At 41.6% G+C, this 144179-nt stretch overlaps 1 protein-coding gene across 7 annotated transcripts; it reads left to right on the top strand.

The window, feature by feature from the left end:
• Positions 1-23929: 23929 nt before the first annotated feature.
• Positions 23930-138559, top strand: LOC133838414 (homeobox protein homothorax). Of its 7 annotated transcripts, none has more exons than XM_062269498.1 (14): positions 23930-25729; positions 33910-34187; positions 36912-37053; positions 46850-46900; positions 49147-49197; positions 54857-55042; positions 81866-81989; positions 96344-96391; positions 112686-112781; positions 117229-117252; positions 127847-127995; positions 134566-134642; positions 137582-137640; positions 137901-138559. In XM_062269498.1, the coding sequence occupies exons 1-14, from the start codon at positions 25715-25717 to the stop codon at positions 138041-138043; spliced, it is 1443 nt and encodes a 480-aa protein (XP_062125482.1). In that variant the 5' UTR covers positions 23930-25714; the 3' UTR covers positions 138044-138559. The 7 variants fall into 7 exon arrangements, 6 of the variants coding, with proteins under 6 accessions (XP_062125482.1, XP_062125481.1, XP_062125483.1 ...); XM_062269497.1 differs by having other exon boundaries at positions 137883-138559; XM_062269499.1 differs by lacking the exon at positions 96344-96391 and having other exon boundaries at positions 23931-25729; positions 137883-138559.
• Positions 138560-144179: the final 5620 nt, after the last annotated feature.

Below are 144179 nucleotides of genomic sequence, written 5' to 3'. Positions count from 1 at the left end.
GGCTCTGCTCTGTTGTGCTGTACTCCGGCGATGACTGCAGCCAACCATGTGACTGCTTTTGTTGTTGTTACTGTTGTGGTTGTTAATGTTGGTGTTAGTGTTGGTGCTGGTGCTGGTGCTGGTTATGTAGCTGTAGCTTGTTGTTGGTAATATAAGATACGAAATCAAAAATACATCATTGCCAACAAGCTGAAGCTGAAGCTGACTGGCCCAGCGATCTGCAGCTACGACTGGCCATCGGCATCTTCTTCTGCTCCTCCTCACTACTCTCTCTCTCTCTTTCTCTGCCTCTCTCTCTCTCCTGATCCTCAAACTGTTGCTCCTCGATGTTCATTTGTCTGACCAGCGCTGATTGTATGCATGTTTCGCTTTTCTTCTGCCGCACGCTAAATGAAGTAAGCAAACGTTGATTACATGGCCTCAAGTGTGCGCCGTGTCTGCAGTCGTCTTGTCCCAGGATCGTCGATCTGCTCCATGCTGCTGGGAACGCTGAACGGGTATATTTGTCCGTCTGTCGGCTGGCTGTCTGTCTGACTGGGAATCTGCATGTTGGCGCATCGCGTCGTCGTTTTTAATGATGACTTCAAATGAGACGCTGAGACGCTGTTTCTCTACACGTTTCTCATGTGGCCAATCTGTGGTGTAAGCCTGGCCATAATAGACTTGATTTTAGCCTGATTAAACGAATGCTCGTCTCTGCCCGCATCGTCGTCCTACGAGAAGTGTGTTAATTTTTTAATTAGACCTGTACTGTTATTTGTTGTCGCTGTTGCTGCTCTTGCTGAGTTGCGGTGGGTTGCAGAGTTTTGCTGGCTTGTTGCGCTGTTTGCTGGTCGATCAGCAGAATGGGTTAAGAATGCAATTGACTTTGTCTCGCCCTCTTGACTTTGGCCGCCACAAATTTGCAAATGGGAAAACGAGACACGAGTCAGAAGACAGGAGACAGGAGACAACCATATAAGGTGGGGCCCTCGATGAGATGCGACACAAACAGCTACGACGACTCCTCTTTACAACTTACATGTTCTTAATTACAATAAAATGTTACAAGCTTAAGGTGAGGTGAGGCTACAAACAACACGGCACAACAAGCGAACACAACACAACAACAACAACAACAACGGCCACGACGCCAATTCCAGCTTCAATTGCAGCTCCACGCTTCGGTTCACTTTGATGTAGGCAACAACAATGGCCCTCAGCCAGAACCTCAACCAAAACCCGAACTACTCCAACCATGGCCATGGAACTGTGCGACGCGATGCGGTGCGATGCGATGGTGGCAGGAGCTGAAGTGAGTGGGACCAGCCCACGGTCCATTTTCAATATTGTATTCTTATTATTATGAAATCAAGCAAGCGGGCTCAGTGCCCCGGCCAGGTATGATATGCATATAAATAAATAAAAGGAAAATTGACAAGCTCATAAACTCGCTCGCGCCTCAGAGAAATTCAATCTTGTAGATACAAATGAAACGCAATCATATTTTATGCATGAGCCTGACAAAAAAAAAAAGACGTGAAAATAAAACCGAGAGAAAAGAAAAGAAACCAAAATGAGAACAACAAAAGTGCAAAGATACTTACGAGCTTATTCGTTGACTATACAAAATTGTGTGTCCCTCACATGTCTCCATGTGCATTTGAGTATATGGACATGTGCAAAATATAGTTATTTGTGAGGTGAGGGTGCTTCATAATCGAAGAAAAACAAAATATCGTATAGTACATTTGATAATGATAAGAAATGGCAATTAAAAAAGCAAAATAATTAAAATAAATTTGTTTCATATTTATGCACTTTTCAAATCTATTATATTATTATTATTATTTATTTGTGTTAATATTCCTTGGTCTACAAATGAAGTATAAAATGTTTGAAATTGCAATACAATAATAAATTTGATTTATATAATACTAGTTAAAATAATAAATTTAATATTAACTATGAGACCAAATTGGCATTTAAAAAATCGATTTGATATCGTAATTTTTATATTTATAGAATTAACTTATCTTGAGCAGCCCTCTTGTATACGCGTGTTGTATGTTTTCCCTTTGCGTTTGGGTGCAATGCCACAGAGTCGAGCGAAGGTGTTAAGTTATGGCACAGTCCTCAGCTACACACAGCTGGGCATCCAATTTGCTGGCCAGTGGCCACCACGCTCGAGCCCCGTCTCCTTATCCACAAATTAAGCATCAGCATCGTATTTCACTCTTCTAGTTATTATTCCTCTTATTTTTTGGTTTTTGTAGATGATGTTGTTGCATGAAACATACGTGAACATACCTCAAAGGGGGTTCGGTTAGTTCTCCTCCGCTGGAAGTGCTCAGTGTCACCAGTCGCTGGTCACCGTCACCGTCACCGTCAGCGTCAGTGTCGCTGTGAGAATGAGAAGCGAGAGAGATAGAAAGAGAGAGAGAAAGAATGAGGGAGAGACTGAAAACCACACGCCCTGTTTGATTTATTGCGCATTGTCAAATTATCCTTGATAAGTCATTAATATATTTTTTTGGCCACTCTTCGCAATGGTCTCTTGGCCAGGCTTGGTCTTGGTCTCTTGGTTGTCGTCATTAATGCCGTCTGTTTGCTTTTGTTTTGACGTTGACTTTTGTGTAGTTGTTGTTGCTCAGTTGCACAGTTGCACAGTTGAACTTTAATGCTCAACACTTTCGGGATCGTAACGCCCAATTCACATTGCCATAAAAAGCGCTAAGTAACCATGGCTACCAAGGCGCCCCACACACGACACACACAAACACACACGCACAAACAAAGTGTGGTATAATTTATGTCTTTACAAGCTCTCGAATGAAGTGGCAAATTCACACTTTTAACCAGCCCGTAAAAATGTAATAGTTGGCTCATATTGTATTGTAGGACAGGCCACAGCCACAAATAACATCATCATAAAACGCAGTTCACAAATCATAAATATAAATAAAATTCGTGTGGCGAACCAACAGCAACACCAACACCACTACCAATCCCATTCATCCCAATATTCCTGGCAATCCAATTCAATCCAATCTAATTGAACGCTCTGCCCAGTCCAGCCCAGCCACGATTGCCCTCATCTCGCCACGTCGCAACGATCATCATCGATCCATTTCGCATACAATAAAGCAATCTGATTTTCGTATCATAAACTTAAAATGCTCTCAGTCCGGCTTCAGCATTTGCGTTTGCCAGCCGTAAATCTTCTTTAGCCTTTCTGGCTCTGGCTCTGGCTCTGACTTGCTCTTGGCTCTATCAGAGCCAGAGTATGCTACAACATGCAAGAGATACCATGCCACCAGACCTTGCAACCGATACCTCGCATCGCGCCGCTCTCCAGGCTCTGCTCAGTGTTTGCGCATGCGCACGCGCGTTTGCTTCGTTGATAGATTTATGGCGCCAAATAAACTGCCTTAAGACAACAAGGCAAATCAGCAGAGAGAAAAAAGAACTAAAAAGGCAGCAGTCAAAGGAAAATCGGCAGGGGCTCTGCGATCTACCGAGCTTGGTTAATCAAATAGTAAACGCTAAAAGAGATCACTAATCATGACCATTTGGCACTTTATGAAAAAAAATAAGATTGCCATTTGTTATTCATTCTAATTAAGAGGTTATTATGAAATAATTGTTTCCTTCAATCTCATAATAGTCAATTGTGAAAAAGATTTACAATACTTTCTACAACAGTGAACATTCAGATCGATATACGAAATACGTAAATAGAAAAAAGCTAAGAGAACGAGAATGTTTTTATTAGATATTTCATTTTATTTTTATAGTTTATAGCTCAAGTTCATAGCTTATTTAGGAATATCTCTTGCCGAAAATGGATGTTGAGTCCCAATTTTCAAGCACTCGAACAGTATTTGGCAGTCGACCAATTCCAACTCAGAAACGAGTCGAGAACTGCGAGCACGCGATTTGCAAATCGCGTTCATAATAATTCTCAGATACGATAATTAGTCGCAATGCGATTATAAGAGGTGGCTCTTGCCGCTCCGACCGCTCAGACTGACCAGACCGACCAGATCAGGCCAGCGGCTATGAGGACAGTGAGCAATGCGCATGAGTAACGCCACCTAGGCAAGAGATTTATGAGCACCCAGGACAGGCACAGGCACAGTACAACAGCCTAGACGAAGGCGAGGGGGCAAGTGCAGAGTTGATGTTCATTTGAGCAGCTAAAGATCTGCGGCCGATTCAATTTGAGCGCGATCCCTTGCTCTTGGCTATGCGCTAGCCCGCTGACATAATTGCGGCAGCAGAGTATAGGAGGAGGAGGAGGTGGGTGAGAAGGGGTTGTCTTGCAAATTGATTGAAAACTTACAACAACTGCAGCACAAATTATGTCGACGGCATTGAGCGACATGCGACGATGTTCGTCGTCAGTTGGCAGCGAGAATTTTATTAAAAATAATTACACCTTTGTAGTTTGTCAATCAAACCGTAAACGGGGCCAAAAATAAGCCACACCAAGAACCAGGCCAGGCCAGGCCAGGCCAAACGAGCAGCCAAACATCGAATCGACCAACATGTTGAAAAATCGCTACAACTTTTCGCTGAGTCAACACAAATGTTGACCAACTCAGCAGCGAGCGAGCGAGCGGAGTAAATCTCATTTGAGCCTCTACTGACGTGTCGCAGGATTAAGTTGTCAATTGGTTCAGCCATGGAGCTGGCAACGCCTCTGTTGTCGTTGTTTTAGCATTGCGAAAATATTGAAATTATTTTGTATCTCAGTATCTGTATCTATGCGCAAGTGCGTGTGTGTGTGTGTGTGTGTGTGTGTGTCTGTCGGCTCTGTCCAGCTTAGTTACAATCTCAATACAATGAGCGCATTTTGATGGATTTTCCATTGATTTACGATGCAGTTGGCCCCGCCCGCCTCCTGCCGACACCTGACACCCCGCTGGCCCCTAGAGCAGGGAATGGAGCTCTTCGAGACCCCGCCTGCAATTAACAAGAATCATTTTAGGCTGCGGTTTCCCTGCGCTGTGGCGTGGTGTTAATAATGCCACCGAGTAAACGCTGATTGAATGACTCGATCTGGCCAACGAGAAGTTGCTCAGTTGTCAGACGGACAGCAGGGACAAATCGGGACACCTGGACAACAAGCCAGTAAAGATAATTTATGTATATTCAAAAGTGTGATGGGACGGCTGCTTGAGCTGCTTGCGACTTGGGCTAAGGTTCGAGATTGGTTTAACTTTGAACGGAGTGTTGCTGCGTCACTTAATAGGCGACAGTGATTACTGTACAAGTTTGTGTTGCTGTTGCTGTTGCTGTTTCTGATGCTGTGGTTGGTTGCTGCTGCTGATGTCTGATGTCTGACAGGGCCTATAAGTCAATTAGTTATCCGAGTCTAGTGCTGAGCTGTGTGGTGCTGGGAAACCGATTTGCGATAAGAATTCCGAATGATATGCAATTGATTTTATGGTCGATAAAATCACTCAGGAAAACTACACAACAGCAGTGTTCATTGCCATATGTAGCTCACGTGACTTGTTTCGAGTTGTGTCCTTTCAATTACGCCAATTAAAGCTCTTTGAAGCCAGTCCGAAAGCTGTCTTTAAAAGTGTTTCAATCAATTCATTGGGTATCTAATAATATCTAAGACGATTCAAAGTGCTCCAATTACAAATACATTGAATTTTCGCAAACTTTATTAATTAAATTTAGCACTGTGTTATACACAGAGAAAAAAGTGGATTGCAAATCTAGAATTAAGAACTTTTTGATAAGTTTGAAACAATCATCGTTTTAAAATTGAATAGTGTAATAGTCTGTGAAATACCCGCTACCCATTTTTAATAAAAGCAAAATTAAGCTTGATATTCGATTTTGTGGGGCGTAAAGTGGGCGTGGCAAAACAAACTTGATCTGCCTGCAAGCATAACAAGTGCTGTTCCAAATATCTCTATGGACATCGTATAAGACTGTTAAGGCTGATGAAGAAAATATATACTATATAGAATCGGAGATCCCTCATTTTGCCTGTTACGTGAAAATCTTCCTGTTGGCACAAAGTTCCATCATTCTAGACTATGGGTACCGAAATGAAAATTTTATTCTTGATTTTATCATTTTCTGATTCAATATTTTATTCTGTGTACACACACATATGAAAAGGTGAAGGAAGAAATTATAGAAACCTATCAGAATGCCTTTTAGTTAGAAGACTGGATTAAACATAACCTACTAAATTTTTAAAATTAGAGTTACAATTAAAATGCATCCAGATCATTACTTTTAAATATTTGTTATAAATTGCTTTAAAGACTTTAAACATTGTATTTTACTCAAGGTATAAATATCGTGTGTCTGAATGCTTGGCAAATTTGAATGCTATTATTTTTCAATTAGAACTATGAATAGCATTTGAAATAAACGCTTCGTTTAATCAACTTTGCCAATTATTAAACACTTGCCTCCATCGCAGTTGAACACTTGGATCTCTGTCTATTTGGAAAACGCCAAGTCGCAACAGACTCTTTGGATTACAGATGATTGATTGCAATTTAAAATAAAAATAATTTCTTTGAGAAAAGTTTCAACGAACGTTGTTGCAGCTTAAATGTGCGTTGCCAAAATGTGCAACACGTGAACATTTGTCATAATCAAATCAAATTGTACACACGTGAAAATGTATTACAAAATTTCATTTGCATGTTGCCGTTGTCGTGCTCTCAGCTGCACGTTGCACGTTGTTGTTTATGCTGTAAAAATGAATCGAATTGATGATGATGACGATGACGATGGCGATGACGATGATGATGGGTCGATACCAATAGCCATATCCATATCCATACACATAATTGGGCACGCGATGTAATAAAATTGGCAAACCAGCCTTGTTGTTATTGTGTTGTTGTAGTGGGCGATGGACTAACAGCACCCCAGACTTGGGGGTGGGGGGAAAGAGCAGGGGTAGGGTAACTGCATTTACAGTTTGCATATCATGCCCATGACGCAAGCTGTCAACTTCCCGCGGTGTTCATAAAAGTCTTGTTTTGTTTGATTGTCGCATGGCTCACATAGAGTCGGACACCCACAAATACACACAAACACTCACACACATGCAGAGTTATTGCATTTGCATTGTTATCGCATAGATACGGATGTCCGACCGCCAGACATCCACATCTATGGCCACAGCCAGCGGTAGAGCTCTTCACATTCCCGTTGTTGTGCGGCTGGTGTCGCTTGGGTTTCCAGTTCTGTTGAGTTCGGTTCAATTCAGTGCAAATATCTATCAACTGCACATTCCTGTTGCTTTTGGCTCTCATCTCTTGGCTGTTGGCTGTCGGCTCTGGGCTATTGCTGTTGCTGTTGCTGTTGCAGCGGCACTTATCACTTCATTGCAGTTTTATGGCGCGTCAAAATTGATGCTTAACGGTTTTTCGCGTTTGCCACATTTAGAACCCGTCCCGCAACTGTCGGTCATGCCCCATGTGGCATACAATGAATTTGATTTTGATTTTGATTTTCATTTTGATGCTGCAGCTGATTTGCATGGAGGGGGAACGCAACTGTTGCACATCCAGTAATCCAGTTATTATCACGTGCTGCATGTCCACTTTATGACACTGTGTCCGAATTTTTGCTGGATAATGCTTTGATGCAAAGCCATTAGATAAGGTGAAACTCTAAAGAATACGAGCTAATGATGCTTTTCACCGAAAATAGAGACATGCATTTCATTACTATGTGGTTAAAATACGAAAATATATTAATATAGTATTACATTCAAAATATACCATAGATTACAAAATATACCAGATTATTGGGCTGTCAGGCTAAGACGCGTAGTAAGTTGGCGTTTTTTCCATACAAAAGAATTTCTTAATTTTTATCTAATCACGAGGAATCATGTAGTTGTTATTGTTAAAACTAAAAATTGAGGCTTCAATATTGTTGTTATTTTTTACGTCTTACTGGGGCGGAAAATTTGAAACAAACAAGATATGCGTGCAAAATTAAAACAAGTAAGAAAGTTACAGTCGAGTGTGCTCGACTGTGAGATACCCGCTACCCATTTTGAATAAAAGCAAAATATTGTGGTATTTTTTCAAAATATACCAAAAATACAAATATACTAAAATATATCAAACTGTATATTGGTTATATCAATATAGTACCACATTCAAAATATACCATAGACGGCACGATATACTAGATTGCCAGCCAAAGCAACTAAGACCCCTAGTCCATACAAAAGTATTTCTTTAATAACTTCCACAATTTTTATCTGATCGCAATCAAATTATTGTATACACGAAAATTTTCGCATTTTACATTTCCTTCCGGCGGAAGTGGGCGAGGAAAAAGTTATAATACCCTTCTACCCTATGGGTACCGGGTATATATATATACAGACAGACAGAGCAACTGACATGACTATATCGAGTCTCTGATGTTCACGCTGCTCAGGAATATATAAGAATATAAAAATATATAAGAATATATATTATATATAGGGTATTCTGCCTGTTACATACATATCCTGCAGATGCTAAGTTCTACCCGGGTGTAATAAAAATTTATTCTAAAACACATTTACTAGCATGTTTTTTAGTGAGTTGCATTAATTATGCTGCCCAGTTAAATTTTCGACGTGACTAAGTTACAATTTTTCGAACAGTATCGAAATCGCCCACGCACGTGATAAGACTTATCATATATATGTTATTGTTTGACATTCCCTGTCTCCCTTCTTCCACTATGAATCCCTGTTGAGTATTGTATCTCAATCGATTTGAATCGAGGGGAAGACAGTACAGGTTCGATTTTATTTTGCGCCGCTGATTTTATTACCGATTTTAGATGATTTTTATGTTCTAACAACAATTTGAGAAGTTTTACGAGCATACGAGTAAAACTTCAAGCTATTTTTTATGGTATTCCTCAACTGAAGTCAACTTTCCAGCGATTGAGTTTTTACGATCATTTAATTGAATCGTGAACATTTCTATTTGGTCAGTTATATGGCGTCAGTTGATTGGGGGAAATGCGCATAAAAATGCCCAAACAAATGAGTCTGTGAAATATGAAATGGGCTTGATAAAAGGGCATTCAAAAACGAGTATTTATAGGCATTAGTACTGACTTTAATATCAATTAGAATTATTACTTATTTCGTTGGTTATTGAATTAAATTGAGTCATTCGCTTGCTTCGTTCCCGGGGGAAAAGTGATCGAATGAGATGAGATGGCAGCTGAAAGTCAAAACTGTACAACTGTCGGTCGAGCCACATGGTTTCCTAGTCCTAGTTGTCCTACTTGATCATCCTGGCGATGCGCATCAGTCACCACACACAACACAACACACACACACACGCACATGTAGAGGCAGCCGCAGACCTGAAATTACTCAAACAAAATGGTCGTAAATCGAGAGGTTGACTTCTTGTCGTCAAAAAAAGGAGGACAGTAACAACCACTAAGCGGATTTTCAGGTACCGCTGAAACCGCCGAACAGGCAAAGCCAACCTTTTTCCTTTCGTTCTCGTTTTCGTTTTCGTTTCGTTTCGTTTTCGTTCTCATTTTGTTTTCCTTTGAAAAGTGCAGCTGAACTGTCTGTGCTTCGGGGAAATAGCACATGTAGAAGAAGTATTGGAAGGAGGCAGAGGACAACCAAAAGAACAACAACAAGCCGACGGCACTTACAGGAAAACTGTGCCCAGATAAAGTGCGAGTATCTGTTTTGGATTGTCTCAAACAAAACAATCAGCGAAGCGCAGCAAACTATGTGTCCTTAATTTCATTACCCAAGAACTCCAACTGTGCGTCACTTTCGCTTTTCCCTTCAGCCCAGCAGCCCGTGAAAGGAAGAAGAGTCCTCAGAAGGACTCAGCAGAGGGCGAGGCGAGTCAAGTAGATCCTTGCCAGAGCTGCGCACATGTAAGACGACACCTTGCACACTTTTGACTAGCAATACATCGAGTCTCAAAGAGGATCAGGCAGCCAGGCAGTCAGTAAGCTAGTTAGTCAATTTGCAGCCTGTTTCAGCTTTATATTGAATCCAATCTGGCTGCGGCTGACACTGCGAATGGGTCGCGAATTTAATGCTTGCGCATTAAAATAAATTCTTAAAATAATCAAAATTAAAGCGTTGCCTCGTTGCGACTGCATTTTATGTTGGCCCATTCGCGTTTTTCATGTTCGCATTGTTGCTGCAGGATCGCGGCAATTTAACACGTGATAGTTTATTTTGCTAATAGAAGCCAATCATAAAAGCCAACTTTTATATGCAATTTAAATGCCCTCTTCTCTTCTGTGGCAAGATATCAGTATTTTAGCATCAAATTAAAAGTTTGCCTCACTCCACATGAGGGTTTTATTATCGAGGTATCGTCGGATCGCGATCGTAAAAGTTTACACGGTTTGATGGGATTTATATGGGCAATCTTAACAGTAGTTTTATCTGAATACTTCGATTGTGAATAATACAACGTTGATTGCGTTTGCAAAAAACGAAATAAAAAAGAAAATGCGAGAGATTCTCTTTCTCTGCTCCTCTTGATTTAAGCAAGAGCAAGAGCACGAGTCAAGTACTTGTATTTTGAAGTGAACAGCACTTAAGATTCCGATTATCGCTTTGAACAAACGAAAATAGCTTGGAAAGTAAGGTAAAATTAGCTCTGATTTGATTGCATTTACCACCATTCCTAATTGATATATGGTATATGGCACGATCTGGCGCCGAATGAAGCGTCTGTCAGAAAATATTGAATGATGATTCATTTGCGAGTGTTTGAATCTTTTGACACATCGCTTTCATTATGAAATTGATGGGGTTTCTACTTATCTACGACTCGCTCTCTCTCCCTCTCACTCTCTCTCTTTCGAATAAGTGGGTTAAATAATTGTAATGGGTGTGATTAACCGCAACATACCTGCAAATAATGTGGTATCATTGTTGCTTTCCAATTTAACCGTCTTAAGAATAAGATGATGAAAGATCAATTGGCAAACATGGAACTTGATGGAATTCAATTCTACTATTTATGTATTTCAAATTTAAAATCCGATCGTATTCTGGTTATATAGACAATAGAAGCCATTTATGTTGACCTTTTCTTCGCTTGCTCCCATTGCTGCTCATCAATAACCATTAATCTGAATTTGATAAATAATTCTTCTAGGGTTTGCCTGCTGACCTCTCGCTGGCAGCTTATCAACTAGACTGACAATCACGTGGGTGACTTTAACACAGTCATGAAACTAACTATCTCAAACTGAATGCAGTAGGTTAGTTCGGGTAAATGCTAGAAAGAGGCCCCTTGAGGTCTAGGGAAAGAGGGGGCTGGGGCAGTTAGGCAGTGGGGGTCTCCTATCATATGTCTCTGGGTAGCAGCACCTGAAAACTAAACGGAACATGAAAATATCAGTGATTGAGCGATCAGTTAAAACGTTTATGAAGTGAACGGGAATGATTGAGTGGATATTGTAGAGCGGCGCGCCCGATTGGACTCGACCCGACACGACTCGCCTCGCCTCGACTCTCCTCTTCTCTCCTCTAGCTGTTGCAGTTGTTGGGTTGGGTTGGGTACTTTGTCTATGCGTAGTACACTCACTTGTGGCCCCCAATGATAAACGTCGAGCGTCGAACGCCGAACGCCGAACGGCAAGTGTAACGACTGAAACGAGAAAATACAAACAGCGGCATTATGTGGCATTAGGTTGTGTCAAAAAAAGCATTTGCAGAATGTTGATTTCTGTTTACCTTGTGGCAAGCAATTGATATCAATTTGGTAACGATACACGCATGACATGTCCAACAGTGCGGCTCAAGGGGCTTAGGGACAGAAAGGCCCAAAGACGAACGCTTCAAGTTGCTCTGAATGATCGCCTCGTGATGTGGATGGGGGGAATTGATTGCGGGCGTACAGAGAGGGAAGGAAATACAGACAAACAGAGAGAGAGAGAGAGGGAGAGAGAGAGAGAGTTGCTCAAGGATCGCGACTGGGCCATCGAGTGGCGAGTTTATGTGGAAATGGTCGATAAGTTGGATGAGTTTATGACGGAGCACTTGTCAGTTTTGACAAGCTTGTTAATGGGCCACGTTTGCATCCACTCCTTTTGGGCCAACAAGTGCAAGACGAGCTGAGCTCAGCTAAAATGAGCTGAGCTGAGACGAGGCGTGAAATGCTCAATTAACACGAAATTTACGAGCCTCTCGATGCTAGTGCGATTGGGTCCTCAACCCATTACGGCAACCTGTTATTAGGAAAGGTCCTTGAAGTCTCGCCGAAAAAGAGTCGAAGCAGCGAGCAGTGAGCAGTGAGTTTACCTACAGCAGCAAGGCAGCGAGGCAGCAACATTATTTATGGCCATTTTCTCGCCTAGTTCAGCTCTGCGCTCTGGCCAAGTGTAAAAAGAATGCTCGTAAAAACTTTCTTTTGTTTCGACGTGCGCAACTTTACGACTTTTCCGATTCCTAGAGAGTGTTTTCCCGCTAAGTAAATACAAGTATTCCATTTGGGAAAATGCACAGAGATGGAGCAGAGAGACGAGGCGAGGCAAGGGCAAATCACAGTCGTAGACACGACGCGTCGGCAATGAAATATCAATAAAAGGAGCAACAATTTAATTTACACAAGCAACTTTGACAGCTTGTAAACGGGCCGAAAAAAGACAACTCAGCGTTGTCATAATGACAACACTTACTGGGCCATCAAACAGACGCATCGGGAATTTTTACGAGCCTCTTTCGTGTGTCACGGCCGGTGAAAGGGTCGACAGCTATGTATGGAGAGACAGCTAGATAGATAGATGGATGGAGTGTTGCCCGGGGTCGATGATGGTTGCTCTAGCTGTTCTCGGTTCCCAATTCTGTTCTGAGTTCTGAGCTCTGAGTTCTCGGGGGTCGAAGTTTTTGTGGTCGCCGTAGACAACAGCCGTGGATTGTCATAATTTTGTATTTATCGTGTAATTTGTAGCGCAATTTGTTGCTCGTAAAATGTTCAAGTGAAAATATCATGAAATGCCGGGTAATGTGCTCGTTGATAAATGTAATGCACACGATGGGCCATATAAAAATCGTAAAATATTCCAAAGAAAATTGTGTAAACATCAGCAGATGACACACCGCAACGACCAATTTATAGACTACTTTATGAACTCACCAAAAACATTGCTTTGGGGGGCAACTTTATAGTCGGTTAATCAGGCGACTTGAGAGTTCTTTAAATTGAGACAGAGATTGAGTTTTCCCTTTAGATGAATCTGTATTCGAATTTATGATTACTTTGAGCTTTCAATGAATAAGATCATTGCATTCACCATATACATTTTGTACGATTTTCAATACAAGTCGTTTTTCTTAACTAACACATCAATAAATAGAAAAAGATTTTAATTTAGTTTGACAGAGAATGTTCTTAGATGCTCTCGCTTCTTTGCACATGAAATTGGAAATAATTCAATGCCAAACTGAACAATTCAATCTACAAATTGTGGTCCAATTGCTCGCATTATTTATTCACAATTTTCGTAATATCTTTGGCCACTAAATCACCTGCAGCTGCATACATACATTGTATAGAATATATTGTAGCTCAAAGAGCAAGTCTGGGGTGGTGAGAAGAGGAGAGGTGATGCTGAGCAATGTCAATTTCGAAAAGTGCCTAAACCGAGAATATAAAACATCTAAAATTGCGGTGACTACGTGGCGTATGCGCAATCGAGTGCCCGTTTTGGGCATATCCATCATCATATCTGGCCATAATCGCCCACACACACACACACACACATACACGCACACAAAGAGCCATGGCAGAAGCATTCGAGAAGAGGCGCAGACACATGAAAGTATTTTGCAAATTTGCGCTCAATTAATTGCATATAATTCATTTGTTGTTTGGCAACGCACGCAGGCTTGACTCCCAGACTCCCAGACTCCCAGCTCGCCGAGACCCTTGGCCAAGGACCTGCACCCAACATTGGGGTATTTTATGGCATTTTGATTTGATTTTTGTCAAACGTCGACGCTGCCAACCACGACGGCGACGACGCAGCTGCCGTCGCTGCTGTTGCCATAGTCCAGCCAATGTCCCGTTTTTTGTTGCTGCTGTTGTTGTTGCCGTTGCCGTTGCCGTTGCTGTGCTGTTGCTGTTGGTTTTGTGCAGCGCCTCCCCTCTCTGCCGCTGGCCAACGTTTGATTTATTGCCGACCTTGTTATGTGCAGGCGCATTAGCGATATATCCATTTCACTTTCCATAATGGTGGCGGGACCCAAAGTGACAGACCCCGTCAGCTCGTCAAGCTTCAGCAGACAGAGCGAGACGACGATAGTGGCAATGGTTTACACTTTTTGCTCGCTGTAAGCTCGCTGTCTTGTAATTGGCAGGGGAAATGTGTGTGCCTCTCTTTCGTTTACCCCTCTCGGTTTATGGCAACTGGAGAGTGGAGAGCGAGAGTGCAATGCGACGGAGGGGAAATGGCGATGCCATATTTATGGCTTGCGCAATTCGCTTCTCCTCAAGCGGCGGCGGACAATTAATCGCGATTTATGGATTTCGATAATTAGGAAATGCAGTTGAGAGTCATCCGCCGAAAAAAGGTGACGTCACAATCTTTTTGCATTACTTTTAAATAAAACCTTTTTTCGATCTGCGTCATTCGCCCCGCTGTCGTCTTAAGTTCATATTTATTGACGTTTATTATGTGGCTCGAAATGAAAAGAAAGGAAAGTCAAGAGGAGAACAGAACCCGAATAATATTGTATTTACTTCTCGACTGCAATGACAATTAAATTTAATTTGACGTAAATGCCAGCATTCAAAATGTAATAATTCGCCGAAAAGTCGCTAAAAATCGCCAAGTCGCAAACAACTCAAAAAGCAACACAACAACAACAACAACAACAAATTGTCAACCCGGACCAGACTTGCAACAACACCAACAACAACAACAAGTCTGAGAGCTTTTCCCTTTAGCTTCGCTTTGATCTCTGCTTTGTTTTCCATTTGTTGTTTTTATTTATTTTTAGCGAGCAACATTTTTGCATTTGCCAAATAAAATCAATTTATAAATTTCGATGCGAAGCCGCTTTTGTGATGCAAATTCGCAGCGCGAGCACAGCTCCAACAACAACAATAAATGTTACATTTTTGGGGGGATTAGCAGCCAGTTAGTCAGAGAATCAGAGAATCAGAGAACTCGGAGAATTCAGAGATTCAGAGCTCTAGCCGGTTTGGCAGCATTTCCGCGCTTCGATCGCATGTGCGAAATGTAAGCTGTCACAATAAAGGTCAATCGGGTCACTGCTTTGGTTATCGTTGTTGTTATCGTTATCGCTCAGCTATATCGATAGCAATCTGTATGTGACATCACCAGAAGTCTTTCTCACTCATCTCTCTCTCTCTCTTAAAAGTATTAAATTACCCCGAAATATATATTTTCTGACAAGCTACATTGATTTTCACTCAGCAAACGAAAATAGCAATAAAAGCTAAAGATTAAACATCAACAAATTCATAGCCATAAATTGTGCAGCAATGAGTTAACAAGATTTCAAAAATGAAGTGCACAACATTTAAATAATTTATGTTTGATCCATAATTTTTAAACTATATTAAAATCAAATATGTATTACAAATGTTTGGTGAACTTGTTTAATACGAAAATGAGGCGTGAGAAACATTAATCAAATTAATATTTACAATCAAATATAATAACACTTTAGAAATTCATGTTATTTGTGCACGCACGTCAAGTTTGCCCCTCCCACTTCCTCCCCCGAATATCAAACAAAAAGAATAGTTATCGTAATTTTAAGACTAATACCATATAATAATAACTACAGTATTTATGATGAAAAGTGTAGAACTTATTAAAGAAATACTTTTGAATGCAGTACTATATTACATATGTTCTAGTATGTTTGCGGTATATTAATTTGGTATATTTTGAGAATAATACTGCACTGGTTTGCTCTTATTCAAAATGGGTATCTCACAGTCGAGTTTACTTGTTATAACAGAAATTGGATAAAGCGATTAGATTAATCCTATTGTATTATATAATGAAATACTGGTTTATATTTCGAAAAGTGAGCCTGAACTATGGAAAGAAGCTCTAATTGTCAATGACTTTTTTGAATCAGAACTGTTTGGATCGACACAAGACTTTTGTGGATTCTTCTGAGTGACCTTTAAAACGAGAATTTGTATAAGTGGAGCCTGACCTTGAGCTGCAAATAGAATTTGTTGCACATTGATTATCATCTGTGTGTCGCTGTCGCTGTCGCTGTGTTGCTGTTGTTGTTGCTGTGGCTGTTGCTGTTGCAGCTTTTGTTTTCATTGTTTGGCTTATGGCTAAACAGATTGAATTTTTGGCAAGTTTTAACAAGCCAAAGGCCAACGCCAGTTGCCAGTCGAGAGTCGGGAGTTGAGAGTGGAGAATTGCGAGTTTCCACAATTTGGTTGCCCCACTGCTGTTGTTGTTGCTGTTGTTGCTGTTGCTGCAGGCGGGCAGATAAAGGGCAGCCTCGCAGGACTGGACTGCGAAGTGGAGTGGAGTGGAGTGGAGTGGAGTGGAGTGGAGTTGACTCCTTATCGAAATGCCGATACACTCGAAACAACGTTTAATTAGAGTTTGTTGTTTATTTATTTATTTATTTGCGTCCCTCGCTTTGCGTGTGTGTGTGTGTGTGTGTGTGTGTGTGTGTGTGTGTGTGTGTGTGTGTGTGTGTGTGTTTTGGCCGTGTTCAGCTCCTGGTCTGCTGACCATTTGGTGACCAAGTCGCCGTCGCTGAACTGAACTCGAACTCGAAGTGAGCTGCAGTCTTCGACCATTAATAATTTCATTGAGTTGTTGTTGTTGTTGTTGTTATTTTCGTTGTTTGTTCTGTATGTGCAGACCGCAGTTTTGTTGTTGTATTTGTTGTTGTTGCTGCTGCTGCTGGCGTCGGCTTCCGTTCTGGCTACCAGCAGACTCAGCTCTCCGCCCTCCCCTCCCCACCCCCTCACCACGCTAGTTGCCCCCCAACTGGCACCCGGATGGAGTGTATGTGTGTGTGTGTGTGTGTGTGTGTGAACCGCCTGTCGATGTGGATATGGATGTGGTTGAGGGGAGGGGGGAGGAGACAGGGATGGGAAAGGAGGGCGATGGGGATGTTGTTGTTGTTGTTGTATATTTTTGAACATTTCATAAGAAATCGTTTGTGGCATTATTTAATTTTGTTGTTGTTTGGCTTGGCTTTTCTCATTATTGTTGTTGCTCTTCCTCTCTTTGTTATTGTTATTGTTGTGCACATTTTATTTACTTTGTTGTCGCTCAACTGACGAACTATTCTCAACTCTCAATTCTCTCAATGAGAACTTGGCTGGGTTCCATTGCACAACATTCCTTCTTTATTCTTCCTCCTTCCTTCTTCCTTCTTCCAACTCGGCCATGGCATGTCCTTTCTTCCTCTGCTTCTTCCCTGTGGCTCCTGCGGCTCCTTTTGGCTTCCAGCATTTCTTTGGCTGTGGCCAAGCGATAATAATATTTGTTATTTACTTTAACGGAAGGAAAAAACAAAAACGGAAATGCACATAAATTTCTTTTTCGTAGATTATTATTTACTCTCCCTCTCTCTCTCTCTTTCTCTCTCTCTTTCTTTCCCTATTTACCGATTCGTTGCCAAAGCTAAGGACAAGACCAAGGCAAACTTTCATGTTACCTTTCTTAGGGAATTTATTATATTTCAACCAACAAACTTCAAAATTAAAACTGCATATTTGCAATTCCAAGTTATTTGTTTTGATATTCAAACTGTCTTAATTGCATCATTTCAATCCAAATATCAAAAATATAGATTCACCCATTCTAGTTGCAAGTTTTAAAAATAGTGTAAAATATGTTTTAAATAAAAGTATTCATTTTATAAAATAATAAATATTAACATGCTGTGAAATACAAAAACAAATTAAAAGTATTGGTCGATAAAAATGAATTGTAGTGGTAAGAACTGTTTTAGTTTTGTTCAAAGAGTAACAAATATAAAATGCTTAGCATAGTTCGAAGAAGAAAATTTAATTTGAAATACAAAATATCGACATCAATTATAAATATTGAGGAATTCTCTAAAATAAAGTTATTTTGTCGAGTATTATTCCTTTCAAAACTAAGTGAGATTTATTTATAATTCTGTTTGATACTTAAGAGAAATCTGAATATCGCATTCAAGTTGTTGTTCCCCGGTCTCTTGCCCCTAAACTTAATTTAGTCATGTTGTGTTTTACTTAGAGTCAGAAGAAGAAAATCCTGGAGTATCATGCATAAGTAGTTTTTCAATGGAAATTCCCTTGTGCGAGTGTGTGGAAGTGATTTTCACTTCATTCGCTGTCGAATATCCCAATTCCTCCTCTCTCTGTCTCTGTCTCTGGCTCCTGCTCTAGCATTCCAGCATCGGCCCGTGACAGTTTCAAGTGGGTTTTCTGGGCAATCAATCAAAAACGAAAAACATTTTCTCTGTCCGTCTGACCGAAAACAAAGCAGAGAAAAATGTGCTGTGGAAGATCATTTAACCGAGAGTGGGAATGAGAATGGAAATGAGAAGAGTGGAGAGGCTGGATGGTGGAGGGGCTTGACATCGACATCGACACATGTGGCCAGGCTGCTGAAATGTGGCATGCATCTTAATCCCGCCTCGAAGGCTGCAGACATTGCCAAATTAAAACTCAATTCTTTTTCCTCCTCTTTTGTATTTGCAGGTAAAGTATAATGACGAAATGACAATGCCATCTTAGTTTTAAACCCAGAACATGCAAGGTAAGTGATATTCTACAAATTCAAACTTGGCGCTTCAACTTAGCACAATTTTACCACATGAAATTGCCACGCAGTGGCTTAAAGAGTCCTCTCAAACAATTTTTGGGGGATTTGGGGCACAACTTTAATGACGCCAGCCGTCGGCAGCTGAACTTGGCGCCGACGGCGACGGCGGCGTCGACGTCGTGTTGTCAAAAGCAGACGTCCCAGTGACGAGACGACAAGTTGTCAGCCTGTTCTCAGGGATGGGATGGGATGGGATGGGGCGTGTGTATTGGGCGCCGTTTCAATGACCGGCATATTTATTTGAACATATTGATCGAATGCGGCCTTAAATTTGCAGTTTGTTGGGCCACAGAAAATACATAGAAGGCAGCTAGGAAATTAGCTGGAAATCCTTGGTCAAGTCACATTTGCATTTGTGAGTTGAATGACTTGGCCAACATACAGAAAAGGGTCTAAATCAGGTATAAAGACAAACAGAGCCTTAAGAGAGTCTTAAGCCATTTATGGTTGCACGTTGAAAGCGTTGAAAGTCACAGAATTTCGCTGTAGTCTCACCTGAAGGTAACGTATGAGATCTACCAGAAGCAGGAGGCGTACAGGTAAATATGCAGGTAAATGCAGGTAAAATGTGTAGCGAATATTAGAATATGTACATAGAGTAATCAATGTTAAATACGATGTGAGAAATGTGACAGTGAAACGTGCGTTAAATATATGCTAAAATGTTGTTTGTTCCATTTGTGTTGCGATGACTGCGAAACGAATCCAATGCCTCTCAAACTGTACGCGCCTCGTAAACAGCTGTTCGCGATGCCGATGCCGATGCCGACGCCGTTGACGTTGACGTTGCTATAAAAAATAAAGCGAGTGCGCGTTTATCATGCTTGCCCATTCGCGCAAATGCGGCGAATTTATCATCACATCGTGCGTTGCTCGTTTTTCGTTTATTGCTTGCTCTCTTGCTCGTGTGCGCGCAACGAAAACAAAAACAAACCATTAAAATTGCAGCGAAATGGCCGTTTGAGCGTGAAATACGAGCGAAAACAGTGCGGCGAAGAGCGGCGTGTGCTCAGAGAGCGAGAGAGAGTGAGAGAGAGAGAAATAGAGCGTGTGTGTGTGTGTGTGCTTGTGTGTGAGAGAGTGTGCACTTGTCTGTCAAGATTATGGCGACTTTTCAGGAACGCCGAAGACCAAGTTGGGGGTTTGCCGTCGTCGTCGTCGTCGTAGTCGACGCTGTCGCCGTCTCTGTTGTTATTGCTGCTGATGTTGTTGTTGCCTTCTCGGTCGCCGACGGCAACTCCTATTTTTCTTCATGTGCCATGTTCATTTTCTTTTCGTTTTTATTTGGCGCGGCAGCGACAGCGGCTTTTGCATTGCACTCGACAACGCTCAGTTCTACTTGAGCTTAAGCTTGAGTGAGTCTCGTCACACACACACATACACACACAAGCGCGCAGCTTCAATTCACACACACTCTCACACACAGACAGAGAGACAAAAGCAGCCACATTCGCATCAACTTGATATCGTGTCGTCGTCTTCATCTTTGCTGTCGCTCGCTCGTCGTTTTCATTTGATAAATTGCGTTTATAAGAAAGAGATGAATTGTCATGCACAGCAGCAGCAGCAGAAGCAGAGAAGCAGCAGCGCCAGCTGTCGTGGGGGATGTCTACTTGTGTGTGAGTGTGAGCGAGCAACGGTTGGCGCTCATTTGGGGCTGCCGCTGCCGCCGCTTTAAATCATATTGGCTGTGCCTCGGTCTGTTTCTCAGTGTGCCACTGTCTGTGTCTGTGTGTGTGTATTGCTGTGTACGTACGTGTGTGTGTGTGTGTGAGCTTTCTCATCGCCACATTTTTCGCTCGCACACAGTGTTTTCTTCGCCTCGCCCCTCCCCCCTCCAGCAGAGTGTCGCCTCCACTCTCAGCGCTCGTCTGGGATTGGAAGTTTCCAAATGCAATTTTGCTGCCTTGAGCTTTTCGTCTTATTATCAAGCTGCCGTTTCATTTTTTCTCCTTTTTTCACTTTGTTTTTTTTTTCGTTCTTTCGCCTTGGTGGGTGGAGACCTTAACTCACTTTGCCTTTGCTCCTGATGCTCTTTGCTTGGGGTCTTGGCTGATTTAAATTTCATGGTCTCCTCAATTTGCCCAAGTTGTAATGTGAAATTAAATTAAATTCCCTTTGCATGCTTCTCGTTCTTAAAAATGCAATATTCCGATTCTACCAATCGGAGAACATTTCAAAATACATTTTTGGAAAGATAAATTTCTGAATTTATTATTTCTAATACAAAATATTTCGGAGAATAAAATATTACTTTTCATTATTATTAAATTTCAAATTATCTGCATTTCTCTCTTTAATGTCCATTCCCGTTTAAATCTACTAAATAAAAATAATTGTATATCGTCTGCTATAGATTAGTTAGTTAGTCTCAAACTATTCACTTGTTGTATAAAAATAGGATTTATTTTTGTTATTTATTCTCTTATCGGATCGAAACTATTTAAATCGTTTTAAATCCTTGGGATGCAGCTCACAGTGCAATATCCTTGAACTTGGGTAATAAATTAAACGCATCGCATTTTCATCGGCTTTCGCGTTCAACTGAATTTGGCAACCGTGGCCCGTTAGTTGCTCTGTTGCCCCCTCGACCCTCTGGCGACCTCATGCGATGGACAATTAACGAGCTCAAATAAATTAGCAATTTATTACTTTAATTGAATTTGCAGATGAATTCAATTGTTGTTGTTTTGCTTTCACTCCCATTTGGCACATCAATTTGCAGTTGCAAGATTTAAATTTAAACGCCTTCGCGTTGCAAACAGCAGCAACAATATCAACAACAACAGCAGCAGCCTCAGCAGTAACATGAGCAACAGTTTTGCTGGGAAATCGAAACAAACAAGCAAAACAAAAAAAAAAAATGCCAAACCGCAAATCAATCAACGTCTCATAAATTTGTCATGTCGGCGACAGTTAGACGATAGCAGCAAGGAGAAAGAAAGAGACAGAGCCAAAGAAAAGAAGACAAGTGCCTCTCGAAAATAAGAATAACAACAATATTAAGGAGAAAGGAATATGAACAAATTATGATCAGCTGTTTTTGAAATGGAAGCCAGACTAAGTGCAGCATCATCATCGTCATCATCACTGTTATTATTGTAACTGTTTTGTTCTGGTTGTTAGCGAGCACAATTGGCAACATCTCAGCCAGGAGCAGGACTTCGACAAAGTCCAAAACCAGTAGCGGGTGCCAGTTTGAGCTTAGGTTCTTTCTAGTCCCAGTTCCCGTTCCGAAATCCATCCAAACAAACAACAGGATAATTTTTCATTTCTCATCTCTTTGCAATTTTTTGGTTGCTTTACTAAAAGCGGCGCAAAAACGGCGGCAACATTAAAACGAGCGCAGTAGCAGCAGCAGCAACTGTTGTTGCCGTTGGCTCGCCAAAAATGAAAATGGCGCCGCTCGCCGGTAAAAGCACGAAAATAAAAAAAGGCGAAAGGGGCAAGAGAAACAAAAGGACGCACAGCCCAAAAATGCGTTGTTGAAAAATTGCCACGGAATATGTGTTAACTGCTTTTTAAACTGCCACGAGGACGACGACACGACGACGACGTCGCCAACAGCAGCAGCAGCAGAATCAGCAACAGCAGCAGCCACAGAAGCGGCAGCAACAAAAACAGATATGAAAGGATATGCATTTTGGGCAGTTGAATTTATCGGCGCGCGATTTATTGTTGCACACAAAGTTCACGGTGCGAACAGCTGTTCTCCTGTTATTGTTATTGTTGTTGTTGCTGTTGCTGTTGTTGGTATTTTTGCAGGATCATTGCCTAAGTGGCTGGATCGCAATGACGTCCAACGACGACAAAGCGAAGAAAAGAACAACGACGACGAAGACAGTGATGGGGACGAAGATGAAGATGAAGAGGGCGATGGCAACGTCGTCGTCGCTGCAGCTTTTGAAGGCGTTGCTTATTTGAATGCGTTTGTGTGCGTGAGCTTCTCTTGGCATGCGTGTGTGTGTGTATATGTGTGTGTGAGTGTGGCGAAAGAGCGCAAAAAAGTTGAGCGAAAGTTGAGCGCGCTTGCAAAGTGACGGACAAGCAGGAAAGTCAAAGCAAGGCGAAGTGAGGCGAACGTCTAGAATGGGTAAAGACTAGAAAACACCTGAAAGCACTCACACACATACAGACAGTGTATTCACTCAGCCCCAACCCCTAGCTGCAAACCCACCCAATGCCGAATGCCCAATGCCCAATGCCTGCGCACACAGGTGGGGCGGCCAAAGAAGACTGAATGGCAAACTGATGCAAACTGCCACTCACTCAAGCGAAAATAACAAATGGGATTGGTTTTTGCTGATTTTCAACGCACGCACAGCGACGTCAACGTCGACGTCGACTGCTGCTGCTGCTGTCGCTGAGGCAGAGAGAGGCGATGCGACGGCAGCAGCAGCACAGCGGCCAAAACCTATAAGCCATCTCCTTTTGGCCAAAGCCAAATAAATTTCAAACGAACGAACGAACGTTGAGCGAACGCCAACGACGATGACGACGACAACGACGACGACGTCGTTGCGCAAAAAGAGTCGAAAAACAAATAGCAAAAACAAAAACCAAAACAGAAACAAAAGCAAAAAGGCAACACAACTGAGTTGCGCTGAGCGCAGCAGAGTAGCACAGCAATGTAGATTGTGACAAGTGTGTGTATGACAGAAAAGGCGTACTAACAAATCAGTCATCATCCTTTGCGCTCTGCCTTGCCTTTGGGCCCCATTTTGTTGTAGCTCGCTCAGAAGAGCGCGCCTGCGCTCTCACAGGCCAATTCGCCGCGTTTACACGAACAGAACTAAACACAGTACACACACATGCACGAACGCGTACCCACCACAAACACGAACACACACATACATGCGGAGAAACACACTCGCATTCACATTCACACTCACACAAACGCACGCACCACAATTCGCCGGAGCCAAATCTGTATGTATAGCTATCGCAGTCGCACTGCTGCGAAATTTATGAGCCTCCGCTTTGTACAACCTTTTTTAATGGCACAATTGTTGCGTCGCCGCCGTCGTTGTGCACGAGTGTGTGTGTGTATGAGTGAGTGAGTGAGTGTACGATCGGGCAGACAGTGGCGTGCAAGCGTGCATGAGCATGATTGACAGTGTGTATTTGCCTTCGAACCGCGTACGACGTGCTTGTGCTTGTGCTGTCTGTGTTGTGTGCGAAGCGAGAAGCGAAGCCGAAAACGCCGAAGCCGTCGCCATCGCAGAGCCGTTGAGAAAAATTATTATTATTATTATTGCTATTACTATTATTATTGCTATTACATAGCGCTATTATTGTTATTGCCGCACAACAACTACAGCTATCACAATTCTCTGCGGGCAGTAAGCGCAACAAATTAGGACGTCGCCAACAACAAATAAATATTTCCAAAAACAAAAAAATAAGAAACAACTCGTCGCGATCTTTGGCAACGTTAGCTGCAAAGAAACCAAACCAAAACGGACAAACAAATAACAAATTATAAAAACGCGCGCGCGTCTCGATACGCGACATTCGATCGGTCGTTACGTCGTTACGTTACATTACGCGGTACGAAGCATACGTTAACGGTAATTTGTGGATTCGTGGAGCCGCCGCCGTCGCGTTGCCGTCGCTAAAACAAATCTTTTCATTGAAACATTTTCTCATTGCTTTGCACGTTTCACGTTGCACCAACAACAGCAACAGAAACAGAAACAACAACATCATCAAACTCAAACTCAACGTGCAGCAAAAACGTTAGTTTAAAGTTGATCATTCGCTGCAGTCTTCAGATTGACAACAAGTTTTTGTTTTTGTAGTATATTATAGTATGTAGAAGCAGCTGTGATAAATAGTGCGCATATTATACGAAGATTATACGAAGCAAGAAGTATACGAAAAGCAAACAAGCGAATATAAAGAAAGTTAAAAAGTCCTCGAGCTGTGGAAGAAGAAGAAGAAGACGAAGTCTAAAGCAAAGACGAAGAAGCAGCTGCTGCAAAAGGCTCGAGCAATGGATTTATGACAACGAAAACGACAACGAGATCAACATCAACAACAACTGCAAACTATGTTGTCTGGCCCACACAAGCAGCAGCAACAAAAACAACAACAACAACAACAACCACTCTATAACAACAACTGTATACTAAGAAGAGCAGCAACGGCAACTCTAACAAAAACAAATTGTATACGATTTTTATAAACTACAAAACAAAACAAAAAGGAAGAAAATAACATCAAGTTATATGTAAATATTATATAAACATTAATTTATATATCTAAATCTATATATATATATATATGAATATATATATGTATACAAAAATACAACAAATACAAAAAGATCTCCCGCTAATAACAACAACTAAAACGCGCGCGTAAAAACAACACCAACAACAACAACAAAGTATACCAGCAACAACAACAGTAACAAAAACAAAATAAATACATAAATCTAAGCAAAAAATAACAACAAATTTAATGCGAAGATTTTAACAAATGTGCCTGTGTTAAAACCGAAAGCAAGAAAGAAGAAGCGAATTGGTAGTGCAAGAGCATTCAAAAGTACTTCGTCTATACAAAATAAAAAATAGAGAGAAAAATATTACAAATAAAAATACCCGTATTCTAATAATATTTTTGTGAGTGTCAAGCAAAAAAAAAAAAACCAAAAAACAAATACAGCAACCGACAAACTAAAGCGTCAAGCGTAGCAGGAGGCCCCAACAGATTGACAACAAATCTAGAGATCCACAGATCTTGAGAGATCAACACAAGACAACACAACGACGACTAGGACGAGGACGCAAGGGACGCGGGCCCCTCGTTTTGTGTTGCGCCGCCAACTGTCGTCTGTACACCACTAAAAGTGGCACAAATCGGGTTAGACGTCGCTCCCAGAGCATTAATGGCTCAGCCTAGGGTAAGTAATAAAATAATACCAATAAAACCTCATCCCCAACCCCCTGTCCAAAATTCTACACTCAGCGTCAGCTTTAGCTTAGGTTTTCAGTTCGAATTAAATTTCCCCAAAGATACCGTAAAGCGGCGGCATTTTTTGGCGACGGTTTTTTGTGTGGTGCCCAAAAATGAATTGGGTAAATTGTGTTCAATATGTTTGTGCTTTGATATCTTTTGAGAGATTTTAATGAATACAATTCTATATTGTTTTGTGTTCTCTAATGTGAGATTTGAAAAGTGATTCCAAGTGAATGCCGTCGGCAATTGTGTGTCGCTACTTAATCCTTCTGAAGTGAAACAAACATTATATAAATTAATATAATATCGAACAGTCGCTGAGATAGTTCTTTTGTTAAATGTGATTATTCGTTTTTAATTCACACGAATAAAATGCTAAATGCTGCAATTGAGCAACTCTGTCTCTCGTTCAGTCTCAGTCTCAGTCTCAGTCTCGGTCGCAGTCGCATACCAAGATAATTTCAAAGATTACGATTATGAATTGATTAGCACAGATGTGTGAAGCGAACTTGATTTTTCCATGGATCGTTAAACGAGAGCAAGTCCGTAGAGCTCCAATAGCGTCGTCGCCTTGTATAAGTAATGCTATGTGTATGTAGTTAATTAGCAACCATTTGAGTTGAGTTTCGACCGACTCACAAAATGTACACGTTCATATGTATGTTACACATCACATACGGCATACATACGGCAACGAATTTAAGTAGGTTCATCTATTGGTAGGCCCCGTCTCTCCAGGGAGAGAACAGTTAAAAGCGCGATAAAGAAAAATAATACAAACTGCCCGCGGGAATTTTGTGGTGATTTTAATATGTTACCGTTCCGTTTCGTTCCTTTCCATTCCGTTCTCCACTCTACACTCTACACTCTACACTCTACACTCTACACGACAAGTCACAACGATGTATGATAGTTGTTGCTGGTATATAAATTTACGCTTGTGGTTTAATACGCAAAATTCTCGTGTTCTCTGTCTGTATCACAGCGGAGATTCTCCATCCTGCGCTCGCATTTGCCTTGAAGTGTGAGTCTCAGATTCCAATTTGTCTATGAAAGGCCCATTCGGATGCGCGGATACGGGCCCAGGTTCATTGTGTGTGTGTGAGTGTGTGTGTGAGATTGTTTGATGCGATGCATATAATTTTATTGCACATTGGCGAGGCCATGCAAAGAGAGCAGTATAGTAAAATGAAGAGTCAGAAGGCAGGCTGGCTTTCATTGAGCATTTCAGCAACAGCAGCAGCAGCAGCAACACGCTGTGGTTTTATTATTTACAATTACAATTACACATTCTCTGTTTTATTTCATTTCATTTTATTCAACTATAATTTTCACTTTTGTCCAAGAACAACAAATGGTCGAGGCGACAAGCCATTTAAATATACAAAATACAAATATAATTTGATTATTTTATGCCTCGCAGTTAATGAAAAACGATGCAAAAAATGATCGCAAAAAGCGAGCAACATCAACAGCAACAGCAATTGCAATTTGTGCAGCTGCTGTGCACACACACACACACACACACACACACACACACACAAGCGACGCTGCAATTCAACATTCAACACAAAAATTGTTTTCGTGTTATTTTAATTTAAAGGTTAACCGCAGCGTAATTTGTGGCATAAAATATAATTCGTCTAGTGTGCGGCGTTGTTGCTGCTGCTCGAGAGAGCGACGAAAAAATAAATAAATAAAAATAAAAAACGCAAAATGCGAGAAAAACAAAATGAAATGAAAACACACACACATACACACTCTCGCAAAATAAAAATAAAACTCGAACTGAAAATCAAATAAAAGTGCATTGCAGAATTGGCATTCGCCACTCCGTCCCTCCGTCCGTCCGTCCGTTCGACATTTTACCATTTGTTTGGGGCTTTGGGACTCGAAATGTGCGGCCGTTTTTCGATTTGACTTTAAATTGTTTCGCCGCCTTTGTGGGTTTTTATAGTGCAGTTCTATAGTAAATACATAGACTCGGTCTTTGTGGTCTGCCTTACTGATCCGTTGACTTTTCGAATTGTAAATTGCGAATTGCGAATTGTGAATTGTGAATTGTAAATTGCAAATTGCAATCTGCGAGCTGCAGATACTGTGTGAACTGTGAGCACAATTACTATACTGTATTTTGCATCTTCTCTAATTAATTTCAACATTAATTTTCGACCGTGTATACATATGTAGATTTATCGCGATAGCACTGTTATCACTACCATGAATCATAGTTAATGGCCAACAAAAGATTCCATGACTCACTCAGGCTGTAGTTCAACTTTAGCTTTGACCCCCCTCTCTCTTTTCTTCCTGAATTCGGTTGTACGACAAACAACTTTTGAGGAATTTATAAAGAAATTATACAACTCATAAACTTAAGCGTACACTGTTCTCCTCAGTCTTGTTATATCGGTATCGGTATCGGTATTGGTATTGGTATTGGTATCGGTAGAGGTATCCACTCTCCACTTTTACTCCTTTTCTACTCGACGCTAGGGTTGTGTTTATGTTTTTCGTGTGCTAAAGAGCTTCATGTTTAATGATCAAATTGCGTGCCTCGTTTGGTGCCTGGTGCGTTTTTTAGTTGCTGTTGTTGTTGTTGGTGTTTGGCAAGAGGCCTTTTGGCATTGCCATTGCCGTTTGCCAGTGGATGTGTTTTCATTAGTTTCATTTCTTTTTACATTTGCGCGCTCTCAAATCGTCTTTAAATTTTGTTGTTTAAAAATTATTTCGCACAATGTAATTTCCCCCCGACATTAGTGCTAAGCGAGCGTTAATTTTCGGCAAGTTAAGTGAATTCCATTACATCTCTTTGGCGCTTTTTGACTTACGCCAAGCACAAACAAAGAGTTTATCCCAAGTACATCAAAAAAAAAGCGAGCAACGAAGAAAGACAGAGAGATAAAAAGAGAAAGAGAAGCAAATCTTCCTGATACAAGCTGAAAATGTTGCTGCCGCCTTCTTCCATGGGGGCCAAAACAACGAAAAGACGAGGAAAATCATTTAGACAAGTTGCACGCCGCTCATTAAATTAAATGAGCCATCAGCACGCAATTTATTTTAGTATTTTTGAGTAACTTTTGCCATGCCAGACGCAGACGCAAACGCAAACGCAGACGCAGCTAGTCAGCTACTCAGCTCAGCTCCGCTTGATTCTTGTAGCCGCTTCTTCTTCTACCGCTTCTTACAATTTCTAGCTAGTTGTTGTTGTTGTTGGGCCAGCCAATTTAATTAAATAGACGCCGCGTGCTGTTGAAAAATTGATAGAAAATGTGCGATAATATTAAAAGTTGTTCTTTAAATATATATTTAGAAATTAATACAATGTATAGATACAGATACGGATGCAGATACACACTATAAAAATATACTTATATATGTATGTATGTTCAAATATTCATATGCTCTCATATACATACAACATAACATATACAACATTGTATAGCAAAGTGCCTTGAAAACGTGTCTAAAAGCGCCAGCAGATAGTTAATGATATTCGTATATTCAGATTGTAGCTACAGATAGTTCATTTCATATGTATTTATACATAAATTAGTTAAGAGCCAAATGACTAATCTAATTTGTATAATTTAGCCAGCATTTTTTCGACTTTGCCTTTTGCTTTATTAGTTTTGTTATTTGAGCATCAAAAAAATTAAGACAGAGAAATATAATGCAGTATTAATTTTTCGAATCGCTGATCGCAGATCTCAGATCTTAGACATAAGTTACACTTCGACGGAAACTTCAATTCCAATTTCATGGATTTTAATTAGCTATTGATAATAAGTTTCTGGCAGGTGGTAAATAATTTCATTTCTCTATAGAGACTGTTTGCTATTTTTTGCTTGTTTTATTTTTATTATATAAATCGTCATACTGACGTCATTTCATGTCATTTTGTGTTATATAGTAAATGCTAAAGAGCCAAAACTTTTTAGTTTTTATTTTATTCTTTTCGATTTTTTCGTTTTGTTCTGCTTTAAGCATTTGAGTTGTTATTTTTCATTTGATTAATTCAAAGTTTAGAAATAAATGAACTTGTGCGAAGAATTTAAAAAGAACTTCACAGAGTACCGAATACCAAATTGTATTATTATTATTATCACTATTACTTTTACTATTACTATTACTGTTACTATTAGTAGCGGCAGAGTAATAATAATACCAATAAAAGCGAGCGTGTTTGAATCGACTTGGGCTGCAACTGTAAATTAAAACAACACCAAAGCACGCAACAAAAATTAATTGTCTAACACCAAATAAACTATACAAAACATCGGCTTCGACCCCTAAGCTAAAAGAGAGATTGATAGACGAGGGAGAGAAGAAATAAAAATGGGCGTGTGTTCGGCTTAATGAAATACTCCGTCAACGGATCTAGGCTACGGGTATGAAAATATTTGGAGTGGACTGCAGGCTCGGGATTGCGACAAACTCACTTCTGTGGCGACTCATTGACACACCTACAATAGCAATTCAAATTCCAATCGCAATCCCAATCCCAATCCTTATCCCAGTCCCAATTCGCACTCCAATTCCATTGGCATATCTCAGGGTCATAGTTTTTTTTTTCTTTTTCTGCGGCTCGTCTGTTAATTAAGCAAGCAAAACACAACGAAAGGCAATAATAAATAAAAAGAAATTCAGATACGACATGATAAACAATTAATTTTGATTAGGAGGCCAGTGTAGTCGCAATTAAGAATGTGAAAGAATATGGAAAGCAAAAGTGTTGCCCGAATAAGAAATCAATAACACATTGGGCGCAACTCTATGCTTAACATTGCCGTTGTTGGTGTTGTTGTTTTTGTTTTTGTTGTATGTGGAGCAGACACATGTGTGGAGAGTTTTAGGGCTCGCTAAAATGGCGGCCATTGTCACCACACACACTAACACTAACACAAACACTCGCACAAATACCGACTCACATACGGTCACACTCATAATTCTTGCAGTCTGGCGCTGGTCAGTTTTAGGCGCCGTTAGATAAACTCCCCACCGACAACAACAATTGCCTATTCTTCTATCTCCACTACATTGCACTGGTTTCTCTCTCGCTCTTGCTCTCGGTCTGTCACCGTTTTAGCGTATGGTTGTCTCTGTCCTGTGCGCCGTTTTGTTGCGTTGCATTTTGCTACAGTTTTCGGTTTCAAGTTCACGCCAAAAATGTTTGTGCAAATGTTTTTCGTCCAGTTCAGTTCAGTTCAGTTTCAGTTTTTTGTTTGCCGCCCACATTTTCAGTGGGCAAAAGAGGTGGAGCAGGCTTTACCCCGTTACCAGTTAGCTTGACATATGTGGCTGGAGAATAACAACAATGGCAGCCATATCATCTGGTTGCTGCCGAGTTAAAGTGCTGCCCAGACTTTTAGTAGCATTTAAAGCACAATTGTGTTGAGTGAGTTGTCGTTGTCGTTCTCGTTGAAGTTGTCGTTGTCGCTAGCTCGATGACTTAATGTTTCGTAAGCACGACATAAACACACACACACATACAGACATATATATACATATATACAGATTCATAACAAGGACAAGGCCTGAAACTCTCGAGCCCTTCTAGGTGGATGTCCTGGAGTCCTGTTGGCCATGTGCTCGCTGCGCCTGTCACTGACAGCTAGTAATATCCCCTCACTCTCCCTGTGTGTATATGTATGTATGTGTGTGTGGCCCACTCGTATGTACATAAATTTTTGAAGGATTTCGGCGTTGAACTTGTCAAAATCAGACGACAAGCAACACAACAGCAACAGAGCCATGTTTGCTGTTGTTGTCGCTGTTGTGTTGTATTCGAGTCTACATTCAAGTCCAGTGATTGTTGGCTGTGGGTTATTGATTCACAAAAGTGATGTTTGGGGGGAGATGGGGGGAAGCATAACAGAGCATGCAGCAATCGAATCGACATCGCGTCGCTTCAACAAGGTCATTGGCTCGGTCTCGTGCCCGTGCCCGGGCTCAGTCTTGGGTTCGGTCTTGGGTTCGGGCACAGTCTCAGTCTCGGTCTCAGTCTCAGTGTCGGGCTCCACAGCCCGCAGATGATCATCAATCAAATGGGAAAGCCTTAGGTCTTCAGTCTCAGGTCTTAAGTGTGTTTGCCTGTTCGATTTTTGGCGCGTTCAGTTACAAAGAAAGAAAAAAATAACAAAGCTAAAAACCAAAAACCAAGTAACAAAAGTCCGTTCATTTGGGGACTGGGACAGGCGCTCGCTCAATTCCCACATTACTTATGTACAAGTACAAATTGTGGTAATTTTCAGAGATCGCTTTGTTGCTTTGCTTCAGTTTTATTTTGTTTTGTTTTGTTCGCTTTGGTTTGGTTTGGCTTGGTTTGCTGCTCCACAATTTCCTCATTTCTAAAAGCAAGCGCTGGGCTGCTCGGCTTCGGCTTCAGCTTCAGCTTCGTCTGTGCCACCAACACTAAAATTAGCATAACAACTTTATAGTTTAACTGCTCGACTGTGTGTTGGCCAGGTCCCGGCTTGGCTTGGCTTGGCTTGCTCTTGGTCCGGTCTGACTGTATCTATAAGTTTGAATCTTTGCTTGCATGCACACTGCGCACAGCACATTGCATATAGACGCCAACGCCAAGAATGAGTGACAAAAATAAAAGCCAAAAAGAACTCAACCCGAAGCTCGAAAGTCGATTTGCTTGCTCTGGGGGTCTCTCAATAGCTGCTGCACAGTAACTAATCTGCTGTGTGTATCTTTGGGATTGCAGCAAACCCAAATGGCAAAAGGTCTTGAAGCTTTTTGCAGGTGGCACTCAGCCAGACAACAACAACCTGCTAACCTGTCAACAACAGCAGCTGCTCTCAGCACTCATATTCAGTGCAGAAAGAGGGCAAACAACGTCAGCCATTGATAGACCCATTTCATCATACAATCGCTCGCCTGCAGATTCTCTGGGTTCTGCAAGTCAAGAGCCCAAAACACTTGCCGTGTATAATACAAACTTCAGCTTCACCATTTGCTTCAAATTCAGCTTCAGCTACAACTTCAATCTCAATGGCAATCCCCAGTCGGCGAGCGTCACTCAGTCAATTGCTCATTTAGTGTCAAAGATTTTTCCAGGCTGATAACAAAATCCGAGGGAAAACTTCAGTTGAGTGTTTGGCAGCAAAAAGTGCCATCATTTCTTGACGCTGCACAAAAATCTTGCCATCTGATGGTGCTGCTTTACTTTGTTTTGCTTTGCTTCAGGTTCGGGTTGCCAGCCAGATCCTCGGCTCCAAAATTATGCAGTGTGAAGCGTTGACGACGCCACTTGAGTATAAAAATGATAAAAATCTTACACAAAAACACCAAGCACAACAACAACAACAGCAACAGCAACAACGCCAACGACAACACCAATAACAGCAGCAAGAATCACAAAAGGCAGTAATCACATCGCGTTGAACTTTAAAAAATATTTGTGTGTACTGCTTGGCGTTGTTGTTGTTGTTGCTTGTAGTTGTTGCCGTTGTTGCTGCCGTTGCTGTTGCCGTTGTCGTTGTCGTTGCATACAAAAAACCAGTTTGCAATTGCGAGAGAGACGCAGCTAGCAAAAGAGATACGCTGCTATTCATTCTCACACAGTCACACACACACACACACATACACACATTGAAACAGATTAACTGATAACATTAAAAATTACTTTTTTCTGCGCTTCTTTTAACTGTATTGCTGCTGCTGCTGATTTTGGCGCTTAATTAATATGCAAAAAACGTTAAAAGAAAAGAAGCAACCGCGACAACAACAATAGCAACAGCCTCAGCAGCAGCAAAAGCAGCGGCAATAATAAACTAAAAATACTTATATCTGTATATAAAATATATAGATATGTTTGTGTGTCTGTATATATCTATAGTCGTGTATAATGCCGCAGCCAAAGTAATCACAAGGTCAAACACAATGCGCACCGTATTATTTCTTTCTTTCAGTATTTTTTTTTTGTGGGTCTTCAATTTTGTTGACGTGCTTGGAAATAATATATGTAAATAAGTATGTACTGTATGTTGTGCTATATACACAGGTACAATTCGTAGCTGACGCTGAGCGTAATTGAAATTTCTCAAATATGAATTGCCATTTTTGTATGTTGAATCTAATTTACTCTCTCCCTCTCTCTCTCTTTCTCTCCAGTATGACGACGGCCTGCATGGCTACGGCATGGACTCTGGCGCCGCAGCAGCGGCGATGTACGATCCACATGTCGGCCATCGGCCGCCGGGACTGCAAGGCCTCCCCTCGCACCATTCACCGCACATGACGCATCCAGCGGCAGCGGCCACAGTTGGGATGCACGGCTACCATTCCGGGGCTGGAGCGCATGGTACACCTAGTCATGTATCACCGGTTGCTAATCACCTCATGGGCGCAATACCCGAGGTACACAAACGTGATAAGGATGCGATTTATGAGTAAGTTTCTACTAACTATGGCAACTTCAAGTTATAACTGCAGAGACCCGATTGATGAAGAAGTCCGATTGACGTCAAAATTTGTGAAATCAACTGTGAATGAACCAGTTCAAGTTGTTGTTCTTGATATTGATGTTGTTATATTGGCATTTTGTGATAACGCGTAGATCGTAAACTCGCGCGGTCATTCATAATGTGGAATAGAATCTAGAATATAGAATCTAGAATCTACATTGTAGATTCAAGTGGATCGAGCAAAACAAGCGATTAACACCAATATATATCACGTGTGTTTCCCAAACTGATCATCGCTTTTATAGCTAATCAGTGATCGAGCCAATTGCTTGATTGAGAAGATCGCTCAACAAGCAGCCGCTATAATGAAATCTAATAATCACTTCATGGCTTATAAAATATTTCGACACTATATTGAACTCAATCCTTAATTTTGATCTTCTAAATTTAATTTAATTCGCTTGGCTTTTATCTGCCTAATCCCCTAAGATCACCATTGCAATTTGGGTTTGATCAGCCCCCACTCGCATATTGAATACCAATTTGTTGTGATCGATCCCTGGGCAGAACCTGAGGCCACCTGTTGACGCCTGTTCGCACCTTTCAAGCATCCGAGAAACAAAGATATTTCAGGCGAGGGAGTATCATAAATTAAATGCACACGCGACTCAATGCCTGGCGATTCTTGGGCGCAGCAAGAAAAAAGGCTAACCAGTCAAAAAATGAACAGCTAATAAAGTGAGGGCCATGTTTTTCCCTTTCCACTTGGGTTTTAGTTTTTTTCGTGTTCTTGGCATAAATGGGCGTGACCTTCTGTGTTTTGAGCAAAGTACAAAATTATGGGTTTCCTTTTTGGCAACAAAATTTCTTTTTCAATTTTGTGTGCGTTGCCTCACGATTATCGGGGGGTGTTGCGCGTGTTTAGTGACGGACTGATGGACTGTCAGACAGAAGGATACGGATACGGGACTTGAACGTGCTTAGGCATTAGGGAGTCACTCCATGTCAAATGAGCAGTCTTCCTGTTGCTTGGTGTTAATTTGCCAAAATGTGGTTTCGGCTTTTTGTTTTTTTAAATTGATCGACCTGTTGATCGTGATCGTGTCATTCGTTGTTCGGTCATCTGCAGTTGCGTGTCCTGGGCAATGGACTTGAGCGACTGCCAATTTTCATTTGCTGCAACTGACGCTGATGACGATGACGATGACGAGGACGAGGACGATGACGAGGACGCGGACGCTCCCTTAGGGACAGCTGCTTGAATCTTGTTTGTCTTTGGCTTTTTTGCGCATTTTAATAAGCAAATATTTGTTTTTTGCTTTGTTGTTTACTGCCATTTTATGAATGAGTTACGTTGAGTTTGAGCTGCCGTCAATCAGCTGTTGTTTGTTGGTTTTGACGACTTGTTTGATGAGCGATCGTCAGTCTTGTGTTCGTCCTCGTCGTTGTCTTCCTTATCATCGTGTGTGAGTCTTAGTCTCAGTCCCAGTCTCAAGTGTGTGAGTACACAAAAGTATGGCGCATGACTTCATTAGCACACTTTTCGATTTGGACTCGATTGCTGCGTTACTGCGATGCCACCTGCAACTTGGTTTCGTGAATAAGACTCGAAAATGCGCTTCTTATTTGTACAATTCACACCTTGAGAGAGAGAAGCAGCAGTCGGAGGGGCACAACAACAAGCAACAACTACAACAAAAGAGAGAATAACAATAATAATAAAATAATAATAATAATACGAAATAATCGAAATGAAAAAGCAGCCGCTACAATAAACTGAGCAGGCGCAGAACTCTCTTAACACCTTCTCGACTCAAGTGCAACACCAAACATAGCAGCAGCAACAACAACTTCAGCTGCCTATCACAAATGCCAAGTCATGGCAAATGAGTGCACACTTTTTTTTTTCGTTGTGGCTGCTTGATCCTGGTCAACAGCAATGAGAATGGGAATGGAGGTGGAAGTGGAAGTGGAATTGGAGTAAGAATGGAAATGAAAATGGAAAAGGGAACTCGCCATTGCGCACTAGAGTGTAAAGAGTGCGAGACCCCTTGGCATTAAGGTAGTCGAGTAGTTCAGGGTTTTAGGGTTTTAGGGTTTCAGGGGCTTCGGGCCATGGTTCGCTTATAAATAGTTGTTAAGCGCATGGCAACACCCTCAACTTCGAACAGTTGATGGCCAGTTGTGTGCCATCTAATGGCTAAAATTAAGTGCCTGGGCAGTTCCTTGGCAGTTCCAGTTTCAGTTCGAGAGGGTTCTTTGCCTAATTTTGTTCAGGTGCAATTTGTGCTTGGAGCGTGAAGTGCCGAGTTGCCACCAACAGCAACAAAAAAGGGCGAAAGAGAGAGAGAGAGAGAGAGAGAGAGAGAGAGAGAGAGAGACAAATGAGAATAAAAATGGTCAAATCATGCATACTTGCCAGACTAATCCGTCAAAATGTACGGCTGTGAGATTAGACGTAGATGTAGATGATTCTTTTTTTCTGCTGTTGCCCTGCCCAGAAACGAAGCAGCTGCTGTCCATTTGTGTGGCAGGAAACCAACCGAAGTAAAAAGGTCAAGGAATAAACTGAGACTGAAAACATGAAGCGGAGTTTCATGAATAAATTTAGTTAGTTTCATTTGAAGTGGAGGTTTAGCATATATATGTATATATATAAACATGCATTGTACTAACCAACTTTTTTCAATCCATCTCTTTCCTTTGCAGACATCCGCTATTCCCGCTCTTGGCGCTAATATTCGAGAAATGCGAATTGGCCACATGTACGCCGAGGGAGCCAGGCGTCCAAGGTGGCGATGTTTGTTCGTCGGAATCGTTTAACGAGGATATTGCAATGTTCAGTAAACAGGTAAACAGAAAATACTATACAACATATCGCTCAGCTGGTAATTGGAGCTACTGCTGCTGATGTTGCCGCATGCGGCACAAGCTGTTCTCTCAATGCAACAACATGGCACACGATTCTAATGTAGCAAGCCGTTAAATGATCGGATTACGTAGCTCTTCATCTCGATTTCGCTCTCGATGCTGATCTCTCTCTCTCTTATGTTAATTACATTTGCCGCTGACAACAACAATGCCTTGGCTTTGCCACATGTCGTACGCATGGGATGCCACAATTGACACTTCCCCTACCCTACCACCTAAAATCCCAAAACACAAAACCAAATGACAGCCAAAAGCTGAGCTCATAAAAAATAACAAGCATCCGAATGCGAATATGCTTCACTGACATTTAAATAATTTACGATGCTTTAACATACAAATTATATTGTTGCAAGTCGTTCTCCTCGCTGCCTCTCACTGGCTCTCACTCCAGCCTCATACATCCTGTCTCCCGGTTGCCTCTTCCCCTTACATCTGCTGCTATTTTTATGAACGCGATGACTTTAAATGCACAGATGCTTCAAGGCGCAGCAAGAGCAAGCATCGCAATATTTCTGGAGTGCAAATAATAATTATAACAACTGGAAGAGACACCCACTTTTATTTTTGTCTTTTTTTTTTGGCATTTTGGCCAGTTAAAATGATGTTTTTATTTATGGTTCATGTGCCAAAGAGCAATAAATGCGAAAACGACAACCATTCATGTTTATCAAGATGCAGTTTGAGGGCCCTTGAGGCGAGGCGAGATTTTGATTAACTTCTGCCAAAACTGCCAATGAAATTGCAATAAAGTTGAACTTGCAAAGTTGCCAAGCCCAGCTTTAACTTTTGCAAATGGTTTCCTCTTGTTATCAGTCACTGCATTATTAGTTCACACTTTGCACTGTGAATGAGGCACCCCAACAACCACATAAACACATAACCAAGATGCAGATGCAAATGCAGATACAGATACAGATGCAGATACAGACGCCATCAACAACTAAGTTGTCGCTTGCAGTTCATTTGATTTGATTTGAAGTTGTTTCTTTTTTTTAGGTAACATTGCCTACTAAATTGATGCACCTCTCAACTGCAACTGCAACTGCGACTGTGACTGCACTTGGGGTCGTTTAATGCAGGCAGTTTTCATGTGGTGCCGCATCTTCGTCTTCGTCTGCTTTCGGTTGACAAAAATAACTCAAAAATGTCATTCGCCCATCGAATTTTAACAAACGAGCAAAGCGCAGCCAAACCTGAACAGAGGGTGGGGACGGGGCGAAGAGAGTCAGATGGAGAAGAGCTGCCAACATGGGCGCTAAAAATATGTGGCGATACTTTTTTTAGCTGCCCCACTGTCGATGCATTTTATATAGATGGATGGATAGTTTGCATCTACAAACACATGCATCTGCCTCTATGTATATTTGTATCTTTGACTAAGCAACTGCGTAAAATGCGCCAACGCCAACGCCACAGAACGGGAACCAGAACAAGAACAAGAACAAGGTCGAGATGTGAACAATCTGTGAACGGTCGTCGAATCGCTTCGTATCATATCGTATCGTTTGGCATATGCTTAGTTAAGGCGACTTTTGGTGTTGGCGCTGCTAATGATGCAGCTAAGGAAACACTTTATAATTTCTCTTTAAAAGCAGCATTCATATAAGCATGTATTCATATATAGTTATATGGTATATATTTATATACATATAGAATATACATATGTGTGTACTTATAAATAAGCAACAAAAGCTGAAAATGTTGTTGCTCCCAAAACGACTTGCGACGTCTCTTCAACTGTCTGTTCATCTGTCTGTCTGTCCTTCTGTCTGTGGTTGATGTTGTTGTCGTTGATTTCTCCCCATACAAAAATTGCTTAATGTGCTGCAGCCTTTGTCTCCCGATCTCTCGGTCTCTCTGTGTCTGTTCCTCTGTCTGTTTGTCTCTGCGTGGCAAAGACAAAGAATCCAAAAGTCAGCTAGCCCCATGCTGATTGCCCAAATAATTTTTATGATTTCATTTTAAGTAATTTTTAATGAAAATCAGTCCCCTCACAATGGGACAAGTACAAGGCGAATAACTCGTTGCCTCGTTCCTCTTGGCCAGTCTTTTGCTGCCTGACAACTTTTTGGCGTTTTGGCTAATAGTTTGAACATGCGATGAGTTGATCTTTGTTTCGCTTGGCGTTGACAACGTCCCTCCATTGTCTTGCTCTTGCTCTGGCTCTTGCTTTTGGTTTTGTTCTTGTGGTTGATCACTCTGACATGGTTGCAGCATCGCAGTTGAAGTCGCAGTCGCACTCATGCGTATGCCTCTCGCTGCTTCTAAGTTGTTGTGTTTGTGTGTGCTGCACACTCAGACTCAGATACACCACCAGTATGTTTTGGGGCTGTCTGTTTTGGCATGATGATTAATGAAGTGCGGGTAAACTGATGATCATGATGCTGCTGACGAGGGCGATGATGATGATATTTCAGTTTTCTGCGTCAGACCCAGCATCTCTATTCGATTCGCCTTTGCTGTTTTTCATATGAACAACATGCATCAGTTGTCTGTTGTTGTTTTCAGCTTGTGTATCATGTTGTCAGTCCTCTGTAAAAACAAACAGCAGATTTAATGCGACTGTCCTTGACATTACAATTTGAGCAACTTTCCACAAGATGAATAACTCAACTAACTGGCCAAAAATAGTTGGAACAAACGCCTCTGGCTTTGAATCTGGCTTTGGCTCTGGCTCTGGCTCTGGATTAGCAGCTAGGTAGGCAGTCAGTTCGAGGCAATCAATGCAAGGCTGCTACCTGCGATAAATATAGAGAAACCTGAACAGGTTAAAGCGTTAATACCAATCAATGTTTTGGCCTATGGCTTGTCTCTCTCTCTCTCTCTCTTTCTCTTTCTCTCTCGCTCGCTCGCATTGAGGCCATTCCATATGACCCCGTTCCCGGGACTTGCTTTTCCTTACAGTCTGTTTTTGTTTTCGTAAATTGCATTTTCTGATTTCGAATGAAACGAGTCGAGACGAAACGAAACAAAACGAACCGAACCGAACTGAACAGAACAGAAGAAGAAAAGAGATATTTCTAAAGAGTGCCCAAATAATCAGGTATGAAAGGTTACGCTTGCGCAGTTCTTCTGGGCAGCCTTTGGTTTGGTTGGTTTGCCTTTGGCAGTCTTTGGAAGGAATGCTCACTTGGATTCGGGGCAACTGTGGAACTGTGTGTCTGCAGAACTCTACGCATTTGCGTGTGTGTCCGTCTCGTTTATTGAAAAGGAACTTAATCTCCTTTGTGCCACATTCCCTGGCTCAGTTGGAGTTGGCTGTCTGTGGTACAGCTTTAGTCTTTGTTCTCTGAATGATAAAAAAAAACACACACACACACATTGAGGAACCTTTGCCTTTTTATTCGGAATTTGGTACCTTTTTAATCTCTCATGCCAGCTCTCTTTCTCAGTCTGCAGCTATGCGCAGTTATATTATTAAAGCATTGTTCTTTTATTTTCTGCCTTCAGTTGCAACCCTTAGAGGCAGCGGGTTTTTCCAATTTGGTTTTGAATTTCTTTTAGCTGCAAATCAAACAAAAGGCACATCCATTTGCCCAACTTGTTAGCCCAAAAAGACAGGAAAAAATATAATGACAACTGCGAAAAGAGCAACTTGAGTGTAGATTCGAATTGCGCAGCCGCAACTGTTGCCAAGGTGAGGCAACAACGACTTCGATGCCTTCCCTCCTCGACACTCCTCAATTGCGACGCGGCAAACGGAGATGCTGATGTTGTTGCCGTGACTGCGACTACGGCTGCTGCTCGGCAATTGCAATTCACAGCGTGAATTGATTTGGCACAGCCTGCCACCCACCAGGGGCAACGAATATTTACTTTGCCGTAGTCTGCAGTCTGTGGCATGCAGCTGCATCGGTTTTCCCGCGAACGAAATTAGAATTCCGCTGCTTTTGGTGTATTCAAATATTTGTTTATGGAACCACTTGGCGCCTTTTAAATGTAATTATTTAATTTGTACAATCTACAATTGCTCAGCCTGCACTCTCTGCGTATCTGTTTATTTCTGACGGGGTCGTTAGTCGGGATCGGGAATAGAGAATAGAGAATCGGGAATCGGGTATCGGAACGTCTGCTCAGCTGATGACTTTCAATATTTGTATAGAAGTTTGACCCTTTTTAACAGCTCTATATGCGATATACGATGTATCTGGCAGCAACATTATCGCAGTGTGTGTGCCACATTACCTAGTCCCTAATACTATCATCAAATACTCTCTGTGTGTCTGTCTGCCTGACCCATTAGCTGGCTCGTTTTTTGATTATTTTAAGTAGAGATACTCGTTGTAAGCATTGGTAATGCTCAGCTCTCAGCTCTCATCTCTCGTGCTCGTCCTCACAGCCGCCCATTATCATTTGGCATCCGAACTATGTGTGTTTGAATACACGTTTGTCAGAGTCTTTCGCTTCGCTCTTATTTATGTGCCGTTACTTATGAGCCAGCATGATTTATGGCCCTCTCCCACGGACTAGACGTGTGCTAAACGCTTTCAATTAAAATTCAAAGAAGCGTCGAGCAGAGCTGACGCCCTGACAAATTGTGGCCAATGGGTGTTGACAATCGATGGCTGTCTAACACTTTTCGAATTAAAATTGCAGTATCTCAGACTCAGAAAGGATGTGGCACCGACTATTTCTATGTCTGTTAGTATGTTATCTTCATTCCAACCATGCCGGATGTTTATTCAGCCCTAAGAGCAGACGTCGCGTCGTTACATGTGTGTATCTAGCTATAGGCGCAGGTACCATTGATATGCGCCACAAGTAGTCAACGAAATCTGTAGCTGTTGCTGTTGGTTCTCCTTTTGGGCTGTTACATTCCAATGCAAATATTGACATTCAGAATGTTGCTAATGTCTACTACGCGCTTCTTCGCTTCTTCGCCTGATAATTGTTAGAAGTATCTGTGTCTCTGAGACAGCGGCCGAGCTACCTCAGTAAGTCGTTTGTTTTGGCTCGTAAATAGGTGGCCTGTACTCACAGTTGAAGATACAGCAACAGCTATGGTATATCTATATCTGTAGCTATGGCTCTATGGTAGATACATGTGCGTTTATAAACATGACGATGAGGGTCATAAAAAAAGTAAATCGGCCGCAATGCGCGGCATGTAGAACTGCTCCATTATGATGGAAGCACTCTGCTGTAGCTTTTACTTCGACTGTCACCTCAATTGTCGTAGTTATAGTTGTACTATATGTAGTTTGCTTTTTACTACCGATATTGTGTGCCCATTGTAAAGATAAAAACGATGACTCTCTGCTGTGTAGATGGAGAGCGTTTGGGTTTTATGTTTATGTTGATGTTGATGTTTATATTTTGTTTTGTTTTGGTTTGGTTTTGGTTTTGTTGGCTTGGTTTGGTTTGCTTTTCTTTGCTGTTAATGTCGGTTAAAGGTAATCAGCGACATTAAACAAGCACTTTTACAGCAACAGCAACAACGACAACGACAACAACTACATCGAAAGCATTAAGCAGTGAGAACATCATCATGAGGAACAACCACAACATCATCAGCTAAGCAAATAATATATTTCGTATTGCATTACAACAAAATTATTGTTCAGCCATTCAGTCCATGTGTGTGCGGGAGTGTGTTCTTTTCGGATAGGAACTGCAACTCGAACTGTGCCTCAACTGTGGTGGGGTGCAGAGGCGGTTGTGCAAGCTTTTAGGTGCCTAAATGTGGGTGTTGCAACTGCTACAGTTACCACTTGTTGTTGTTGTTGTTGTTCTCTTGTTCGGCTCGCGTATGTGTGAGAAATTTGATAGGTTTGCTGCATACTTCGGTTACTGCGATTTTCAAGTGAATGATTTTGGTGACATACGCAAAGTTGCTGCCGCAACACTCCACACGCACACACACACATAACTTAACTAACTTATAACTTATTTCAATTTGCACCATTTACTGTACAAGATAAAACCTTGATATTTTTCGACAAATGCTCTTTGATTCACGTACTTGTTGTTGTTGTTGTTTGTCTTTGCTCTTTGTTTATGATAGCAGCCCGCATGCCGCGCTGGCTAGGGGAACGGGGAAAGGGGAAAGGGCAGAGCAGGAAGCGTTGGCGCCGTGGCACGCAGCGAATTACAAAAGTAATAACGAAAATTAGTGAAGCTACGTGCAACAATTTAGGCGCCACAATGTGGATCAACAACAACAACAACAACTAGAGACGAACTAGTTTTGGTTCAAGTGAACTTTAGCTGCAGTTTCGTGGCAATGTCTAGCCTGTTATCACTGCACTTTTTCAAGTGCCTAAACTGTGAGTGCGATAGGGTGATAGCGAGAGAAGAGGGAGGGGATGTCTTATGGGCTATGATCGACGTCCGTCTGTTTGGCTACTGTGCGCGCTGATTCCGAAAGTCGACATGGCCGGGTGCATAAATTGCTTTATGGCCGTTTGTTGGGCGCGCTTTATGGCCATTACTCAAGTGCTCAAGACTGCGAGCCACACACTTGCTTGCAGCTCTCAGTGCCCCCCTCCCCACCCCACTCTGCTAGACTCTACACTCGGCGAATAACAGCCCGCCCGCCCGCACAGGTTTATTGCCAACACAATGCCAGGGCTATAAACGCGGGCGGACCCGGACGAGCAACTCCTAGCTATTGGCATAATAAAAACGTAGCAAAAACAAATTCTCCCCATACACGCACACACACACACACACGCACACACACACACACACTAGTCAGCCAAAACATTTGAGGCGTTTTATGGACTGAGCTCTTTTGTGGATTGCGTTTCGATTTTTATTTCGGTTTTTAGTGTCTCAAATTTCTATAAATTTATCATGTGAGAAATTAAAAGCAGTTCTGATTGAATCATAATTCCAAGTATGTATACATACGTTTCTATATACATATACTTTATGGCGATAATATTGTTGTTCTTCTGCTGCTGTTGTTGTTGCTGTTGCCATTGCTGTTGCTCAGATAGCACGTGGCCGAGTTGATGAAATGAATTTGATTTGAAAATGCCATACAATTTATGACAGCGATCTTGCTGCGTATCTTTTGTGCATGGAGACCCCACGAGATACACCCGAACTCGAACTCGAATCCGAAGTCATAGCTATATGTACATATGTATAGCCGGGGACAGACCCCCGAGGACGTTGTTGTATTGTTGTAGTTGTTGTTGTTGTTGTGGGGTATTGTGAACAACGCTGGTTGTATAATTGCATTTATTGAGGCATCATAAAAGCGCTTCAAGAGCAGTATCTAAACAGTAGTGATTTTATTTAGTCGCCGCTGGCTTGCGAAATTTATGAGCTGCCCATGTGAAACTGATTAGAATTGTGTGTTCGGTGGCAGGCGTCAAGCGTTAAGCGTCAAGCGTTCAGAAACCAACACAAAGTAAACCCAATGACATGACGCGCAATTTTCCATTTTATTTTTAAAGTGCGTGTTGTTGTCCGCGTGTGAGTTTTGTTCTTGTTGTTGTTGCTGTTGCTCTTGCTTTTTTAGTTTAGTTTCTGTCTTTTTTTATTTCGAGGGGTTTCCGCATTGGAAATTGAAATTGAAAATGAAAATGCGCCTCTTCGCAGGGCTATAAATAAGAAATTGTCAGCTGCAGACGCCCACGCGGCGGTGTTGACAAAATGTTCTCTCTAAAATAAGTATGTACATATATGTATCTATATAGTAGAGAGTTTTCCCATTTTCATTTTCATTTCGTTTTCATTTTGATTTTAAATTTGATTCTCATTTTGTGTTGATGTTATTTTCACGCGCATCTTATTTATAGACTTGTCTCTAGACACACACACACACTTACACTGTGTGTGTCTTTTTGCTTGTTGCCAATGATTTATACATTTTTAAAAAGTGCAGCACACACTGGCTCAAGTTGAGGCGTTTATCAGTGAGCTTGGACTCGCAATTAGCGCTGCGAATTGAGAGAGATGAGCGATGCAAGCTGGCAGCCATTTTGATTTCATTTCGCCTCTGACAGCGAAGTGCGTGTGTGCAATATGCCAGCGCAGCTCAATGCTTCCTCCCTTCTCCTCTTCCTCCTCTGTCTTCTCCACTCATGACTGCGACCCTCGTGCTTTTCATATCAGCTAAAGTTAAAGCGCGACCTGATCGCCATCCAGTCAGCCATCCAAACGGAGAGTTATCATGCAAACCAGTTTGACAACTTCACGGGCTACTGCTGTGTATAAGTGTGTGTGTGTGTGTGTGAGTGTGTGTGTGTGTGTGTGTGTGACTTGCTGCGACCAACCAGCATTTGAAAATGCAACATTAAAGCCAACTGGCAGCGGGCAACTTTGGCACAACTCTCCAACTCCAACTACAACTCCACACGCAACTAGCTGCGTTTCATACTCTCTTCAATGATTGTGCCTCATGTACATGGGAATTGCTGTTGTGGTAGTTGTTGAAGTTCGCCTCACAATGGGGCGTTTTTCTCATGCTTCATTGTTGGACTCGGCTCTCAACTGTCGACTGTCTCGGCTACCCACATATCTGCAGATGTCTGGCCAAAGAGTCAGACTTGGACTTGAACTCCTTGCCGATCTGATCTTGTTTGTGTATGTGTGTTGCACGCTTCTCTCTCTCTCTCTCTCTGTCTTTCTGCAGCATGATTATTAGTCGTCCATGCCACATTTCAATTTCAAATTGCCGTTACTCGCATAATGCATTAGTATCGAGTATCGAGTGTCGCACATCGATGCCTTGATTGATAGTTCCCTTGCGTTGCTTCGAATATCTGTGCAGATCCGTTGAGCTCACCTGCAGTGCAGCCTTGCATTGACTGCTGTGTGGTCTTTTGTCATGACACTAAAAAAAGGCAACAAAATAACCCAAAAGAACACGCAAGGTCAACTGAAGATCTTGCCATGATTATAAAATTTCGCAGCGGGTGTAGCTACATTTTGTGTGTTGTGTTGTTTATCTAACGATCTATTGAAGAACAACCCAAGCTGGGTTTCTAGTTCCGTGAGAGAGTTGACACACCGAACTGAACAATCTTCAGTAATAGCAACAACAACAACAACAGCAACAACATTAATAAAATCAAATAATTCGCAGCATTTATTTGACCTTCTGTCGTCGGTCGTCGGTCGCGGTCTGTGTGGCCATTTTTCCATTTTTTTTTTGTTCTCTTTTTATCTAGCCACATATTGCTTTTGTGATTTTTATCTAAGTGTGTGGTTTATTTCTGTTGCCTTTTGCAATAAAAGCAACAGCAACAACAAACACAAAAACCAGAATCGCTTTTATGGTCACAGCGAGTCACCTCTGCTCTGATGAGCAACAACAGCAAATTTTACGCAAATGTTGAGTTTCCCATGCAGTGTTTTGGAAACCAACATCAGTTGTTGTTGGCGTTGCTGTTGCTGTTGCTATTGCTGCTGGTTTATATCGCTTATCGCTTGGACTGTGAGTTGCCATCATAAAACGGCGACGACACAGACAGCAGACAACAGACAGCAGACGACAAACGACAGACAACGGACAACTGAAAATACTAGGCGACCTAGTCACGGAGTAGCTCGAAACTGCAGTTACCACCTGTCTGCGTTCGTCAAGATTCAGCACAGCAGCAGCAGTAGCAACATCAGCAGCAGCAGCAACAGCAACAGCAACAGCTGCAGCTGCAGCTTATACATATTTGCAACGATTTCAAACTAGTATAAAATATACATATACATATATATGTATTTGTTTCTCACTCAAACTGATCTCTTCTTCTCCTTCTTTTCAGATAAGATCACAGAAACCCTACTATACCGCAGATCCCGAAGTCGATTCACTGGTAAGTAAACAAAACGTAGCAACAATGTTGCCAGCAACATTACCCAAGCAAAGATCATGGCCTTACAGAGTGTGCGGGTGTGTCTGTGTGTGTGAGTGTGAGTGTGAGTGTGTGTCACCTTGACCCAAAACAATGACAACAATTGAATAATTTTCTTTTATTTAGAATAAATCACAGCAAATTTAGCAACAGCCAAAACCAATTTATGAGCATTCGTTCATTTGGCGTTGATGAGGTGTCTGTTTTGCTCACACACAACGCGATCCACAATGCGATCCACAAGCAGAAGCCAGCGTCATCTTCATCTTCATCGTCCGTCCACTCAGTGCATCAGCATTTTATTGCGCAGCGTTGCCACACTTTTCTTTTTCTCGCGCACGCATTTTGATTTTTGCATGTTACTGCAAGCGAAAGAAAGGGGCGACATACATATGTACATACACATATGTACATACAACGAGTGAATTCAACGTCTACAACGACTACAATATGAAGCAGAACGATTTAATGATGCATATGACATTTTTGCACTCTCTAAATGGGCAGTCTTTGGGCTGTTGCGCAGCGAGAAGAGCAACGACAACACCAACAGCAACAATAAAGACGACGTTGTGCTGCTGCGTGTGCTGTGGGTTAGTCAAATACATTGAGATCTGGGCAGCAGCAGTAGCAGCAGCAGCCCCAAGGCAAAGGGAAATGCCATCAAGGCAACCTTGACGGCGATCATGCCGTGATCAACATGATCATCATCATCATCATCATCGTCGGCATAATGAAGATCAGCTGTAGAAAGAATGTTTACATCAAGCATTGCGATATCTAATACAACATTTTGCGTGTGATCATCGCACAGCGGGTCAGTAGCTGTCTTTTGTTCCAGTTCATCTGGACATGGGCATAAGATGAGTCAGAGAGTCTGACTCCAAATCTGAATCTGAATCTGCGTCCAAGTCCGAGTCTGAGTCTGAGTGCGAGTCCACCGACATTCCATGTAAATCAAGACGGAAATGCTGCGTGCAAAAAGTGCAAAACGAACCATGCAATTGGGCTGCACAAATCGCGTCAACTCATGTGGCTGCTGCTGCTGTTGTTGCTGCTGCTGCTGCATATAAAGAGATTAAGGGGCAAAACTAATTTTAATTGCAACTGCAAGACAGCCTCAGTTCAGTCGTAAATGTGTCACTCACTCGCACAGAGGCTGCGTATTCTTACTGCCAGTGTCTTCTTGCCACTTGCCAGCGTTTAATGTCGTTGGTTTTATGGCGTATTAGTCGCCAGCCACAGCAACAGCCACAGTCACAGCAACAGCAGCTGCAGCTGCAGAGAGAAATCTCTGGCGGTGGCCCTAATTTTATGCACTTGCAGATTAGTTTATTAGTTGTAGAACAAACTGAGTGAGTGCCAGCCTCGAAGAGGCTCTGCCACTGGCATCGACAGACAACTGCCAACTGCCAACTGCAGACTGAACACTTGCGCACTGATCAGCTTTTGGCTCTGGCCATGGCCGTGTGCGCCTGCGTACTTTGGCCATAAATCATTTTGGCATGCCACAACTCTGCGGTAGACCGAGCAGAGACTGAAGCTGAGGCTGAGTCCCCGTTCCCTATTCTCCGCCCCACTCTGATATTCTCAATCCCACTCCAGCCATAGACAGTTCATGTTTGAACATTTAAAAGTGCATTTAGTAACACTTACTTAAAACGGAGAAGAAGAAGCCGATGGAAACAAGAACGTCTACTCTCTGGACACACACACATACATGTATATAGTACATATGTACAGCGAGATTCATATGGCCGTGCTATAAAAATGTTTATAGCATGTTTTCTCTATGTTATTATTTTACTATGCGGTTCAGTTTGGCCGCGGTCGAAGCATTAAATGAAATTCTTCAAAGTTTTTGCCGGCCACTGTTGCTCATTGTTGTTGCACCAACATCACACAGCAGCAGTAGCAGCAACAACAAGAACAGCAGTGGCCGCAGCAGTTAGCAGCATCGTAAAAATGTCAAATGTCAAGCTGACGTTTTAATTAGCATCTGCTCACTCTACTAACAGTTGGCGCTCTCTGCTTGTCTTGTGTTTGTGTGTGTATGTGTGTGTCTGTGTGTGTGTTTGGTTCCGGGGCGTCAAACGATTTGTTTGGAAGCACTCTTTATGGCTATGAATTTTATTATTATTTGTGATATGCATAACTCATGTGTTCTCTCTCTCTCTCTCTCTCTCTCTTTATCTCTGTCTTTGCAGATGGTGCAAGCAATACAAGTGCTTCGGTTTCACCTTTTAGAGTTAGAAAAAGTAAGTACCAGCTCCATTCATAATCTATTATTTAATTCACACAATTAAGGAGAGTCATTTCAAAATTAGTAAAGCATTGCAATACATGATAGGAACCTGCCAAAAAGTAAGCTGTAAAGTCGCCTCACTAATCTACAGGCATTTATCACCATCCCGAATGACCACCCATAAAACCCATAAATCATCGCTGAATATATCCATATCTTTGGGGTTTCACAGGGTTTAGCAAAAGCAAAAGCAAAGGCAAGGCATAGTAGTTGTCAAGTGGTCACTGCAATTGCCAACCGAGTTGTGTTGACATTTTATTGAGCTTGTTTCGGCTTCAATCGGAGCACAGCAGGCGGTTTGTATCTGTCTTTGAAAAATATCTAAATTAAAGCACAGCAATGGTAACAACTTTGGGGGGCAGCTATGCACAGCTGGCTGTGGTCAGAAAACTGCATTAATTGCCAATCAAAATCGTAACATGGAAACTGCTTGGCATAGCTCTGCTCTAGATATAGATAAGTCCAGCGACAGGATGTGACAAGGCATTTATTCAATGCGAGATACCACAGATAGCACAGGGACAAATATTTCTGTCTGTTTGTCTGACCAGGTACTTAACGACAACAGCTTGGTTGTTATTGTCTGCTCAAGGGGGGAGGGGGAGGCGAACAAACATATTTGCATCGCGCTGCAATGCGCCACACAATGCAACGCATTCATTCAGCGGCGCTGCTTTGTTGTTAATTCACGAGGTGTGGATACCCCCCTCAACTCAACTGCTGTCTGCACATGAATAATTTTGGGAATGCAGCCCACAAACAAGCAGCAACACCTACTTTATTATTGGACACTTTATACTCTAAATGGAAAAATTACAGGTTGCCTAATTTGTTTTAATTTCAAATAATATGCAAGAGCTCGACAAGTCGTGGTGCGTGTGTGTTTGGGTTTGGGTTTGTGTGTTTGCCAGCCGACAGTCTTAATGGAAGTTGTTCCTCAACGTGGTCGTAATTAATGCCTTGCCCGCTCCCCACCTCCCTCGGCACCCATTGTCCACTGTATCTGCTGCTGCTGCTGCTGTGTCGAGAAAATTAATTAGGCAAATGCGCAACGAAGCGTGGAGCGTCGACCGAAACCGAAACCGAAGCCCAAAACGAAGTTGAGCCGGGCTTTTGAGCTAAACTCGTCATCAAGGTATAAATGTGTGTGTGTGTCTGTATTTATTTTTGTTTTCTTCTCGTTTTCAATTAAGTCTTAAGTAAGAAATTATGCAAAACATTATAAAAACAAAAACAGAAAAAGAAAAAAAAAAAGAACAAACGCTAAGAGAATACGAAGCTGAGCCCCATTTTTGCTGGTTCGCTTGAAGGCTTCGAGACTTTGAGTCTTGTAGGCCCCTAAGTCATTTATTGTCGGGATTGTAACTGGCACGCTGCTATTGGGCTAATGACAACGATCACAAATACAACAAAAGTCAATCAATGTGCAATTAGCGTTGACCAATGTTAATTACAAACTGCAGCTACAAGCGCTTTCTATTGAAAGTAGTGCAGTAAGCCAGGCCAAGCAACTCAGTCACTCGCTCAGTCAGTCTGTCAGTCAGTCAGTCAGCCAATCTGTCAGTCAGCCAGGTAGCCAGCTGCTGCAATTTGTTGCATGCGGCACCCTGTATTCAATAGTCGTTCTCTGAGCAAGAGAAGTACTCTCTGCCTACCGATCGAGATCTTTATCATCATCACACAGCCCACGACAGGTTTTTGTTTTGTCATTTGTCACTCACACAGCTTGCGACACACACGAACCAACAATTGGCAACAGCAACAGTAACAGCAAACAGCAACAGCAACAACAACAGCGACCAGCAATCGGCACAAAGAACTGTAGCATCTTGTATAAAAAAGATACAATTCATTTATATGCAGCCAACAAAATGCAGCGGGCGATTTTCGGTGTAAAAAATAAATAAAAACAAAAAGAGAAAAAAATAAATAAAAAATAATACTTAAATAAAATGTGCGGGCTGACTGGCAAAAAGTATATATATATATATATATATATATATATATATATATATTCTGTATATGAAGATATTTGTTACTGCTAAAGAACAAAAAAAAAAAACAACAACATACAGAATCAGTTAAAAAGACGTTTCAAGACTTGTGTCTGTCAAAACTGGTTTGCCAGCCCCAAGTGCCCAGTCTGCAGTCCTCAGCTCAGCTCAGCTCAACTCAGAGCTCTCAGTTCCCATCCAGCACGGAAAATTCTCGTCACAGTCACATGCAAAAAAAAAAAAACGAAAAAACACAAAAATAAAAAGAAAAAACACGACGACAACGACGATGGCGCATTGCAATTGACAAACAGATAGTGGGACAGCTGGATAGACTGACGGACACAACACACGTTGGGTCAGTTGCACACTCACAGACACACACACATACACACACACACCCTGGCAGGGGGTAAGCAGTCACAGCTCACAGCTTGGCGGCTGTACCGGCATCAGCTTCAGCTTGAGTTTGAGCTTGAGCTTCAGCATCAGAATCAGCATTGACACCGGCATCTGCAGCAACATCGGGAACGGAATTGAATCTGGGAACGGAACGGAGCGGGAACGCGGAATGCGGAATGGGGCCACTGTGAAATAACTCTATGGTTGAGCACTACATGGAATTGGTGTTTAGCTAGTTGTGGCTCTTGAAATACATTTCATTTTCATCTGTTAAGTCAGTTTTACTTAGCGGCACTTATTCTCGATTAACAGTCACACAAAAAGAAATTTAAAGAGACTGCACTTAAGGGCCATTTGGGGCCGTAAAGTTAGTTATGTGTTTACACAAGAATCGATTTATTTTATAGTTGAATGCACTCGCTGAACAATTGAGTTTTCTGTCTATCAATTAGATAAAGCGTGTTTACAGTTCGTCTTGTTCACGTTTCGAGCATTTCGCTCAGATATATGTAGATATTTATATTTTTTTTGCATTTATATTAATTTTTTCAAGCACTTTAGATTCAACTCGAAGTGTTTGTCGGCTGTCGCTGTTGTGGCTGTGGCTGTTGCTGTTGCTCTCATGGCTGTTGCTGTGCTTGTTATGGTTGTTTATTTAGTGTGTGTTTTTTCTTAATTACATTTCATTTAAATGTCAGCAGTGTTGTACATTTTTTTGCCGCACGCTTGTTAAACAAAATGCAAAAAATAAAACACACAAAACTTGTTGCTAAGAAGCTAGGGAGCTTGAAATTGGCGGCACTGTCAGTCGGCAACCGGCAGGCCTCAGAGCTTAGAGCTCAGAACTGAGAACCGAGAACTGAGAGCTCCTCATCTCTGTTATAGAACATTTAACGCTATCTATGAACGGAAATCGAAAATTACCACTGCGCAGATTGGAGCGATTTGCATGAGATTAGAGAACGAGACAACTGCAAGCCACTGCAAAGTGCAATATATTTGTATGTAAGCTGGACTTGATATGGAGAGCAGAAGGGGGAAGATTGGGACTACAATAGATGTTATCGAGTGCTTCGAGAGGAAGCTGTAAAATGTGTCGAGGATGGGGACTGTAAAAAGTTTTGTTTAACAGGATGTACAAATGACTGTAACATTTACAACGCTTGCAACAAGCAACGCCCTCAGTGCTGTAGCTTGGGGTTCCCAGCAGCAAGCAGCAAGCAGTAAGCAACTGCTGTGCCCACCCAATGTGCAGCAGCAACATGGTCAGCCAGAGTGGCAGTCATGCAGTCAGACAGTCAGGACTGGCAACCAGTCATAAATATTGCAAAGAGCTGTTTAAATGTCACACACAACGCTGACAAATTAATCAAAAATTATCAGCGTCCAAGCATCGCTGCAACAGCAACAGTAACAGCAACAACATGCCACAAAGGTCCGAGCCGGGCTGTGTCCCGTGTCCCTTGTCCCTTGTCCCGTGTGTGTGCCCAGACAGGCATATAGCTGCATAAACATATCAATTTAGTAAGTATTTATGCCTTATTGTTGCTGTTATATCTGCTGTTGTTGTTGCGTGTCAGCGGTTGCAGTTGCAGTTGGAGTTGCTCGCAACATGATGCCGGCGTGCTAATTGTGCGCTTTATGTGCATTGTTATGGCATCTTTGACAGCCATACATAGCTGCAACATGTTGCTGCCGTTGCTGCTGGTGCTGTTATCAGCGAGCGGCAACGACAAATTTGAGTTCTCCAATAAACCAGTTGATGCCACTTTTTATCATCGTCACATTTTTGGTGATAATAACATTGAACACAGTCGCTGCAACAGCAGCAGCAGCAACAACAACAACAACAACAACAACAACTGTAAGAGCAGCAGCTTTAGCCTGGAAACAAGTTTAGCAAGTTTTGGCAACAAGTTAATAGGTAGCCAGGCTTTTAGCCGCTGCATTTTTTGTGAGCCAAAAAAAAAAAGGAAAAAAAGGAAAAAAAGGAAAACAGAAAAAAGTAATCGAGAGCCACGTTGCAGAGGAAGAGAAGAAAACAACAAGCAATTTGCATAAGCAACGCGCACTTTTTCGTAAATTAAATGCATGCCCCGTTTAAATGGAGCACCCTGTTTGTTGTTGCTACTCCGTCAGCCCGAGCCCAGTGCAATTAATTTCTTTTTAGCCGTGTCGGCGGCTGCATTCCTCTTTGGTGCGCAGCTTTTTTGCATATTTGCATATGTTCTCCGCCTGACTCACACTCACTGGGCTCTTATCGCATTTGTTTTATCATACACACACACTTACACACACACACATACTCACTGAGTTTTTGGTACCAACAACAAGAACATGGCTTTAAAAACGCATTTTGTTGGCACATTTGGCTGCTGCTGCTGCTGACGCAAGCGATCGTATGCAAGTTGCACGTGCTGCTGATTGTTGTTGCTGTTGCTGTTGCTATTGTTGTTGCTGTGGCTGTTGCTGGTTTAAAAGTGTGCCCTGCGGCCAAACTCGGCTGGCCAGCATTTCCTTTCCGACCAATGCTTTCGACCTGGTCAGCTCTCTATGCATATTTATGTGGTCGGCATCGCATTTTTATCGCCTGCAAGCGTGTACACCTTCTAAGCTTAGTGGTTGCTGTTGCTGTTGTTGTTGCTGACGTTGTCTACGCCATTTTTGAGTGCCATCATCAACCATTTGCGTGGCTCGATTCCAGAGTCAAGTCTGTGCCTGCGTCTGTGTCTGTGTCTGGGTCTGGGTCTGGGTTAACGCATAAAAAGCAATTTGCATGCCATTTGCAGCGGGAGCAAAACAAGTTTTGCTTACTATGGATATGCTGATGTTGCTGTTGGCTTGAAGAATGCAATGGCGCTAAGTGTCTGCAACTGCCTCCTTCTCTCTTCATCTCTCTCTGTTAAGTTAAACGTCAAATGAAGAAACTGAAAGCCTAATGAAGTCCCGATTGTATTGCAATGCTTGATTAGAATGTATCCACTTAATGAATATGATTAGTTGCATTTATTATTAGCAAAATGATTTATACCATTTAAGAATGAATAATCTATTATATATAAATAGCTCAACAATTAAGCAAAAAGCTAAAGAATTTAGATGATATGTTAAGTTAAGTTTTATTTTTACCTTGTTGACGTCACTTTTCTCACACACGAAATCTCTTTCTCTTCTTTCTCTCTCTCGTACTCTGTTTATGCGGGTCTCTCTTTGCAGGTGCATGAATTATGCGATAATTTCTGTCATCGATATATCTCATGTTTAAAGGGTAAAATGCCAATAGATTTAGTGATCGACGAACGGGACACCACCAAACCACCAGAATTAGGTTCAGCAAATGGTGAAGGAAGAAGTAATGCCGATTCAACATCGCACACCGATGGAGCTAGTACACCAGACGTTGTGAGTACCCCCCTTCGCGGGAGCACATGGTCCTATATTGGCGAGCTACAATGCGGTGGTGCACCCATGTTCGTAGTACGATAACGACCTTCTTGCAAAAACGAAGCGGGTGCTCACAATGCCCTGGGATTAAATGAATCAATAATGATAACCAAAAAAAAAAAAAAGAAAAAAAGAAAGATAATAATAATGAGAATGTTGCAAAACTGCATAAGAAATTAAGTAAAATTAATTAATTTTGCAAAACTACAACAGAGCAAAAGCATCATGATTATTATGATCACAATAACGATAAATATAAAAGAATATTGATGAATAAAATCCAATCAAAATACGCAGAAGAAGTTGTACGTAATTATGAACAAGAACAAGAACACACACACATTGTAAATTAGTCAAGAGAATTAATTCATATACAGTACAAGAGTGCAAATATCTAGCGAGCGCAAAAGCAAAAGCGCAGAAGCGCAGAAGCAAAAGCAGCAGCAACAACAACCACCAGAACAACAACAACACCAACAGCGATGACAACACCATTAACAACAACATTGACAACAACAATAACAACAACAACAACAACAACAATAGCTAGCAGCAAGAAATGAGCATCAACAAAAAGGACTCAACGCCAGTGGCCAAATGACAACGACAACGACAACTTCACGATGACAATACATATATAGATATATATTTATATATATATATATGAAGAACAACGACAGGACTGGACCGACAGCAAAGAACAACTACCACAAACGAGCTTCCAAGCGGCCAACAGGTGGCGACACTGGCTCCAAACTATCGGAACCAAAAATATATCCTGACGCTGATGATGTTGCTGCTGCTGCTGCTGATGCTGTTGCTGTTGCTGCTGTTATTGTAACGGCAACTGCGACTTCAACTGTTGCAGTTGCAGTTGTCGCTGCTGCTGCTGCTGTCCATTGCTATTGCTGCTGCCGCTGATGGTGCTTCAGGTGCTGATGCTTTGGCCGTTAGAAATTGTCTGTTTTTGTACAGTAAAAACGAGAGCCATAAATTTAAGTTCCAATAATCAAATAACTAAGAAGTAAAGCGAAAAAAAAGTAATTCAAAGCAAAAGTCATGTTATTTATTTTTGTGCTCTCGCAGCAGAGCATGAAAATGGAATGCATTCAACTTGTAAATTACTTAATTCATTCAATATGATGATTATAAAGATTATAAAGAGATGAAGAAGAACGAACATACAGCAACTGAGCAACAATAATTAGCGCAAAAATTTGCTTAATTTGTAAAAAGTACCAACAACTAAAGTAAAAACAAAAACAAAAAAACAAAACTATGAAAATGTGCAAAAGAGAAAAAATAAGTAAAAGTTCCAGTACTTCGTTTTTGCAAGAGGCCCATATAGCTCGCCAATATATTATTAATTATTATTAAAAACATTTAACAACTTTTTATTATTTTCACTTACTTAACACACATAAAAAATCAAAAACCCAAAAAAAAAAAAAACAAAACAACAAAAAACTAAATAATTTTTCAACTGCAAAAATTACAGAACACTATACGTATATATTACAAGAAAGTTTACTAACCCAAAACTAACCATTTTTAACTATTTACATATGCACATAATTCTATATAGAAACTATATACATATACATTTGAATAGGTATATGTATGTACTTATATATATATTTATATACATATATTTATCTGATATTCATGTTAGCCTAACATGCATGGCACCGACTCTGCTGGTGCAAAGTCAAGTGCCGATTACTTCCGATAACTTCTGATATAAATATATATGTATATATATCGAGTTATATATATATATACACACACGTTATCGTTTTGAGTTTGTAAACTTGTAAATATTGCCTCCTAGCCCCTCAACAACCCAAACAATGACATAGTTGCAAAAACCCAAACCTAAACCGTTCCCGATATCGAAATCGAAATCGATCTCAGCTCAGAGGCGATACGATACGATACGAATCGAGGAACAGGATAGACAAACAAGCACACTTGTACATCAAATTTTGATCTACGATATCTAAAGACCATTTCTTTATATTACAACTTTGTGCCAATTTTTCTAATTCGGAACTTGAGCACAGGCCCACTCCCAAGACTTTGCGCCGCTGGAAGAAACTTATGCCAGTTATCGCATCAAACACGAAGCAGACTATTAATTCCGACAGTCTGCGATTGTGTATGTGTATGTGAGAGTATTTACGCGAGTGGGCGGGTGCGTTCTAGGAGAAACCAAAAAAAAAAAACAAAATAATGCAGAAAGCTGAAGGAAAATTGACAAAAATAGCAATAAACCGAATCTGATCACATCCATACAGTATACATTGCATTACACTGCAGAGCAAAGTTTTTTATATATAAACTCTAATATAAAATATACCACTAGCATGTAGTTATACGATCAAGCTGCTTACAACGGCTGCTTACATACGACATGATGACAAAGAAACAAAAACAAAAAACAAAAAAAAAATAAGAAAACTAATGAATGATGAAAAACACTAAGCGATTATTCTCATTTAGTTCGGCTTTTCAATTTAATCACTTCAGAAAACGAGTATACGATTTTTCAATACGTCCCTTTTCAATGTGTTTTACAACACTGGAAAAACTTGCCAAAAAAAAGCAAATTTATTATCGTTTCTTTATGAACTATAATTTAATAATTTTTTGTTCGTTTTTTACAACTCTTATTTTGATACGTTCTTAAAGAGAATCGAAAAACAAATGTAACTCATATACGTAAACGAGAAGATACATAAGTAAATAAAAATCAACCTAAGTTCAAATGCAAAGTATACGAATAAAACATAAAGTAAAACATATGTTTTCCTATTATTGTTTATTACAAAACTATCTAAAACAAAACAAAGAAAATACAAAATTAAAGTTAATTTAATTAATTGAGAATTGAAACGCGCATATACGATGACATTTTAAATGAGCTAGAAACAGTGCGAAACTTAACTAAATATACGTAATGATCGAGAGACACATTTTAGTTTACAAGGAGGTAAAAGAAAATATGATGAAGATGAAGATGAAATAATAACAACTTTAAGCATTTACTAAGCAAAATTTTTAACTAAACAAATGAATACGTAAAATGCAGAACACGATACTATTATTATAAATAAATGTAATTAAAAACTAAAAAACAAAACAAAAAAAAATTTACTAAATACCTAGTAACAGCGCAGCTTTTGGTGCTCAAAACAGCGGTTAAGATGTATGAGATGGATTTTAAGCCAATCCCACACTATCCCATGCATATTTACAACACTAATCTAGACCCAAACCAAAACCCAAACACGAGGAAATTCTGATACAAATACAACTATTTCGTTGATTGTAGATGCGTTTGGGTTTCCCCAACTTAATGTATACTATAGCGGTCTAACTAAATGTACGTTATATAGTTCTTAGTTTCCGTAACGGAAGGCTACGTATTAGTATGTATGCTAAGCTAAACTTAAACTCTATGTTTACCCATCTAACTAATTTCCCAAGAACTCTTCCCAGCTCTAGGCACTTCTATCTCTATCGCTATTATATACCTATCATTTTCAGTTAAAGCATACTAAAAGAAAAACAAAACAAAACAAAGTCGAAAATAATATAAAAATGAAAAAGAAAAAAAAATTACCAAAACATTGTACTTAATGGAACTGCACCGTGTTGCAGTCCAGCTATATGGGCAACCACTTGTATACTTACTATTTATGAGTAGACCATTAAAAAAGATGAAGATGGTTTATTAGTGAAAGAAACCAGTCAACAACCTATTAACTAAATCAAGAATATGTCAAAGCTTTTGTACTATTTTTTCAACTTCAGAATAACGAAAACACAAAACAAACACAAAACTACAAAATAATTATAACAATAAATTAATAAAAGATGAATAATGAAGGAATAGTTGTTGTACTTTGTCTTATAAAAATGATAAATATGAAAACAACAAAAATGAGTAATTGCTGTAATTATAATGTAATTTTAGTATAAATCTGTGGCCAACTGATCTTAGTTGCTTTTTAGTTAAAAATAAAAACAAACAAACAGCAAATTTACCGCTATACATATACACCCTAAAAATATATTAAACAAAAACCTGTTGTAATTTTGTCTGCAACAAATTGTTTCCTATGATTTTTGCAAGCTTTTGCATTTTGTTGAACACATTTGTTTAATAATTTTTCTTATAATTAGTTATGGGTATTGAATGTTTTGCAAATTAAGCAAACAATTTTTATTGTTGTAAAAACAAAAAAAGAAAAAAATACAAAAACAAAAAAAAAAATACAAAAAATACAAATTACAAAACTGAAACTGAAATACGTAATTGCTTTAGGTGATATTTTATAAAAATATAACAAAAGAAAAATAAATAATAAAATGAATGCAAAAAAAATATACGTAAATCTATTTTAAAAATAATTGAGACGCTTTTTGCTTTTATTTTGAAATGTGCACATAAATAAAATTAATTTCTTTTGTTTCGTATATACATTTTTTAATATTGTTTTACGATACATTTTATTTAGTTTTTAGCAAAATTGTAAAATGAGAAACATGAAAGTGAAGAACCCATGATAATGATCTGTCAGAGAAGAAAACGCAATCAAAAAAAAAAAAAAAATAAATAAAAAAGAAAACAAAATGGAATGAAACTAAAAACATTATTGAAAAACCAACAACAAGCAGCAACTTCTATACGATATACGAATACATTTTAATGTAATATTTTTAATTATTTATATGTATACTAATAATATGATTAAATGAAAATGAAAAAAAAACAACAAGCAAACAAACAAAACAAAACAAAAAATTAAAAAAAAACAACAACTGCAGAGTAACGTTTAAAGAGTTAGCCAATAAATATATGAAAAAAGTATATTTGAAAAATACACAGAATGTTTTTTCACTGGCAAACGTTAGGCTCTAGTTATTAAGTCGCAGCATTTAGGCAAACTTCTGACGATGGCCAAAACAACTCGAAATCTCACAATAAGATGAAAACTGGACGTGATAACTCACCCAAATGGAGGAACATCGATGTCATCCAATTCTCTGGCAATTCTGAATCAGTTCATACGTTTCGCGAGAACTTTCTATTTCAGGAAATTTTATTCAAGTTACTCTCGGATCTCACCGCCTGCTCTGTTGCCTTATACTCTGACACATTGGGGGCAATATTTTGGCGCATTGTTTTGGAGTATCAAGTACCTAAGAAAGAGTGGGATGCCTGAGCATTTTTGTGATTAATTTAAGTGTTTATAATAAGTGCTCAAAAAGTGTGTGCGAAATATCTGTGACTTTCAACCTGCAAGCCTTAACTCTCTAAATTTAGTAGAGTTAGTTATCGAGATGCCTCGTTGCATAATACTCTTTTTTTTTGTATATACAAATTAATATTCATATGGAGCTTAGTTCCAACATTGTCAAAGGAACTGGCACGTGCAAGCAACCGACGACGACGCCTCCACCTACAGCTCAAGTGTCAACTGCAGTGCGATGACAGTTAAGAATCAGGGCTCGATTCCCTTAATTCTCTGCCTGCCCTGCATTGCTGTTGTAGCCTGATCTGCGGCGGCACTTGGTGCGTGCGCAGTGCCTGTAACTTGAGAAATCCGACCCGACTTTAGCCCCGATCAAATTGCTGGCCCGCAATATGTTCAAATATTGCCCTGGCCCTGCTATCGGTCTGAGGCCAGTTTCAGACCAGTTCCAAAATCGCGTCCGTGCTCAGGCGCGGCATGTGAAAAACACCTTAAATGGTTACTTTTTTTTCTTGTTTTTGTTTTGTTTCATTGTGCCCAAGTCAAGTTGGAGGCTCTGCGTGTTAGATGATTTCGTTCTGTTAATGGTAGCTACATGTAATTTGGCATTTTGCGTGATTGCCTGGGGCGTGTAGCCTCTTAGACTTTACTTTGTTTCTTTTCTTTGAGGTTTTCGTTTTTGTTACTTTTTTATATTTACTTATTTATTGTGTTGGGCATTTTCCCCACAAGAGGCTAAAGAAAATGCTTCGTGCTGGCTGCATTTGTATTAATTTTTTGGGCAACGCCCCACACAATTTTCCAGTTGAGACTGAGAAACCTATAATTTTATAGGCATTAAGTCAAAAGACCGAAGTCAACTGGTTTTAGGTGTCTGCTTGTCTGGCTTGCTCGCAGTTGGTCCGTCCCGCTTTATATCGAGCAAAAAAGGATGCTCGCTGCTCGATGCTCTGTGCTCTGTGCCCGCTGCTCTCCAGGCTCATTAGCTGCGCTCTCACCTCAATATTCCGAAGCTTGAGTTAGCTTCTTTTATATTTCGTACTTTTTGTGCTTTGCTTATGCGAAGCGAAGCGTCATACTGTCTGAGACTCCAACCGCAGGCGGCTGTCTGAAATTTGTGCATTCATTTGTGAGCAAAAAAGGCCACAATTAATAAACCAACAAAGCCCTACAAATGCCGCCGTGGTGGCTCAACAAAGACGTTACCCAAAAACTTAAAACCCCAAAAGCCCAAAACTCATTCCCAAGTCCCAGCGTTTGTTCGATGCTTAAGCCCCCCTGCTTCAATGTGGAACAGATCGGATCGGCTCGACTCGGCTCGGATCGTGTGTGTGAGAGAGAGAGAGAGAGAGAGCCAGTTTTTACAATCGGATTCGTCGCTTCGAATTGCAAACGACAAACGACAAGCGACAAACCGCGATCGTCGATCGGCGATCCAATTTTATTATGTATGTAGTGTCGCGTTGTGAAGAATTTTTTTGGAAGCGGCAAGAAAGCGAAAACCCATCAGGCCAAAAAGCCGATGGCCCAAAACAATGATGAAACAGAGCAGACGTATCACAGACACAGGCACAGACGCTGACACAGACAGGCGGGTGCGGTAACCAAAAGCCAGGGGAGTTGAGTAGACTGAGATGGGTGAGGAGGGAGGACACGACGACCACAAAAATGTCATCACTGCTAATGTTTCAATGCAGTTGCCAATGTGCTCGACAAGTTTTTAAATGTGGCTGATCTTGTTTTATTTTTATACCCGCTACCCATAGGGTAGAAGGGTATTATAATTTTGGGACGGCAGGCAGAAGGATATGTTCTTGATAGGCGTCAACAGCCGAGACGATATAGCCAAGTCCAACTGTCCGTTTCTTATAGTTTTTATGATTCCTAAAACTTTGGTTTTGTTAGAGCAAAGACGCCTACTTACTAGGGATTTTAGTTGCTTTGGTTGACAATCTGGTATATTTTGCACTCTATGGTATATTTTGATTGAAGCACTATTTCAACATTCCAAAAATAGTCGTTGACATATATTTAGAATTTTTATTGTATATTAATTGGATATATTTTAAAATGAATACCGCACTGTTCTGCTTTTATTGGAAATGTATAGCGGGTATCTCGCAGTCGAGCACTTTTAACTGTAGCTTTCTTACTTGTTTCTTATTTTTTCCATGTTTGGTATATTTTTTTCGATCAGATCTGCACTGATCTGCTCTGTTTTGCGCCTTTCTTCTCTCTTCTCTGTTGTGTGCTGCCCGGTTGAGTTTTGTTAGGTTTCAAGTCGCGTTCAAAGACAAAACTTTCAACAATTTTTGTTGCACTGCCGATTTCCGATCGCCAAGGGAATTGTATTAAAAGCCAAAAAGCGTTGAATGCGATACCTTAACCCATTGGCGTGAAAAGACATGCCAAAGTGACGACAATGGTGAGGACAACGGTGACGAAATTGCGACGGTTCCATTCATTGATGCCTTTCGGAGTTATCATATTGAAATAGAAAACCATTCATATTCCGATCTTAGATAAAGAACAACTTCAATGTGACGTCAAAATCTAATAATTTTATTATTCCAGAGTATAAATATTATCGAGCAATATTTCATAATTTTCTTGTCTGCACTCTTACCAATGATTATCATCACTTTTTTCCCTAACTCATACTCGCTTCAAATATTAATCAAGACCCCGTTCACAACAGCTGTTCCCTTCCAGGAATTCTATCCATCAAATTCAATCAGAAATCAACCGAATAAGAAGCAAAACAAAATAGAACTAAAAACAAATATTTGGCAAATAATGAAATCCTAATGAATTTCTTTCATGTATTTTATATGTATAAGATTATTTTTTTTTTATTTTTATTGTGCTCCATCTATGGCCGAAGTCAAGTGTTGCTTCAAACGGCAGCCGCCGCTCTGCTTCTGAAGAACGCGATTTATCGAGCTGTGGCTTTTGTCGTATTCATGTAAATATTTTTATATACAAAACTCGAATACGAAGAGCTTCGATACACTCATATCTACCTGGTTGTGTCAACCTCTTGGCTTAGCCACAAAGTACGAAACCGTTTTTAAAGTATTTTTTATTTTTGTTTAATTTTTGTGTTTTATTTGGGTTTTTTTACGGCAAATTCAATGGAAATGTATGCCGTAAAAATGCCGCAAAAAGCTTAACAGACACCTAAAATAGCTAAGCGCATCTGAGTCTCAGTCTTAGTCTCCGTCTTCATCGCAGACTCAGACTCGGGTTCGGACTCGGATTCGGACTCGGACGAGTCGAAGTCTCTCTCTTGTGCCACAGCGATTTGCCACTGAAGGCACACCGTTTTGTTGGTTTTGTTATTCGAAATATTTGAACGCTGCTTCCCGACTAAGCTGCAAATCGGTTTAAAAGCTTACAAATTATACAAAGTCCGCTGTGTCATTAGGCAAATGCAGGCGAGAGTGCTTAGCGCACATTAGCCCAGCCGATCGGGAACAGTTTTGCCCCAAGGGGGAAGCCATACTGTGGGGCGTTGGCCAGGCTTATTCGTACCTGTGAGTGCTTGCACAATTACCATTAATTACCAGAACCGTCGTAGAGCTGCACTTTGCACCGCAAATGCAATTGAAGTCAACTCAAATATCAAAAGGACAATTTACGCTTGTTTCAAACTCGATTAGCCAGCCAAGTGACTCCCCCGCCGGATAAGAGCTAAGAGTTCTTTCAATTATCATCGATGCACTAGCACGCAATGGGGCTTAAACTGTACGGGGTCGCGACCACAAGGGAAGGGTTGCTTCATTCATCGCACATCGTTCATCGGTATCGGAATCGGAGTCGTCATTCGAAGTGGACACGGGATAGGGGCAGCACTTAAGTCCGCTTAGCTTGTATTGGCCACTTGTAAATTGTAATTTAATCCGCTTTAACGAGAACTAAACCATAGCAAGCAGGCCTATGTTCAAGTATGTTCATACAAGAAGTAGACTAAAAGCATTTCCTCCAAAAGGGGTTAAATATCAAAGGGGCCTGGCCCACTAATACTGACCGACCACTTGTAATTGAATTTCCTTTATACTGGGCTCTTGTCCGTGTATTCAATATTTAATGCAACTCGATGTACGACATTCGACATTCGACATTCGACTAGTGACTTTCGGCTTTCGACATTTGATTGATTTTACTTGTGGCCAGAAACCGTTTGGCATTTACAATTTGGCGCATACTTTTTGCCCGCATTTCGCATTTTGGATTTCGCATTTATGTCTACATCAGCTAATTTTCATTTGTACCCCCCTCCCTCCCAACATACACACACTCGCACTCTTCCTGATAGACCCCATAAATCACTTGCACTTAAATTCGCTGCTGGCGACGTCTCAGTGTCTGTCTGCTGGCCATTAGAGAGAGAGAAAGAGAGATCTCAACCGACAACCCTAACCCTCAATACTATGCGCTAAGTATACACATCTATGATATGTATTTGTGTGTGTGTGTGGAGGGGGTTGCTTTGTTTGTTATGCTGGCATTTCTATTGGCCCGGAAGCAGTGCGGCCAACATCTACAAAATAGTCAGCCAAAAGTTTTACCCACTCTCTTTGCCCACTACTCTTAGCCAGGCCGACAGACCGAGAGCCCGACAGTCGGACAGTCCGACAGACCGACAGGCTGCCTGGCAATTTTTATTGCCTTTTTGTGCTTTATTTCCTGCACACTATTTGGCCGCTTATGGGCCTCGCATTGCCGAGCAGATTGGAATTGGGATTGGACACAGGCTGCGACTGAGACTGTGACTCTGACTGGGAGGAGGCCTGCACATTGGGGGCTTTATGCCTCAATGGCGCGCCAAGCATTAGATAATGGTGTTCCAGCTTATTGCTTACATTGACTTTTCTCTCCCGCACTTAGCCACCCCATGCCATCTTTGTCTGCTCTTCTTTGTGGCATTTTCGGTTGGGATTGTGCGATGGGATTTTCTATAATTTGCAGGCAGCTTAGCAATGCCAAGCGAAAAAAACTACCAAAAATAATTTATTGCATATTTAATAGCGCACGTGCCGTACACTATACAAAGAATACAGGTCTTTTGGAGCCAAATTGCGAACGTGTAGGAAAAACTTGAGAATAAACTTATGGTAAAGATCAAAGCAATATAATAAGTAGTTCACAGTTTTACTACTCATAAGAATTTTGCAGAAAATTAAATTTAAACTTGTCGATAATCATGTGAGTGGGGGCTGTTATTAATTAGAGAGTCGAGTTTTCGGGGATTTCTTGTAGGATTTGGCCATTTTGATACATTTTTAGCATCTCTCTCCCACCTCTACCCGATGTGACCCCAATAGAATTCTATTAGGCAAACGCCCGCCAAATGCCGCATAAATCTCTAAGCTACTTTACTTTGACGCACTTTACTTTGAGTTTTGTTTGGCTCAGACTCAGGCAATTCCTTCGTTGGCAGGCAATTCCCATTTGGGCAACTTCCACGTGCTTCCCTCTGCATATGCCCTGCATTATGGGCATAAATAAAAATACTTGTCGAACTGCCGCCAAGGCTGCGTCGCAGCCGTCTCCTTTTCCTTTTCCTTTTCCCCTGCTAATAAATGAAATATGATGCTCAACGCGGGCCACCCTCCATTTGCCACCACAGCACATCACTCTAGCATTTCCTTATCACCCACTCTCCCATTCTTCTCGCAGTGTTCGCATTGTCGTAGCTCCTGTTTATTGCGCTCGCTCGAGCCATTTCAATTTGAAGTATTTCCAAGGCGGGCGACACAATTTTCTATATTTGGCAAATTATTTTTCTGTGTCGTATTGGATTTCCATGGCTTAGCCTTGGTTTCCCCTTGACTGAATGTGGTCTGGTCTGGTCTGGTCTGGGCTGGTGTGGGAGTTCTCTCTTTTGGTATGCGCGGTGCGAAAACAAAATTGACGTCAATTACGCAATGCACACAGTGCGCACATCGAAGCCAACCAGTTGGCACCAGGCATTCCACACCCTCTACCACATTCCTGTCCTTCTGTCGTCCTTGCCATCCTTGCTTTCTACTAATCCGCTTCAGGGATTTTGGGAATACGCGTAGCATACTTTTTTGGGGTTTTAAGCGCAACGCCTCAGATGCTCTCAAGTTGCGCTTGTTGATGTTATATATGTGTTTGTGTGTGTGTACGTGTGTGTGTTAATATTTTTGTTGTGCTGTGTTTGCACCCTCAGTTAGCTGCTGTTGCGTGGTGCTAATTAACGCATTAAATCATATTAATGTCGCCAAATGTTTCAAAGTCAGTTTCCACAGCAACGAGAACAGCATCTGCCGTCTCTCTTTCTCCCTCTCTCTCTCTCTCTGAGTATCTTTCTCTGGCTGCTTTGCATACACTTATTGGCGGCATGGAGGGAAGCTTCGGCTGTCAATAAGCCGGCATAAATTGCGACTAATGCTGATGTTGCTGATGCAGAAAAATCACAAATTAATTAAAGAGCTGCTGGGTCCGTTTGACTGGTTAATAAAACTTATATAATAATTGTTCATAAACTGCACAATATTATGGGCTTTCAAATTAGTTTGTCGTGCCAGCAGTCGCAGCCGCAGTCGCAGTTTCAGTCTCAGTCGGAGTCTCAGACTCTCAAGTGTTGTTGCATGTCGCTTGTTGCATGCAACAGCAACAGCAAGAGCAACAGCGCATCACTCGGCATCGCGTCTGCAACTGCCATGCCGTGTTGTCAACTATTTCTTCGGTTCATAAAAATTGTTATTAATTGGCACTTAAATGCTCAAACGCAAAAGTTGAGAGACGTCGTCCGAGACGACAACAAACTCAACATCAGCAGCAGCAACAACAACAACAACAACAACGACGTCGTACTTATTACTGTCGTTGTTGTTGCTGATGTTGATGCTGTGCCTCTTTGCTGCACGTTGTTGTTTTTGTTGTCGAGTGTGTTGTGAAATTTAAGCTTTTTAGCAGTTCCTGTTGCTGTAGCCGTTCGTTGCATGTTAACCTTTGGCTCGCTTGTAATGAATGCAACTGCAGCAGGCGTCGAATGGTGGACGCCTGTAGTGGAGTAGAAGGGGTGGAAGGGGGGCTGCAAGCATGCGAGGATGGCAATGGCAGCAGTTGGCAGACTTACTTAAAGCTTTCATATAAATTTCTTAACTTCATGGCACTTGTTTAAAGTCCATTTGGGCACTGTGTGAGCGTTTATTGAATGCATCTCTCTTTGGGTTGTCGTGAAAGTTTGACGAGTCTGTTAACTCGAAGAAGAATGAAGAATGGAGAGCTAAAATTAATAATTGGAATTAAGCAAAGAGATTCGAGTCTCAATCACATCAAGTTTATTACTACTTAGTCAGGTGCTTATAGAGATTCTAGGTAATTACTTCGAGTATGTTCGGGCACGCCACTCGATGTTGGCTTCAAGTTGCGGCTTTGATTTAAGAAACCGTTTAAGTCTAAGTCTCTTCTCGGTCTCGGTCTCGGTCTCGGTCTCGATCTCGCAGTCAGACACAGTCAGTGATAGAGTTGAGGTAAAGTGCCTTATCATTGCCTCACACACACTCACACTCGCTCAAATTTCACATTTAATTTCGATTCATTTTAAACTCGACACTCTTCGCACATCTTCCACCTCATCTCACCCGGCCTCAACCGTCTGTAGTCCATATCCCGGACCTCGCCCTGTTGCTGTTGTTGTTGCTTTTGCCCGGCTAACTGGTTACAATGCAGCCATTAAAGAAATTAATAAAACGCCATAAAACGACAATAAAATACAGCTTCGTACATATGAAATCAAGCAGAAGCGAAAAGCTTATTAACTTTTGTTAAACATTTATTATGATTTTTTTCTCCTCTCTGGGTTTTTTTGATGATTATTCAGCTGTGTGTTGTGAATGCGAATTGCAATTTTAAGCAGTAACAACAACGGCAGCATCGGCGACGTTAATTAAAATTAAAAAAAAGCATCAGAAATAAGAAAAAATGTGCAAAAGAACACCTTGAAAATATAATTTTGTTATTTGCGCGCCACACAGCGCCAGCTTCGGACACCTGCCCCTACACACCTACCCACCGCCAAAATACCCCACGAACACCCCGTATACGTATTCATAAATACAAAACAACAAAAGGCAAGTTGAACCGTATAGTGGCCTGCTGGTTGCCATTTTTTGGACGACCGACCGCTGTGCGCGGGTCGAGAATCCATGTCCCAGCTCTGAGTGTAAATGATATATGTATGAGGGCAGGAGGCAGGCGGGCGGGATGGCGGGCGGCATGATTGGTCAGCAGGGCGGGGCTGCATTGAAAGTCGTAGTCGAAGAGTCAGCGCAGCAATCGCTGTCTTGTCTGTCATTTGGATCCACAGAAACCACACCAGAGCGCAGCATAACACAGCACAGCTCTCCACACCACACGATTCAGACCCAGGCACAAGCACAGGGACAGCAACAACACCAAACAGACCCAAACACAAGGCAAAGACCGAGTGCAAATGACTTATAAGAATTTAATATTTAACAACACAAATCAATTCAAAAATCATCAGAGGCCGGACACAAAAACTCATTTGGTGCAGTCGCTGATGTTGGATTCCAGTCTCTTGACTCAAACTCAAACTCGGACTTGGGCTTGGACTTTGATTTCGACTTGGACTTGGACTCGAACTTGGGCAATGGCAAAAAGCCAAAAGAGCAGATGGAACAGGGAAGTTGAGTCAGGGTCCCGGGCCCAGACAAAGTCTCATTTTGTTTCGATGTTTTTCGCATTTCGGTATCACTGCGCCAAAGGTAACAAAAATGAAACTTTTACGTTAAGGAAACGATGTTGCCGGCAGACAATGTAGAGAGAGAGATGATGAGACGGAGGATGGAACCAACCTGAGACTGAGACTGAAGCTGAGGCTGAGGCTAAAGCTGATATTTGTTGTAGTTGTAGTCTTAATTGTTGTTGTTGTTGTTGTTGTTGTTATTGTCGCTACAACCAAACCCAAAGTCGTTAACATGGAGAATTCGTGGTGGTCGGTGTTGTTGTTGTTGCTGTTGCTGTTACCGTTGTTGTCTTTTTGTGGTCAGCGCAAAAATTATGAAAATCAAAAAGTATTCGGCCCTGAGTCGAGTTGCGTCTTTGTATGATTTCTTCACAGCGCGCTCTTCTTTCACCCTACCCAACGCGACTCGAATCGGCTCGACTTGTGTTTCTCTTTTTTTTTTTTGTATCTTATTTTTATTTTCATTTATATTTATTTTTAGTGCGCCCCAAAACGTTTCATGGCAGTACCTTTGCTGTTGCCTCTGTTGTTGCTGATAGTGTCGTTGTCATTGTTGTTGTTGCTGTTGTTGTGCACAAGGCCATATGAAACATACAGCAGACATAAAATTAAATCTGAAAACCCCAAGAAAGATGCATTCTGCATTTCAGCATCTCCCGCTGTGTCGTAAAGTCATTTCGATTTCGACTCCATAGAGACAATGCAATTTGGTAAACGTCGCGCTCAAAGAGCACAACGAACATACGAAACCAGAGTGAAAAAAAAACGAAAACGAAAACTTCAATTGATGAGAAAAAACAACAAAATTACCAAAAGATGTGCTGCAGGAAAATTATTAAGCATTTAAAACCGACAATCGACAATCGACAGATCGAGAACTCAAAAATTCGAAAAGTCGCTCGCAATGCCACAACGCCATGTTGCATGCAATTGGGGTTGACTGGGTTGCGGTTCAGCGGGTACAGGCAGGCGTCAAGGGGGGCGGGAAAGACAAACACTTTGCACTCAACACCCATTTAGCTAGCTGATCCTCATGATGACGATGATTATGACGTTGGGGCCGCCAGCCGTCGTCGACCAGCCAAATTGTTTACAATAAAACTAAAAGAAATTTGCGATCGATTGAAGCAGAGTAAAATGTATGTGTGTGCCTCTGATTTGCCTCTGCCTCTGTCTCTGTCTCTGCAACAGGGGCAACACTGCAACTGTAAACTATTTACAGGCTCCGTTCATAGTGTTTTTTTTTTTGCTGTCGATTGCTGTTGCTTTTGTTGCATTTGCAGTGTTCTATACAATAAAATTTATTTGATTTCTTTACGCTGCTTTCATGCCTCAGTATTTCTCTTCATTTTTGCTGCACTTTTCAAACGTTTCTTGTATTGTTTTTTAGTGTGTGTGTGTGTGTGTGTGTGTCTGTTTCTAGTTGCCTGCGTGAAAAGCGGGAAAATGAAAATACAGCGACGGCTGCTTCGTTTCGCTTTTATAAAAATAAATTGTTCGCAGACGTAATGATGCGAAAGCAATTGAGAATTCTATATATGCATTTGTCTATATGCCCACATGAGTGTGTGTGTGTGTCTCTATTCGTGTGTGTGTGTGTGTGTGTATGTTTGTTTGTGTTTGTCGGAATGCGTAGAATTTCAATTGACTGTGGCAAGGCCTACAGCGGGAGAGAGTGAGACAGAGAGAGTGAGATCGAACAGTCTAACACTAGCTCTGTCTTTAGATGCGCAATAGACAGAGAGAGAGAGAGAGTAAATGAGGTTACAGCAGTTGTTGTCTACTGACTAGTTAGTAACATGTTCTAAACCCAATCTCAGCGAGGTGATCGCAGCTGATCCTCAGTCAGCCCCGTCTGTTATCGATGGCTGTTTTGACACTCCGCTGACAATGTAGCAGTGCAGTGTTGGTAAACGTGTGGTGGTCGCACACAATACTGAACAAATGCTCAACGGGAGGGGATTGCTCGTTTCTGGTTTGGCTTTTGTCTAACGTCAGCCACGCCTTAATTCACTTTGTACAAAAAAAAAAAATACAAAGCGAAAAAAGACGCAAAGAACAAAAACTTAATTGTTAGAGCTAACCCTCCCCCCGAACCCACCAAACCCTCAGAAATATGAATCGGAATCTGAACCTGAATCTGATTCCGAATCCGAATGGATGGAAGGGAAGCACGCCTTGTGCGCCTGCGTGAATCTCGCTTTCGGGTGGTACAGTCGATGTGAGTTAATCCGATTTGTTGTGTAGCCCAAGTATAGGGTGTTCAGGGTGGTTTATGCGAGGCTGTGATTGATTGCCTCAATATTTGTGGACCAGGGGTTGGTTTACTTCCTCCGCTGCTTCCTCTTCCAGTTCGAGTTTCTCTCGTGACGTGACTCTGTTGATGTTTGAGGTGAAAATTTGATTAAGCAGCTCACAAAATAAAATAAAAATAGCAGCAGCGGGAGCGCTACTCTCAATTGCAGTTGAGAATGGGAGAGGAGGCAACATTTTAATTATTGCAATTACAAATTGCATTGCAAAAATTACAAAAATCACGCATTTTATTGATTTTTAATTGCAGCTCGTTGCATACCAAAAGCTGTTGCTGTCCCGAGCTCAATCAATCCGTCGGGAAGCAGAGTCTGGCATGGCCAAGAGCTCGCGACATGCGCATTTGTGCCGTTAATTATGTTGTTGATTCCGTCTGTCTGATTGTCCGTCTGCCGTTTGCCTGTCTGCGGCTGTCTCGTTGTCTCGTTGGACCATTTAGGTGCGAACAACTGTTGGCCGACTTGTAGGGAGCAGGCACAGTTGTGTGTCCACATTGTGGCCAGTGGCCCACACCAGTTAGTCAAGTTGAGTTGTCATAATTTCTGTCGTTCAAAAGCAGCAGCAACAGCAACGGCAACGGCGACAACAGCAATAACAACAACACCTGCTCAAGTGCTGTCGTGGCCAAGCCAGGCGAGTGCAGGCGAAGTCAGAGCGCGCCAAATGCCGCAAATAACTCAGTTAATATAATTAAGTTTTGCACGAAATGTGCAGCAGAAATATGTGAAAAATTCCACGCAATCAGCGGCAGCAACAAAAGCAACAGCAAGAACAACAGCAGCTAAATTAAGCACACACGCCCCAACAAAGTAACAATCCAACTATTTATGAGCTCCTTCACCAATCTAGGGACCAAAAACTTAAACTTTACTTTATGAACTTGTCCAGGCGACAACACGTGTAAATGACTTGGCCACTACAATATATCACGATTTCGAGTCCCAGTCCGAGTATGTCGGCCAAATGCCACAACGCATGTAAATGACGTGGAGGCAAGCAAGGGGATTTATGAACTTGCCGAATGTGGCCAATGTGGCAAAAAGTGCCAGTAATGCGAGTGCTAGAATACCGAGCCTTTTGAGTTCTAACACCTTGACAGACTTACGTTTACATCATTATGTTACGTCAAATTGCAATCGATCATCTCGTAAGTTGATTGCAATTAGATTAACCACGCGATTAACACTCAAGCATTTGCTTACGTCAAACAATGATATAGAAAATACTTCCATTTAGGATTTGTATTAACTTGAGCACAGTGAAACGTAATTTGATTATGTTCCATACTCGTAATTGGCTTTTCACATTCAGAGCACATCGCGCTGCCCTTTTGCCCATTGAGCAGAAGAGAAATCAAATTTCATAACCCCTTCACCCCTCTACCCTGCACCCCGTACCCTTACCCCTCCACACGCCCTTAGAGGAGAAGCATTTGCATACAAATCACGGCGATTCGACGATTTCGCCATTTGCAAGCAACCCTTCAACTGCGCATTGGACACCGCAGACAGCGCAACAAAAAGAAAATGGAGACGGGGAAAATACCAAAAAGCGCTTCTAATGTTATTTTGATGTTGTCTCGATGGGTCTTCAATGGGTGCTACTGATTCGCATTCACACTCACATCCACATCCTCTGGCAGTTGTGCTGCAACTGTTGGAAACCCGCAAAATGCGTGTTTTAAATCCAATTTAGACATTATCTAATTTAGGGCATCTCACCGGTCTCAGTGACTGGCTGCCTGGCTGCCTGCCCGATTGACTGGCGGACAAACAGACAAGCGGACAAACAGAGAGACGGAGAGACTTTTATGCAAATCTATGGAAATTTCATTACGACCGTAATGCACCCTTTTTCAGTTGTGACCCGGCAAAAGTGCGACTACAATTTTTGGTTAAATGCTGTTAACGGTGAACGCTAAAAGATGTAATAAACTCATTTAAACGTCGCTACTCTTGTTGCTCTGTGCTGCCTCATCCTCATCCTCCTCCTCTTCCCTTCCCTTGGCTTTTAATTTTTGGTTAGGGTAATGAAATTTTTCCGTTGTGTAGCATCTTGGCAAGACCTCATGATAATATGCAAATAGCGGGCACGAGGCGAGACGTGTCGGGCCCATTGCAACCCGGTCAGCCCAGTGGGATATCTCGAATGAACTTGGCTTGAGCATTGTGTGGCAATAATCAAATTTTCTAATTTTTATGACTCTCTCTGGGCCCCAAAATGAGAGTTGAGTTGAGGAAACAACTGAGAGAAATTCTAATTGATTTTGCATTTCGGGCGTTGTGATTTTTCGACTGATTTATGCCTCCGAAAATGGAGTAAATGGATAACGAAATATTCTCTCCCCTTGGCGAAGGGCGACTATGCGGCTTTCGGCGACTTTTGCCATGTCATCGCGATGACGAAGGCGTCGTCGTCTTCCAGTCTACTGCGATCTGGCCTGGCATGATGGGACACTTTTTGTATACCATAGAGAGAAAGAGGGAGAGGGCCGCCCCTTTTTAGAAGCCTTTTAAGACAATAAACGCGGCGTGCTGAAGTTCGCGGCAAGCGTGACGCAGCAGTTCCAAGCTGGACTCGTGGCGTTGTTTTTGACTGAAGTGTATTTTCGGCATTTTGTAGAGACTCAGACTCAGCGTCAGCGTCAGAGTTGAGTTGAGTTGAGCTGAGCTAAAGAGACCATAACAACAATAACATAAAGTGCGTGGCTGCGAATCTTTTGATCTACTTTCGAGCCGCCACGAGGTATTTATCAGTGCATTATATCAATATATATACTCGCATAGTAAGTACTAAGTATACGTTGGAATGTTTATTCGAGAATGAATTGGCAACTTTGCTTTGGACTGAAATCCTTGTAATGCCGTGTCTATGGCCATGTATCCGACGGCCCAAGCTAATTTCAAATGTCAGCTTATCTGGCTAACAAGATGAGCTCAAGGTGATAAGCAATCGTGAACGCGAACGCGAACGGGAACGGAACGGGGAACGGGAACGAACGAAATGTCCAACACCTTGGGGCTTGGCCTTATCGTGTGCAAAGATTGAGATTTTGGCACGCTAGCCAGATCGAGCTAAACTGACTGACATTGCACATGGCGCATTGCACATTGCACATGTCATGAGGCAGTCCAAAAGCCCAAAAAGAGAAAACCAGAAAGGAACGACGAAACAAAATACTTGTTTAAGGAATGCAAATCTATAAAATCTCTCTGCTCGGCTTAAACGAAATGAAAATGTCCGAAGCGGGCGCTGACAACGAACCGTCCACGTAATTTGCAAATGAGCTAAGTTACGAGTCAGGCGAGTTAGGACACTTTGGTCTCAGATATCTGGCCACGATGTGGATAATCTGCATGGCATGGCGCTGTCTTTATATCAGCCAGCGGAATCTATTTGACAATGTCAGACGGTCAGCCAGTTGGCCAACTGACCAGAATGTCTGTCCGTCTGTCTGTCTGTCTGACAGTCTGTCTGTTTGTACGTTGTTTGATTTTTGTCTTTTGCACGCCATGTAACCAACATTGAAAAACTCCTGACGTTCTATTCGGCTCGGCACTTGGTTCGGGACTTGAGACTCGGGAGGAATCGGGAATGGGGCGGGAGTGACACTTTACATGAAATTACTTTGCATACACATGCATCAAATTAATTACACGATTAATGTTCTCACATGCAACGAACGGCTCTGCGACTGGGCATCAGTTTAACCCCAGTCTCAGCTCCTTTCTCTCCCCACTCTACCCCGTCCCCGACCCTCTCACTCGCTCTCTCTCTGTCAGCTTATGCAAATCTATTTCGCGCGATCATTGCAGCATTTGCATGTTGCTATCTTGATATCTTTTGCCGGCAAGAGAAAATGATTCCATTGCCTTTCGTGATTCGTCTCCTCGTCTCCTGCCCCGTTGCGTTTCTTTATTGGGTCTCGACTCGTAAGAATGAGTGTTGGAATTGTGTGAAACATGCCATTTGAATAATTATCTTATTTGCATTGCTGCGGCAACAAACAACTGCAGTCAGTTGGAAATTAAAAAGTGCAAAGTCCACTTGCTTCTCTCTCTCTATCCCTCTATCACTCTCTTGCATCCGTCTCTGTCTCTGTCTCTATCTCTATCTCAGTCCGTACTGCAGCACACATGTTAATCTCTTTTGGCTGGGCTTTGCGAAAAGTTCAAATTGATAGCTGAGATTTGCTGCGCAGATAAATCCCTATGACACTCTGTGTGAACATTGTCCAATACTAAATCGCGTGCAACGCCAACCCCAGATCCGTGCTCCATTTCCGTCTATGCAACATCCATAGTCAAGGCTCTGTTTTCTATCTTCTGTCTTGAGTCTTCGAGCTGCAGTCGAGTTTGTGGCGTTGCTGTTGCGGTGGCTGCCACCGCTTTTAGCTACTTTTCCACTGTTTGTGTAACATAATAACAAAGTCAAACAAATGATAAGTTGATAGAGCCACAATTGCGCTCAGCTCGAAGGCGGCGACAGAGCCGCAGAGGGAGAGAAAGAGAGAGAGGGAGTCGCAGCCGGAGCAGAGATCGGGACAGAAACCCAGTCCGGGGTCTGCTTTGCTTTGCTTTGCTTATCTATTTGATATTTCTTTGTTCATGCTTTGCTTCTATTTTGCTATTGCTCTTGTTCTTGTTCTTGTTGTTGTGTGCTTTAGGTAGCTTCTGAATTTTTATTATCAAAATACTAATTTCTTTGTTTGCTCAAGATTTCCAAAAAGGTAGTACTCGTACTTTCCTTACCACACATACCTTAAGTCACCTCGCCGACGACGGTACCTGCTTAAATTCGTTATCAGCTTATAAATATTTAATCACAGACTTGTACTTGGGCGTGCTTTTCGACTGTGCGATAGCAGCACATAAGATTTCCTGTACCTCAAGCGAGGAGCGAGACAAGAGCACTGCCAGACAGAGACAGCTGCAACGGCGAAGAGAGCAATAGAGAGAGGGAAAGAGAGACAACGTTACGTATGAGTAATGACGACAAACTGATCACACAGCCAGGCAAGCACAATTATGTCAAGTGCTTCAACACGAAATTAACATGTTACCACTCGAGTGCTACCTCCATGGTCAGTTCGGCTATGCAGCATTAGGTCTTTTAATAGATAGCACTAAAAAGTGAGCCAGCCCAGCCGATTATTTCGAGTTTAATTTAAGTGTAACGAGATAGTCGAAAATATTGTTTCGCTTTTGTTGAAAAGAAATGTATGAAATGTATCTGACATGGTATTGAAAAAGCTTGAAATTTCATTTAAATTAACAAGTTTTACAAGAAAACTAGCTGCCATTCGAGTTGCTGTCAAACAGTGTCTTATGTGTGAATGTGTGTGTGGTATAATTGTTTGCAATTAAATTGCAATTTGATTGAAATTATAGCCCAGACGAACGAACGGACAGACAGATATTCGTTGCAGAACTGAAGCAATTTGCGTGTCATGGTTTAAAGCAACCCCAAACCTCCGGCCATACATTGTGGATTGCTTCAACAGCAGCCCATGCTCTCCCACACTGCAGTGTGCACCTTCCACCATGGCTGTCTGATTGGTGTTGCAAGGAGCAATGCTCCTACGATGTCAGCCACTTTAATTAAAAATTCAACCCTCTAACAAAATGGCATATAGCGCACATATGAAGACGCTCACACGCGCTCACACACACACACACACACACAATGGGGAGCAAATTTCATTTCATTCAGCGAACATTTTACAACTTGAACAAATTTGAAAAACAATTAAATGCCATGCGCGCAATTAAATACACAGAAGGTGGCAACAACAACAGCAGCAGAACATTAGGAACAGCTCAAGTGGCACACTGGCTGCCAAGTTGGTGGGCGTCAAGTGGGTGGGGTTTGAGCACATATACCGTTAATTAAGCAGAAGCAGCTGAAACGCAGTCTGACAATGGGATTGGGATTGGATTGAAGCAATGCGGACCGGAGCGGAGCGAGGCAGGGATGGCAAACAAAACAAGGGCTGCGATTGGGGTTTGGCTAAGCTGGGCTCCAGGGCGCTAAACCACAACAACGGCAACAGAAACTGCGTCAGGAACAACAAACACGACATAAACAGACAAACAAAAGCTTTTTGCGCCGAGGCATTGCCAAACATGAAATCCATCAAAACAAACAGCCGACGGGGTTTTTGTACGGATTGGAATGTTGGCAAGGGAAATGCGAGAGGAGAGGAAGATAGAGAGAGAGAGAGTTAGGGTGGAGTCAGTCACATCTCCCCTCGCAGCAATCGCATGAGAAACTTTCCTCGCTGTGCGGTGCGACCATGTAAAAAGGATTTAATTATTTGTTCTAAGGATATGGATTCAAGTGTTGTTCTGTGCTTGCTTTGTGGTTCTTGCTCTGCCTGTTAGTGTAGTATTTGTGTTTGTTTGTTTGTTTGTTTGTGTGTGTGACTGGCTCTTCACACAGAGCAGGAAAATATGTTTCACGTCCAAGAGTAAATACTCCTCAATGCCATGAAGAGAGAGAGAGCGAGCGAGAGCCACAAGAAGACTCGGCAAATGATTAGTGGGACTTGTCCTTGGCCTAAGCTGCAGTTTTTAATTGTGAAACGAGACTGGCGTAATCCCTGCTTAGCCCTCAGGCCTCAGGCGAAATACTCATCTCATCTCAATAGCAATCACAATCCCTTTCTCGCTCCCATGCGAATGTCAAATGCACGCGGAAAGTGCTGCAGGGCAATTAGAGAAACTAGAGTCGCTGCGTGTCGTTGCCAAATGAGTCACAGTCATAATAACAGCGGTGGCAACAACAAATTATTGAGATGGCACACGCGCTGCCACGCCTCTTACGCCCAATAGCCATCACCCAAAAAAACACAAAATTCAATCGCTTCCCACGCATTGCACAACAACTTCTTCTTATGCTAAGAGAATCAAACGCCTTTCGAGTTGTTGCCATAATTTGATTGTTCGTGTGTGTGTGGCAGGATCTATGAGGAAGAAGGGGAGCGGAAAGAGCGCGGGAAAGCGGCCATCAAGCGGGGTGGTTGGGCAGGTCTACTAACTGTTGATTGTAGTGATTAACTCGCAGAAGCAAAACCGTGATTGCTAGCTAACAAATTATATAGCCGAAATCTCTAGCGAAAATTGCATGTTTTGACTCCTGCAGTTGCCCCGGTTTGAGGCATGCCACGCGGCATCGGCATCGGCTACGGCAACAGCGAGACTCAATTATGTGGCAGCTGAGCCGACTTAGCCAAGTCACTTGGAAAGCCAGAGCTGACCAACATAATGAAGTGTCCGGGCAATCAAACAAAACAAAAACTTCTCGCCCAACTTCAGCAATTGACCAAGTGTTGTTCGTGTTTGTTGTTTGTTGTTTGTTGCCTGTTGTTCATTTGGCGGGAGGGAGAAGGAACGCGATTACGTTTTACGGCACGTTTGGCATCACAATTTTGCGGCTGTTTAATGTTAGCCACGTCTAAATTTTTAAACAACAGCACGATTGTTGTCATGTTTGTACAACATTGAGTTGAGTCGAGTCGAGTTTCGGTTTCATCAAAAATTTAAAGAGCTACAAACGCCATTTTGCTTATTGACGCAGCGTTTAGTTGATAAATAAATAATTTGGCTGGCATGTGGCATGTGGCAGGCAGGCGGGTCCCCAAACTCCAAACTCCATCAACCCCAAAACAGAGTCAGTCCCCAAGCCCCGCAGCGCCAAAAAGGTAAACGAAAATTGTTTCTTGATCATTTTAATGCACCCAAAGGGACGCAAAGTGAAAAAGTTTGGGGGCACAACATTACGTGATGTGAAGCGGAGAGGACGGGAGAGTCGGAGTCGTCTCTGGCCTGGAGTGTGGCAAGGTGTAGCCACTGCCTCAGCTCACTTTCATTAATATTGAAAGCGACAGGGAGACAGGGAGACAGAGGGAAGGGGAAGCCAGAGCCAAAGCGACAGCAGCCTGAGCCTCATCATTTAAATAAAAACCAATATTTGATAATAATTGTCGCAGGACATGCAACACGATAAGTGGGACAAGACAAGGGGGTAAAGCGATAAGGCGGCAAGGTGAAGTGAGCTGAGTCGTGCCAATGGCAATTCGATAGCTTAATTTCCTGGCCGCTTGCTAATTGAAAATGTAATTAATGCACGCATCGATGAGCTGGACAACCCGGATCCCGATCGTTGGGATCCTGACCAGCTAGAGCAATACAGCTTGTCCTGTTGGGCTCAAAGGAGCGCGACTGGCATTTAGCACGACGCATGCAGCATGCCACAGCAACGCAGCGTCTTCGAGGCTATCTGCAACACTCGCAGTGTTCAGGTAACCCGATACAATTTCAATAGCTTTCAGACCGCCTCTCACTCAGTCCCAGAACTCAAAGTGTGCGGCAAGTGTGAAAGATTCAAAAAGTTCACCGAGGAGTTGTGGAGCGCTCTCTCTGTCCACTGTTCACAGACCGACAGAGCTATCGAATTTCGCTCTACTCGAAACTCTTATGGCACAGTATCTTATAGTCACTCATAAAAGGAAAGTTTCGTTTTCGCTGGGGAAATGTGCAGCCCTTTGTTTTCATTTATGTCTTCAGTTGATTCTCTTGCTGGGTTTAATGCAGCTAATTAAATAGTTTCATTTGCTCGCTTTAATGAGCCACAAATTAGGCTGCGGTTGCCCTGTTTTTTTATAGCCCATAAACTTAGCCAACGAAACATAAAAAAAACGACAATTGCTACAATTGTGCCTATACTCTGAGCTTATCGTGGTCCCAGACCAACGACTCGATTCATGTCCGTTTAGCTTTGAAATTGTTTATGCGTCTATCAAGAAACACCTCATAGCTCATACTTCGAAAGACTGCGACGGCGACGGCGACAGCGACAGAGGAGGGAAAGGGGCTTGGGACTTTTTAAAATGCTGACAACGTGTCTAATTATTAATACTTTGCTATTGCCCAATAGGGCTGGGAAGAGTGTTTTCAAATTAAAAGTACTGCTGAGGCAGGAATTAAAAGTGTGCTGACAAATGAGTTTTCATGCCGAAAGCAATTTCCACAACAACATTTTAGTGAAATGCATTATTTGTTGACTACAGTTGAAGTTAAATCTATACATTAACTTTAAACATATTATTTAAACTCTCTTGCACTCTCGTTAGCTCTTCTCTCTGTTTCCCTCCCTGATGATTATTGCCCAGTTCATTGGCATTCATTGGCATTGATGCGTCTCCTATGATTTAACATCAGTCTAAGCTACTCAATTAAATTGTACACACGCCCACACATCAACACACACACACACACAGATCGACACACGGTCACACACTCGGTTGAGACTCTATAGCAGGGCGCTATTAATATGCGATTTAACAAATATTTAGCGAAAACACATACGATGCGCTCTGCATTCCAAATGAATCAACAAATTTGTTGTACGCACACTCTCAATTTATTGTATTCGAAAGTCAAGAATTTTTACGAGCTTGAGAAAATAATAATTTTATGGCCAAAAGTTGTACACTGAAACGAAAATGTATATATAGATATACAGATGTATATAGTATATTTCATATGCACGTGCATGAAATTAATGACAAACTTTAATATATCTGTTGAGCTTGTCGAGCGACAACAAAATCGTCGTTATTAGCAGAATTTAAATTGCTGTTACCAATCGATTTCGAGCAGTACTTCTTGATGGCGGCGGCGGTAGCGGAACGCAGAGTCTGAGTCCGAGTCTGAGACTCAGTCTGGACATTGACATTTTTGGTATCTGCAGGCCAAAGCTGAGCGCTTAATATGCCGCCGTCGTCGCGGACGCCGCAATGCTAAAAATGACGAGCCTGTTGAGGTTCTACTCCTAGTTAGAAAAAGTCCGACCGAGGAGCTTCAGCCACAAACAAAACAGAGACAGGGACAGAGACAGAGACAGAGACGGGGGCAAAGCCAGCTAGCTGCTGCATATTAATTTGATAACTTATAGTATATACGTTTATAGATTTTTGCACACGATTGTTGGCGTTGCCATTACTGTTGTTGTCTAGGCCTAGACCACGATCGCCGGGGCATTTTGTTTGGCCATAATATGGCCAGGCTATGGCAGTTTTGACAACTTGACAGTCGTGCAGACCAGCAAGCCAGCTCGGACGGAGCGGACAGAGTCATTGACATCAACATCGACATCGTCAGCGACATCGACATCGACATCGTCAGCGACATTGACTTTCTGATGTCTTGGTCGTTGGAGACTTTATATTGATTGTGTGTCCAGTTTTATGTGGCTCATTTTATGGTTGGCGTGTCAATTTAAAGCGACATTTATAAGCAATTTGTAACTAATTCTAACAAACACCTAACACATGCTTTGCCAACTTGATCTACAAGTAGTGCACAGATATTATTATATTTAGCGATGCATGTCATATCAGAATATCGAAAGTATATATAAAAATACTAATGAATCCTTCATCCTTCTTTTCTTTTGCAGCGGCCGCCAAGCTCATCGCTCTCCTATGGGGGCGCAATGAACGATGATGCTCGCTCGCCGGGCGCTGGTAGTACTCCCGGTCCATTGTCACAGCAGCCACCTGTCTTAGATACATCAGACCCTGGTAAGTCGAACGATCATAATATCACAACATATTCGCTTAAGGGCCAGTCTTTAAACCACTTGGTGGCATATGCAACTCGGTTACACACAGTCACAGTTTCGATGGGCAAAACTAAGCACAAAAAATTAATGTTGCTTTTAGCTTAACGTTGATTCGATCGCAGGTGATCGCAGGCCGTTAAGCGAGATATAGGGTGTCTTGCATCCTATGATTGATGGCAGCAGAGCTTCGAGAGTGTGCGCTCTTCACACCTTTGGCGGTTTTGTCGCTTTTCCGCTCTTTGATTATGTTGTTTGCTTCAGCTTTAAGAGCTGCTGTTTGGCTGCTTGAAGCCCAAAGTCATGAGCAGACAACTGCTTGAGCAAATAGTAACGCGGCTTAAAGCTCAAGTACTCACACACACACACACACACGAGTGAGTGTGGTGATAGTAAGTGTGAGGCAAAGAGATACTTAGATACTTAGGGACAGCCCTAAGCTCGGCTCTTTGTAGACTGCCTGTCTTTTGCATGTTGCAGACTCTTCGCTGCGACTCTTCACTCCAACGCCAACTTCAAATCATCGTTGTTGTGTGGCGGCAAAAGGCTTTTTTGTTTTTTTGTTATTCTGTTATTTTTGTTTTTGGTATTTTTTTCTTAATATTTTGAGTGCGTGCAACAACAACGGCAACAAGAGCAACGACAACAACAACAATAACTTCGCACTTGGCGCTTCTTTTTTGAAGATTTTTATGATCGCAGCTCGCAGCTCGCAACTCGCAGTTGGCAGTTGGCAGTCGATGGCCGATGCTCGATGGTTAGCAGAGTCACTGGGGCTCTACGTTGAATTATTTATGGTGATAGGCAAAATATTTTTATGTATTTTTCCCCAGTTTGTGTGCTGCTCTCTGTTGCCGGCAACAAAACAAAAGCCCTCTGCGCAAATACCACTCGAAAAGAGACACTCTCGGGCCACTCGTGGCAACGTCTGCTGCTTTGGTGCCTTGAGTGGCCCATGGTGATAATGCAGTTTCAGATTTGCTTTTTTTTTCGAGGAAGGCGCAACATTTTGGCCATGCTCCACACTCCATAGACCAAATGACGCGCTCTCAAGCCTTTAGCGGGCTTTTAAGATAGAGAGAGAGATGGAGATGGAGCGAGAGAGAAGCAAAGGAACCTTGGGTGTTCACAGCTAACACACACAGCTGAAGGCGACAGTGGGACCATTGGACATATTGGGGGAGGCAGCATTGATGCTGCACACGCCTCACTCAATACACTGACTGGCCTCGACTGACGTTACATTTTGTTGCAATCGCAGCAAGAGCAACAACAACCACACCAGCAAAGGTTGTATTGTGCCTTTAAAGTACGCCGACAACAATAACAACATGGACAACACTTCTAGTCGAGTTGTAGCGCTTTTTACGAGCTGTTTTCTTTTTTTTTCCTGACACCATTTTGATTGATTTATCTACACGTCAAGTTACTTTGTACACAAATTAAATTTTGGCATAGTCGTAGTTGAGTAGTTGCAAGCTCTCTTTCTCAGTGTGAGTGTGAATGAAAATTATCTACAGTTGAATAACTTTTTGCGGGCAACGAGCAAATTTTAATGTTAATTTCATTTTCGTCATGGCGATAAGAAAATTTTGCCGCTTTCGGCGAGTTCACTTCGTTTTCCTCAGCTGGGTAAATTTGCGACGCGTATTTCGGGCGTAGCAGAAATATATTTTCCACATTTTATAAGTAGACAGAGAGACGGGCAGCCAGACAAAGACATGAGAGTCAGAGAGATAGACATGGAGGTAGCCAAGAATGTGGTTACCAAAGAAATTCGGTGCTGCTGCAGAAAATTCCACTGCACACACAAAAGCCAAAGGACGTCAGGGCGACTGCGGAGAAAGCGAAACAGAGTGTCGAGAGGGGAGAGAGGAGAGAGGGACAGTGAGAGAACTGGGGCTAGGGTAGCAACCGCTGTCGAGGGTTGCCGTAATTTTATGCACGAATTCGTAAAATGTTATTCAAATGGAAAATGTGATTTTTATCAATTTTGACAGGAATTTTTCGCAGAAAGCATAAAGAAAGCGGCACAAGGATGTGTCCTCTGCACTTCGAAGGCTCTTAACATTCAGAGTTCAGATGGTGTGTGTGTGCGGTGTACTCGAAGTTCTCAAAATGGTCTAATTTATGAGGTCTGGCAATTGGCAAAAGACAGTAACGTAATGACAGAACGCTTGAATTGACTTAAAGTGAGCGCATCGCATCCTCGAACTTCAATTTGAATATAGTACATTTGAATTCCCAGAAATATTAAATATTCTCAGCTAAAATGATAAAAGAATACTAGCTGTAGGCCATTATGTATATTTTTCAAATTGATTTTACAATCTTAAATGCTTGCAGTTGTATGTGAATAGCTCTAGATCACCTCACTTAATTGCAGACCTCATTTTGTGATGATCGAAATTGTTAGGGGCGTTAACACGACGACTTCGACTTTGACTGCGACTACGACTACGACTTTTTGGCCAGATAGATTTCCATAAATAAATAATCCCAGCAATTAGTCTGTGGAAAGCCAACCAAGCACAGTCAGTTTTTGAGTTACGTGTCAGTCTTAATTCGTTTTTCGAGTTGCGAGTTGCGAGTTTGGAGCCAAAGCCTTCGGGTCTATAATTATAGGTTACCCTCATCAACGTCGCGCTTACTAGCGATGCATTCAATTAAAAAATATTTGAGTTGCTTTCGTCTGTGACCTGCCCAAATCGTTGATGGCGTTGGAAGAGGGCAATGGTAATAAGAAAAATGAAATGAAAATGAAAATGAAAATGAATTTGTGAAATAGTCGTGGAGGTTTTCCCCGAACCTCTCAATCCTCAATCCTCTCAATAACAACAACAACAGTTAATGCGCAATTAAAGAGGCAAACCAGGCGATAAACGTCAGCAAATGTCAGACTAGGAAAATATGTTAAGGTCCGTGTGTTTATTTACATTGGAGAGGTCGGTTCGTCAAGTGTCGCTTAAATGCAAATCAAAACGAGATCAATTTGATTGCCTTAGCTGCGAAAGTGAAAATAAACAAGAGCAGCGGGCGACCAACTTCTAGTTCTCAACCCTCCGATTTGCACAACCCTCAACCCTTCGAAGGCAAGCCCTGCTCCTTGCTCCCTTTCCCTTCCCAACTTTCCAACTCTCATTCTCACTCTCTCATACTGACATTGATTGAAAATGCTGCGTGACGTAAATTAACTTTCATGGCGTGGGGCAGCCTCAAAACTGCGTGTTATCCTTTCCGAGTCGCTCTTTGTGCCTCTTGCTCTACGCTCTACGCTCAACGCTTGTCAAGCCGCAAGACCCACACAATTGCCAATTGTTACAGTTTTAAAGTTGCAAGGGGAGATGTGTTTGTGTGTGCTTGTGTGTGTGTGTGGCAGCTTGTTGTTGTCATTGCGGCATTATAATACCACCCTTCCACATTCGCATTCTCATTCTCATCCACATCCATATTAAGGCATGACCTGAAGTGCACTTTTCGTTTTCGTTTTCGGTTTTTTTTGGTTCGCTACTAAGGCGATTATCTTTGCTGTTGTTTTCGTTCTTGTCCAATTTTTGCTTATTTACATTGACGAAATGTGTTACGGCTGCAATAAAAATAACAACAACAAACGCAGGAATAACAATAGCAATAACAATGACAATAACAGGAAGCTTGGGCCTTAGCCGTAGGCTGTTTTGTTATCTTACCACGCACAATTAGACAATTTTCCTGGCCTAGTTGACAGCCAGTTTCTCTCATTCACATTCTCATGGTCGTCGTCATCGTCAGCTAGGGCCTGAGAGTTTTTCTCTTTCCCCCATTCAGTTTTCAGTTTTGTTTGCAATGGGAAAAGCATTTCTCTTCGTAGTTTCTTGGCTTGTTTTTAATAGAATTACCTTTGCTTCGTTTAGCGGAGAGGAGTTCACGTCAAACTATCCGGTCTAGAAACGCTGATTTACCGCTGACGATTGAAAATGTTACAAGTTGATTCGCAATCAGAAGGAAACACATTAACCTGAGGCATCGATTTCCAAAAGCGAGTCTCAAGTTGCTGTAATTTAATAAATTCATAATAATCATAATTTTTAGTTGACATTGGGAATCCCTCTTTGCATGTTTTTCGTCACTCCCCGATCTCAAGCATCCATTCACACCTAGGCATCAGTCAATCTGATGATGTTGATGACGACGGTGCCAAGCATCTGCCTTTCCCACAACTTTTTAACTCTTTTGTCAAATACTGACACAATTTCCGCCACCAACGTGGCATAACAGCAACACCAACACCAACAACAACAGCGACGATAAAAAAATTAAAATTTTACGCATTATACAATTTTTGAATAGAAACTTCCATGCTCGTCTGCCAAAAATTACCCATATCTCTTGTACGCATCTACACCCCGAATTCAATCCCAATCTCAATCCAAATTTGAGACCAACCGAAAAGCAAAAAAAAAAAACATAGAAATAAAAACCAATCCCAAAAGGGCCACCAGCTGCCACACGTTGTGCCCTCTCTCGCTCGTTCTCGCAGTCATAAAAGTTGAAACAGAAATTCGATGTTGCCTCAGCCCGTTTTCCATAAGGATCTGCTCAATCCATCCGAACTGAGCCAAGAGAGCTTATGTAACATTACGTCAAATTGCACAAAAGGCAATACATCTTCATCCCCTAACACAGCAAACACAATGAAATTTTACGAACGGACTGTTGCATATTTGGTTGCCACATGCCGCACGTCCCTTGCCATTGCTGTTGATGTTGCTGTTGCTGTTACTGCTGCTGTTGCTGCTGCTCCTCTCGCTGGCACATTATCATATTTCTAGAACCGACACGCCAATGAATAGAATGCGCATCGAATTTCTCTAGGATTGGGCCAGGTTTTGTCGATGGGGGTACCACTGTACAGGGTGTACTAAACGAACAGGGTGTTGCTTGCTTCTTTGCCTACAACAACCAACTCAACGAGCACATCAACAAAATCATCAACACCAGCAACCGAAGTAACTGAAGCAAAGGGAGGCAAATGCCTCTTTTCGAAAGCCACGGCCAGAGGTCGCAGCGAAGTTGACAAACAAGCGACACCAGCAACGGCAACAGCAACAATGCTTTTAGGAGGGTTGCTGCGGCCGCGTGCTGACAAAATGCAAACTTCCTTTTGCTACGTTTCGAGGCATGAAATTTTCATATACAGTTTGCTTTTTTTTTTAGACCATATCTTTTGTGTTGATGGGGCGGAGGAAGAGCAGAAAAAGAAGCCGCGACTACTCGATTTACATGGGTTGGGCTATTCTTATGACTTTGACTTGAATTTGTCTAGCTTCAGACTTATCGCCATAATATAGTTATGATCTCTCAGCGAGTGCTACACTGGCCGCCGCATAAATTAGTCACAGCTGAACTCTATCAGTACCACACAGTAACCATATGCTGATAACAACTGTCCATTAACTACACACCAATGTGTGTGTGTGTGTAGATTCAACAGACAGTGGCTTTTGCACTTTTTGTGTTTGGGTTCTTTTTGCTTTGCTTTTGCTCTACTCGCACTCGCACTCGCTGTCGCTCTCGAGTTCGTCCATTCAACAGTCGTGTCGTGTCACTCATAAAAAATCATGTTCTTCTTGACTTTTATTATTCATTATTTTCACATTTATTGAGACCCCAACAAATTTGCAACTTCAATAAATAAACATAGCACTGCCATATCGCCATTTTGTGAGCAACATGAACATTGCGAATAAGAGGAAGAGCAAGAGGAAGGGGAAGAGGAAAAAGAAAAAGAACAGAAAGAAGCCTCTGCCTTTAATAAAGCTATCAAAATGGGCAGCCTACTGATGACAGTGTCTTATCAAGTCGCCAGTTGCAATCTGTTGCCATTGCTCCCCGCTTAAAAGTGCATTTCTCAACACACAAATCACAAATCACTGCAAGGCATGCAATCTCTCACACAAATCATTCCATTTTTGCTGGCTGCGCTGCCGACGCCAACGCTAACGTCGGCGTCAAGTGTCATTAGCGTCACACGTCTCTGTCGACGTCGCCGTTGCCGTCGCCGTCGTCATTGCCGTCGTCATCGTTAGCTTCATGTTGGACGTTCGTTCGTCGGACGTTCGCTTTAAGTGTTTATTAGTATGAAGCATTTATCAGCAATTATAATTATATGGCTATATGTGTGTACATTAAATGGTAGCGAACTTTGCGACCCGAGATAGCAAGTGGACACGCTTTTATGGCCGCCACTGTGACAGTGCGAGTGCCAGTGCCACTGAGTCTCTCTTTTCTGGCTTGCCGTCCAACGTTCTAAGAAACTGACTAAATGCTTTTTAAATGTTGCTCGCAAATTAAGCAACAAATTAAATAGGACAACCACATCTCGAGTGGATACACACACACACGCACACACACATTGACACGCCCATTTGGTATAGGACTGGAGCAGCTCTAGTTCCACTCAAGAGGGTGGCAAATACAGTTTTTTATGCAAACAGGCAACACCTAAGACATTAGCAGCGCTGGCCAAGAGGCAGTCCAAAACCAAACATTCAATGACAAATTATGCGCTTTTACTGGGCGTAACACAACCTGCCAAAAAGCCACCCGACCAAAAACCACCTACATAGTATGGCATGGTGACTGCTGACTACCTGTCCGACTCTACCATTAGCATTACCATGTAGTTATGCCACCTACAAACATTCCAATTCCCTTCTCCATATAAAGTCGAGAGCGTGTCGTGGGCGTTTTGCTCGACTCCACTCAGCTCGGTTCGGTTCAGTTCGGTTCGGGGGCGTGTCGGGTTGGGTTTTTGGGAAATTTTTTGACATTTTGTAATGGGAGCACAGACAAACGAGGCAAATTATCTTGCGTCAACAAGAGGAAAATGTGTGGAAAACATTGTTGCCGTCTCAAGCCTTAATGATATACGACATTAGTGAAACTTATAGTAATAATAGAGTAGTAGTCCAGGGGATAGGAAACATTCAAGTGCATAATGAGAAACGAAATACCATAAAAAATACCACCAAAAGGGAAATGAAGCTGTCGAACTCAGGTTACTTTGAGTGTGAGCAACTAACGAGCCAGATACAATAAATAGCGAAAGAATTGCTCAAAGTCTTCTGTGAAATAATTCCGTGATTTAAGGAGTTGCACCCGCATACTATATTCTTTTATAGGTGTGATGAGCAAGTGCAATGGCATTTTATACAGGAAAATACATTAACATTTCGCCTCTCGTTGAAGATCGTTGAACTTGTCTTTGTGCCATTGGGCTGCGCTCCTCCTGTGACGCCTCTGCAATTCGAGTATCACATCCAATTGTCCCATGTCCGAAATAAAAGCGAAAAAAAAGAATACAGAAATGATGACAAGAACGCAGTGAAGAACGCAAATGCCTCGCACTGCTTTATTTCCTTTCCTTCTTTTTCCATTATTGTTTTTTATATCATTTCTTTTTTTTTTTTTTTTTTTTTGTCTTGACTCCCATACGCATCTCCCCACCCACTGCAAGCACATGTGTCGGTTGCTAAATTTAAACAACTTTTGCCTTTTGCAATGCTTTCAATGGAAAAATATCTTTTGTAGCGCCAAATGGCGCCGTGGCAAAGTTTCATTTTGTATGGTTTTTTTTGGTTTTTTTTTTTTTTTTTTTGGCTGTTGCCCGTTGTTGGTTGGTGTGTCGGCTGCTACTTTTGCTGCCTCTTCAAATATTCATTGAGTTTGAGTAAAAGACCCAAACAGCAAAAGCAACAGCAACAGAAACAGAAACAGGGACAGGGACTGAGGTTGAGGCACGCAGTCATTTCATTAGCAGAGACTGCGCCTGAGCCCAAGTAAAACCAACATATGGAACTTACCAAGGGCTCCTCTTCACATTTAAATGCGCACATAATTTCTAATTTGTGTCTCTAATTTATGTGCTCCAGCAGCAAGACCCAAACTTAGCACAACAAACTTGCCAATTTAACGGCGCCCAAACAAAGCAACAACAGCTCCAAGAGCAAAAGAAAAAAAAAACGAAATGAAGAAACCAGAAGATGGCAGGGAAAAAGTTTTGCCGCCACTTACATATAAGAAATAAATAAAGCCATTTCTTCTAATATACAAAAAGCCTCGAACGAGAACAAGAAATGAGAAAATTACTTTTTTATAAGTACGACAGGCAGCACGCGGGCTGTGGGGTAGGTGTTGGGGTTGGGATCGGGATTGGGGAGTGGAGAACAGAGGACAGAAGAGAGAGGAGGGCGACACCATCCACCATCCACCAAAGTCGAAAACCAAACGAAAAGGACAACGTACTACAGCCAAGTTCGACTAACATCGCCCCCTGAAACACCTTGACAACAACAAGCATTGAGAGTACTTGGCCCACATAGGAAAGGGCCAGATAATGGAGGAGAAGGAGAGAGAGAGAGAGAGAGTGGGGGCAAGTACAACATTGGCAAATATTGCCTAATTTGGAATTGCCTACAAAATGTGCATTAAAATAACTAGAATCTACTGTCCCTCCTCCTCCTCCTCCTCCTTCTCCCTCCTTCATTTCTATCTCTCTTTCTCCCTGAGTTTCCCTTCAGAGTTCCACTTCTCGGTAGGATAAAGTGAAAGCCCCAAAAAGGTGTGTAATAAAAACAAATGTCGGTCGTTTGTTTATATCAGCAAGCGACAACTTCTACTCTCGTCTCTTTATATTCCACTTTTTTTTTGCGGCTCTGTTGTGCCATTTTTTTGGCCTTATACGATGTCGTGCTGTATGGTGCGTGAACTGTGTGAAATAGTAACCCTTTGGAGCACCTGGTGTGGTCCAAGAGACAGCAATATTAATCTAAGGGGAGGGCAGAGCAATGCTAGTTGCAATGACATGCAATGAAATCAAAAGGCATGCAGCAAGAAAGCTACAAAAATCACAACAACAACAAAAAAAAAATAACAACAACAGAACACAAAAATCGAACTAAATTTTACGACATAAACATAAATTTTATGACAGACGAACCTGGAACCTGGAACCTCGAACCCGTTCGAAGTTAGCTGAGGAAATCAATTTTATGTGTTGGCCAAAATAGCAAACAACAATAACAAATAATTTCCTTCAAAGCGCTGCTGGCACACAGCGAATGCCGGATAGCGAAGAGTAGCCCCGGGAAGAAAGACCGCAAGAAAGCGGGCGTAGAAAAATCTATAAAAATATGTGAGAACTATTAAAAAGTCGTAAACTCAAAACCGAACTGAACTGAACTGAACATCCCCTCGTAGAGAGGTTTGGGGGAACATAAAGTGTTTGGCTTTTGCTTTTGCTTTGGGCTTTGCATGTCGTAAAGTAGCCATCAGCAGAAAGATGAGACGGAGATAGAAGCACAGACAGCAGATAGAGAAAGCGATAGTGTCTGGAATAGTTATAGTTATAGTTATAGTAGTAGTAATAGCTGTAGCTATAGCTATAGTTCGAGCGAACATCTCTTGGATCTATTTGAATGTGTGAGTGTGCGGCATTAATAATGCCATTAATGGTCGCATTACAAGTGTAATAATAATTGTCCTTGATAGATACTTGCTCCATACACACTACATACGCTCCTCGCACACGTCAGACGTTCAGGTGCAATTAGGCCAGGTCTGTTGTCTCTTGTCTCTTGTCTGATGTCCAACTTGTCCGACTTGGCTTCGACTGCATTTCGGGCTTAATGTAAACGCATTTAAACGCAATTACTTTTCACTCCGACTGTGTGTGTGTTTTCTTGCCAACGGACACGTACCAAGAGTCTTTGTTTTTGTTTTCGTTTTTGTTGTTACTGATGATGATTGCCGCCGTCGCTTGGAGTGTCGTCATAAAGATCCTTTATCAAAATGTTAATGGATTGAGTTATATGGACAGGCCAAACACAAACTTGCCTTTGTCGTTCTGTTCACGTGTTGCCTCACTCGAGTGTCTAAACAATTGCATTACGTCGACGAGCAAGTTGTGGCCTTCCTCTCGGTTTAGGCCCGTACATCGCACTTACATACATTTAATGTAAAGTTAATGAAACGAGCCCGGCCTCATGTGCGTAATTGTTGAGCATAGAATGAGACGGAGGTATTACAGATATTAATTATGACGCACCCCAAATTTCTGGGCGACAACTGAATGGGTCAGTGCCTAGAACCGATGTCATGAACGTGCTGAAAGCCTATATTAATTGCATTTTAATGAAACTAGGAAATTTGTGTCCGATACCGATACGAACCCTTTTTCCTCGTCTTGTACTGTGTGCTTAAAAGCAGATCAAACTACTCGATACGACAAGTTGAATACAGTGAATTACGCATATTTATCAGGCCATTGTTAATGAACTTAATATATGTTATGTTCTGTTATGTTGTGTTATGTGACAAATGGTTCAAGTTTTCAATGCTGCCAGTAAGAGAGCTTCAAGAAAACCAGTTAAATAAGTAGTCTCTTCAATTAGCATATGCCATCAATTGCACAGACTCGTGGAGTGTTTTGCTCTAGGTTTTTGCCTCCTTCTCTCTCTGTTAGCCAAGCGACAACCACAAATGAAATTAAATACATATAGTCAGAGACAGAAAAGATGGGCATAAAAAATACATAAATCCAATGAAATAAATACAACGGGAAAAAAACAAACAAAAATCGCTGTGGTTGGCGCGGCTTTTTTGGTTTTATTCTATTATCAGTTGCCATGAAAAAATAAAATGAAATGAATTAAATGATGACTGCGCTGTGTGTGTGGGGAAGGGGGGTAAAGGGGGTATAGCTTATATTGCATATTTGAGCAGATGGAGGCGGTGCAGTTTGCAGCGAGTACGTTTGCTGATAAAAAATTCATTAATTCATATGCAAAATGCAATTAAGCGCAGTGACTGCCGCAACAACAAATACAACAGCAACAGCAACAGCAACATAAAAACATCAAAGCAACAAAAAAAAATGTTAAATAAAATAAAAACAACAAAAATGACAATTAAAAAATTCGTGGCATAAATAAATGCGAAACAGCAAACGCAGCAGCAGTTAAATTAACAAATTGCATGCATATTTTAAATAAATATAAATATTTTAATAAGATTAAACTATAATGCAGCCAAATGTCAAATGCGCCATGCCAAACCAACTCGTATTCCCAGTGTGCATAAATTGCATTTTGCTTAATTTATGCGGTTTTCAATTACCCTTTTGATATGAATTAATGACCGCACTGGACATTTTTTTGTTTCTCGTATTTGGTATTCTTTTTTTCTAGTCACATAATTTAATTAAACACAGCCCAAACCAAAGCAAAGCCCCGATTGACCACCCAGCAGGTGAGCCTCTCTCCGCGATTCTCAATTATTCGACATAAGCGTGGAGCATGAAACTCCGTCTCTTTTCATTCTTCAGAATGCTTTCTTTAGCGCGTTTTGATTGCATTTCGAATATGCTCGAATTGTTGTTGTTGTGTTGTTGTTGTTGCATGCTGCACTCAATCATTTAATCCAAATGTTTTGCTTGAGCTTTGAGCTATGCGCATTCCTTGAACAACACAAACACCAACAGACGATGGCAACAACATTCTTTTCCGGCCTGCACAATTTCATGCCCGTGTAAACTATTTGTCGACAATTTTGTCTGGTACAAAAAAGTCGGCGTGCCACAGTCGTGCCACAGAGCAACAACCAACAACCAAGAGCCAACAGCCAACAGCCAACAACCAACAAGCCAACCAAGCAACATCCAACCAACCATGCCAAGAGCAAGCCTGCAATGAGTTCAAGTCCATGTCCAAAGCGACTGAAGCTGATTCTAATTCAGAGTCCAGCAAAGCGTAAAAGAGCACGCTAGCATGCTGATACCAAAGCTCGTTTAGAGTCTGCTCAATTGCCGCTCTAATGACTGCAATTCAGTTGGGCATCGAGTATTGAGTCTCTGAGTATCGAGTCGTGTAAGTTATGTGCCACAGAGCACATCCTAGCCATGAAAATGCACAAAATATGCAAAAGACAACGATTTAAATCAATTCTAAGCGCTATCAGCAGTCACATTGTTGCCCCACCGAGGCCGAAGCTACCATAATCAAGAGTTTACGCGTGTAAAGTAAGTTTACGTGTAGCTCGGCAAAGTGCATTGATAAGCCAGCATATTTGACTTTCGGTCTCTCTGTCACAGCTCTCAACTTTCTTTGCACACTGCCCGTGTAAACCCGACCCAGACCCCGACGTTGCTTCTGATTAGTCGACGGCTCTGAACGAATTCAGACCTTTTAAATATGGCAAAGGAGTTGTGAGCGAAATGAAGTAAAAGGTTGGGACAGGCATTAAGAGCCTCTCAAGAGCCAAAGTGCGAATTCTGATGCTTGTCTCTCTGGTTCGGGCCTGACCAACACCATTGTAGCTCATTATCGCGCCGAGCAGCGTCTTACATTATGTTGATGGGTTTCTTCTCTTTTCTCGCCCTTCTGCTGGACATTCAAATAGAAAAGCCGTTTGCTAATTTCTGCGGCAAAAGAGTCAGCGACAGACAAAGGCAAAGGCTTTTGCGGTAAGGGGCTGTTCATTAAAAGGTTGCCACGCCCACAAAGACTTTCATTAATTGTTGACAATAATTACCTGGGGCGATGGCCCCAAGAGTACCAAAACACAAAGCACAAACCGAGTAAAGAAAAAGAATCGAAGAACAGAGTTCGAGCGAGCAACAAAGCAACAAAAAAAAAACAGGTGAAGTTGGACAACAACAACTGTCGAAGTTAAAGTCTAAGTGGAAGACATGACGACGGTCCCAACAAAATGCAATTTCCATTTCCAACGACAGGTGATAAATAAATCGAAACGCAACGAATTGAAATGAATCGGCAATGGCATCGGCATCGGCATCGGTGGCATCGCCTCAAATCGGCAATCGATTCGATACGTTGCGAATGAAATTGCGCCATATTTGGGCGTTATTTGTGGCCGTCGCCACTGAGTTTTCGACTGGTTCTGAGCTCTGTTGAGGCGTTGGCAATGCAATGAGCGACCCAAGGCATTTAATTGCCACCACGGCGTATTTGACGTCCAAGCATCAGAAGTCTGCTTGAGTGCATTTAGAAAAGGTGTTGTTGTTCTCGATGTTCGGTCTTTAGTCTTCAGGCAACAGTCGTCAGTCTTCAGTCATTCATTCTTCAGCCCTGCTGCGAGTGCGAATTTGTATTTCATTTTATTTCGATTGGCATTTTCGGGAGCGTTGATCACTTAGCCATGTTTAGCGTCCGTCTCTGCTGCGCTTTTTCATTTTCATTGGCCGCTTGGCCAAGTGTCAACTCTCAGGTTGGGAGAATCTCGTTTCTCGGTTTCTTCTTTTGGCCTGTGGAAAAAGGAGAAAAACGAAATGATTTAAGATGTTCGACTGTCAGTGCTGACAACATTGACAGTAAAATTGTTTATACCCACTGCAGCAGGTTAATTATCAATGATTTATTTACAACATAAGCCAAAAACAGTTCGGCCCCAAATTCATGTTCGACAACATCGAGATGCCAACATCGATGGGTTCGCTTTGGATAAGAAATTTTATGCAAATCCCATAAAATAATAAAACTTTAGAATAGCGACGTATGATTGGCTTAAATTGCCATTTAATGCGTCATAAAATGACATAAAAAAATTATGCACAAAAACGAAAGCAAATAACAGAAAGAACTAAAATGAAAATTAAATAATTTATTTAAATGGAATGCGTGCAAACCTAACAAAAACAGCATCGAGCGAGAGTGGGGAAGAAATTAAGCATGACAGCTATAAATATTTTAAAATAGGCAACGAAAAAATATAAATCTGTGCGTTAATTTGCATTTTTGTTGCATGATAACATAACCAGCAGCAACAACGATAACTATGGAAAACAAAACAACAAAAACAACAACCCAAATAAAAGCGCAGAAAATTGCCAGCAAAATTAAAACACGAGACAATGTCAAAATATTAAATTAAAATTAACATGTGGAAATGGGAAAAGCACTGCGTCAGCTTGGGAAATGATGTGGGCGTTACGGGTTGGAAGAGGGGAAGAGGATGAGGAAGAGGACGAGGCAATGTGGTCAATAAAATTGCTTGTCAAAGTGAATTTAAAATAATTATTGTGCATAATGCGGCGTGGCGCGTATTAAATTAAATGCTGCACAATAAACGAATTAATAATAATAAGTATTATAAGCAAACAAAATGAATAAAATATGAAAAGCAGCGGAAAAGGTGTGCGAATTGACAAAAGGCAACGCGATATAGTAATTTGTTTATATTATTATTATTATTATATGTATATTTGAAGTATATAACTGGTTTTTCATGAATTCCTTTTATCGATTTATTTCATTGCAGATGGTAAGTTCTTATCATCACTCAATCCTTCAGAACTAACATATGATGGTAAGTCACATTCACATTAAGTCATTTAACACATTATATTGAATACATCGTATCGTAGTAGCTTTAGGTAACCCCTTCCCCCTTTCTCTCTCTCTCTCTCATCTCACTTTGCGTCAGTTCGCACATTAATCAACTAACCAACTTGTCATGCGATCAAACTTTAATACGTCTGACTATCTGTCTGTCCGTCTGTCCGTCCGTTTGTCTGTCCATCATCTTGTCTGTCACGAATCCAACAGCTTATTGTTAGCTGCTACTGCTGTTGCTGCCGATCACGTTTCGGCCTGGCCCACGCCCAGTTTACGCGCCGTTGGCCGCATCCTGTTTTGCCGCTGCGCTCAAAATGAGAAATTTCTTTTTAATTTAGACTTAAACAGACTTGGCGGCTGCACCGCAATGAAGGAGCTGCCCAACAGCAGCAGCAGCAGCAGCTGATAAAAAATCATTATAAAGTTAAATTTTAATTAAAAACTACAATCGATTATAAAAAGGGACAGACTGTCTGCGGCTCATAAATTGAACACTGGCGGTCTGAGAGCTTTCAACGTTCATGTTACGCCTTCCCAGCCTCCAAAACCGAAGAAAGAGATCAACAAAAACAAAAAAGAACAGCACGCTCTCGCTTCTTCCTCTTCCTTTGACGATGATGAACTTGTGCCAGTTCCTGACGTGGAAATCGATGTCTGCTTTATGCTCAGTGGCAGATTTCTGCCAGTCGATAGCCGCCCCAGATTGTGATTATACAATATAAGCAGCGCTTTTCGCTTTCATTAATAAGTAGCAACCACAACAGCAACAACAGCAATAACAACAACACGATCAACAGCAACTGTCAGAGCAAATGTTTGCCTGGCACGTGATTTTTGCTGGAAATTTGATTTATGGCTCTGGTTGCTGTCTCGGCTAAGTCGGCAATCATTGACCGACCGCCTGCAGTTCATAAAAAGAAAGAAACAACTGGTAATGCAGATGTCCGGCGTGTTCTGTTCCTCGTCTTCGTCCTCGTCCTCGTCCTCTTCATCATCTTCATATTCAGAGTCATCATCATCATCTCAGTTTTTATGACGTCACGCTGTGTTAAATTGAAAAATGGTGTGTAAAATCATAAAACTCGTTCAAATTAGCGATAGTTGTAAAAAATGTACCCCAGTAGCTGATGTCCACTTATGGACAATACATTTGCTCCTCTTCTGCCGTTAGGCGCAATTGATTTGGGGACCAGAAAGAGGACCTACTAACCCAGTAAACGCAGCCAGACACATTTACTCACAGCGCAGACAGCGTAAAGCAACAACAACAACAACAACTGCGACTGCGACTGCGAGAAGAAGTAAAATGAAAATGATATATGCCAAAAAGTGTAATTTGTATTATAAGCTACGTAGCATGGAAGTGGAACAACGCTTTTGTGTGTGACTTACATGCGCCCCCAACAACAACAACAACAACAACGACGAAGAGAGCAACAAGAACAACTGCAACAGCCATGACCATGGCCAGACACAAGCACATACACAAACACACAAAGAGAGCGAGAGAGAGCGCGTCTGAGAGCGAGCATTTAAGCACAACTTTAAATAATCGTCTGTCAGAACTGTCAAACAAGCCGGCGAGCGCTAGAATTAATGGCACAGCGAAAGACAAAGAGAGTGGGACAAAGACAGCAGTTGAGTGTGTTCGTGTGTGTGAGTGTGTCTGTGTTTGTCGCTTGCAATTTGTTTGCCATGCGCAGGCGCAAAGCGTGCATTGAACCTGTCCCTGTGACTGTGACTGCGACTGTGACTGTGTCCGTATGTGGAGCACACACACACACAGACATACACAAGCATAGTCTCCAGCCACAAGTTGAATTATTGTTTTTGCGCGTATTCGTTATCCATTGAACGAGAGTGAGAGGAAAAGGGCAAGAGCGAGAACGAGAGCGCGCTCTGTAACGGGACACGGGACACGGCGACGCAGTCGCAGCGATGTTAAAAACAATGTCTGCCCAGGCGTCGACTGCGCTGCCAATGTCGCTGTGGTGCTTTATCACTTTTGCTGCGCCTCCTCCCGTCTCTCTTTAGCTCCCTCCTTACTACTCTATGTCCGTGTCTGTGTCTGCGTCTGTGTGTGTGCGCGCGTGTGTGTGTGTATAAAGTTTACACAAAATTAATGCGATGTGCCGCAGCGGGCGAACTTTCAACTGTTGCTGCTGCTGCTGTTACTGCTGCTGCCGATGTTGCTGCTTCTGCCTCAAGATGAAAAATTATTGCTTTTAATTTATTGCATAAACAAAAGCGGCGTGTGTGTTTGTATGTGTGTGTGTGTGTGTATAACGGCGCTCAAGGTCATGGTTAAACTGTGCACACAAATACTTTGACTGAATCGTCGCCGACTGCGCTGCTTGGGGCTTTCCCCGGCGTCGCTGTCGCCGTCACCGTCGCCGTAGCGCTGCCAACTGTCAAAAATGATTTAGTAGTTCAAAGCCACGTTTTGTGTGTTGTTGCCCCGCCGTCGCCTTTGCTCACTTAATTTTTCGCACTTTTGCCGACCACTGCCTGTCAGAAGCAACTCCAATAACTGCAGCAACAACAACATTTGACACTTGCAGCGAACATTTTGACAGCTGGCAAAGGTCAAACTGAAAGCAAAAGTGAGACAATTTTTTGACAGATTGCCGTTTAATATGCGCGTCACTCAGGCGATTTTAGAGTGTCCGCGAGTCGGTCACTCAGTCTACCTATCCATCAAGCATTCATCCCATCAGGCCATCATTCCATCAAACCATCAGTGAGTTGTCAAGTGCAGCGCAGTTTTTGAAGCATTCGCTGTTTTTATAGTTCATTGCGCCCCCCCCCCTCGAATAAAAGCGAACGAGCAATGACAGCAGCAACAATAAAATGCCAAATCAAAATCAAAAACAGGCTAAATTAACTAGTCATAAAAGGCGAATCGAGGAGACGAGCAAAAAGCCATAAAAAATAAATATGCATACATCACACATAGCTCAACAAAAGCAAAAGCAAAAACAAAAAACCAGAAACATCAACGCCAAACGGCAACTGTTGATAGATCATTTCAAAAATAAATAGATAGTTGTTGGCGTTGTTGTTGTTGCTGCCATCTGCCAGCTGACAAAGTCAAATTCCAATTCAAAATCAAAACTGAAACCGAAACCGAAACTGAGCTAAAAACTTTGATTTATGATGTTTGATAAATGATAATTTAATAAATTTTCTTATTTGCTCGCTTCGATTTCAGTTTCAGTTTCAATGTTCAGCATTAAAGTATTGAGTTTGAAAACACAACTGAAATCGAAACATCAATTAAATACTGCTTGAGGTCGCTCAGACTATATCTTATGCTTGATTTGATAGACAAATGATGGCGCTTATTTCAATAGATTAGCAAAAGTCTTAATGTTGTCTGTATTCATTTGTTTTTCCCTGTCTGTTTTTCCATTAATCGATAATCTTTTCTTCGGCAAGTTACTTGATTTATATTATGAGTTTTATTGGAGATTTAAATATCTGAGTTTAGAATTAAGGATGTTCGCTTTAACTCATCATAATTCCATGACATACGCTGGCCAGAACTTATTTCAAGTGGGGTTAAAAGACACTCTCACAAATAACGGCTGGAATACATAAATCCACCACAATATGCGGCTGATGCTCACTCTTGATGCGTCCGAAGTCGAATCGACTTCGGCGATTGTCCTACTGAATTATGCATGCAACAAATTGTATAAAAATTTGTGCAACTTTGCGAAGTTACGTGCCGAAAATTTGGAAATCAAGCAGAGAACCCCAGCGAAATTTGAGGCATACTTGTCAGGGCAGAGCGGACAAGCACCCAGAAGAGGGAGAGCAGAGTGAGACATAGACAGGCATACGCCTTATCCTCATCGTAATCGTCAGGTTTAAGCTTGGGATAAGTCAACCCCCCCGAGGAATGGAATCGACAAGGTTGCTGGGGACTGGCTTTTGTAAGTGGAAGTGGAAGTGGAAGTTGAAGTTAAAGTGGTCTCTGCACCGTTTACAAAGTGATTACTCGTGTTTAAAAATTGATGACTGCTGTTGGACACGTTTTCAATTTGAAAACGGTCTGCATCTCCATCCCCACTTTTTAGGAGGAGCGGCACATTTAACGAAATTGAAACTTGTTAGAGGCATGTTTCTTTCTTTCAGGTGAAATTGTCGCATAAAATCAACTGATGCGACCTTTAACAAGTCGTTAAAAGGCGAACAATACAAGTTTGCCCTTTTCGGTCTCTCTGTCTCTCTGTCTGTTTGCTTGTTTGTTTGTTTTGGGAAACTGGCAATTAAACGCTTTGCTGTGGCATCGTTAAATCATCACTGACTCACTGATCCACTTGACTCGTGGCTGCTGTCCGGCCTTGAAGATTTACGGCCGTTAAATGCTACACACAGTCGATCCACAAAACTCGCATTTCGTTTGTCACATCATCGATACAGTGTCGTATAATCGATAAGCGAGCGCAGCCTTTTATCATTGTCCATAAAACTAGCTTGTCAGCTCGCTTCGCTTCGGTGTGGATTAGTGAACCGGTCGACAGAAGATGACTACTATGGTAAATGGTAAATAAATATGTTAATCGAACGAAGAGCGAATTGTTAAGTGTGCTATATAGAAATAGCACCCAAAGGTAGGCAACGATTTTGGCGAAAGAGTTTTTCAAGTTGGATGGAAAGTTTAGACAGGTTTTTTATTAGCCAGCAGCTGGCTTAAAGTTTGATTAAAAACTTCATGCATTGATACGAGGGGAAGCAACAAATTTATAGACAAGCGAGCAAAGTATACATGACCAACTTTGATATAGCTCGACAGCGAGTAACAATGTGGGAGCTAGCAAGGAGTGGGGGGAGTGGAGGGAGTGGAGGGAGGAGGGAGTAGGAATGTGGCGTATCCATTTGCCAAAATAGCAAAACTTGCATAAAAACTTTGCACAACAACTTGGACTTTTTCATCAAACAAAACAACAACTAAAACTAAAGCGAAATGAAACAAACTTTTAATGCAGCCAGAGAGTCATAGAGCCAACCAGAGGCAAGCAGCAGCAGCAGCAGCCACGTAGAAACTCACACACACACACACACACACATACATTGAGAGTGAGTGCACTTTGTTCGGCGCCCTGGCACAGCTGTCAGTCAGTCGAAAATATTTTCACTTACACAGAGACAGAGCTTAGAGACACAGACACAGAGAGAGAGAGAGGAAAATAGCAGCCAACATGGCGAACAAAAGTTTCCACGCTGCGGCAAAAAAGCGGAAATGCATTCAAAATCTAATATGGCAGCCATGGTCATGAGCAACAACAACAACAACAACAACAACAACTGCTACTCTGCTTGCCGTGGAAAGTAGCAGCTAAACAAAAAGACTAAAGAGTGCCAAAGAAGAAAATGCAATTTTCTGAAAAACCCATTAAATGTTCGCCAGCAAAAAAAAGAACACAAAATAGAGGAAAGGCAAAGGCAAAGAAGAAGAGGACTATGAGAACTGCAAATAAAGCAAAACCCCAATGCAAAAGCCGAAGGCAAAGCTGAAGCTGAAGCAGAAGCAGAAGATTGGGGCGCTTCTGAAAGCGTGAAGTGGACAGCTGGTAGCGGGTTGTGGGTGGGCGGGGGTAGGGTGAAGGATGGTAGCAGGCGGAGCTAGTGATAGACTGGCTATGTACAGAAAGTATTTAGGTATACGTATATATATATTTCTGTATATATATAGCATCGCATGACTCGTGTGTTTTTTTTAAAAGCGCCTTCTGCATGAAGCCATTAAAAGCACTTTAAAGAGACGACCTTAAAGCGAATAACCGCTCACACGTCAGGAGAGGCGACTCCTAGAGCAGCAGCACACAAAGCGCTGATAGAGCCATTTACGCCGTCAGCACATAATGATGACAATGCAGGCGACTCTCGGCGAGCATTTTGTGGGTGTAACTCATGCAGCCAAAGCAGGAGAAGCTTGAGGAGGAAGAGGAGGGAAGCTGCATTGTCTGCTGACGGATTTCGATGGCACATAACAAACAGTGCCTCAGGCCGCGGGGCGCGTCTGGCAGTGAAAGGCGCAGACGTTGCTGCAGCTGCAGACGCTGCCAGCCAGAACGAAGGGACGAAAGGACGAACGGACGAATCGATGAGTGGAGCAGCCTCCCAAGCAGTCACAGATACAAGCACAAACACAGACACAGGCAGAAGCAGAAGCAGAGACACTGACACAGGAGCAGCTGTTGTTATTTCTATGCCATGTCCTCTGACTGTCTATCCATCTCTACCATGTGTGTGTGTACGTGTGTATCTGTGTGTGTGTGTGTGTGTGTGTGTGTGCATGGCAAGGATATATGTCTGACGATGAAATTTAATGGGGTGCTTTGATGCGATTGGTTTTCATATAACGCAGGCGCTTAAAATCATCGAATCATTCAAAAGAAAAGTGAACTGACTGCTCCACACACACACACTCTCTTATACTCACACACACACACACACTATCACGCAGCTGGAGCAGGCGCCAAGAGAGCGCCGAGTACCGAGCGCCAAGCACCAAATGTTGCCTGGAATAAGCGAGGCGAAAATAACAAAAAAAAAAAAAAAAAAAGGAAAAAAGCACGCAGCTCTCGTGTATAAGAATATTTTTCTGCTGACTGGAAATAAAAGAAATGTGAAAAGGAAAAAAACGAAAACGAAGTATAGAAAAAATGCTAGCTGCTGTATGTGTGTTTATGTGTGCGTGTGCGGCATTCTCCTTGGCTGCTCGACTCGCTGTCGGTTTTATATAAAAGGCACAAGGCAACCACGAAGCTGACGCTGAGTCTGAAGCTGAGGCTGATGTTGTAGTTGTTGCTGTTGCTGTTGCTGTCGCCTGACGCTGATGACGACAACAGGACTCAACTCAGCTTTGAGCTGGAGCTGAGCTGAGCTGTAGATGAAGCTGAAGCTGATGCTGGGCACGAGGAGCACAACGATGTTCGAAACGAAGAAGTCGCTGTCCCTCTCGTAGTCGAAGTCCTCCTCGCCAATACGCACACAGACAGCTGCCACATAGAACACACTCACACATACACTCACACTCACAGTCGTATACTCTCACTCTCACTCACTCACAAGAACAGTGAATGCGCAGGGAAAAAGTTGTTCTTCATTTATATGGTCAGCATCTGTACGTATACGTAATTTTTGTATGTCTCGCAGCTGTTTCATTCATTAGTGAGTGATGTACATTTTATTTTACGTTTATTTTTACAAATATTACAAATTAATTGAATTAAATGTAATAATAAGAATTTAGGGAACCTCTTGAAAATTGAAATCGACATTCTTAAGATTAATAGTTGAATTCTAAGTTGAACGATATTCGTAGCCCAGTCCACAGATCTGCACTGAAAGCCTCTTCTAAATGCAGAAAATTTGACTGCAAGCTAAAAACTCTGGAAGTATTCATTATGGCCAAAGTATGCTAATATTGCAATCTTTTAAGAAATTCGAAATATTCTTTTAAACAAAATTGTATTCTAGACAAATAAGATAGATACAATCGAGTGTGCTTGACTGTGATATTTCCACTACCCATTAAATTTACCAAAAGTTATACAGAATATACCATATACAAAATAGATTAATATAACTCAGACAAATATACCGAATATTGAAATAATAATACATTCAAAATATAGCTTAGACAAAATATACCAAATTGTCAGCCAAACAATCTAAGACCCGATGACAGAAAGTGTTTTTTGCGATACAGAAGTACTTCTTAAAGATCTTCTACAATTTTATTTGAACGCAATCAAACTGCAGTTAAAATTTATTTGATTTATTTGTATTTGATTAATGTTATTCGCATCTTTATGCGTTGAAAACAATTTTAACTGGAAGAATAGAACAAATTATAATAAATCGATTAAAGTAAGAAAATTTTAAAGCGCAGTTAAGCAAAGTAAAGTACAATTCAGAGTTAACAGCTGTTAACTATATTTTTGGTCTGTTGTATAGCATTTCTGTTGTTGAACTGATGTCAATGCCTTTTCATATTGTTCTCGATTCATCCGTCAACTAAAAGCTCGAGCCTAGACACGACTCAAGTCCTCGATTTGCCGTGACAAATCACATAGCTTTCCTCTGTGTGTGTGTGTGTGTGTGTGCAGTCAAGCAACACACATTACATTCACTCTTAGGGCGCGCACTTATCGATTATTGTAGCATAGCATACTTTCTGGCGTCATTTTGTGTGCCTTAAAGCGATGACGACTTGTTGTGGCGGGAAAAGGGGAAAGGGCTAAAAAGTAGGCAGAGCTCGCAGAGTTTTGCCTCGTCATGCCCGACTGCAAGTAATGGCAATTTGTTGGCCAGTCTAAAAATGGCAATCGCCCACCTTTCGCACTTTTAAAGCCGCTTGCCGCACATGAACTCAGCCAGGAGTCTGGTCAAGAGCTCGGCTTAATATAATACACACAATAAGCAGCCACAACATACACACACACACACACATACAGAGGATGGCAAGTTGCAGGCGCAATGACAGCGACTATTTAACACGCATAAATTTTATGTGAATGTGTCTCTCTCTCTCTCTCTTCTTTTTGTGGGTGGCAACACAAGTGGGAGAGAGAGAGAGGAATACTTGTGTGTGTCTGGGACTGTAAAAAAGGAAAAACCAGTGTCAAGGTTAACGACCAATGAATTTATTTTGCTTGAATAAATTTTACGATAATGAGGAAATTGTCGTTGTCGTTTTGGGTATTTTTAATGGTCGTAATGCTCTGGTGCCTGCTTTCGTTGTTGTTGTTGTTGTTGTTGTTGCTGCTCTTATTGCGCCTGCGTTTCGCGTGTGCAAGTGAGATGCCAAATGACGCCACACACTCACATAGAGACATGTGTGTAGGTGAGTTTCGTTATTAAAAAAAGTGCCAGACAATTAAGCAAAATGATGTATCTTGTATCTTGCAGTGAGTTTGCTTTGCTTTGCTTTGGTTTGGTTTGTTTGTTTCGTCTGCTTATCAGAAATGCCGCAAAGGTTTTTCAATTTCCGGCCGGCACAGTTTCCTCTCGCTTCAAAAAGCAAAAACTCTATTTTGATTTCTGGCTTTCAATCCAGTTTTGTGTGCTCTGATATCCTGCGCGAATGCTTGAAGGAAGGACCCTGCACAACTCCATTTTACGTAACATTAATTCCGTGATTTATTAGGGTCACGTGACCGTGGTGACGGACGACTGAGTCACGAGGCATCCAGACGTCCGCTGACCACAAGCCGCTAAGCATGGAAAGGGAAAGGGGAACGAGAAGGGGAAGGCCAAAGGGGATGAGAAGGAGAGTGGCCAGCAATTCCTCATCATCAAATCGAATTCATTTCAAGCAACACAAAGTTATTTTTCATAGATTAGTTGACTTTAATCTTTTATCTATATACAGTTGAGAACTTTAAAATAGCAGTGCTTACGAATTACGCGACTACCAAAATACTATTACAAGCAATTTCAAGACAACATTTAATTATAATAGCTTAATTTATTTATTTTTTAAGTAATTCCATTTCTTAGCATGATTTTCTTTGAAATAACAGTATACATATGTATGTTGTGTTGGTCATATACTCTTTGATTATTTAATATCATAATCTGTGCAATAGTTAAGTTGATTATACTTACATAAATAATAATAAATGACCGCTGCTGTTGCTACTGTTCTACTTCTCACGGCTCACGGCTCACGACTCCCGACTGCTGCTACCGATAGTTTAGTGCCTATCGACTTGCTAATGCCAACCGATACCGATAGGGTCTATCGGCTTGCCGCCACCTCTGTTACATATGCATACATACATATAGTATTTGGAGGCTTTTATGCATACATATATACACATGCCATTATTTTTGTACACGGAATTCTTAGCAGCAAATGAAAACAAGTTTCGCTGTTGTTGTTGTTGCCTGTGTAGGTGTCATAAAGTGCATTCACATGAATGCGATAAAGTTTATTGTCAGCTTGCAAGCGGCTGGCAACAAGAAAAATTAATACCAAAACATTTGCCTCGCAACGTTGTTGCTGTTGTTGTTGTTGTTGTTGTCCCGGAGATCGCACACGCCTACGCAAACATGTCGCAACTGTCATTTCAGCTTAAGTTGGTCCATTGTACGTTTATATTAGTCGCGCTGTCCCCTGCATACAGATAAGGGGAGGAGAGAGAGATGGAGAGAGGCGGAGACTCCTCCAAGACATCGACCAAGTGCTGATGATGCTGTTGTTGCTCGCCGTGTGTGTGCTCGCTGTGTGAGAGGCAAGAGTTACGGTCTGCGTGTCTGACTTTCAAATTCATTTCAAGTGTAAAGCGATATGTCGTCAAGCAAGCAGGCAACGAGACAGACTGAGACTAAAGCTGAGAGTGAGGCTGAGAGTGAGGATGAGGCTGAGGCCATGAAGATGAATACCAAGGTGCCAAGGGCCAACGAGGACATCAGAATCTTGTCGAGCTGGTGACAAACTTTGCTTAAGTTACAAGTCATGTTGTTTGCCTCTTCCCAGTTTATTTCGACTACGACTTGTTTCACTTATTCTTTTTTCGCATTTGCCGAAATGTTATTGAATTTGCAAAGCGACAATCGAAAATGCCATCAAAGCCTGGCCATATGCCATTAAAAGCTGCCACGCCCACTTCCAGCACTAAAATATAAATGAAGCCTAAGCTCTCGAAATCCAATTTTTTGGGGCGTTTTTTTAATGCATTGTCAGCCTCTCCCCCTCTCTCTTCCTCTCTCTTGCTCAGTTTAAGCCTGCCATTATTTTCATAACTACGCGCGAAAAGGTTTTTCATTTAAATTTAACAAAAATGTAGCGAACGTCGCGTCGCCATGGAAAACGTTGTAAAAATTGCAACGGAAAATGCCAGCAGCAAAAACAACAGTGACTCATATAGACAACTCTGGCTGATGTTGTTGTTGTTGTTTTTGTTGTTTTCGCATGGTCATAAAGCAGCTGCAGCAGCGCCACCTTCCGGCCACACACAGCACATACATAGGTGCCTGAACACAGGGTGTTGCTTGCTCTGGCACACCCTGTAGTTTAGTGTATTGCATTGAATGAATATAAACAACAGAAAATAGAAAGTTTAAAATGAGAAATTGAAAAATAGTTTGCTTTGAATTTAGTTCAACACAAGTAGCATATACCCCAAGCACATAGGTGAGGTTACAGGGTATGCGAATGAAATAAACAAAAAGTTACGAAAACGTTGCTCTTGCATTTTAGTGCTTAAAAAATGGCGAGCAACAACAGCATATAAAATTCGTTTGTGCACGTGAATAATTACGAAAAAAGCGGCAAAATGTTGCAGACAAATACGAAAAGCAGCAACATGTCCACAGAGCGAGAGGGAGCGAGAGAGAAAGAGATGCACTGAAGAACAAAATGTCAGCTCATTTCAATTCAAAGTTGTAGAGATTTTTTGACCAAATTGCAATTTGAAATACTCTAATTGAAACGCGTGAGAAGGAAATAAAGGCTATTAACACTTTTATTTAAATAATAAAAACATTCTTTAAGAATTAAATTATAAACTACAAATTCTTAAAAATTGAAAATATAATTTAATAACACTTAAGAATGAACAATTTGAAAATTAATTTTTTGAGACAACATTTGTTGCAATCATTTGATGGCGATTTGCCGTCGGCTCTTGCAACAGATTCTGGCCAAGTTTGTTGGCTTTTTCCGTAATTTTCTCGCCAGACTACTAAGTAAATTCATAATGCTGGCCACGCCCCCTTTAACCACCCGCTCAGCCCCCTCCTGCACCTGTATTCAAAAGTTGGCTCGCATTTCACGCGTTCAACCAATTGGAAAATTTACACGTGCAAAATCATGAAAAATTGCTGCGGTTTTCCTTTCCATTTTCCCCTTTTATTTTCATTCGATATTTGTTGTTGTTGTTGTTGTCGTGTTTTGTACTTTTTACGCTGTTGTTTTTAACGCGCCGCCGTCATTCGAAATTGTTTGGCATAAAATTGGAAAAGCCAACAGATATTTTCTCTGCAACATTTTCATTTAAAGTTTAAAGCTACATACACACATATACAGACAGACAGGCAGACAGAAACACACACACACGCACACACACAGAGATACATTTGAATTTTGCTGTTGCTTTCTTTTATTTGTTGTGTTCATTTTGTGTGTTATTTAAATGTGCACATTGTTGTCGTTTTGTCAATTGTTGTTGTTGTTATTGTTGTTGTTGTTCTTACTGTTTTTGTTGCTTTGTAATATTTTTAATTTTGCGCAGGCAGCGACATAAATCATTTTGTCGCGCATTGCAAAAATTCCAAAAGAGCAAGGCGAAAAAATTACAAAAATTTTTAAATTAGCTCGCAACACACACACTTACACACACACACACACACATGTGTAGGGAGAAAGATAGAGAAAGACATGAAATGGAAATGGGAATGGGCATCGGAATGGAAATGGGGCGACTGGGTGGCCAAGTTGGGGGCTGGAATTAAATTTTCATATGAAAAACTCAGAATAAAGCAACAACATTGTTGTTGCCTACTGTGGTGAATGGGCGGGGAGCGTGGGGCGTGGCGTTGTGGGGCCAAAACAAAGCCAAATAGTAGAAAATTGGAAAGATGAAGTTGATTGTGATAGCAACAATGTTGTGGAACGTAGGGACTGAGCCAAGGAGGCGCTGTGACGGAGAATATGGTGAGGAGGAGGGGTGAGGGGGTGAGTATCCACTAGTGCTGTAAACGAAAAAAAGCAATTTTCAATTTTTCTACACAAAAATGCGAGCGACGCTGCTAAAAACTTTGACGACAGACAGCAAAGACGAATGGCCAGGGGAAGAGGAGGGATGTGAGAGAGCAGAAGAGAAAGGGAGAGTGGGTAGGGGGAGTAGTGGGGTGGGGGTGGCAGACATTTGCGCCTTACAGTAGTCGCTGGCAAGTGATAAATCATTTCAACTGTCACTTTCGAAGCACAATTTTATCTAAGCACAAACACAGACACACAGACACACACACACATACAAACATAGAGAGACAACAGAGAAACAGAAACAGAAACAGACGATGGCAATGGGGTTCAATTGTTGTTGTTGTTGTTGTTGTTGTTGTCTGGGGTGGCTTTCACTCCTGCTAAATGTCGAATAGTCGGCAATATGGAAAATTCGATGTTTACACACAGACACACACACACACATCTATTAATGTGTGTCACTCGCTGTTATTTTGAATGCATTCGAACTTTGTCCCATTGATAAGAGGAAAACACATTGCACTTCGATGTCGATGCCGATGTCGATGTCGATTTCGATGGTTTCCCCATTTCCCAATTTCTCATTTTCGGCTCTAATCAATGCACAGGCCAAAAGTGTCTAGCGCCATTTATCAGCACTTGAGTGCCAGTGTTGCATAACACGCTGGAAGGGAGTGGGAGAAACTGACTGAGGAAGGGGCGGGGCGGTGCGAGGCGGGACGATATGGGAGTGACTCAAAATAGTTTCACTATAAATAGCGACAGAAAAATGGGGCTAACAAAATGTCGAAGGAGAAAAACCACACAAAAGTATTAGTTATGCTTTTGTTGTTGTTCTCGATCTCAATATTGTTGTTGCTCCGAGTATGTGAAATTGTGACAAAAACGCGCCGGCTATTTAAAATGTCATAAATTCATCAACAGAAACAGCAACAACAACAGCGACGACAATGAGAAGCAGGAAACTATTTGGAAAACATTTCTTTATGCTTTTTGGCGCTTGTTAAAGTTGTGGCGCGCACATTTTTGCCAATTTATTGATTTAACATTACATAATAAACAGAAGCAACAACAGCAACAACAACCACAACAATAACAACAACAGCCAAGTCAGTTCACAAAATCATTAACTTGGCTTTGACATCCACAAACAACAACTACACACACACACATACTTGCAGCAACTGCGAAACGAAAACGAGTCAAAAAAAAAATCTTAATATTGACTGGTCGCTTCGTCTCGCAACTCAATTCGCCTTCAATTCGCCTCGCCTCTCACACACACACACACACACACGCACACATTCGGCCGAATGTATTTATGAGCGAACACACAGCTAGACAGAGAGGGAGAGATAGCGAGTGCGAGAGCGAGAGCACGCGCGAGAGTTCGTATTTTTGTAGTGCCGTTTCAGTTGCTCAAGTGTGACAGCTGCAGCAGCTAAGCAATGGCGCTGCCTTCTTACGATATAAGCAGCCACAGTGAGCGTGCTCAACTTACGATATGCTTACGATACGACGACGGGGAAATTGCTTGTGAATGCAAGTGTGCGTGTGTGTGTGTTTGTGTATATGTGTGAGAGCACTACAGCGCAGACTGTTTGGCTGCTGTTGACGTCGCTGTCGCTGTCGCTATCGATGTCGATGTCGCCGCCGAAGTTTTCTGCGTAGTTTGTGCCGCTGTCGCCTTTTTATTTTATTTTTTAACTATAAAAACGACAATAAAATTTTTAGTGCAAAGATTTATGTGCGAACAATTTGGATTCGGAGTCTCTGCCGACGCCAACGCCGACGCTAACGTCGATGCTCGACTCAATTAATTTGTTTGATTATGAATTTGCCTGCCGCGATCGCAGAAGACAGACGGCAAGCGGCAGTGATTGGACAGGTGCGACAGCTGTGCAATTTAATATGCCATTAATAATGCGATTTTAAAAACTAATTCGCAGTCAAATTGTCAACCCTCGACTGCACTTTGTGGGCATGGCACTGGGCCTGAGAGGGGGTCCAAGTTGGGGGTGAAGTCCATCCCCTTGTGTGCGCCATAAACACCCCACAAAAGCGTCCATAAAACGTGCCCATTACTACCAAGAAAATTGCCCATTAAGAAAACGAAGCAGACGCCTTCATCTTGTTATACCCGCTACCCATAGGGTAGAAGGGTATTATAACTTTGTGCCGGCAGGAAATGTATGTAACAGGTAGAAGGAGGCATCTCCGACCCTATAAAGTATATATATTCTTGATCAGCGTCAACAGCCGAGACGATATAGCCATGTCCGTCTGTCTGTCTGTCCGTCTGTCCGTCTGTGTGTCTGTCCGTCCGTCCGTATGAACACCTAGATCTCAGAGACTATAAGAGATAGGGCTATAATTTTTTCGACAGCATTTGTTATGTTTGCACGCAGATCAAGTTTATTTCAAATATTTGCCACGCCCACTTCCGCCCCCGCAAATCAAAAAAATTGAATAACAAGCGAAATTTTAAAGCTATAGTTGCGAATTTTGTATATACTATAACTACTATAGTAGTTATGATTCCTGAAAATTTGGTTGCGATCAGATAAATATTGTCGAAGTTATTAAAGAAATACTTTTGTATGGGCAAAAACGCCTACTTACTAGGAGTCTAATTTGCCTTGGCTGACAATCTGATATATTGTGCCGTCTATGGTATATTTTGAATGCGGTACTATATCGATATACCAAACATACCATTTGGTATATTTTCAGTATTTTTTCAGTATATTCAGCATATTTCGAGAAAAATACCGCAAAATATATTTCTTTTATTCAATATGGGTAGCGGGTATCTCAGAGTCGAGTACACTCGACTGTAGCTGTTCTTACTTGTTATTCCTGTTGTTGTTCTTCTTGTTGTTGCACTGGCCAAGCTTGAATTTAAATAAAGGTGCGCCGCCCTCGCCAAGTACAAGTTCAAGAAGAAGAAGGAGACGTAGACGGGGATAAAAACACAAAATAATAGAAATCGCTGCTTGGCACCCCTCGAAATACAGAAAAAAAAACGAAGAAACGCCTTGCCACTTGGCCCAGTGTCTTCATTGTGCTTTAGAGCCAATAAACCAAATTATTATTAGCGCCATTTTCATTCAGCTCGTTTTCCATGCTTTTTCTCACTTTGTTCTTTAAGGTACTGCGTATTTCATTTAAAGTTTTATGCCCTTAAAGTGGTCATTAGATCGCCTGAGGGGGGAAAGTGCGGGGTGGACGGGCAAGAGGCTTAACGCGTTCCACTTGTGGGCGCACCTGTCAGTCAATATCTCTATCTCTCTCTCTATTCCTCCCTCTCTTTTTGGAGGCTTAAGATATTTAACATACTGTCAATATGTTTAAGTTGACAACTGCTTCAAATGTGAATTGAGTTTGTGGCTTTGTTTTGGCCAGCAACACACGGCTTAAGCACTTAAATCGATAAGAGATAGCGACACATTGCTATCTCTCTCTATTTCACTCTATATTTGTTTATATTTACTTTGAATTTGATTTCTAATGTGCGGCTTCTACGTTTCCCTTTCAGGACGATGGTGTCGAAGAGAATGGTCCTCACCTGCCGATGCTCGCAATGCAGACGCCTCGCGGCGATTGTATTCCTCAGTCTTCCTTGGTAGTCCTGGTAAGTATCTCTCTCTTTCTATCTTATACTTTAATTATATATGTGTTATATACATACAGTTAGTTATCGTCGAGCAACTGACGTCAATGTTTCCATTAGATTTCAATGATTTACAATATTGATTTCAGTTTCATTTACAGTGTTCTTTTTTTAGTTTTTTAGGCGGTTAAATAGAAACCTGCCACATGACACTTGCGTAGCATTGTTGTTGCTTTCGTTGTTGTTGTTGTCGTTGTGGTTGTTGCGATTGTGCCTCGACCGACACAAGAGAGATCCGTCGGCCAGATTGTGCCAAAGAGTTAACGTTAATGGCAAACTACTAACAATGGCCGCTGCCTCACGGCCCGGCGCAGTAGGTAATTTCTATAATGATATACGAACTTGCCACAGGCCACAAAAATGCCAAACAAAGGCAGCTAGTCAACCAGTCAGCCATTCAGCCAGAGAGGCAGTTGGCCAACTGGCCAACTGGCTGCCAGCAACAACCTCCACAATATGATGCCGATAATGGCGTTCGCTAAGAGAGCCAATGGATCAGGATCAGATCCAGACAATTCGCTTCTACCATTTACCATTTGCCATTAACCATGGCCAACTTTGTGGCTAAACGCACCACAATAGCACTGGCCAAAGTTGTGGCTCAAGACTAGGATTATTTAATGCAATTCATTGATGAAAAGAAAAGATAAAATTCCCAGATTTCTGAGCAGTGAATTCTGCGGGGCGTAGCCAGTCTTGTCAATGGCAATGCGTGCCAATTATGATGCAGCTTTCTTCTAATATTCCACACACTCGCTCCTCGTCCTCTCTCTCTCTCTCTCTCTCTCTCTCTCTCTCTGTCTGTTGCAGCTATGTGTCTATGCTGTAATCAAAATTCCAAGTGCCAGCAGGTTGCTCACTCGAGCAATTCGTTAAAGTCAATTTGCAAATCATTTTTCCATTGAAACTCAATCTACGTCCACGTGAAAATACCCAAAAGGAATGAAGTCGCGGCTGAGACTCAGACTCAGTCTCAGTCTCAGCCTTTGGCCCAACCTCAAGCGTCTTCTGTCTTCTGTCTCCTGACTCTCTAGTCTTCAGTCTCTTCAGCTTTCAGCTTCACATCCACATCCACATTCACATTCACAGCTACAGCTACAGCTACAGCTAAAGCCACATCCGCGTCGTTGCCTTCTCTGCCGCATTGATAATAATGATTTTCTTTGAAATGCATACTTGAGCTTGGTCTTCGTCTTGGCCTCGTGGCTAAGACTGTGGCTTAAAAGAACTGAAAAAAATAACTGACAGACAAGTTTGTGTGTGCTCCGGCTTTGCTGACTCCTTGTCCGTCCGTCCGTCTGTCCGCCAGCTTAGACTTCGATGGCTTCGAACGTGGTGTAATAATACTAAATTGTTGCTGATTATCCTTTTGTCGGTTCGCCTTTAGACAAGTTCTTCGACATCGGCTTCGTCTTCGGCCTCGACTTGGATTCTGTCTACGCTTTTAGCTCTGTTTCTGACTCTGACTCTGACTCTTTTGCATACTGTTGTTCATTCTGTTGTTGGCCTGCAAATGGCGTCACAGTCAAGTGAACAAGAAGCAGCCAGGCAAGCAGAGTGGATCTGCATCTCTATTTTGGCTGGAACTCCGCCTTCGCCTCTGCTGTTGCCCTTGGTGTTCGGTTCAGTGTTTTGGCTTGATTTTGAAAGAAATCAAGCAAAAATCAAAGCCAAAGCCGCCAAGACACAAGCCACTTCAATAGAGTCGAGTCGAGTGGATTCGAGTGGAGTGGAGAACCCAGAACCGAAAGCCGAAAGCCGAGAACGAAGAACCGAGAACGGAGATCAGAGAACGGAGGGTGATGGAAGACGAGAGCCTAAGACCACTTCAATGGTCACATAAATAGACTTCGAGTCGCGCGTTTGAGTTTCTGAGTCTTTTGACCAGGCTTTCGGTTCGGCATTGGGAAAATCGTGTGGTCCGATGGCTTTCCTACCATATTCTATACACTTTTTGGGGTGCTTCATTTTTATGCTTCACTTGGCCGGCTTTGTCGGCACTCGAGATGGAGTTGTGGTCGGAGTTGGAGTACAACTTGAAACACACACACAGACACACACGTTTTTCGCGGAAAATTGTATGTTGCAGTGCTTTGGTAATTACCGTCAAATGACCCAAGTTGCCGGCCGCTGTCAAACGGGAAAATGAAAATGGGAGAAAATGAAAGGCTAGGAAAGAAAACGCTGCAGCTGCCAAGCGAAGCGACTTCAAGCAGTCCTTGACAATTGTCAACTTCTCTGGCAGCCTCAAGGCTGAGAGCTTTAACTTTGCCTCAACTTCGCTGTCTGCAAATTAATTGCGCCCAACAACAGCAACAGCAACAATAACAGCAACAGCAGCCCAGAGAGACCCACAAGTTGTCCAAGTCGTTGGGGCCAAACAAATTTTGCATACGAAATGTTATTTACTTTTTGTTATTATTTTGTTTTTTGCCTTTGGTTTTGGATTTTGTGCTTTGCGCTCGGTCGAAGTTAGTCGAAGTTGCACTTTGCATTTTAACAGACGGCGACAACTTCCAGCAAAATCAATTAACAAACAATAAACGTTTGTTGGCCAAGCCAGACACGTATTTTATTTAAGTATGTAGAATATTAAAATGGGATCAGACACGACCAGTTGTTGGTGTTGGTGTTGGTGTCGGTGTCGAAGAAGGGGCAGCAGGAGGAGGGACAGCGACAGCGACAGAGACAGAGACAGTGACAGGGACCAAAATTGAGGCACTGCGTCGGCGACATTCATTGAAACGTTTTTGGAATATTTGAGAGGCTTCAACAACGCGTCAGTTGAGCTGAGTTCAGTTCGGTTCGGTTTGCTTTCTTTAATGCACAACAAACATCAGCCGAAAGATACTTTTTGTAGTTGTTGGCTCGTCTGTCTGTCTGTCTCGGGGTTTGTTGCATTGATGGGCCAACCAACAGCAAGCCGAGCTTAATCTGTCGCAATGCGAGAACCACGAACCACCCAGAGGACCAAGAGACGAAGCGGCCAGCAAGCAGAGAGACCAAGCGACGACCGCCGACAGTCACCGCATCAACTTAAGACGATTATTTATGAACTGCGCACCTCTGGACTGCAATGGAGACAGACAGAGGACAGAGAACAGAGGGCAGAGGGCAGGGGAGAGCGGACTGCAATGTCCGCTGCAGGACACTGACATCCAACTGAAGTTGGTCATCGACACCAAGTGCGAGGAAAAGAAAATGAGGAGGCGAGGCGAGGCGGAGCAGCATCACCTCGATGTGCAGATACATGTGTGTACAATGTTGCAATGCGTGTTCGATGACTTAAATGACATAGCGGCAGATGCCACGCTGCAGTTGTATTTTTGTATTTCTGCAGTTCACAAAACACTCTTAGCCATGTTATTACAAAGTGACTAAACGACTGCATGAAGGCCACCACACAACACACAGCACAGCGCAGAACTCAATCAGCTCAGCTCAGTTCAGATGATTATCTGGCATCTCTTGCTATATTTCTGTTAGTGGAGCTCCCTCGAAATCAGCGACCATAAACTAAACACGAAATGGGCCAATAGCAAATGGCCAATGGCCAATGGCCGGACTTAAAGCCGAAACCAAGCTCTGCTCAGTTCAGCTCAACTAAAAAAATAAGCAACCTTTAAACAGATGAGGTTGCGCGACCTCGAATAGGAATTTGCATAATACCCCGCGGCTGCAAATGGGCTATAAAAGCTGAAAGCAACAGAAAACTGACGGAAAAAAAAACACAAAAAGTTCAGCAATTTGATTTGCGTGTGAAAATGCATAAATAAAAATATGTATTTCAAACAACATTTAAACATCACATGCAAATAGTTGTTGTTTTATTTATTTTGTATTGTATTCACTATTATTTTTGTATTCATTTTGTTTTTTTTTTTGTATTCTTCGCGTCGATTTGCTGCATTTGATTTGCTCCAAATATTTTTGGTTCACACTTCGGCTTGATTCCGGAGGCTCTAAAGTTATTTGATTGATTGCCGGCGAAGCCTGCACAATGCGTGCGAGAGTGTGTGAATATATATCATATTTTTATGGCAACAACAACAGCTACAACAACAACAACAGAGACATGTTGTGGTCAAATTCTGCATGAAAATTTAAAAAATGTTGGGCTTTGGTTTTGTTTTTTATGTTGTTTGTTTGGAGCCTGTGCCTGGGTATCCACACTATCCACAAAAAAAAGAGAAGAAAAATATGAAAAGATTTATTGTGGTTAGGATTTTTGAGGCCTGAGAAATTTTGGAATGCCAACGGATTGAACTTGTTGAGAAAGATAATTCATTTGGTGTTGTGGTTTCTCATCGTATTGAGTTAGGTCCGCGATTGTTTTAAGCTTGTTAATTAAATAAGCGTCATCTCTTAAATGCGATATTAATTCTGTATTTTCTCTCTTCATTTGCAGACAATTTCGGAACGAGTGCAAGTGGTAAGTTTTCTATATATCCTAATTCTATGCTATATGTAGTATCTGCGATTGACCAATGAAAATCCCCCAGACGCCGTTTCAAAATGGTCAAAAAGAAAAAAGAATGCGAATCTTGTCGAGCAAGAAGAATCTGCAGCATAGCGTAACGATCATTCTCTCTCTCTCTCTCTCTCTCGCTCTGTGTGTTTCACACACACGTGTATCTCTCTCGCTTTCTCCCGCATTGTCTGTGCAAGCTAAAAATTGTACGGCTTGTGACTTGCTGGGTGCCTTTTGATGCGCCCTTCATTTAGCATTTGACAGGACCCATAATTATAAACGGGCATAACCCATCATCAGCATCAGCATCAACAGCAGCATCAGCAACAGCCAGAGCAACAGCAAGAACAAGGGCAAAGGATGGAACTACAACAAAATGCTGGGGCCATATAAATTTTCTGATTAAGAGCCATCTTATCATTATTATAGACTGTGCGCACGCTCTCGGGCCCTACTCCGGACTCTTCTGCTGACTTTGACTGTGGGCTAGAGAGAATTGGGCGGCATGTGGAGGGTAGAGGTAGGGAAGCCAAAAGGGGAAAGAATAAAATAAAATACCAAAACATACACTCACTCAATGTGTTGTGTGTGCGGGTCTTTTGGCTGTCTCCCCTCCTCACTCACTCACTCTCTTTCTCTCTCTCTCTCGAAGGCATTATAGGGATTTAGTTTTTGGGATTTCGATTTCTCACACAACGCAGTAAACGGGGCGAGCATTCAGCCCAACAGCCGCAGCTACAGCGACCAGAAAAAGAAAGAACGAAATAAGAAATGTGTAGAACATATTGTTGCCTGGGTCTCGTTTCCGAAGATTTCCTGTGAAATACTTTAAGCCCCGGCCCTGGGCATGCCACCGAGAGACCCAACGAACAAGAACAAGAACATGATTGTGACTGTGACTGCGACTGAGACTGAGACCCGGAATAAGAAGAGAGGCCTGCGGTTCGGTGATTCTGTTCTGTTCAGTTCTGTTCGATTCGGTTTTGGGTTAAGCATACTTGAAATTCTTGTTTCAACTCAGCGGCGAGTGTTGCGTGGAGGGGACTGAGTGAGGGCGGGGGTGCACAGTCGATGGTTGTGTGTGTGTGTGTGTGTGTGTGTGTAATTTAATACGCTTTCGAAATTAACAAAAATACATACAACATATTTTTATATATGAGTGTAGATATCTTCAAATGTGTACAAGTCCCGATATGGTTGGTAGGCATGAAAGGTCACAGAGAAAGATTTAAATTTGAAATTAGTATGGCCGCATCGAGCAACATAAATAACACCACACAACAACAGCAACAGCAACAGCAACAGCAACAACAACATCGACAAGCATGTCTTACAAAGTCTTTGTCGCCGAGAGTCTGGGGGCATCTTTTAGGGAAATATTTCATTATTATTAGACAGTTGCCGAACAGTCGAGCAGCGACTTCTTCTAACGAGACTCACAGGTCATTGATTTGTTTTTTGTTTTTTGTTTTTCTTTTTTTGAGATTCCTAAGATCCGTCCAATTTTTATTTCATCTCTTCTCTGGCATTATTTTGTTTTTACTTTATTCCGATTGTTTTGATAATTTATGCAGCAGTTGCTTCGCATTATTAACTCTAATTTGCATATCATAGTTTAAAGCAGAACAGACTTATTAATTTATTTTCTATTTCGATTCAATTTTTCTTACTCGTTTTTCTTTGTGATTCATTTCGTTTCTTCTTCCATTTCCTTTGGCTTTTTTGTTTTAATTTCGGCTGAGGTTTCTATTCCCTGAAATATAGCTCAAACCTTTGGCGAAAATGTTTTACAATTTGCCGTTGAAAGATTTTCTCATGCCACAATGAGGGGCAACAACACCGAAAAGTGCAGCATGATGAGGTATCGTGTCGTGACTGATGCTTTATAATATCCATGCAGTTAAAAAAGTATTTTCAGTGTATTATTAAAGAAAAGAACACAACAACAGAAGCATTCAGTCTCTGTTTTTTTTTGTGGTGTCCGCCTTCAAGTTTTGTTTGCTGCAATTTGGATGTCAAAAATCAACGGCAGACATTTATTTTCGATTTTGCATTTTTTTTTGTGGTAAACGAAATTACACGCTTATGAATTGTTTAATATCATGTTGAAAATAATAATAAGAATTGTGTATGGAAAGACGCCAAATTATTATAATGCGTCATAGATCCCAAATTAATGCGATGTGAAGATAAAAGTCTTCTCTTTTAGTAAATAATTGTTTATGGATTTCTTTAGTATTGTTGTTATCATGCTTGTTGCTTGCATTATAGTAGTAATATTTAATATAAGAGAAGTGCCCTCGAAACAAAATACAAATTTGACATCTTAAACTTTTCAAAGTATCGTCACTGATTGCAATTCACTGTGATTTTTTCAAGATGTCATTCGTAATGTTAGTATATTCTAAAATATACATGTAAGTATATTTTACAATATACCACAGTGAATTGCAAGCAATCATTGTGTTAAACAACACTACACTAAATGAATCGATAAAGATTTCGATGTTTTCAAGCCGATAACTTCCTTTGCGATGCGGTTTATAGATTCTAACTCTTTCGAGTGTGATAAGTATAGAATAGTTAAACTCAGATTGGGTCGCATTTTCAGATCGAGCAGTTCCTTTGCTCGAGGAGACAGAAAGAACACCCAAAAACAAATTAAACGCGACTCCATTAATCTTTAAGCTTGCGAGACGCACATCATCAGGCAGGTTTTGCTCTGTGCAACTCTTGGGGTAGACGACGCGACACTCCTCGTCGTACCATTGGTTCCGTGTGGGTGGGCGCTTGAACCCAATGGCTGTTTCAGCGGGGCGGGAGACGCAACTATGTTTGCAGAGTCTTTGGTGGCTCCATAATCATGGTGAGATGCATTTCAACATGTCTCATAAATTCGTGCGGATTGAGCGCACATCGCAGCGCATAAAAATCTTGTCCAGGCGGTTCGTTCGTCGTCTGCGGATTTGCATAAAGTCCGTGAGCGTTGCCCAGGAGAAGACTGCAACTCACGCACTCAACACGCGAGTGTGTGTGTGTGTGTGTGTGAGTTTGAGTGTGCCCATATACATTGTATATGCGTGTTGTGTTGTTGTGTATACTTCTCTGAGTGCGTTCATAAATTTGCCAAATTTGACAATTATGCGCATTAATAATAAATAAAATTGACAATAATTGAATTTGAATAATTTGATTTTGCATATGTGAGCACGAGTAAGTGGAAGAGAGACACACAGAGAGTGACAGTGACTGTTATAAAGACAAAGACAGATATGTACGTGCATATATTGAGATGGGACTGAGGGAGGGGACGACACTGGGAGGGCTTCATACGATACATATGGCTAATCTGCATATAAGGCGGTTGCTCTGACAGCCTTTTATTCTGGCTGCTGTTGTTGCTGGTGTTTTTGTGTTTTTTTTGGTGGTAGGCGTGAAAACATGTGTTGAGCTTGATATGTACGTGCATATTTTTGTACGATACATATGGCTAATCTGCATATAAGGCGGTTTTGACAGCCTTTTATTCTGGCTGCTGTTGTTGCGTGAAAACATGTGTTGAGCTTGTTTTTTTGTTTTTCGTTTTTTTTTTTTTCATTGTTGCTGTTGCCATTTACGCTCGGAATTTTAATAAACTTTTGAGCACTTTGGGCAGCAATGTTTTTTTTGTGAGTTTGCTGCAGTTTTTTGTGCGAATTTTGTTCAAGCAAAAAAGTTAACAACAGCCTCAGCCTGAGAACCGATGCCGAAAGTACAAGGCGACCAACCAATCTCAGCGGACCGCAAAAATCCGTATAAAAATAATGAGGCATGAACATGTTGCAGCATCCAACCGGCAGCGGCAGCGGCAACTGCAACAGCAAGCAATGCTATTATTATTATTATTATTATATTTTTTGTTGGCAGGAAAACAATGCAATTGACGCTGTTGTTGTTGTTGTTGTTGTTCGGCCACAGACTCGGCTCAAAATATTGCAGGGGATCACACAAATCTGCCATAAAAAATACATGTGCATATAGAAATAAGAGAGTGTGTCAGTGTGTGTGTTAACTGGTCAAGCGAAGAGAAAAAAAGCTAAAGCCGCTTTTGTGTTAATACTTCAAAAAGTTTCTTTCTTTTCGTTTTCCCTCACTCGCTCTCTCTCTATCTCCATCTCTATCTCTTGGTGTCTCGGTTATGGCAGCCTCCGCTTGACGGCGATTGGCAAGCACAAAAAAATGGCTATATATGAGTTGGGCTCTTATTGACTTGTTGCCGCTTTATGGCGTTGCCCGATTGGTGATCCATCATCATTCTAAGGCCAGCACATAATTTGCAGGTTTTCCGCACATGAAAATCGTTTGGGAAATTGGGCACATTTAAGTGAGTGCCCATGGAAAATAATGGCGGTTGAAAAGTCATCTATTGAAGACGAACCTTGAAGAGCCTGGGAAAGAGTTGAAGTTTCAGTTCGCCAAGAAATATTAATCTATGCTACAAGTCAATTGTTTCTAAGCCCCATTGGCCTCATCAATTGCAGCGCAGTCATAAAATAAAAAATAAATAAATATGAAAAACAAGCTGACAATGTTGCCCATCAATTATTCAGGCGCCGTGCAAATTTTCAACATTTAATTGAGTCATATGGCAAACACTTTAAGCTTTATTAATTTGCCGATCGTATAAAAGTAATAGCTTTTCATAATTGTCGTCACTCACTCTCCACTCTCCACTCCCACTCCACTGCACTCAGTTCGTGAGATGTGCGACAAATCCGAGCGAGCAAAGTGTCGGGAAATTAATTGTCGATGTTTATCATTCGCGTAATATTCAATAAACTTTTCATAAGCAATGAAAAGCGCTTGGCTTAAAGCAGCGCAGGCGCATAAATCATTCCCCAGACAGCAGCGACTCGATGTAGTGTGTGTGTGTGTGTTCGTGTGTGCTTAACTTGGCTAATAAGCGAGATCAGGCCAACACAGAAGCAACACCCTGGAGGTCTCACTTGGCTAGCGAAGCCAAGTGGTTCTTGTTGTTATTGTTGTTTAGCCACCCACTTGAACAAACCTTAACAACAACAACAACAACAACAACAACAACAATGACATCGAAGACGCCCCTTTTTAAAGCTTTTGTCATGCGTGAGCTGGCCGCGTCTTAGCTTGAAGTGGGCAAGCCGAGATCTGGTCTGCGGACTCTCTTGGGTCTTGGCAGCTTCTTGGCAGCTTCTTGGCAGCTGCTTTTTGTGCCCACACTTGAGGGCACATGGGGTGCCCTCAAGTGTTTGCATTTCTCGACTGTTGAACGCTGAATACTGAATGCTGAACACTGAATGCTGCAGCGCCTCTTCCGTGGCTCCGTGTGACAAAAGTAGCTAGGATGCCACCCAAGGCGTTGACTGCTGATTTCTCTCTTGACATGTTTTCAATTCAATTAAACGACTCGAGGCACGTCTCGCAAAAGCCGCAAGTCAATTGCCGCCCGCCCGAGTTTACGAAAGCCGCTGCTGTTTATTATTATAAAAAAGCAAAACTCAATTAGTTCCATCCCTAGCCAAATGCTGCTCGCATTCTGAGCTTAAGCAGACTTCCGCCATGTTCTCTGTTCAGTGTTCAGTCTTCAGTGTTCCATTGGAAAATGATTGACAGACGATTGGCATGATTTTGTATAAACAAAAATGCGAGGCGAAGGCGCAAAAATTGTTCGCATCGCACCTCGCGTGAAAATGGAAAGTTTTTCGTGTTACTTTTCATTTTGTGTGAAGCACAGCTAGGAAAAAAGTTTATTTAAAAACTAATTGAAAACTGCTTGGCTGTCTGTTTCTCGTTGTTGTTGTTTCTGTTGTTGTTGCCACGGTTCGTTTCAGCTATGCTTCCCCTTGCCACAGTCAAGTGTTATGCGTCTTTAGGCCAAAGAGTGAACAACAAAAACACCAACACAACATTTTTGTATTTGTATTTTTATACCCGCTACCCATAGGGTAGAAGGGTATTATAACTTTTGAAATGTATGTAACAGGTAGAAGGAGGCATCTCCGACCCAATAAAGTATATATATTCTTGATCAGCGTCAACAGCCGAGACGATATAACCATGTCCGTCTGTCCGTCTGTCCGTCTGTCCGTCTGTCCGTCTGTCCGTCTGTGTGTCTGTCCGTCCGTCCGTATGAACACCTAGATCTCAGAGACTATAAGAGATAGAGCTATAATTTTTTTCGACAATTTGTTATGTTTGCCGCAGATCAAGTTTGTTTCAAATTTTTGCCACGCCCACTTCCGCCCCCGCAAATCAAAAAAATCGAATAACAAGCGTAATTTTAAAGCTAGAGTTGCGAATTTTGGTTTATACAATAATTACTATAGTAGTTATGATTCCTGAAAATTTGGTTGCGATCAGATAAAAGTTGTGGAATTTGGACAAAACGCCTACTTACTAGGGGTCTTAGTTGCTTTGGCCGACAATCTGGTACATTGTGCCGTCTATGGTATATTTTGAATGGTGTACTTTGATATACCAAACATATCATTTGGTATATTTTTAGTATTTTTAGTATTTTCGGTATATTTTTTCGCAATATTTTGGCTTTATTAAATTTGGGTAGCGGGTATCTCACAGTCGAGCACACTCGACTGTAACTTTCTTACTTGTTCTTTTTTGATTTTCATTTCGATTTTTTTCGTATTGTTGTCTATTTGAAAAGAAATTTGTTTGTTTTTCTTCTGCCTCGTCGAACAGTTTGTAAAAGTGCATTTTGTTAATGAAATGTATAAATGCATTTATCGCATATAGTTATTCGATTTATTTTCTTCTGGCTTCTGCTTCGATTTGTTCACATTATGCGACCATTTGTTTCACATTTAACATGCTCAAAACTGTCAAATAAAAATGCACATACCAGATATATATGGAAGAGTTTTTGTTTAATAAAATGAACTCGGAAGAATGTCACCTCTTAAAGTGTTTTCAATTGCAGTCGTATTATGCTTTGTGGCCCAGAGTTAAATCACAGGCTTGTCAAGTGGAATCTCTTAGCAAATGGTCAACAGTCTTGCATTAAACCTATTCACAATATTTATACGCAGTCGACATGCAACTAGTCCAAGATGGGTTCCTCCTTTCTCCTAGCTCTGGGTTTAAGGGGCGACAGCTGTGAATGTGGGTGGTTTTCCTGCTTTCTCTGTGTGTGTGTGTGTGTGTGTGTGTGTTTGTGTGTGTGTGTAAGAAAAGCCAGCAGGAAACTAAAAATGTTTTGTATGTCCGTATAAAGGAAAAATCGCAAAATTTACTGCAAATTGGAATTTTGCGCAATTGTAGAAAAAATGTGGCAAGCAGAGCAACCAAGCAACCAACCAATGGCAACTGTAGCTAACGTTTTCTCTCTTTGTCGTGAGGAGGGGGACGTGGAAGGGGAGCGGAAGAACTTGGGGTATTTGCTGGCAATAATAACAACATACGTCTGTCTGTCTCTCTGTCAGTCTGTCTGGGCCAAAGACGCTCTGGCTCCTGCATCCTTTGTACTGGACTCTTCTTGCTGATGCCAATGCTATGGCTGTTGCTATTGCTGTTGCTGTTGCCGCCATTTTAAGCCAATAATAAATAAAAATGCTTGTTACAGCACCACCCCAAACTTCATCTGCAGCTCGAACTCCTTCCGTCTCCTATCTATCTGCGGGTGAACCACCCAACTTGCCACCCGCTACGAAAATTGCGATGGCTGCGAATTTATTTCCCCAACACCAACTTATGAAGGAGTCGTGATGGGATGATGGGGGGGATGGGGGATGGGGCAGATGATGTTGCCATAAAGTCGCCAAAGTTATAGTGAAAATTAATTAAGTTTTGCGCTGCGCTTAACAATTCAATTAAAAAATGCTCGTCGCTTATCGTCGCGCATAGTAAGTACTACAACCAAAAGCACTTTGGATTGGATTGCTTTGTATTGAAATGCGTTGTGTTCCCTCCTACCTCCTACCTCCTCCCACCCCCCCAAACCCCTCCATCATCATCGTCATGCCTGACCGATATGCTCTCAATCTCTGTTACACGAGTGTGCCGCCGCCGTTCAAGTGCCACAAGTGCTTTTGCACATCGTTATTATAACAATAATAAGCAGCGAGCAACGGAGCAACAAGAGCAACAAGAGCCACAACTAAGCGGCTCTGGGCAGAGATTAATTGTGTGTTTTGGTTTGCCAGATCCCTGCCACGAAGTGAATGTAAAATTGGAGCACACTGCCAAAGAAATGACTTCGTTTGGAAACTCGAGAGTGGAGAGTCTTTGGCGCAAAGTGCAATCCACTTGAAGGAATTTACATATCAGCAGCAGATACCGACGGCACCATCGCAGCCTCCTCACTCAACCACAGAGAGAGGAGGAGAGTGGTGACTTCTCCTCTTTCTGCAGCAGACTCCACCTCCGTATCTGACGTTGCCTCAATGTTGCAGCCAAATGCATTAATCAATTTCATGTTTTCTTAAGCGCGCGCCCGGGCGCGATTTGAGTGCTCCGCCTGCTCCCCGTCTGCCTCAGCCTCCCCTCCTCCCTACCGTCTTCTGCCTGCTGCCTGCTGTCTTCTGTCTGCCGGCTGCATCTGGGGACGCTTTACGTATGAGTGGAATGATCAATTTCGAGGATCATAAACAACTTTTAATGAAGTTGTTAAGTGCCAGCAGCTAGTTGCTCAATGCTCCTCAGCCTAAAGTGCAGTCGCAATCGCAGTTCGATAAGCGAACCGCCAAACCAAAGACTGCATCCATAATGGACTCGAGCTCTTCACATCTGAATGCTCTCTCTCTCTCTCTCTCTATCTACGGTTAAAGCAGACAGAGCTAAAGAACCATCACCATCACATTCACGCATTTCCATAATTGCTAAATTATGCAGACTCCATGCCAGGGCCACAAGTGGACAACGCATCTCTAAGCTCGATAAAAAGCCCAAGACCAAGACGAAAACGAAGACCAACAAGTGCTTACTTTTTGGGCAACTTCTTTTGTTTTCGCCTGGTTTTCCTTTTTATTTTAATTTCTACTCTTTCTGGTAAATTAATTTTACAACTCTGAAGTGTGATGTGCGTCGGGCACATCGACTCCAACACATCGTTTGGCAGCTCGAGGAGAGAATTTGAATCTGCAGAGCACTCTGAGTTCGTTGCTATTGTCACGCTGCTGGATTTATTTTTATGGTCATGTTTAGAGAATCAGGCAAGCAACCAGTCGACTAACAACAGACCAGCAGACCACTCAGCGAACGTCTCCATCGGCGACTAAATTAATCAAAACGAACTTCCGGTTTACGCAAAATGGCGTGAAGTCTGCCACCAACAATGCGCATGTGTGTGTGTGTGTGTGTGTTTGGGGCATGTGCTACTGTGAAATTTTTCAGCGGTGTTGAAAATTAATGAATGAGTTAACTGAAAAATTAATGAAAAGCGGGCGCAAAGCAAATGCCAAGCGAAAGCAACAACAGAAGAGTGATTGGTGAGGGGAATGGAAGGGGGCATAGGTAAAGGTGTTGTGCAAAAGATAAAGCAGGGAAAATTTATGAAACAAACCCATCGAGAGGAACTCGCTGCTATAGCTTCTCCAAGTTAGACATTCATAGACGCACTATGTTTGGTGTTGAGAAATATTTGTTTTGGCACACTGTGCAGAGTGGAAAGGAGGAAGGTAAAGAAGCGGGGGGGGAAGGGAAGTGGGTACAAGCGTGAAATTATGCAATATTAGGGCAGTGTTGCTAGTCGTAGATTGGGAATTTAGAGCTGGTTTATTTTGTTTGCATGTGCTCAGCCATTTGGGGCTTCCTGTTTGAGATGGCCAAGAAGAAATTGGAAAGGGGAACCCAAAGGCAAAGGCGAAGGCAAAAGCATTTGAGTTACTTAAGTGTAACTAAAACTTTAAGTAAACACACAAATAACATACTTAATATTAAACAAAAATATACAAAATCATCGCGCTTCATGATAATGTTGATGATGATGATGATGCTTTGGATGCCATGAACGGAAATGCTCTAGAAAAAGGCTGTGCGAATGGAAGTGGAACTATGAGTTGGGGTTGCTTTGACTTGTTTCCCAAGCAAACAATAGATAAAAGCTATACAAAATTTAAATTAACCAAAAATTATGCATGAACATTACCAAAAGCCAGAGGGGGGAGGGACAAAGCCAAAGGCATAGAGACTACGTATGACAAATATTAATTTTGTTTATAAACCACAAGCAAGGAGATAGATCGAGCTGGCAGGAGACTCTGTCTCTAGTCTCTTGTCTCTTGCACTGACCTGGCTTGTCTTAAATGGCAACCACAAACAATGTCATTCATACGATTATCATTATGTTTCAGCAGCAGCAGCAACAGCAGCAGCCCAGAGTTAAGTAAAGTTATTTTATGCCCACTTGACAAACAGTCATAAACCAGAATAACAATCACAACAGCAACAATAACAACAACAACTTGTACTTTTAGACATAATGAGTACACAGATGCGATGCCTAGAAGAAGTGCTTAGTACCTAGTGCTGTGGCAATATTGACTTAGACCACAAACTGAACTTGAATTTTCTCCGCTTTCCACAGGTGATGCAAGCAACGCCAGCATAGGAAGCGGCGAGGGAACCGGCGAGGAGGACGACGATGCGAGCGGCAAAAAGAACCAAAAGAAACGTGGCATTTTCCCAAAAGTTGCAACAAACATATTGAGAGCGTGGCTGTTTCAGCATTTAACGGTAAGTCTCTATCACAATCGCAATCTCGATTAAACCATTTAAAATCAACACAATTATTGGGGAACCGCGATAAGCGCTTAGCCTGGCCCACATTTTGGTTTTGGCCAATTCGGTTTTAGTTGGCAGCTCGATAAGATTAGCGACAGCCAACCAAAGTATCAGTTATCGAGGGGCATGTGGGCGTGGCCACAGTATCTGTAAAACAATGCAAATAATAAGAGCACAACTCGGTATCGGTATCTTGAAGAGAGATAGAGCGAGTCTACTACAAGATAAGATACTCGCTTAGAAGATGCGAAACAGTGAGTTAACTACGCAGTTAAGGTTTATATTTTATAGTGTCATATACTTGGGATACGGACGACTAAATCGGTAATGCCGAATGCTGTGCTTGGGCAACCATTTAGACCAGTTTCGTCTCTGGCTTATTGCCCGGTCAACGCGTCCAATTAGATTTCCATTTGGCCCATCAAAGTGCTCAGATAAATGGCATTTCGACTGTCCCAAATACAATAAAAACAAATTGCAACTGGCAAGCAAATACTAGATACCTAAACCAAACAGTCAAATCAAAGTTCAAACTGTTTGCAGGAAGTCCTGAGAATACGGAATACAAAATACTCGTAAACAGATTTGTTATGCGCCACTTTATGTTAAGCAGACTCGTAAAGGATTGTCCAGCACATCCCAAATAAAAAAAAGGGAAAAATAAAACTATAAGATTTTATGCGCAACGGTCAAGCGGCTGTTAAGGAAGTTCAAACTGCGGGGCTACGTTTGGGCCATTAGCCACTTTTTTGTAGTCTCTTTTGCTGGCCAGAAGTTGCGGCTACTGCTGCGTATGTAAAATGATAAAAATCTTAATGGAATTTTCTAAATGTGAGCGAGTGTTTGCAAGTATTTCAGTGTGTGTGTGTTATGGAAGGGGGTGGGGGAGGGGAGAATACCTAACGACCAGGCGTCTGCAGTGACCAAGACCTCAGGCTCAGGCTTAGCCTCAGATTCCAAGTGAAGGCGATAAGCAAACAAATCGGAAATTAAAGTTGAAGCTGCCGCTGTTGGAATGTTTATCTGGCTTGGTTTCTGAATGTGTCTGTGGCGCAGTTTTAAAATAGCCAAGCTGATATGCCACCCCCAATAGTCTCTTCCTGCTGCCTCCTTCCTCCACTCCCCCCTAAGTAGTGCCCACCCTCTGACATTGATGGATTGCCGTTTAAATCAGCGCATCACTCATGTTTACCCAGCGAAGGCAAAGGCAAAAGCGTCGACGACTGCGACTCGACTTTCACAGCCTCCTCCGTCAGCATATCCTGCATATCCTTGACGCATTTTTTCCATGTCCTTTTAGCTGTTTAATGCCATTAAGCAGTTTTTCACAGGGGCCGAGGGGGAGTGGGACACATTAGAGAAATTGTTTTGCGTTCGACATGCTCTGGAAATTGAGTCGACATTTCTGTATGCCACATTCTCTTTGGGGCTTTTTGGCTAATGCAAATGCCGAAGCCGAAGCCGAAGCTGATGCCAATGCAATGGACAGCGAATTTGATTTATCAAGCGCCTTTTCCAATTGGCATAATTAAAAGTGGTATTTTTTTTTGCTGCCAAGAGAAACTCGATGCCACGCTTGGCACGTCAATCTGACGGGGGCAACAACTACAGCTATAACTACAAGCACGGCCATGTTGACATGGTCGATGCGACATCGATGGCGTTTCCAAAGTCGTTAAAAGCCAGACCCCAAATAAGACAACCTCGACGACGACGACGATGGTGCTAATGAAGTGCACTTCAGTTCGTAGAGACTACGTCTGGATGGGGAGGGGGAATGCAACGGGGGCTGGGTTAAGCGCACTCTCTGGCCAACCAAAAACAAAGGAATGCCTGATAGGGTGAGGTGAGGAGCGGGAAGAGGGGGTACTGCAATGCATGGCTGGTTTGTTGTTTCCGATTGCTTGCATGCATGTTGTAGTTATGGTTGTTGTTGTTGTTGCTGTTACTGTTGCTGTTGCTGCTGCCATAATTATGGCAGGCGCGCGAATATTTTGTTTACATTTGGCGCGCATTGCAGACAGGCAACGGCAACGGCAACATGCAGCGTGCAACGTGCAACGTGCAACATAAAGGGGGGAAAAAGACTCATTTCGCGTGCTCCGCCTACTCTTGGCTCATGCGTTGCCAGATCCCTCTTGTTGCCCCACTCCCTCCCTTACTCCGCGAATCGCATTTGCCAGCTCCCATGCAATTTTCTTCGTCTGGCTTCGCTTGACGTTTGCTTTAGTTGCCGGTGCGCCTGTGCAGTTGCCACAGTTTAAAAGTAACCCCCGAGAAAAACAAGGCGCAAAATGGCCTAAATGGTAGGCGAATGGCAAATGACTGGCACGCCGAGGCGAGACAGACAGCGGGCAGCTGGCGGGGGGAAGGCGCTGTGGCAAGACCGTGGCGCAAAAAAAGTTGCATTGTTGTCAGCGCTCATGTTGCATGTTATAGCCCACAGCGACGGCGGCGCTTAGTGTGTGGCATGTGTAGACAACAGACAACAGACAGTAAACAGTAAACAAAACATTCGGCCAACGACGAACCGTGAATACTCTGCAATAATTAGTTAATGAGTTACGAGTGAATTGTGGACTGCAAGAAACGAATGTAGAATACTTTTCATAATAAAGATGCAGTTCGAAACTTCGTTGCATACCGCAAGAGCCACGAAGCAGTCGCCAACTGCTTGTGGCACTTACTCATTTTAACCCTTGGCCAAGTTGCCACAATGCCTGCTTCCTCTTCCTATTAACTGCAGTTTGGTTTGCATACGTAATTCTCTTTCCTACCTTTGTCAGTTTCTTGACCCTATCGCATTGTGGCAATGGCCACAGGGCATCTTATAACTTTGTGCAAATTATTTTTTTCCGTTGTTCACTGTTCGCTGTTTTCTGTTTGCTGTTCGCTGTGACGACGTCGTACTTACTTTGAGTATGAGGACCGAGTTGCGATTAGTGCGACACTCTCTTCCTCTCCCTCTGGCGCCCGCACTCCCTCACTCGCTGACGCCTGTCGTCTATGCTTCTGTCCCTTTCTCGCTCCCTCGCCCAGTGGATACACTCATTTGGCTCTGTTTAGACATGTAGTGCAACTGGAAAAAATCTTCATAATGGCTGCCACAGGCCGACGTCGCAATGCAATTTTCACCGCCGACGCCGTCGACGACCACGACGACGACGACGACGCTGACACCGAAGCAGCCGCAGCCGCAGCAATTTGCAGTTAGTTGTTGTTGCTGCTTGTTTCACAAATGGCGTCGCATTTGGCGTTGTTAATGGCGGCGGCGTCGCTGGCGTCGTTGTACGTGTGCATTACCGAGCCATGCTCTTGTAATCGTTGTTGCTGCTGCTGGAGCTGGAGCTGGAACTGGAATTGGAGCTGGTGCTGCAGCCGACGTCTTGAGCTTGTTGTGCCATGTGTCACGGCATTGCAGTCATGTTGACATCATGTGACCAGAGTGGAGAGTGGAGAGTGAGGGAGAGAGAGCGGGACAGAGACATAGGCCTATGCCTGTGGTTTACTTGGCACTTGTCGACAGGCGGCGGGGAAGAGAGCAAGAGTGGGACAGAGTGTATGTGTGCTGATTGTTTTAAATTCATTTGCCAAGTTTAAATAAACACACAACACGAGCGAAAATATGTAGAAAAAGTGGAGCGAGTTAAGCGACTAGACAAAAGGCTCAAAGAGTAGCAGCTGGGGAGTCGCTACTGGGAAAGAGGGAGCGGAGGGGCTTAGGGGACAAGCTGCAAGTTGACAGCAAAGACACAGAAGAGTGCAAAAGCAACTTAAAGGCGTGACAGTAATTTATTATTTTGTCGTATAGTAAATTAATAAACCAAATGGACTTTGTTTCACTTGACATGTTTGCACTCGTTTGCTTGGTTAGTTTCTCGACTCACTCTTTGCCTGTTCTGCTGTCGATTGAATGAGTGTGAATGCGAGTGAGTGTGAGTGTGAATGTGAATGTGCTGGGCAAAATGCATAATTGCTTACATTAGCGTAATTAGAGCTGAATGAAAGAAAGAAGCACCTCGAAGATTGGGACTAATGCATTCTTGATGCGGTCCAGATGAGAAAATCAAAAAGATGTGCTGAGGAGGGCGAACGAAAATCAATGAATAGTTAGGAGTTTAGAAGGTAACTTAAAAAAACAAATTTTAGGGAATCATCTTCTCCAACTGTTGTCTTTAATAATATCAAACAGGTAACCCAATGATTTCATATTGTAAATCTCTGTTAATTAGTCAGGTTTCTATAATACGTTGTTCCTAATTTTATGCTTATTCCATCTGTGTGGCTAATCAATGAAGACTAGTCGATTGGAATTGGGTTCTTAAGCAATCCAATTCTTAAATGTGCAGGAAACTTGATGTCACTATCAATTCTAGCCACAATAATGTTAGCTCGGGGCAACTGGCCCAGACTCTGGAATGAAAGCATTTCTCTGAATAGATGAGCGCCACAAAGTATGCAATAAATTCTATTTTAATTTACCTGCATGTAATTTATGCATTTTGACTTCTTAAACATTTTATAACCCTGCCAACAGAATGGGCATGGCAAGGGGATGACGGGGGTCAAGAGTCAGGCATGTGGCTAGGGGAGAACATTGCTTTTGGCATGTCCATTGTATTTACATGTACATCTACGTTTATTTGTCAATACACAAATTTCATATAGTAGTTTTAGTATTGGCTGTTGTCAGGACTTGAATCGGGGCAGAAGCAGAGACAGTGGCAGGAGCAGGGTATTGGGCGTGTCACTGCAAACAAATATTGCTGCCGGGCATACACACTCACACTAATACACTCATATCTATAGTACAAGAAGACAACACGCAAAATTTATTAAACACAAACAATAAGGAAAATGCATTTAAGGAGCGTAGGGCGAGATCGAAAGGGGAAGTCGACAACAAAATGGGTGTGCACGGCAAGGACAACAAGGCAACTAAATTGCATTACAGACACTAGGCAGGACATGCGGGCAACCAGACAGACGGACAAACAGACAGACAGACGGACGGACAGTCAGAATCGTCGGTTGGCAAGACATGCGACAAGGATGTTGCAGCGTTGCACATTTCGAATGGAATACCAAATTCCTGCCACTTGAGCACTTGCATATTGAATACCGAATGCACAAACTATATGGAATACTATATATATACCGCAAAGCAATATATACATTTATATACTCATCTATTCGAGCACATGTATGTGTGTGTGTTATTATACATATACTAAGCAGCAAGTGACAGTCCATATATTCTGGGCACAGTCTGGTGGGTGTGGCCAAGAAAACGGTAAATTTCTCAGTGCAATTTAACAACAGCAGCAGCAGCAGCACAACAACAACAGCAACAGCACTTGCTTCCTGAGTGTGTGTGTGTGTGTGTGGCAAATTGCATGTGCAGACAACTGCGAGGACATTGCTCAAAAGTTCAATTGCCGCAAACCGCAAAATGACAATAGAGACAGAAGGCAGAACGTTTGATGGGGCAGAGTCCTTTTGTAGAGAGTGGTGGCACGATTAAAACGCCCACAGCTGCCGGAAATCTGTAGTCGCATCACATCACATCACAAATAAATAATAATAAAAAATACAAAACAAAGCGCCAAAATGAAAAGGGTTGAACAAAAGCGATTACAAACGCATGCGCCAAAGGATCTCGAGAGCTGAACAAAAGGTGAAGCCAAAGATTGACAGCGATTTCCGCTCTGAGCTCTAGAGGAATTGGGCAATCCAGGTGCCAAGTCTGGCTTCCCTGCTTTTGGTTTCGTTGTTGTTGTCGAGGACTCGTTAAGTCAATATTGAAAATCCAACACTGCGACTACAACTAAATCAAATAGAAATTTGTAATAAGCGCCAGTCGCCGATTAGATTAGCTTGCCACTGTCACTGCCACTGCCACTGCAACTGCACTCCTACACATGGGTTGGGAGGTATGTTTACTCACTGACGCCACTGTGGCGGCGTGCCGGCTGCAAGATTTATGAGGAGCAGCGGACAGCTCTCACCATCGCACATCACCCATCACGGAACCCCGCCTCCGAATGTTGTTTGCCCATTTGGCGCTATAGAAAATGCAGACAGAGACCGAAAAATTGAGGACATTTTGAGTGGCAGTGGCGATAAGGGAGAAAGGGGTTGGGGCTGCACTCACTGGTCAGAGATCCAGATAAACATTTTGAGTGAAGAAAAAGAGAACACGCGACTATGACTGCGAGTGCGAGTGCGAGTGCGAGTAATAAAATAAACACCAAGGGGCAAAAGTTTTTTGGGTGCCACATTTCAAGTGCAGCAGTTCAGTTCCGACAGGTCTCAAATATGTTCTATTCTACGGTTCCCCATATATGTTTTATTAGAGTCGCAGCCGCGGCCTAAGCTGGCAATGATTGATCGGTGGCTGGCTTGTTTAACGTATTTCATGTGGCTAGATTGTAAATCTTCGTTGTCTTTGTTGTGTTAATTGAATTGTGCCAGCAGTAAATTTATTTACGTGATTTTTCCCCTCTCTCTACTCACATTCAGCATCCCTACCCTTCCGAGGACCAGAAAAAACAATTGGCGCAGGACACAGGCCTAACGATACTGCAAGTAAACAATTGGTAAGTGTTCTTCACCTTTTATTATTATTAATTTAGAATTAAATGCATTTAATGAACTAATATAAGAACAAGGCAAAGCATTTGTTACTTGCAATAAGCAATAAGAATGTTCTCTTGACAAGATGTGAGTGCAATTGCCATTATGAAAAAAGTTAGTAGGAACATTAGACACATGCTTTATGCTACTTTCTGTTGCTGATGGAAAAGCGAACCTCACGGAAGAAAAGAATCTGAATCAAAATCAGATCTCAGAGCCAGAGCACACACAAATAGATATCAGCTTACACCAGTAAATTTATAAGTCAGCTTGCGCCTACAACAAAATTTACTGCAGTTAAGAGAAGAACTTTGAAATAACCTGTTCAGGCAAAACTGCAGCATAGCAAATGAAATGCAAATAAAACTATGGCCATGATGCCCTGGTTTGGTTGGTTGGTTGCTTGGCAATTGGCATAAGGAGAGACAAACAGAGCTGAAGCGTAGAGCCGAAGATCTGCAGACTTGGCATGAGCTTGAAGGCGACTTCATCAAATTTTGCACATTATGCGACATACTGCAGAACTTGACACCTGGCAGCCAATGCAATGCAATGCAGGAAAAAAAAGAAGACTAGGCAAGCTTCTAAGCAGCCTGCAGTTGGCTGCTCTTACGAGTAGTTGTTGTCGCACGAGTTGCAACCAGATCCAGGAAGCCCCAAGATGTAGAGATGTAGAGATGCTGAGATGGAGGGGCTGGCAACGAAAGTAAAGCAAAAGCTTGCAGAGAGCCAGTTAAAAGCGTTGCTGAATATTTTATGCAGTTGCCGTTCGGGTAATGATGCGACAGTTCGGGAACTGTGTCTTGTGCTTTTGCTTGTGTCTGTTTCTGTGGCATGGAATGCTTTTAAGCAGAGACAGGCCATAATAAAATCTAGCGAAAAATGTGTGAGCCACAGGAGCAGGACAAGGATACGGACAAGGAGATGGAGATGGAGATGGAGTCAGAGATGGAGATGGAGTGGGTATAGATTGGGTTACTGAACTGGTAGGGAGGAAGTGGTCCTTCCACTGCTGCTAACGGTGGCACTGGGACTGGCACTCAGCTCAATTAAATTGAATTTCGCGCTCACTGAAGCACACTGCAAATTAACAAATACTAGCAGAGGCAAGGACTATGGCAGGACTCTTTGGGCGGTGAGGGGGGTAAAGGAGCCCTGCTCGCTTCGCTTAAGCACGCAACGCTGCGTAGACAACACAGCTTCAAGGAGGAGCAAATGCTGACAGAGAAGGAACGAAGGAGCGAAAAAAGAATACAAAAAAATAGAGGGAAACCTTTGCAGAAAATAGCAAAATAAAATGTTGACACTTTTGGTTATTTATGGGCTGGCAGACGACACCTTCGCCAAAACACTAATCCATGGGGAATGGCCAAGGGCTTCTTCAGCTAAATGTGTATTTATTTTGCGCAATTTGAGGAGTGGCAGGCGTAGAAATAGGACAGGAAACTGCGTAAGAAGCAATTCAAATGACCAACAGATAGAGAAGACAAGTCCTGGAAGGAAAGTGTGCAAGGCAGATAGAAGGAAAGTCCATTAACACCCAATAAGAAGGAAAAGTAAAACTCTTAGACAGTCAGACAGACGGACAGAGTACACTAAGAACTCAGTGAATTCGGTTCTGTTACTGTTCTCTGCTGTAATCGAAAAAGTTTTGTTGTAGCCAAGTTTTAAATATTAACGCTTACTTACAGCTGCAGAGTGGAAAAAAGTTATAATTATGGCGTAAGTACATAAATAACGCCACAAATGTGCGCCGTTCTTGTGGCATTACCAGTGCATGCCGCTTGCCACATGCAACATGCCACATACCACATTTCTCTGCCACTCGGTTCCTTCTCTCGCCATTTGCAACGCAGCCAATCAAGTCAGCAGCCAGCGGCCAAATCGATTTGCAGCTTACAACATGGCAACGTCTCACATTCGAATCTTCTTGAGCCAAAACGTTCCCCAAATCGTTTGCAACGGAACTCAATTCCATTTTGTCGTTTTGATAAACGATTCCAGGGCGTTGCAACAATTTCCGCCTCAAAATGAGCAACAAAACTGAACTGCAAATTGAAAAAAGGCAACACAACGCTCGCTCCCAACAAAGACCGAAAATCGAAAATGAAGTGTCTTCTTATACATATGTAAGGAATGAATTTCAGGGGCTGCTTTCAGTGCATTAACCTCTACTAAATCGCAAAGAGTTCTGTTTTTCTGTGTTGCTTTTTTCATTTTTGGCTAATGTCTCGTTGTGTTCCTGTTCTTATAGTATAGTTTTCCCTTCATTTTTTCTGCCTCTTTTTTTTCCTTAGTAAGTGTCTTTGGGTATCTGTTTCTGTTTGTGAGCTTTCTGTGTCAACCCAAGCGGCTAAGATCGCTTGAACTGAGCTGACTGTCACTCCTGTGACGCGACGGCTGCGACGATCTCGATCTCGAACTCGAACTCAAGCTCGAACTCGATGCCGATGCCGATGTCGGCTTTTTGCTTTAATCATTTCATTTCTTTGGTTGATCCTTCACGCTGCGGATGGATCAGCAACTGCCTGCTTATTATTTCTTATTGCATTTATTAAACGACAATCATAACCAAAGTCGGCACTGGGCTTTGTAAACCAGGCAACCATTCCCAGCTCCCAGCTCCCATTCCCCATGCCTCATGCCCCATGCCCCATGCCCCATGTCCCATTGATGTGGCCCGACTCTCGTTTGGCGAGCAAAAAAGTGTGACTCTGGCAAAGATTTGGTTTAGTTTATGGCTAAGTTGCGCACATAAAGCAGACTGCTGAAAATCTCGGCAGTCACCGTCTAAAATCATTTATAAATAATTCATAAATCCAACTGTTGTCTTCTGCTTAATTAAAAAATAAGAAAAAAACTCAAACTAATATCCATTGCTCTCTGCTTTTGTCTCTTACAGGTTCATCAATGCGCGCCGAAGAATTGTGCAGCCAATGATCGATCAATCAAATCGAGCAGGTAAATATCACAACCAACCAACCAACCATGCCCCCAATCCAATGCCCCATCCTCCCTCCTTAACAAACCAAAAAAATATCCATAACTATGAAATGGCGCAAAGCAAAGAGAAAGAGCAATTAGGAGCTTTGTCTAATTTCGAACGCAATTTCTAATTATTGACATTTTTTTCTCTCTCTCTCTCTCTCTCTCTCTCGATCTCTGTCTCTCATTGCAACATCATCAAACGCAACTCTCAACAGTTTATACACCGCATCCAGGTCCCTCCGGTTATGGTCACGATGCCATGGGCTATATGATGGACAGCCAGGCGCATATGATGCATCGTCCGCCCGGCGATCCTGGCTTCCATCAAGGCTACCCCCACTACCCGCCCGCTGAATACTATGGCCAGCACTTGTAATGTAACGTTAGCGATGGATACGCGACGCATCCCGAGGCCACAAACGCATCGCAGTCCGTTGGTGGAGTTGAAGTTGGAGCTGCAACCGGAAGCGGAGCTGAAGCTGAAGCTGTTACCAAATCCATCAACGATGGACGAGCGGATGTGGAAGGGAAACCAAATGCAGACGGAAACCAATGTTGAGCAGCAAGCTGATAGCGACAAAGCCAAAATCATAGCTTAGAATTACTACTACATAGCAGAGGAACTGGAATAGGACTCGGAACCGGAGTCGGAATCGGAATCGGAGTCGGAGTCGGAGCTGGAACCGATCTGGACAGTTGAACAGAAATGACAAACCGTGTGGCAATATCAATCATGTAATAGATCACAGTAAAATCGTAGTAAAATCATAAGAATAACAAAATTATAATGAAAGTGATGATGATATTAGCAAATAGAAAGAAAGGCATGCGCAACAACAGAACCAACAGCAACAACACCAACTGCAGCAGCAACAATATTACCAACAACAACGTTAAATGAAATTTTTGTGTATACCTTAAAATTAAATAACTTCAAGAAGCAACAATAGAAGAGGACGTCGAGCACGAAGATATTTATGCATAAAGCAAAATGAAACGCTTAGGTCTAAGTTAAATGAATACAACAACAAAAAATACAGACATCAACAACAACAACACAAACACACACACATGTACACACACTTAAATATTTGACAAACAACATGGAAATATTTACTAATTGAATTCTTACATGCAAATCAGTACGTCAAAAGCTACAAAAGGCAATATTTCGAAGCATGAATTTAGGCGCAATCCAAATCCAAATCCAAAACGAAAACATAAGCTACAGTTTGAACGACTGCAAACAATAAAATAATAATTGATTTGTTTGTTTTATAAAACTATTTTTTTAATTTGAATTTAGTAAAGAATGGATTTCTTTGCAACCAAAATTGACCACAAGCTGCGTACAATTCTTTTCAATCCATTTTCGAAAATGCAACAAAAATAAAAATAAATACAAAACACAACAAACAGAACAGAATAGAAAAGAACGAATGTGAAGCAGAGGGGGGAATAATGTTCTCTAGATTTAGTTTCTTTGTTTATTAATGTAAGAAGTCAGTTGAAGTAAACGCTTTTGTTTTCTTATATGTAGTAGTTTGTACGTATGCATACAAATGTACATATATGAACAGAACGATAACTAATTAAAACTAATGATAATTGATTAAATACCAACTATTTACTTACATATATATATACATATGTATAACCACGTATCTATATATGGAAACATATATCTTAGTTTTAACATTACATATTATTTAAATTAATTAAATTGTTTTCTAATTTTACGCAGTGCAAAACTTAAACGAAAGCAAAACTGAAATTGAATTTAAATTGGATCACTACAATTCTTTGATTATTTTTCTTTGTGGAATGTATTGAATTTCCTATTGTGTGTGTATTTTGTAGTATTATCTCCAAGAAAATCGCATCTTCGACAATGAATAAATACACTAAAAACCGAACACACAACTGAGGAGCTACACACAAAAAAATTGAGAAACAATAAACCATAAATTATAAATGATAAATGATAAGCTTGCGAGTACACATAATCATATGTACACACATACATACGTATACACAAACATACATTTACATAACATATACAAAATAATAAATAAATTATGTATAATTTTAAATTCTAATTTAATTTATGTATTTTAATTTGTATGCGTTATATTTAGTTACTATTATGATTATTATTATTATTATCATTATTATTACAATTACTTAATTTAATTTTAAACACAATACAAAATGGAAAGATTAAATGATGAAAATACGAGTAAAATGCATCTTTGATAAATAATTGCAAAAATAACATTTCTTGTGTTTGTATTTGATTTTTGATTCATACTTTCTGCAGCAAATGGTCATTTCCAGTTTCTTATTTTATTTTTCCGACTCGCAATGCAGCTTTGGGTGAGGCTTTGGGGTTCGCTTTCCTAAAATATTAAGGCAATTGAACTGATTTCAACTAGAACAAGTGCGTTTAAATTGAATTTACACAGTTGAAATACCAAATTTATGAAAACTAATATCGAAACGAATATACGTAAATGTAAAGAGAAACAAACTGAAATTTAATTAAGTGTTGTACAATTTCATTTTGAATATACGAGCACTGCTACCATACTATTAACAATGTGTGTGAGCAAGTAAGTACCTTTTTATAGCTCTAAAACACGAATGTACTATATGTACTATATCCTTTGGCTTTTTACAAACAAATTAACCGAGAGCTTCTTTCCTGTAAAAACTCCTGATTTCCTTATACTATTTATATCACACATAATAGTATTGAAAACACACGCACACACATCTAATTATAACTACTATACTGGAAACAATCATTCAAACGTATACGAACTTCTTAAAGAATACCCCTGGACAAAATTATATTATTGTTTTGCACGAAAAGCAACAAAAAACAAGCTATACAAATTTATTTACAAATTGCTAATGGCAAATGTTTTTCAGCCAGACCTAAGTATTTAAAATTAAAAACAAAACGAAACATGGAAACGCAAATTGCAAAATTTTCATTAAATATATACAGAATTATACGATTTATGCATCGATAGTAATATATTAGACTTTATGGTAGTTATCTAATCAATAAAAACCATTGACTTGAGAAATGATTAAACGCAAATTGTACAGAACGCCTTAAACGAAAACCCCAAAATTAATTGAGCGAAAGATGTATACGAGTACTATATTCATATATATAACTTATATATTAATATATATGTGTGAATAAGAGAATATATTGAAAGCTATGAATATTTAGATATATTATTGCTAATTTTCGAAATCCAAAATAAATAATATAAAATATGTATGTATGCTTAATAACCTAAGCACAAGGAACCAAAATTCAGTAAGGACGAAGTAGAGCAGGAATGCGAACCATCGGTTAACATGTTGAGATCAGGAAAGAAAGAAAGGGAAATGGATTAGAAATAGTTTCTAGAATTGACTGTTTCCTTGCTTGTTTATATTCGTATCATCTACTGAGTAGATTCGATATTCCATTCTTGTCCTTTCTCTCTCTCGCTTTCGCGGTGCCAGCATGTTAACTTCTACCAAGACACTTTGAATTGTAACTAAAAGCTTGTAAATTAAATCCTCTGCACGAGAATTAATTTTGTATGTGGTGACCGCTTGGCTTGGCAGTGTCAGTTGTGTCAGTGTTGATAAGCGTTACTTGCAAGTAAGTAGTATAAAAGGAAGAAGAAGGGTTGAAAACTAATTTAAGTAAAACCAAAACACAATTAATTATAATAAAAATATTTAACAAAAAATACAAATATTGTACATGAAATGAATTTTAAAGCTTTTTGTGTTTCAACCTTTTTTCGTATAAGAATTTAAATTAAAATGTGATTTTTCTCGAAACTTTAATGTATACGCCGTAAATATTTAATATGATTATTAAGAACGACAGCAACATTTAATACGATGATTATATTTACATACTAATAATATATTTAATAATTATTGTACATTTTTGATAAACTCCCATTGAAAATATTTTGTAAATAGCGGAGGAACCCGCCTAAATTATAAAACCATCATAATTAAACGCAAAACTGAAACAAAAAACAAACAAACAACAAAAAACAAAAAATATACTGTATTTAAAGCTAGATTTTAATGACCGGAGACAAATGCAACCCTGAGCATAGACTAAAAGTGCATAAACGATCCATACAACTTACAACATACCCACGAGACAGCATATGATGATCTATGTACATAGCGTATGTAGAAGAGAGCAAAGAAAAATAAAAAAGAGTATGTGAGAGAGAGACACAAATACTCATAGAAGAAGAGAGGTGCGGGTGAGCGATTGAGCGAGATAGATAGTGTGCGCTCAATGAACGGAGTTAGAACAGGAGAGAGAACTAGCTCTGTAGTTGCAATAAATAATCAGATTAAACATAAAACACAAAATATTGAATCACAAAGCAAAGGCAGAAGCAAAACAAAATAATACAAAAACTAATATATTTATATGAAATAAATAAATCAGTGTTTGTGCGTGTATAAATTAACTTTAACCAAATTTTTAGGATTAAATATAAAAGAAGAAAACAAAAAAACAGGAAGTAAAAGAGAGATGAAAAGTAAACTTGAATATATTTAAAAAAAGATAAGTATCATTAAATTAATAAAGTAATTGAAGCTTCTATGTAAAGAAATAAAAAACAAATCTTAAGATTATGAGAAATTGGAGAATTAACTAGATCAACTCGATGAATGTAATAAAAAAGTGAACGAAATAGAGATGGCAAGAAGAAGATGAAGAATATGAAGAAATAGGGAGAGCAAATGAAATGCAAAATATGAGAAAATATTGAACATAATTTTCAATTGTAATAAATTATGAATAAAAGATAATGAAAACCACAAATGTTCTTTCTGTGTTTCCATTGATTCTCAGCATGCGAATTCCCAGCACTTTATGCGATTTGCACTGGACATTTGATGTGGGTGTCTTTATGCCATTTGCCATCTGATAGTCAGCTGGTCAGCTGGACAACTGTATATGTACCAACACTTTCGTATGCCCCGATGACCAATGCGTTGCGTGCAGTATCTTCTTGAAAGACCCAGCCAATATAATTGAACAATAATTGCCGCGAACTTTCATGAGGGGCACACGCTTCATCGAGCTTCCTTTGCTCTCCTTTCGTGAGCTGGAGTTGGTCATCAGTTGGTGTGAAGTGGACTCTTCTTAAGGTTTCCTTTTTTCGGCAGCCGCTACTAATTTCAAAACAAATTCAACGGCACAGCAGCTGTGCAGATTACTACGCACCCTGCCACTACACTCACTCACTCACACATAGAGACACACGCACACACGCTTGACCAACAAATTCAATTAATATTAATTAGCCAAGGTGCTGAGCTGGTTGGCTGCTTGGCCGCACGCTGCTCTGGACGCTGTTGCTTCTCTCGCTCTTCCATACAAATGGAGTTTTAATCATTTTCCAAGTGTGAAAATTAGTTGCGTTTAAGTTCCCTATAATTAGTGGCTGGCCTGCTCGGCACACATAACATTAGACATTAGAAAGACGGCAGAGGGAGGCTCATTTGTGACACCACCAACGCAACACAACACACACACACATACACACGCACATACCGCCATTTAGGCTCACCCCACTGTCCGCTCTGTCTGCAGCTGTAATTACTTTTACGAGCTGTTTACAGCTGCTCCAAGTGCCAATTATGCGGTGGCGTACAACATTCCGAGCTGTCAATTTATGCAAATTTCTTATATATTTGCCCAAAGTTTTTTCCTTTTTCTCGCTCGCGCATTGTCCACCTACAGAAAGTTCTTCTTATTTTACATTTGCAGGAATTGCAGTCGACTATCCACCCCCCCTCCTTCCTGCTGTGTAGCTCCTCACCTCAGCGGCATCGCAGCAGTTAACGGTAATCTCCCAACATCCATCCCCTGGCAGTCAGTCTACTTTGAACTTGTTGTTTCTGAAACTTTAATTTATTTTCATTGCGCATTTTGATGCTCGTAATTCCCTCGTTATTGTTGCCTCCTGTCGCCTGCTGATGCTGCCCCTTCCCCCTCTTCCTTATCCTCATTCCCCGTAGTTCTTGTGTTGTTATTGTTGTTATAATGTCACGCTTGGTGTTGGCATCATTACTTTTTACCATTGTGTTGTTGTTCTCGCTTTGCATATGAATATGATTTCAGAGAGACGGAGACAGAAACACAAAGTAAAAAATATATTGTAAACTGCGCTTACAAAAGCCACAGTGCCTCATCCGAGTTCCCATGCCCTGTCCTTGCCTCTGTCCCTGTTTCTGTTTCTGTTCCTGTTCCAGGTCCCGGCTGCAGCCTGACAAGCCCAAACCCAAACCCAACCCATCCCAGCCCATCTCAGCCCAGCCCTTGCCTTAGTCTTTCCGTGGTGGTTGCTATTTTAATTTCATATTTTTTTGCAGAGACTTTACTACGTACACTCCACTTTTATAATTTCAAAACAGATTAATGTTGCGCATATGTGACACCATTTTATGCGACGGGT

The sequence above is a fragment of the Drosophila sulfurigaster genome, chromosome 2R (assembly GCF_023558435.1).
Source record: "Drosophila sulfurigaster albostrigata strain 15112-1811.04 chromosome 2R, ASM2355843v2, whole genome shotgun sequence".
Taxonomy (NCBI): domain Eukaryota; kingdom Metazoa; phylum Arthropoda; class Insecta; order Diptera; family Drosophilidae; genus Drosophila; species Drosophila sulfurigaster.
This window is presented reverse-complemented; position numbering and strand designations above follow the sequence as displayed.

What these genes read in the sequence shown, in the direction of transcription:
- LOC133838414 (XM_062269497.1), top strand. An exon ending in ATCCCGAAGTCGATTCACTG is followed by an intron (nt 46,901 to 49,146) that starts GTAAGTAAACAA and finishes CTGTCTTTGCAG; the next exon opens with ATGGTGCAAGCAATACAAGT. An exon ending in ATACTGCAAGTAAACAATTG is followed by an intron (nt 134,643 to 137,581) that starts GTAAGTGTTCTT and finishes TGTCTCTTACAG; the next exon opens with GTTCATCAATGCGCGCCGAA.